The sequence below is a fragment of the Sinohyriopsis cumingii genome, chromosome 13 (assembly GCF_028554795.1).
Source record: "Sinohyriopsis cumingii isolate HCF-2022 chromosome 13, ASM2855479v2, whole genome shotgun sequence".
Classification (NCBI taxonomy): domain Eukaryota; kingdom Metazoa; phylum Mollusca; class Bivalvia; order Unionida; family Unionidae; genus Sinohyriopsis; species Sinohyriopsis cumingii.
This window is the reverse complement of record NC_142973.1, coordinates 46,280,400-46,402,295: the sequence shown is the minus strand read 5'-3', so window position 1 is coordinate 46,402,295 and position 121,896 is coordinate 46,280,400. Positions and strand designations below refer to the sequence as shown.

General features: G+C 36.0%; 5 protein-coding genes across 20 annotated transcripts; 4 read left to right on the top strand and 1 right to left on the bottom strand.

Annotated features, from left to right (window-relative positions):
• Nucleotides 1-11,980: 11,980 nt before the first annotated feature.
• LOC149785353 (uncharacterized) lies at nucleotides 11,981-16,533 on the top strand. Its single transcript, XM_089931199.1, has 3 exons — nucleotides 11,981-12,419; nucleotides 12,726-12,815; nucleotides 16,440-16,533. Exons 1-3 carry the CDS (start codon nucleotides 12,003-12,005, stop codon nucleotides 16,452-16,454), a joined length of 522 nt encoding a protein of 173 aa, XP_089787325.1. The 5' UTR covers nucleotides 11,981-12,002; the 3' UTR covers nucleotides 16,455-16,533.
• A 317-nt stretch (nucleotides 16,534-16,850) lies between these two features.
• Nucleotides 16,851-26,136, top strand: LOC149785352 (uncharacterized). Its single transcript, XM_089979241.1, has 7 exons — nucleotides 16,851-16,925; nucleotides 19,353-19,387; nucleotides 19,933-20,026; nucleotides 20,702-20,856; nucleotides 21,623-21,793; nucleotides 22,589-22,690; nucleotides 23,362-26,136. The coding sequence occupies exons 2-7, from the start codon at nucleotides 19,382-19,384 to the stop codon at nucleotides 25,762-25,764; spliced, it is 2,931 nt and encodes a 976-aa protein (XP_089835367.1). The 5' UTR covers nucleotides 16,851-16,925; nucleotides 19,353-19,381; the 3' UTR covers nucleotides 25,765-26,136.
• Nucleotides 26,137-26,177: 41 nt separating this feature from the next.
• Nucleotides 26,178-27,746, top strand: LOC149785351 (uncharacterized). Its single transcript, XM_089979242.1, has one exon. It carries the CDS (start codon nucleotides 26,197-26,199, stop codon nucleotides 27,427-27,429), a length of 1,233 nt encoding a protein of 410 aa, XP_089835368.1. The 5' UTR covers nucleotides 26,178-26,196; the 3' UTR covers nucleotides 27,430-27,746.
• An 8,330-nt stretch (nucleotides 27,747-36,076) lies between these two features.
• Nucleotides 36,077-59,601, bottom strand: LOC149785350 (uncharacterized). 14 transcript variants are annotated; one of them, XR_016425391.1, is made up of 5 exons: nucleotides 58,299-59,596; nucleotides 48,077-48,191; nucleotides 46,594-46,743; nucleotides 44,412-44,490; nucleotides 36,077-40,835 (listed from the first exon to the last, which is right to left on the bottom strand). XR_016425391.1 is itself a non-coding variant. In XM_089979253.1 (5 exons), exons 4-5 carry the CDS (start codon nucleotides 44,486-44,488, stop codon nucleotides 40,685-40,687), a joined length of 228 nt encoding a protein of 75 aa, XP_089835379.1. In that variant the 5' UTR covers nucleotides 44,489-44,490; nucleotides 45,956-46,252; nucleotides 46,594-46,743; nucleotides 57,781-57,915; the 3' UTR covers nucleotides 36,077-40,684. The 14 variants fall into 14 exon arrangements, 11 of the variants coding, with proteins under 11 accessions (XP_089835379.1, XP_089835377.1, XP_089835376.1 ...); XR_016425392.1 differs by lacking the exon at nucleotides 58,299-59,596 and adding an exon at nucleotides 50,455-54,367; XM_089979253.1 differs by lacking the exons at nucleotides 48,077-48,191; nucleotides 58,299-59,596 and adding exons at nucleotides 45,956-46,252; nucleotides 57,781-57,915.
• Nucleotides 57,989-95,069, top strand: LOC149785349 (sulfotransferase 1B1-like). Of its 3 annotated transcripts, none has more exons than XM_089979243.1 (6): nucleotides 57,989-58,156; nucleotides 88,962-89,233; nucleotides 89,585-89,911; nucleotides 90,769-90,878; nucleotides 93,627-93,810; nucleotides 94,654-95,069. In XM_089979243.1, exons 2-6 carry the CDS (start codon nucleotides 88,972-88,974, stop codon nucleotides 94,764-94,766), a joined length of 996 nt encoding a protein of 331 aa, XP_089835369.1. In that variant the 5' UTR covers nucleotides 57,989-58,156; nucleotides 88,962-88,971; the 3' UTR covers nucleotides 94,767-95,069. The 3 variants fall into 3 exon arrangements, with proteins under 3 accessions (XP_089835369.1, XP_089835370.1, XP_089835371.1); XM_089979244.1 differs by lacking the exon at nucleotides 57,989-58,156 and adding an exon at nucleotides 86,209-86,300; XM_089979245.1 differs by lacking the exon at nucleotides 57,989-58,156 and adding an exon at nucleotides 86,227-86,247.
• Nucleotides 95,070-121,896: the final 26,827 nt, after the last annotated feature.

Genomic DNA, 121,896 nt, shown 5'->3' with positions numbered 1-121,896 from the left:
AAATTTTAGTTTATTGACAGCACGTAAATATTACTTTGTAGGAAACAGTTCGTCCTGCTGACCAGAACCATAATTTATCAATTATAAACACACTAAAAGCTTCCTCGATTTCCACCATCAGCGATATTCTACAGAACTCAAACATACTGAATTTCAAAAAGATGTACTTCTTGGTGTACTGTATCTACCACTAACCAGGTCACTTTTGAAAACTTGCTTGAATCATTTTGTTAGACCACAAAATGATTAGTGTCTTGCAAGTCTTTTGTTACTCTAGTTGCGAAGAGTGAGCACGCTTCATCTTTTTATTTCATCCTACTCCTGCTATTTAACACATAGTTTCCTGCATGCATGGGGGAAAGTTCTCCATTATATAAGGGGAAATTCCATCTTCAGAATTTCTACATCTGTTGATCTTTCAAATTTTGCAAATCCATGAAGTTTTTTCGGGAGGGGAGAAGAGGTTAAAATGGTTGGAAAAGCATTCAGTAGGAATAAAATCAATGCTTAGGGATACTACATTTTAAATGTATGATTTACTATTAAGCAAGCAAATGGAATCTTTCATGCAGTATTCAGTTAAGAGAGACCTTTCAGATGTTCTGCTGAATCACAATGTTCATAGTTCACTACATCATTCATTGCCCTCTACAGAAACCAGAATAACTCACAGAAACCCAGATAACTCTGTAATTATATTCCATCGCTATTCAATTCCTACATTTGTATCATAGGAATTATAGCAAAATAAAGGGTTATGACTTATTGGAGTGAGATCTTCAGCTGATTTCTTTACCTTCTTGCATATCATTCTACCATTATTGTTTCTATTCCCCAACCCACATCATAGAAAGAGTCTTTCAACAAATAATTTCTTGCATTATGTTGGATTGGTAGTCGGCATGCAGGATAATAATAATTTTTTCCATGCTAAATTCACAGACAATAACTGCATGTTTTTTGTCTCTCCAATTCAGTACAAATACAAATGTAGAAATGGCTAAAAGAACAGCACACTGCTTTCCCAACCCCACCCCTGAGTTGAAACTTCAAAACCTTCACTGTCTACTACTCATGTGCAGGTCCTGCATTGAGGAAAATATGTTGTCTATAACAGCAGCTTCATACAATGTATATATGCTGACTTACTTTCATGGTGAAAACAGGAGAAGGACAGAAACATGAAGGCAGTCAACATGCTAACAGTAACAGAGTTAAGATTGAGAAAATATGATTTGTTGACTATGTGAATGAAAATGACATTAATATCAGTCTTATAGATCAATCGTTAATGTCAGTCTTATAGAACAAGCAACTGTGGTTATTTGTTAACTGAAAGAGGCTTGAGGATTTATTTAACAAACTAAATGTTTCATAGAACTAATGCCATGTTTTTGTGTAACACTCAAGTTTGGCTCCAGCATATATATATATATATATATATATATATATATATATATATATATATATATATATATAAAAATAAAATTGAAGTATGTCCTGAATTTTAAGTTCAACTCCATGTTTTTTAATTGATGTAATACATCTAATGGGAAAAAGTTGCCAAAAACATCCACATGATTCGGGGAAGACAGATTCTTGGGTAATTCTTACAGGATCTGCAAATAACATTAATATTTAACTAGGCCACATGCAGCCAGAGTTCAGTTTTAGGCTTTTTATACTGATGTCAAGTTATTTTGTTGCCAGGATATGGGGTACTGTGTGCCAAGTTGGGGGCAGGATGTTGCACCCCTATGTACCTGTCTAGCTGGGACAGTGTATAAGGTTGTTGTAGGTTTCATGGATTAGCTTGGGACTTGCCCTTTCCTGATGTAAACAGAAAAGTTATTGGTTTAGCACAACTTTCTGGAGTCGGTTTCATGCACATTTTAATGCAGCTCATATTTGCTGAGTATTAAATACATTGAAATTTTAATGTTTTATATATGCCTAAGTAAATATATCAGAGACAATTCGAGACAGTTACAGACTGATACAATACTGTTTTGTAAAATATTCAAAAAAATCCAATCTTTTGAAGTCTATGTACATACGGTATTGTTAAAAGGCTTTAGTGGAACGTCATTAATGTGATGAAAACATTTTGTAAGATTAAAACCAGAGTTACTTAAATGAGAGACTGCTCCAGTGGCCTAAGTGGTTAGAGCATCCACCTTGGATGTGGGAGGTCACAGGTTCGAAACCCGTGGCAGAGTCATACCAAAAACTTAAATGGTACCAGCAGCTGCCTTGCCTGACACTCAGCATTAAGAGGTTAGTGTTAGGACTGGTCAGCCTGGTGTCAGGATAATGTGACTGGGTGGGACATGATGATGCATGTCTGCAGCATGATGCCTCAGTTCTAGACATCCTTCAAAATACTTAATACACTTTGTGGTGAGCACAAATAATAACATCAGTGGTTAAGTGGAGGAGAGGTTTTGAAAGGTACATAAATCATCTTCTAATAATAAAAAGCTCTTTTAATCTCAATTGAAATTTAACATGAACAAGATGACAATCAGTTCCTTTAAGATGTTAAAAAACACAAAAAATTACATTTATACACAAAATAAGATTACAATGTTACATGTAAAGGACACACACAGTGCAAAGCAGAAATGTAATTAGTACGCACAAATACTACAACTACTACTGCTACTACTACTATTAATAGTAATCTAAGCATTATTATAGTCTGGATAAATGTATCAATGGAAAATACCACATACTGAGACAAAATGCTTTTTTAAAAAAATACAGGTGAAAAATGGCTCAAGTCGATTCACTGCAGAAAAGGTGAGTTTTCTGAGCTTTCTTGAAACGTGTTGCAGTTTCACTGTGTTTAAGTTCAAGAGGCAGACTATTCCGGAGAGCTGGGCCCTGATAATCCAAAGGATATTTACCAAAGTATTTTAATTAACATTAGGAATAATGATGGAAATACAGAATTACCAGAGATGAGTGCAAGTGTCTGGAAAGTGTGTATACACAATGAACTCAAATGTTCTTTGGGTTTGATGTATGAAAAAAGTATTAAGCAAAGAAGTCACTTTTTATTTAATACTTGATATAACCAGAAGCCTGTGAAGGATACCACGCATAGCAGATAAGTACTCACTGCTAGAAACTCGTTGACAAACTAAGGAGCATTTTGTACCTTTTGGATTTTTTTTTTTATACTATGTAATGAAGTAGAACAGAGAGACTGGAATCGAAATAATCAAGTATAAAAATTACAATGTAAAGATGCGTCTGGAGGAGACGAATCCAATGATACCTCATTGATGAAAATCAGTTGAGGCATTTGTGAGAAAATTGTGTTCTTGTGACTTGGGGTTAGGGTTACGGTTTTCTGGTAGTAACGTACGAACATATAGCGCCATTATGGATAGCGTTTTCACTGAAATACTTGTCTCATGGAGCCCGATAGATATTTCGTTGATGAAAATCGGTCAAGTAATAACGTAAAAATGGACCCAGCGATTTTTATGATCTTTTCACTGCAATACATGTCTCGTGGACCCCAGTATATATGTACTTGGTTCATGAAAATCGGTCGAGATGTTTTGCAGCAAACATGAATTTTTGTCAAGTTGTTAGGATTTATGGTTACCCATGAAGTAACTATTTACTCAAGATCTTGGGAATTTTTCATGCGGTTTTCTTTGATTGATCTGCCTTGGGGAAACCTATGTAAAGATGGTGCGTATGTCTTTCACTGACCTGCAGCACCCCTTATAATGTGAAATGAGTGTTTGGTATTGTAGTAAATCTATTAATACCTTGTTGAGATAGAGAGCTTTATTTTTTTTTTTGCTAAGTTAAAGCCTTTCCAATGACCGTTTGACTTCGTCGCTTTTTAGATGAATTTCGTCTTTTTCTGTAAATATCTTGGTAACCCCTTTGATTTACATGCTGGCATTGGCCCTCCCATATGAGCCTGGAAAAGATGCACACTGAGACACCTAGCCTATGACGGTAGCTTGAGGGCTCATGGAGTTACATGGATTCGAGTGACAAAACAGACCCTGTACGACATAAACTGGAATAAAGCCCGTCTTCCAAACTAGCACCGTAAGACAGTCTGCTTGGGGTAAAATGGCCAAGTTCCTAGATCACTATTTTCTCATTAACTCGGTACCACATTGAAATTTTGACATGCGGTTTGCTTTGCTAGATTGGCCTTGGCGAGACATAAGTAAGGATGGTTCATCCGTCTGCGACCTACAACAACCCCATAATGTGAAATGAGTGTTTGGTACTTAGCTAGCGGATGGATCATCAGAATTCTATGATACATATGTCCAAGGATGTGTCTTGATGACAGTAATCCAACAATACCTTGTTCGTGAGAACTGGTCAATGCATTCGTGAGAAAATCAGATTCTTGTGACTTAGGGTTAGGGTTACGTGCTTCTGGTAATAATGCAAGAATGGACAATGCAATTTGAATGTGCTTTTTGCAGCAATACGTGTCTCGTGGAGCCCAAACAATCGGTACATGGTTCATGAAAATTGTTTTAATGATTTGGTAGAAATTTGGATTCTTGTGATTTTCCATAGGTGTATCATAGGTTAGGGTTAGGGTTACAGTTTTATGTTAATAGACTATGAACGGATGGAGCAATCTGTGTGCAGTTTTCACTACAATACATGTCTCATGGAGCCCGATATACAGGTAGTTACTTCATGAAAAGCAGTCCAGAATTTGGGTTTGGAAAATGGATTTTGTCATTTAGAGTTAGGCTTAGGGTTATCTGTGAAGTAACGTTTTGGTATCTCGTGAGAATTTTGTTATGTTGATTGCTTTGCTAGACCAGCCTTGGCGAGGCCTAATTAAAAATGGTTCATCTGTATGTCTGTACAATGCCCCCTATAATTTGATATTTATGTTTGGTGCTGTATTAAGCGGACGGATCATCGGAGTTCTGCGATACATATGTCCCTTTTTTGTAAGAGGTTTCCTATGCTGGATAAAGGTATATCTGTTATCATAGTTATTCAAATGAAATTAACTTTTACCCCTGGTATCGATGACAAGTCCAGTACTAGTCGTGCTTCTTCTTGGTGTTCATGCCAGTTACATGAATGCATAGGTTTTTAGTTTTTGTTTTATAAAATTTCATTTAATCTGCAGTTGCTAATTCCTATTGAAATAAATGTAATTGTAAAGGGGTCTCTTCCTTGACTACCTTGGGTTGGGGTGGGGTGCTCCCAGTATTATCTTTAATTATTACAGAAGACCCACCCTGGCTCGTTTTTGTTAGAAACTGAAGTAGTGATAGAGATGCAAAGCTCCGAGCCCCCAGTCAGCGATGCCAACAGTTAAATTACTGACTACACAAAAGGTGAAATTCAAATAAACAACAAATTTAATGCGATTCAATTACAGATAATTCAATATTCAAAACCCTATCACTCGTCTTTCACTCGACCAAGTGACGGCCTATTTCATCATCTGACTTAGTGTGATAGATTTTCCTCCGGTCCTGTGTTTCTACTCATCTCATGATCTGTAGTATTTCTTGACTGGTACCCAGTACACCTTCAGTCCAACTACCACGTCCTTCACCCTTCACTTCCTCCACTTCCGTTCTCTCCGTTTCTTGTCTCCCAGAGACTCGGGACCAACTGTACCAAGGTATTTCCCTTCTCTGTCTCATACAGTTCCTCCGGTCCCTAAAAGCTTCCTTTCCGAAGCTCCTTTGTATTTCCCAGAATAACAGTGTTTCCCGCCAATTTCGAATGACGTTAGAGTAGCTTAGAACTTCCTTATGTAATTCCGGCAAGATGGTTTAGCAACTACTGACGTTTTGTTTCAAGACACTAGATTTAAACTTGCGATTCCAATGGTGGCCACGCCTTGCTCAATTCCGAGTGGATGTCGATTTACCCATGGTCTACATAATTAGCAGACGTTGTCCCCTCCCTGGCAGTTTGTCAAGGGTGGATTTACGACCCCCACTTGACTTCCTTAGAACCAACACCAGCAATTCCTGCCACTTACCTGTGAATCGCATTCAGCAGAATAAGGCGCCAGTAACAAGTTCCTATGGCCATGTTATATACAACTGGCTTCCTCTCCGTCTTTTTTATGTCGGCTTACCTCGCAACATTTATGAAACGAATAATTAGTCTCAGGGTCTAGCATATACATGTTGCAATCTGGCTATTGTTCTGTACTTATAACGTGACAGTAATGTACAGGTAATGACCATTAAATGTTATCTTCTGCTAACATCTTCAACACTCCCAGGCTTCAGGGATACGATGTGGTCAAGAAATTTCTTGCTTCGGTTACTTATATATATATATATATATATATATATATATATATATATATATATATATATATATATATATATATATATATATGTATACTGCTTTGACATATGTGTATATATTTATATATGTGTGTGTGAAGAATTTAAATTTTAAAATATATTATTGATCACACGTTTATTGTATCGATATCAGTTATAAAAAATATAATTATTTTATTGAATAAATGTAAATAATTACTTATTGCAGAATTTGTTAACGCGTCATGTACAGAGGCTTAGATCTTGAGATTACCCGTCTGTTGAATTAAAAGCTGTTCTTTGTCACCATACTGCTAGAATAGTGACCGGGGTTTATATGATCGGGAGGTGGGGTGTGTGTCACCGTCAGGTTGGATGATAGTTATTTTCTGAACATACGTGCTTGCGGTGTTTGTTTATGCACCCTATTGGCTTGAAGGCTTGAACTGGTATTTACCTAGGTACAATGCAATTAGTGTAGTGAGCAAGTGTAGAGTTGGTGTCAACTATTAGGTGTTTTTCTGGGTCATACGGATAAAGAAAAAACAAAAACGAATGTGCACGTACACTAGAACTAACAGAACACATACAGTACACAGACTCTCAAAGTGTAGTCAAAAGAAGCGCAGACAGACAGGGTAAGAGATAGAGCAAGCGAGATACTCTGTGTGTGTGTGTGTGTGCTATAAAATCTCAACCGGTATGAAAACCAAAGGTTTCTTTGCTGTGACTCTTGGAACTTTGTTTACACTATGGCTCTGATAAATTACTTGCCTTTGGGTTGGCTTCGCCACATAACGGTAGGCAAAGCAAACTATTACCGACCGACGCGGTTAATTTATTAGTCCAGGGAAATTGGCACTTTACGAGAAATAAAATGGTAATCTTAATGTAGCTTCCATGTGTGGCTTCCGTGTTTGGATTTTATTCCTGCTTGCTGAGAGGCTGCTTTATACAACAGCCACACCAGTTTTACATGTGCTGCATGAAGTTCTTTGATCGAGGTTCATGCGTGAACAGATCTTTGATAGATTTGGATTGACTCACCTTAAAACACATATAGAAGGTATCTGCGTTTTTTAATACTAGTAGATATAAGGAAATATGTCACTGATGACTTCACAAGTCACTTATATTTCGATTTGCATGAATTTGTTTCTCCGTCTGTGTTACTCCGAATAAAAGCTGAATTGCTAACTACATTGATAATGAGAAGTACCGAAATCTTAAAATCATTTTAGGCCTGCGATATTTCACAAACTTTACATTGAACATATACAGCTTCAGGGTATTATTTTGTCAAATTAAAGTTTCTATGTGAAAATTAAGAGAGTTTAAGAGATTTTATTTTCATGAACACATTATTGTGTGGAGTGATACAATTAATATACTACAGAAACGTGACAGAACACATCAACAAACTTCAGAGCGTCACATTGTCAAAAACAGATTTTAACGATTGTGAGTTTGCTTGTTTGGATCTTGGCTGCTATTTTTGTTTATTTTTACATTCAGAAATGAATTTTGTGTGTTGAAAAGCTTGCAGTCTATTTCCTTAACTGACGCTGGACCCTAATTTCGATTGCCACTTAATTTCGGATTTCTCCATCGTTTTCAGACATCGTGAAGTTTATGATGACAGTTATAATCACTCCCTATAAAATTATTTTTAATGTATCAAATCAAGAATTTTTATTTAAAATGTGTACCATTGAGAGTAAATGGCATACGCTTGTGCAGTGGCGTCACTCGGGTTGGTGTCACCCAGTGCGGTAGCTCATGGTGTCACCCCCATGGTCTTCCTTCCGTAACAGACCATACAGAATCCTTAGTAATGTCATTTTGGTGTCAACCCTCTGATGGTGTCACCCGGTGCAGTGCGCACACCCCGCATCCCCTAGCGACGCCACTGCTGTGCCTGCTAGTCATGTATTTAACTATGATCGGTTATCCGCTTATGAAATCCGACTAGACCGAGCAGTGTGTGCTCTGTAAAATTTGCAATTTTTCATTTTGGTGTCACCCCTCTGAGATGGTGTCACCCGGTGCAGTCCGCACCCCCGCACCCTCCTAGCGACGCCACTGCGCTTGTGTATATACGACACAGAATATCGAATACCAACAGGTCATGTAAGTTCAGTCACTGATAATTTGCATGATTCAAGTGGCAAACTAAGTATATAAAAGTTAGTACCCGAAGTCTACTTTGTGTTGTTTGGATTCATTTTTCATGCACTGTTGACAGCTCCTTTTCACTGATTACATAAATGTACACTAGAGGGTGAACAGTCGTTAAACATTTTAAGATCTATTCATATTGATGGAGGGAGGGGGGATGAAAGCGGAACAAGATAAAATAAGCCTAACTATGGAAATACAGATCTGAAGAAGATACCTAAAAGATGTAGTTTCTAAATGGAAAAAGTAAGTAGTTCCAATAGTGATATCGCCACTGTAAAGATAAAGTGGTATCAACACTGTGGCGATATAAATTCTCTCCTACTGATATATTTCAATATTTAATTATGAAATGTATGATAAATTAAAAAAATATCCCTTTTCTGAGTGTACTTTCTGTACAGTTATCATTAAAATACAGTAGGACATAACTAACAACAATACCAAACCCTCGAATTCCGATATCGTATCAATTATTTGCTCAATGTTAACGATTAATAACAAAAACAAAAAAATAGAGAAAGAAAAAAACTTGAACTATCAAAAAAATATATAAAAAATAATTTTAACAAACTCAACCACAACATATGGAACGAAAATATTTCGAACGAACGAACGAAAATAAATTATTTATGTTGACAGTTTTTGAAAAAAGAGAATTCTAAAGCACGACATTTAAAAAGTTTTTCTTCTATCTGATGCTCTCCAGCTGCACTTATATAAGCAAATTATTCCTGCGAATACACTGCTTAATTTTATTTTCTTTTCGTTTCATATTTAAGAGTGATTCCTTAATTTTATTCGTGTATTTAAAATCTGAGGGCGGACTTTCAAGGTTGACGATTTCATTGAATTTTTGCTTTTGTGATGAGCCAATAATGTTTCCATATATGTAACTCGTGACTTTAAGGGTTCTTAAGTGAATTAGCCAATGGAAATACAGATTGCATTAATCTGAAAGTGAATAAAATCTTTTGCCACATATTGTTGTTCTTCAACCATACTGCTCCGTCTCCCAAACGCGAAGATACAAGACTTCATCTGATTGACTGATAAAATAAACGATTATGGTAATAACATCGGTCACAGGAATATGACCCGTAGGCAGTCGCTGTCAGATCTTTACATAGGATAGTGGAGATTGGCTATGAAATATATAATAATATAATATAAGAAATCAAAGCATAAGAATATCATTCATTTACCCTGACAAGTCATTGGAAACTCACAGTGTTTATGCATCGCAGTTCCGAATTCATACACACATTTTTCATGTCCGACGGGCAGTAAAGCTCACAGATCACACGGAAGACCTTTCCCCATGTGATAATTTTGAAAATCATTGGGTAACAAACGAGGGGGGATAATGGAGAAATCCTACCTTCATTAAATATTCGTACATTCAGATATGCAAATGTATCCTCTAAAAACAATGGTTTTGATTGGTTGTACAATACATTCCTCAGAAACAATCCCATAAACCACCAATTCTACTTCCTGCTTCCGCTTGAACCAAAATTCGTGCGAACGCCTTTCAAATTTGAGCGATAACGATTAATAATTGCTGCATCTTAGTTACCATATTCTCGATTCATATATATTTAAAAATTGTTAGACATATATGTAATTATAATTAATCACGCTTTGATTTATTTTACAGTTTATCATAGTGCGCAAATTTAACAAACTAGTTTGTATAGACCATAGTCACGTTACCAACTGCCAGACCAATTTGAATTTTCGTTTCAGTCCTTTTAAGTTTTATCAGTTTGACTTTATTTTCTATTTGTTGTGAATATTGGCTGAATTTATTTGATATTGTACTTGCATTGCTAAGTTTTTTTGTTCATTTATATGTATTAGTGTTTAAATTTGATTACTACCTAAGTAAGAAGTTTGCATATTCACATACTAGTTAAGGTATTGGAACTGATAGCGTGAAGAATATACTAGAAAATATTTTATTAGTTATATTCATTTGATACGTTTTTACCCCAAGATAGTAGTTTGTTTTCTGAAGTGTTTATGATTAACTTCCATTTTATTACACTTGATCTGGTGTGAAAAGTATAATTTAGTGTTTATGTAATTTATATTTTCTTTTTAGAAAGACAGTTACTTCTTTTAAATAGTGGATATTCATTTCATATTCATTGTATATTTTGCATAGCTGCCGCATACTTGTCAGAATGTCGAGGAGCATTTTCGTTGCAGGTGATTCCAATTTGAAGCAACTCAGTTGTCTTCTGAATCTTCCCAACTTATTCCTGTTGACTATTCCTGGTGCGAAATTGGTTGGAGATGTCACCAATTTTAAATCCAAAGTGTTAGATGTTGTCCGAGCCCAAAAACCTGACCTGCTGATTCTTCACATAGGTTCGAATGATGCTGGAAAAGATGTTAGCATATTTACAAGGTATTTTTACTTGTAAATTTGACTTTGAAAACATTTATTATTTGTGCCCAATATTTGCAGCATAACTATTATAAATTTCTATTGTATATTTGATTTATTATATTGATCTTACAGAGTACAACTGGCTAGTGATGAATTCCAAATATTCTCTCTAATTATAATATGACCAGCATAATTTTCAATAACAAATTTACATGATTAGCATCCATATTGACTACTTGTCATACAGTCTAAGACATTGACCCTGATATTTATGTTTTGGGGTCAATGTTTTATTACCTAATTAATTGTGCTTGTGTAGCATGTTTTGATGTCACCTAGCATCATATTGAGAAGTCAGATTTCAGAAATATCTCAAACTTTATGCAGCCCATATTGATGCTTTTCTACAAATTAAAGTCACAATGATTTAGCGAGGTTGTTCTTACTCTGATGCATTTTTTCTAATAAATTAAAATTCTCACACAATCATGTGGACCTGATTTCAAGTTATGTTGGCCTACATTTCATTTGCCTGAAATGTGATTTATGCCGGGAATGCCATAATCAGATTAAGTTGAAGTATGTTTCTTTAACAAAATGAATAAAAACATAAAAGTATTGAAGAAAGTGTTTCAGTAGCTTCATTTAATTCAAGATTCTTGTCACAATTTTAACTGATTTTGGTATTCTCAGCTTCCAACAATCTACATTTATTAACTAATAATCCACCAAATGCCACAAATAAACAGGCTTAACATCAGGAGGAGGGTAACATTAATTAGGTAATACATATTGCACTTTATGACAATACAATTTTTACATTGCTACAACAAAAATGAAGTGTGTTGATTGTTCCGAAATCTTGCCATATGATGTCAAAATGGGATATTTATTTTTGCTTAGAGCTTGAGAGTTGAACAAAATAACCCTGGTAGCAGATGTTTTTAAATTTTTGTATCATTTTCTTTATATTTCCCAAATGGCAGCAGTTACTATGGTGGTGAATTTCTGAAATTTTCACAGTTTTATTAGTCATGTTTTGTTTGCATTTAGTTAATTCTTTTTGTGCACTTCTTGCTTTCATTTGTTACAGAGACTTTATTCGTCAGCTGCTGGAAATGAATCCCACGATGCTGGTCACTGTTTGTGGAATTCTGCCTCGAACCACCAGTAACCTTAAATCTTTTCATTGGAACTCTACTGTTTTACCAGACTTACAAAGAGGATGTGCTGCACTAAATGATGTCATTATGAGCTTAAGCCGAGAATGTGATAAGTGCCATTTTATTGACTATAACCCATTGTTTGATCGAAGTATGCATTTGGCACGTGATGGACTCCATGTAAATATAAATGGTGCATATGTATTGAAAACAGTATTGGAGTCATTTGTTGTTAGTTTGGACATAGAGCAGGTAAACAGCGCTGAAAAATTGTTATCCTTGGACCTTGTCGATACCCGTATGTCTTATGCGGATGTAGTGAAGCAGTTTCCACCCAGAGATAAACTTAAGTCGATGGATTACAAGGATAAGGTGACTAACATAAATTATAGTTTTTACATAAAATCTAAACTTGCTTTTAACATGAATAAGATCACATATTCACATCAGTCTATATTTGGTAAATGATTTTGGTATTACAGCAATATGTCCATGTTAAATCATAATGTTCTGCCCCTATTTGTTTTTAGAAAATGTCAACTTCATGTTTGTCCTTTTTAAAATGACAGGTAAAATTATTAATGTGCTTATTATATACTTAAGAGTAATTGGACTGACCAAAGTACAGAATTTTTTGTTTACATATATTGTTAATGTTTTATAATTATTTCATTTAAGGAGAGCTGCAATTTTAGCAAAAAGCCATTTATTCCCAAATTCAGGAGGTATAAACGATACAGAGTACCTGTTTCAACACGAGTTAAAAAGGTATGAGCATATTGTATTAGATAGAGATAAAGATAAATTGAAAAATGTATCATCTAAAGTAAGAAATTATACTAAAGTCTCCCCTGCCCCACCCCCCCACATTGTTATCCCTATTTTCATGAGTCAGTTCGTCACATTTTCACATTATGGCCATAAATCTGTAAAGCTTGATATTTTTTCAATAAAATCTGGGTCAATTAATCGTCTTGACCCAGCCACAACGTCTTTTGAATAACTCCTGTCTTGAATTATATGTTGTATAATTTATTTATATTGTCCTAGTGGTGTCAAATACCAGTTTCAACTACATGTTCCACTTCATGGTTTTGAGTCAAAGGTTAGGTTAGGCCTACGTCAGGCTTATCCAGACTGCAACTTTTTAACGATATCTGGGTTTTCACAAAGATTTCATAGAATTATTCATATGAAACGTGAATCATATGATCATGTGTCATACACCCACCCATAAATTGTGAAAGTCATTGACACATCTATTGTTCATAGATCAAAACTCTTATACTCTAGCTTTATCTGTGCAGTAACTTTCTTTGCCATAACTATCTAATGCCTAATAGTTTTGCACTAATATTTTAGCGGAATTGTTTCAGTCGACCTGCTTTGTGTTGGGGGTGAAAGGTTGAATCAGTTATACCACATGTACAGGCTGGAATTGTTATAAGAATTCTGATTTTTCACATATACAGTGATGTTGGTTATATAAACTCACACACAGAAAGCTTGGAATGTCCAGGTATGGTTCGAGGGTTGAAATAGACATAATGTAGCTTTTGTCTTGTCTCAGAGTTTGAAAGTCTTGTTAAATTTTAAAAATAGTTTGAGGAATTGTTCATATGAATCCGATGCTGTCAAGTCCACTCACACTCCAAAAAATGAATGTCAGTTTCTCATAGTTGGTTCCAGTTATGTGACTTTCAGCCTTAACCATCTCACAGTGTGTTAAAATGGCATTAAACATCAGTTCCATCACCATCACACCATTGCCTTTTTGAACATCAAAAAAGTGGGTGTAAGAAGAGACATTTTTATTTCTTATTAAATCTGAAAGATTTTATAAATAAATTTCATGATTATTGTTAGTCTATTTTCCAAAATGTACATAGCTCGCTTGTTTCATAAGTTAGGTTTCACAGCTCAGGCAGATATATCATTCACAAGAAAAAGATATCAATTTTCTCATCCTGACATGCATCACTTTTATCTCTGCTTTATATTCATTTTAATTTCAATAAAAATGAAACTCTTTTCAGTCTCATAGAACTAGAGTTTGTTCTCAGAAAAGGTTTGTTTTTCTCATGTTTTTATTATGTTGATTCCCTTTTTGATATTTCATTTCTGTTCATTTTTTACATTTACAACTAAAATGATTAAAGGTGGATAAATTGTAAGCCAATTGTCAGGTTATATTATATCATTAATCATGTTGGAAAAGCAGAAATATTTCACATTTAAATACAGATTTCTTATTTACATAACAAGTTTTATTCTTAAAATCCTATGATTCAATAAGTACCATCATTATTCTAGCTGAGTTATAAGACCAGAAATTTACCTCTGACGTTGCATCTCATTTGTATTGCAATCACATTTCAGTAAATGCATATTAGCCCACTGTCATGATAATGTGTGACACAATATGTCTTTGGCATGGTTTTGACATCACTATATACCATAGATGCACAAGCCCTTGCCAGTGGGCCTAATCTGGCGTGTGAACAGTAATAATATTAAAGAAATTTGTTTTCAGCCCTCGATTGGTCTTCGAAAATGCAATCTGGTCTTTGGCCAAAACCAGTTTTACACCCTGGCTATAGACTGTGACAAGGAAACCTTATAGTTATGTAACTGATAAATTGTTAAAGCTTCATTAAAAATCCAATAAAACTAATTAAAATCTTTCTCAGATGACTCCAGTTGCTCTTTATCAGTTACTATACAAATGATGACATAAATCATGCCACCTTATAAAGTTAATGCGATCTCTGAATGTGGATGTTAATTTACAGTACAATTATCTTTGTCACAATGTGCATGTTAATTTACCATTAAATTATCCTTTCATCAGCACATAATGAAATCATGCAGTGTGGCATATCTTTATTTACAGTACAAAAGCTCAGTATGTTCAGTACCTTCTATATTGTTATTTTTTATAAAATTACTAGTTATTATTCAGTCATAACAAAATGTGTTCATTATGGACCAGACTGGTTTCTTTTTTCTTTCAATTCATTTTAATAATGCACATACTTCAGAAATGAAATTTGTTATATTGTTACTACTAACAATATTTGTTTTAATTTTTAAAAAAATTCCCCTGGCCTGGAGAAGTATAAAACCACTAAAAAGAATATATACAACACTCATGCAATGAGAATTTTCAATTTCTTTAAAAGGTATTAAAATCGTATTGGGGTTCCTGTGGGTATTTATGACAGCCAGTGTGTTTCAAAATTTGTGATTAGTTAACTTTTCAATTATTGTTATAATTTATAACCTAAATGCATTTGTTTTTACTTCATTTGTACATTAAATATTCAAACAATGTTGTTTACTGCTTTAATAATTGTTTTATATTTTGCCATACATTTATATGAAACATAAAAATTACAATATTTGGCATTCTAAGAAATAGAGGATTGGTACTGTACATTTAATCAATTATGTAAGGCCATGCCTGCTATATTTTCCAATTATAGAGATTATGATCAATCCTGCAGCTTAGTTAAAAAATATGTTAACCTATTCTGCATGTCTATTTATAGATGATAATACTGAATCTGTTCACTTATACAAGAGCAAAATTTTCACACTGATTATATATTTGATTCAAGTTTATTCAGTGTGCATGTGTTCATTAATACATACATTATGGGTGTTTCGATTGGAACCTGTGTAAAAGCAGCTTCAGTTTACATACTTTGTTATAGTTGTTAGTATTTAATATTGTTATTTTTCTTGTCTTTCTTTTCCCTTTTTCCAAGTGATATGTTTTTACTTGAGCAGGAAAATAATCATCAGTTATGCTATTGTTTGATGATAGTAATTTACTGATATCTGTACAGCTGCGTTGCTACATTATGATTAATAAATCATCTGAGAATTGTTAACTGGTAGTGCTTGTGTACTGAACATATATACCATCATAGATTAAGAATGGCCTATTCATTTCTTTTTGTGGAAAACTGACATTGCCAGCAATATGAATCTATCTTAACTTTTTATATAAACTGCATATTTGCTAAATGGTAATATCAATTGAAATTACATTTTTATGCATCTTTATTTCACAATAATATTTTATATTAGAGTGAATATTCTTCATCAGATTCCACCCCTTACAGCCAATGTGTGTAGCCATCATTATAATATTGTTCGCATATTCTTATTTTTCTTTAAAAAAATTCTCTTGAAAGACACGTACATATTTTTACATTTATAATTCGAGTGACGCATTTGCCAGGTCTTTTATTTAACTGTATCAGGTGTCCTTTTTTTATGTGTCAAGAGTTATTGCTGATACTTTGATAAGTTTGTTTCAATTAATTTTTTTTCTCAGGAAAATAACCATTGAAATGTTTTTGATGATATATACTTTTTATGCAGATTAGAGCAGCATGAGATAATAGTGCATGTCAGTGAGGATGTTGCTGTAATATTGCCACCAACAGCTATTCATAACATATACAAGATAATTGTTTAGTATTAAGGTATAAATGTTAATTATCAAAGTATAAATGTTTCAGTCAGAAAGTTTAAAAAAAAGTTAATGAATAAAAGACCGGTGCTGTTTGCGGTATTATAGTTTGTTATAGAAACTACAGTGAAAGTAATGACTTTGGAAATTTCCTTTTTTTAAAAATATATGATAATATAATTAACAAGGTATTTATTTATAAATTTCAGAGCAAATGATGATATAGGCACCTTTGCATATGACTGTGTTAATGACAACATTTGTTGTTATCAAATTTGCTTGATTTTGTGCCATCATATAAAGTTTAACTTTTTAAGGATCGACATATTCATGCTGCCTGTACACACCAGAAACCAAAAGTGAAAAGATTCATCCAGAAAATCATCCCTGCAAAGGTAAGTAGAAAATACTATACAATTGTTTTTTCTTATTTTATCATTCTAAATACTGTTTTGTGGCTACTGTTTTCACATTTGACCAGTAAAGAAGAAATCTGATCTTGAGATTTTTTATATATATTTTTGAATCACTGTTCTTTAATAATAATGAATACTAAGCTATTAAAAAGTGCAGCATTGTTAACATTTAAGTGCTTTTCTATTTTCCTAAAACACTATTACTGTTGAAATATTGTTATTTTTTTAGGTATTCTGCTGTCCTGAGTGCCGTGTGAAATGCACTAAGGAAGACTTTCTTTTGAACCATTACTTGAGCAGACATGTTCCTCATAGAAAGAAAATGGAGATCATGTGTATGTTTCTTGAAGTAGTTATTGCCAAATTATTATTAAATTTTCAAAAAATTAACCCAGTTAATTTGCTTATTCTTGGTGAAATAGATGCATTACAATTATATTGTGTTATATATTTGGTGCTTTTGACCTGTAAATTCTGTGATATGAAGTTGATTGTTTTTCATTTTCCAGCATAGATACACAAATATTGTTTTATTCCTTGTGATGTTTTACCCCAACCCCTTGTATTATACATGTATTTATAAGTCTGTAAGTGGAGCCAGGTAAGCTTTGTTTTCCAAGTACCTAAGTTGGCTGATCCTCTTATGTAACCCAGTCTTTGTTTGAGCTCTTGAGTGGAAATCCGGCGGGAATCTTTGTACATGGGAACACATGACGTAGACAACTTCAAAGAGCCGGAAGCCGACAATGGTAGGCTGGACAGTACATGGGGACACACAGACTGACATTTTTATGATTGACAGTTCGATCAAATGACCAGAGTCCGTCGCCATCCAATCGGGATGCGTTGTAGGTGGGACTTGATTCGAGAAACTGGCATAAGACTTGTACAAGCCTGAAATTCGTCAGTTGGTGTTTAAGAGTCGCAGTGACACACACTCCGTTAGCCATTCGTAAAAATTGGCGGAATTTAGGAAATTCATGAAATAGCTTCGATCAGGTAAGTTTGATGTTACGTTGATTCTGCTTGATACGACTGCTGTTAATTGAAGAGAATTTGTCGTATGTATACATTTTACTTGTATTGAAGTATGAATAGTTAATTATGACCTTAATATTTTGCATTTTTTTCATGACTTATGCTAGTACTTTTGTTTACGATTGATTACGATGTTGATTCGTTGCATCATTATTCATAATGTTACTATGTACACCTTATTGGTGAGGCGAGAATGTTCTCTTCTTTCGCTAGTAATATGTGTGCATATTATTTCGTGGATTATTACGTTTACGCCCTTTTGAAAGGACGATTTGTATTTGTGAAGAATTGTATTGCTCGCTAGCCGCTATAAGAATTAATATTGTAATTCTTTGCGTAGTTATATTTTGGTAGACAAGAAATTTGTTTTTTTTGCCATTGAGTAACGGATTGCCGTTTATCACCCTTTGAATGTGAATATTGTGGATTTGGTACGCTTGTGTAGGAAATATATATAAATATATAGATAGTCATATTACTAATCGTAGTAATATTTTAGTACAATCATATTTGAAATATTTTGTATGTATATACTGATAGGGCTCAGTATGTAGATATTTGAATCCTTTGTGTGATTGTGTTATGGCGCCATTTTTGTAAGCGGCGGAAGTGTATGGGAATTTCGATGTGTGCGCATGCACGACCCAAATGTCCCGCCTTAAACTGATGGTTCAGTTCAGTGACGTAGTGTGAGGGAAGATTTTTATAACCCTATGCTAATGCATTATACCTTTCAACAGGAAGCTTTCGGGGGACGGGAGAAGTTCAGAGAATTTCGGGTGACGGTGAGAGATACCGAGTGAATTTCGGGTGACCTCAAGGGATACCGTCAAGGGTTCCGGATACTAGAAGAGGAACCGGAAGTCAAGATAACGGCAAGGAACAAGGATTATAGAAGAGGAAGCGGAAGTGGAGATCACGAAAGGAGAGAAAGACAAGGGAACGAAGAGATTTAGATGAGTAGCACTCAAGAAGGGAAAAATCTCCTCACACTGTGAACTTAAATGATGATCAAAGGGATCATTGGGTGAAAGAGAGACATTGATTACTTTAAATTCTTTTAAATTTCATTTATTAAATTGTTATTGTTTAAATTTCATCTTTGTATTTCTTTTAATTTAACTGTCGGCATTGCTGACTGGGGGCTTGTAGCCATAAATATATTTAGTCAATAAATAATATAGTGTCCAGAATTAACCTTCTGAATAAGGACCAGGGGAACTTCTCATAACTCGTTAAAGTCTATAAGAAGAACCCCACCCCTAGACAACCAGGACACCCCCACATTCCTTAATTATTAATTAGCTTTTTGTTTCCTCTTTGTAAGCCTTTTCTTTAATCGAATCTAAAACATTTATTCCTTTCCAGATAAGGATGCTTCATTCAAACCAAACCATATGAAGGTATGATATATATTAGTTTCTGCTTAAATACAATTCAGAACTTAATAATTTTAATTATGTTTACCAAAATTATATTTTGGCTTCTTGTGTTAAGGCAGCCATCACTTGTTTTGAATGAGGACAACTTATACTACTTCGTTTGTTTAGTTTGTTCCAGAAATACTTACATAACTAATTCATGGTGTACATTTTTTAATTAATGCATATGATTCATGATTGGGTATTTGCGCGCACACACACACACACATAGTTACTTCAACATGACACATAAAGTTGAGTTAAATAAAATTATTTCTGAAACCTTAATACAGTCCATGTTATATTTTAATGTTCCTATAATAATATCTTGAAAAGATATCAATTTTCTTTTTGATGATAACAATTCATGCATAAATTAAAATTTATCTTCCAACAGAATCAGGGTACAATTTTCATCTTTGTTGATATCTGTGTATGTATAGTTATTTAATACTTCTAGTGTCCTATTTATAAAATGCTCAACAACCCTCAATCATTGGCTTTATAATGAATTTACCCTTTTACAGGATGAGATATATACTTGTAAAGCATCCAGTCACATAAGTTCCATAACTGATAGTGATTTTATTGCATTGGATGTTCCTGAAATGCAGTTATTTGGTAAATATACATTTCAGTATTACAGTTATGTATCTGGTCTGTTTACTATTTTCATCTCTCTCACTTTCTGTGTGTGTCTATATATATATATATATATATATATATATATATATATATATATATATATATATATATATATATATATATATATATATATATATATATATATATATATAGTGCCATCCTAATGTGCCGTTTTATTAAGACTGAGGTATAGAATGTGTAAAGTGGAATTTTAATGTGACTTAATCGTTTTCCCTTTATTTAATTTGAACATTATTTTGTGTCTTTCACAATAAATGATTCAACATTTATTTGTCAATAAGGCATGAATAATTTCCTTTCAGACACGATACTCAGCTTTGTGGATTTAATGCCATATATCATCCATGATAGTCATTTTTTATCAGAAAGAAAACCAGGGTATTACGATATAATATTTACTCTGGCTCAAGACGCTGATGCCTTTAGTAATATCATTAAGCAAATTATCAGATCTTTCTTATGCTGTTTCTCGCCATTGTATAAGCACATACCTTGCATACTCATGCAAAATTCCTGTCAACAAAGTGATGCCATGCCACATTTAACATCACCTTGAATACAGTTGTTACATATTGTTGATGGATGTTTCGTTCATTTATTATTAAATTTATCATCTTTATCAATATATAGGCATGAAATGTGAACAAAGAGACAAAAGAGATCAAACAGTGCTGTCAAACTGTTTGTCATTTGTAAAGAAAATTGCTGCATTTTGTTGGAAGAACTTTGCAAAAATGAAACTGATCCTTTCTGGTGATGTTGAAGAAAATCCTGGACCTCCAGTGGTAATTATTTCTATATTGTCATCTATACCTTTGTGAGAAAGCTTGCCAGAGCTTCTTATGGGTTGGTTGTTTTTCCTGGGGTTTTCCCTGGTTCTTCCTCAACCAATTAATACGGGCTGCCATGTATAGCCTATCGTGTGCTAAAAAATGGTGTTAAACCCCATAACAACAACAACAACATACCTTTTGGGTACACACATTTTATTTTTTTCTCCCTTCTGTTCACAATATATATATTAAAAATTATCATACGAGGAATTGATATGTATATCACTAAAACAGAATATGTATCAATGAGAAGTAAGTTCTAGGAAATTCCTGATCAGCAAATATAACTAGCAGTAGTGTGTACAGTCAGAACTGTGAAAGTTTCTATGCAGTGTGAGTGATCATAATAAACCAAATTTAACTATTTTTGAATACATCGTAATACAGCTGTTTTAAACAAATTATCCATGAGAATAATGACTAGTTGTATTAGAAACATCAATTTCTGCTTCAGGGCTTTGAAGTAGGGTACAGCCTCATCACGCCTACAGACAGGATCAGGGCTGAATTGGTTAACTGCCAGTGTTTCCTTAATATACAAGATTAGCATTTTAAACTTATTTGTTTTCCTGGTCATCTTTTTCTCTTTTTTTATACTTTTAAAAGGTAGGAAAATACTTTCAAACAGGTTCAGTTTTGTTTAACACGTGAATTAGTTCTCATAGTTACAGTATTTTAGTTCCCCATATCATGCCCTATTCTACTAATCTCTCTCTAGATCGAATGTTCCTGGGAATCTTGCACAGAAACATTCCAAACAGAGCAGCTTTTAGGACAGCATGTAATAGGTCATATTCATCCTGGCATGTTATGTCAATGGAAAGACTGTGCTTTTACCAGTTACGATGGAAATGAGTTGGAAACACATGTATTAAAACACATTTATTTGGTATGTAATCTTACAGTTTTTGCATTTTTTGTCTACATTGTAGAGTGTGACTCAGTTATTGTCATATATTTCTTTTTTCATTCATTCATGAATAATGTAGTCCTTAAAACATAATAATAGTGCACTGAAACTTTTGAAAATGTCAATCACATGCTACAGTCATCACAAATTGGTTACATCACAGACAAAATTAAATAAGTTGGGCTATGAAAATTATTTGGCCTAGAAAAATCTGCTGTGGCCAGTAACACTAGTTTGGTCCTTATAAAGACCTTAATCATAATTATAGTAACTTTGTAATGACAATATTAACTGCTTCATTATTACAATTGTACTTATTTGGCTTAAATATTCCATATACTGTGTAACATATTAAAATAATCTTCTTCATAGTAACATTAATGAAGAAATGTATTTCAGCAGTGGCAGGTGAAACTGGAAGAGGAACTTTCTTTCAAAACCAGCTACAGCATTAGTCATATATAAAAGACAATTATTTCTGATGACCTAACCATGTTTTTGGTTACTTGCTATGAATTTCTTCATCTTTAAGTTGTGAAAATCTGACTGTTGGTGAATGAGAGCCCAGTTCTTTATTCACTGTCATGTTTTTAAGGCCATCTTGATTATCATATGAGTTAATTCTTGGACAACATTTGAATGTTCAGAATATATTTTGTTTTCAGCTTCTTTATGTACTGTTCTCTGGAATATACATGATATTTAAGGTTTTGTTGTAATGAAAAAAATTACTTATTTTAAACATTTAAAAAAAATATTTTATCACATTCGCAGGAACAGTTTTCTTTTCATTCCATTGAAGAATGGCAACAAGCTTTACCTCTTGGACAGTTATCAAAAATAACTAGTGATCTGCATTTATGTCCAGTGCCATTGGTGAGATATTACAATGATTGTCATTAGAAATGCGCCTTGAAATTAAAAAATGCATGTTTTTGGTTCACTGATAGTTCTATTTATCACATAGCTTTCATTATCATATCAGTTATCCATATTGTATGGTATAGTTAAACTTAGGATTTCTTAATTTTCTGTGATCTAGTTTTACGTTTATTATTTTGTAACATGAAATTTTGTGACAGTTTCTTAATATTCCAACTTTAATTATTTTTCAGTGGATATTTCATGATAAGTTTTATTTCATTTGTTGATTTGAAAGGAATTATTTACCTAAACTAATTTGTTCAGTTCCTATATTTTTTTTCCTCTTACATATATAAAATATTGCTATATGCAGAATGAGCAGTTATATTGGAACTGATTAAGACAATATTCCACTCAAGGAATAGTTTAATTATAATGTAATACATTACTACTAATGCGTACCTTGATTATTTTTTATTTTTTTAGGTAATCAGCTCACCCTCTTTTCTCATTTAACTTTCAGTCTGTGTGTAATGTCTCTCATACATAACAATCTGCATAGTTTCCTAATAATTAAGCTCATTTGATAACATTTTGATGATAACAAAGATCTTTATAAACTAGTATTTATAGTGATATTCAAGATGTTTTATTTACAGTTAACTTTATTTTTCTGTCAACAGCGAAGCAAACTGCATCTCCTTTTACTGGATGAAGATTTCAGAATGCCACCAAAATACCCATACACTATTGAAGATCACAGCCAGTACTTATCTATGCTAAACAGTTCCAATGCTCGTGAATTTGAAAAGCAAACTGCAGAATATATTTGCAAGAGGCAGCTTCTAGGAGAAAAGTGGACAACAGATGACAGTATAGAAGTTAAAACTCCTGTGTCAAATTCTTTACAGCAGGAAGCCGCATTACATCCTACAGATATTAACAATGAAACTTTATCCAGGAAAAGAAAGTCAGTTTTATCAGAAGTTAGCATTGCTAAAAATGTGTTTACAACCAATTTGGAAAAGTGCCATAAAGCCATTTACATAGAGCATGACATCATCAGTCAGTTGATAGAGTGCCATTTCATGGATTCGAAGAATAAGCAGCTTCAACAATTTGAGGATGCTGCTATAAATATAGCCACTTTTCCTAATTGTACTGAGGGAGTATTCGTATTTACTTTACTTAAAATTATAAATGACAGCAGTGAAGCACCATTTTATTATATGCGATATATTGAATCAGGATGTTATCAAAATTTTATGGTGGAGAATTTTTCACATCTAATATGTGAGAAATTGACTATCTCAAAAGAATCACTTTTCTTGTGCAACATTGCCACTGATGAAGATAAAAAAAAGATAACACAGAGGAAAATGAAAGGTTCACATAAAAGTCATAGCAGACCAGATAAAGTATATAAATATAATTTAAGTAATTTGAAGGAAAGAAAACTACAACTTGCAGAGCATGCTGAAAATTTCACCAACTTGGAATTATGTGCCTGTTTTGTTCTTACCACTCGCAAAGGATTCACTGTTAAAATCGGCAAAGATGTATCGGATGCCTATTACATGTCCTGTGACAATGAAATGCTGAAGACTCCTGCTATTCGTGATATCATATGTCATTATCCAGAGATCGGAATTTTGGATTGTTATGAGAAATCTTCAGTAGACTTTCTAAAAAGTTTTGCTTCTGTTGAGTCTCTATATGAACAAAGTATTATGCTAAATTTATTATCAAATGACCATGGAATTGACATAATAAAATTTCTGTATCGCTTTTCTATCTGTTATAGTGCCAAATCATTAAGGAACAAGGCGCTTTATCTTTACAAGAACAAACAATTTGGTGAATTATTCAAAGTCTACAGAGACCTTTGCCAGGAAAATGATCACAATAATAGTGCCAGTGAAAATATTGTGTATGATGCTGAACCTGCGCCAGTACGTAGGAAAATGTTCACACCACGTGGAAAGATTGTGACAGCAGAAATGGTATTGAAAGCTGTTGACCTAAAGAATGAAAATGTAATGAAAGATATAAGTATCTATGATAATTTCAAGAAACAGCTACTTGAATATGGAGATTTAGTTATACAGGTTTTTGATGAGCACAAATTAATTGCTGTCATGAATGACTATGATGATGAAACGGGAGAATTCAAGAAGTCTGAGTATGTCGTGACGACAAGGGAGCAGTTTGAAAATGGAATGTTCTACACTTGTACATGTAAAATTTATCGCACACTTTTAGAATGTTTCAGTGATATAGAAGAACAGTATGATGCCTTGGATATAAATGGTATAAAGTGCATGCATTGTCGAGTATTAAAAGAAGATATTTTTCCAAATATTGAAAGTGATGAAAATGCAGCAATTACAAACATACAAGCAGTGATACAGAGAAGTCTATCATTCAAAGATATGAAGGTAGTTGAGTTGTCATCTTGCCGACCAAATACAAAGAAATTTTCAGTCTTGCATGATGATGAAATTTCATTTGTACATTTAACGTTCAGTGACCGTGTTCAGCGTTTTATACTTTCATGTACAAATGGTTTCTGCAGAAGTAGAAAGGGATTCAGAAGAAATGTAGATTTGCTCACTAAAGGAGGAAACCTATGTTGCCATTTGCTGGAACTAAAAAATGTGCCTCATTACTGGATGGTGTTTTCCAATTGTTTATTTAATGATACTGCAGATGATTTGCAAACTGAAGCCTTTACTGAAAGTATGGATGTTGAAATGAATATTGAAGACCAGTTTTCAACAGGAAATGACTCAAACTTTAATGTCAATGATGGACTTTGGTCCTTTCCTTGTGTAAGTACACATTCAGCACGAAAACAGCAAGATTCAAAATTGGCCAAGAACATAAGGGAAAGATACATTTGGATCACTTCAGACTTTAGCAATATCGAAAATGGTTGTGTAAAAGGACCTGACCTTGTGAATGAGATACCAGAGTTTTCATGTCAGTGCGATGCTGGGTGGACTGATTTAGATCATTTAAATGGTAAAACTGTTTTTGATCGTACATTGACCATTTACACAAAAAATTGCACCAGTGCATTGTAGAGTTTTAACACGAATATGTGTTAAAACTGAAGCACCATGTAAAATAAAATGGGATGAAGGGCAATCTCTGTGCATTCATGTTGCTACAAGGGACACTGCTGCAGGTGATGAGGTTGGTTGGGCATTTGTAAACCAGGTTTTGTGTTCTAAATTGACGTTTTCATCATTTTGTGACCTTAGAACTAAAGATTACCGTGAATCAAATCCAGATTTCCGCACATTCATGGATCATGTAGTATTTAGGAAATGGTGGTTCAGCTGGGCTTCAAATATGAAGATAGATTTCAGAAAACCCTGTCCAGTTTGTGGGTTTGCCCCAAATCAGCTTGCATGTGATGGAACGAAAGTTGGAGTTGGGTTTCGCAATGCTAACTTTGAGGAAATAAGCAAGCCAGATGACCCTGATACCATCTTACCAACACTCACAGAAGAATGACAAGATGTTTCCTTCCTGACAGGACAGGCATTGATAAAGATAGCTTAAAACAAGCCAGAGAACATTTGCATTACATAAGCAGTGTAATTTTAAAAGAAATACCACAGCAGGAGATTCTGCCACATGAAGAACAATTTAACAGAAATAATTTACTTTTGTCTTTGTTATGTGATTCAGTTAAGCCGGTTTTCAGACGATTTCTTGCACACATGTCAGAGGATGAAAATATTTTACCAGATGAAAATATTGCATTTGCTAATGTTGTTAAAATGTTGTCTACAACAGCTCCTATCATTAGCTTGATCCCTCATGCGTATTTGGATTGCATTGTAGAACTTTTGGATCATATGACAGGAGAAAAGGTTAATAATGGTGGAGATCTTTTCTTCAATAGAAAAATGCAGGAAATGCGTGAATATTCACCTGAAATAAGAGATTTGATTGCAACATCAATGCTTGGCAACATTAATGAGAATGGTGAAGATTGTATACGCCAAGATGTAGTTGACTTCATTCGTTATTTAATAACACAAGTTAGTGAAATAAATGTAACTCCAGCTGAACCTACATTGCCACAGTTTGGTACTTATAATCCTCCAAAGTTCGGGAGAGCATACTATTTTTCTGAGTCGGGAAAGAAATTGCGTTCAGTCAGAAAATTTTCTATTGACTGTGAAAGAAAAACAACATTGGCTTATGATGATCCACCTTTAGATCATGATCGCTGTGAAAAATATTTCTCTAAAACTCATATTTCCGCACCTGGTACTTCATCTTTATTTCTTTGGTTCTGTCCTAATCATGGACATTGTTATGGATTTCATATGACAAATGCCGAAGGACGTAAAGACCCATCAGCATCAATTTATTCCCACTTGGAAACTCCACCAAAGAATATATTTTATGACTTTGCATGTAATCTCCATGAGTATTGTTTAAACCGAGAAAGTGGCTTTTTTAGAGATGTTAGATTCTTCCATGACATTTTCCATGGATTTGCTCACAAATGTTCCTGTGCATATCGATCATCAAGACTGATTGGATTTGACTCTATAAATTCTTCAATATGTGAACAATTTAACAGTTTCATTCAGTGTATTAAATCGTCAGCTCGTCAAATGACCCAAGAACATTTTTGCTTCTACTTACAATTTTTCATACATGAATGGAATGTAAGAAAAAGTGAAAGGTATCAAAAACAAATGACAGTTGCTTTAGCTGGAGTTTAGATGTATGTTATAGATCATTGGAACACTTTCATATTCTTAAATTTCTTTGCTGCATTTTACATTGTTTTGTTTGATACAATTTCTGGGTATATTATTGCAGTTGAGGGAGTAATTTTTACTCCAAAATTTAGATGTGAAACATATTTACAATATATAAAATGATCATAAACAGAGACAAATTTCATAAAGTAATGTAAAGATACTTTTTTCTATTAAAAAAATGACATTTGATATTATTGTTACACATGATAAGATGTCAGATTAAGTTGAAGGTTGAAAAAGCATCCGAAGATTCCAAATAGGTACTTTTGTTTATATTTCTAAAAGTTTTTAAAAGACTTATTTTCGTAACTACATTGAAATAAACTTATTACGGTTTCTACTGTACGTTATTAAGCAGTATTATAGTAAACACATTCCAGATTTTCCAAGCTCAGTTTTTTTCAGATTATTAAATATAAGGGTTTATTGTACATGAAAACAAGAATCACAACTTTTTGCTTTATTAAAAATCGTTGCCATCTTTTCCAGTAGCAGCATGCCTTTATTCTTTCAATAGTTCACTGACATACTAACCATCATTGGTACTCTGCCATAAGAAATGTTTAAGTTTCCATTGGCTCATATGTAGTTTGTCTTGTGCTTTCTTCTCTATATCCTGAGATATGTAAAGTTTCCCATTTTTCAATCAGTATCCAAAGATATGCTTCCCATGTGAGCCTGAAGTTAATTTGCATTAAACAAACTTCATTTACATGTTCTAGCCTCACAAAATATGGCTTCATTTTTTTCCTATGCCGCCATTCCAACTTTTCAACATCCTTTACCTGATCACAATTTCCAAAGCCTAGATCTTTTTAATATCTCCAGTCTTTGCCCACTGTTTCAGCTTCTTAGGGTTTTCACATTTGTTCTTTTGAAGATTTGTCCTTCATGCCTGCTTTTTTTCATCTATTTTTATTTTGTTTATAATCATTTTTTATTATACTCATCCATAATACTATAAATACAAGCTTTAGTACTATTCACTATTGCTGATATATCTTTAATCAAATGTACTTGACAAATGTATCCATATTTTAACACCCACTTAGACATTTTTATTTGCTCCATTAAACAAAAAATTCTACATTTATCAATCAACATCAGCGATTCACTTCATCATTACCCGACCACTATCACTAATTTCTTTTGGTCTGTTACACTTTAAACATTTGGATTGTAACTGACAAACTCTGATAAAATTATTTTACAATCCTTATGTTTCTCCAGTCATACTTTAAAGAATTATTGTTCATTTTACTACTGTATTAAAAATTATACACTTATATTTTGTGGTTAATTTCAAAAATGTTAACTGGCACAAATGTTGTGTGTATCAGTCAACAGAAAAATGAATAGAGAGCTGGAGATCGTTTTAGTTCTTTATTTCATAAATTTTGCTAGCTTTTCTTATTCAGATGCTACTAACATTTTAGTTTTTTTCACTGCTCAGCTCTTAAACTGCAGGTAAATGGCACAGTATTTGCCTTTTTTCCGTCCTTTCATAATGATGTAAATTCATTCATTTTTTCATTGCCCTCATACTTTTATATACATATATTACATTTGCAAGTTAACTCCTGCTGGATAGAATGACATGTTAATAACATGTTAGTGGTTTGCACTGCTCAGCTCCTTAAACTGAAGGTAGAAGACACGACACATTATTAGCTTTATTTCTAATGTTTTCATAATGTTATATAGTTAGCAATTCTTCCATTAACCCCATACCTTTTTTATAAATTACATTACATTTAATACAGGGGCCCCCGAGTGGTCTAATTACAAGCAGTTTATTGTCTCCAGGTATTGTCCTGAAGATCAACGGTCAAAAAGAAATGTATATTTATCAACATAACACTTACCAGAGAGCCATAACTATCGTCCGATCTTTGATGTACTTTTTTTTTGTTTTTGTTTTTTCTTTTGTGTACTCTAATGCTAATGCTAGAGTGCCTGCAAGTTAACTCCTGCCGGACAGAACAACATGTTAATAACATGTTAGTGGTTTTCGCTGCTCAGCTCCTTAAACTGCGGGTAGACGGCACAGTATTAGCTTTACTTCTCATGTTTTCATAATGGTATATAGTTAGCAATTCTTCCATTAACCCAATAATTTTTTTAATAAATTAAGTTACATTTAATACATAGGTCTTAATTTTGCTTCATTATGATATTATGTCAACTTGTGAAATTGACAAGAGCAGTTTAAATTTGACTGACATCATGATGAGTAAGTATATGATTTCCTCATTCTTTAAATATGAAACCAATAATGATAAAATGACCTTTTCTATGATTTTGATACAAACTTATATGTAAATAAGGTTTTAAATATTTTCCTCCTGCTGTTTTATTTTATTTTACTTTCTTTTTGTACACTAATATTAGGATTACTGTCAGATCTTTGTTTGGGGGCCCCAAGTGGTCTGAAGTGCCATCAGTGTTACGGATCACTGTCATCTCACCTCTGTCTGCGTGGGCTCGAGTTGCTGGTTTGGCCTATGTTGGCATGTGAGAAAGCTTGCTAGTAGCTTCTCGTGGGTCGGTGGTTCTTTCCGGGGTTTCCCCGGGTTCTTCCTCCACCATTAATACTGGCCGCCATGTATAGCCTATCTTGTGCTGAAAAATGGCGTTAAACCCTCCAACAACCCCAACAACACCAAGATCTTTGTTTTATTTACAATAAATCTTCACTTATTTTGAGAGTCATGGTCTAAACTGCGAATATTCTTCGTTCCTTCAATATTAAACAAGTTTTTATGTTAATATTCAAGAGTAGAATAATGGTCTAAGTTTTGACTTTTGAATATTATTATTAATATGGTTTGGATGTATGTAATAGTTACAACACATTATTTTTTCAAATACAGTTTTATGAACAAGATTAATAATATTTATTTTGAAGAAATATCTACTTAAAAATTACAAGCAGTTTATTGTCTCCAAGTATTGTCTTGAAGGTCAACGGTCACAAAGAAATGTATATTTATCCACATAACAGTCACCAGAGTCATAAATCTTGTCCGATCTTTAATGTACTACTTTTTTAAATTTTTTTTTTTTTTTTTTTTTTTTTTTTCACTCTAGTGCTAATGCTAGAGTTCCAGCAAGTTAACTTAAGTTAACAAGTTACATTTTTCTTCATTATGATGTGATATCTACTGCTGAAATTGACTGGCGCTATTACCCCTTAGGATAATGACCAACTGATGTTTATGTTTTATATCATCAGTTGTCATATATTTTATTGGGTTTTAGTGAAATGCATCAGACATCTTCATTTATTTTAACTTTTTAAATAATGTTATTTCAAGATTTTCATATAAAATCTTATATTGCTGTATCTGTTGTTATTAAATTGTGTTTTCTTCTTCAAAATACTTTTGTATTATTATTGTGGCTGTCAATAAATAAAAAAAAGTTTCCAAAATAACATTTCAGTTTTTTTATCTCTCTTACTCGCTCTCTCGATCGCTGTCATTTGCACTCTCTCTCTCTCTCTCTCTCTCTCTCTCTCTCTCTCTCTCTCTCCTTCCTAACTACCGGTATATTCTGAGAGACTGTGTGCTGTGTCCTGTTCATTCTAAGCCAACTTGGATATGCGAGAAAGCTTGCCGGTAGGTTCTCGTGGGTCGGTGGTTCTTTACGGTGATATCCCGGCTTTTTCCTCCACCATTAATACTGGCCGCCATGTATAGCCTATATTGTGTTGAAAAACGGCGTTAAATCCTATAACAATGAAAACAACAACAACTCTCTCTCTCTCTCTCTCTCTCTCTCTCTCTCTCTCTCTCCTTCCTAACTATATTCTGAGAGACTGTGTGCTGTGTCCTGTTCATTCTAAGCCAACGTTGATATGCGAGAAAGCTTGCCGGTAGGTTCTCGTGGGTCGGTGGTTAACCCCCAATTCCCTACATGCGTACGTGCTAAATGGACGGCCCCTAAGTAGTTATTGACATTGGTTCAATTAAATAAACGTTCTAAGATAATAAATATCGATTCAATGCATATCAGCAGTAACTGCAAGAGCAAACGAGGGGCCTGATTTGGATCATTTTGGCCAGGTCCCTTAGACTTATGTGCGGTGACCACCATCGTGAGCATGGCATTTGGAAATAAACTTTTAAAAAATTATTATATAAAACTTAAGTTATAATTTTCTTCCATCACTTACGGGCGACCCCCCCCCCTCTCTCTCTCTCTCTCTCTCTCTCTCTCTCTCTCTCTCTCTATATATATATATATATATATATATATATATATATATATATATATATATATATATATATATGTGTGTGTGTGTGTGTGTGCGTGTGTGTGTGTGTGTGTGTGTTAATTCACAGATAACAGTAACCCTAACCATAAAGTAAACAACTGCATTTTACTCCTAAACCGTTTGATTTATTGTCATTAACAAAGCTATAGGGCTCTAAGATACAAATACTGTTGTGAAAACAGCCACCAAATCGCATGTCCTTTCAGACCAACATTGCCGTTGGGTGGAAAACTATAGTGATAAATATGGGGATTTTTGTTGGCCGGGAAAATGCCAACAAAACCCTAATAGGACAGGTAGGGAAAGCGAATATGAACATAAGCTCTCCGAGATAGACATAACCAGAACATGCATTCCTAAACATGGGTTTGAAGTTCAAGCCAACAACTAAACTTCTACATAGAAAATTTCAGTAACAGGTAAAGAATTTACTAGAAAATTCACGGTAATGAAGTTTTTAAATGGTAAACAAAACATAACGAAAACATAATTTGTAATGATAAAGTTCTTGGTACCCGCAACATTCAGCCTCCTGCGATTCATTGTGATGGAAATAACAGAACGAACTTGTATGCAGGCATCACAGTATATACCCGAAAAATCGCAAAGAGATAAATGTGATTGTGCAAAGATTAATAAATTATAAATTTATTGCAAATAAAATTTCCGGCTACTTAAGCCCACCGATAATGTTAGACATAGGCACATTTACACCTTGTTAAAAATTCAGAAATTTCAATCTTGGTCAGTCACTTCTAAAATTCCCACATGAAGGCCCATCGTTCATTTATAGTGAGCGAATCGTATAACATTGCGCAATAAATATACTCCTTTTTGGCGTGTGTGAACTGGATTTCTAACGTAGCTTTAACAATGTTTAAGCATTGGGGCATCATACCGGAGACATGTAGCATGATGTCCCACCCAGTCACATTATCCTGACACCAGGCCGACCAGTCCTACCACTAACCTCTTAACGCTGAGCAACTAGCGAGGCAACTGTGTATACCATTTTTATTAATCTTTGGTATGGCTCGGCGTGGGTTCGAACCGGCGACCAACCTCATCCTAGAAGGAAGCTATAACAACCAGGCCACTGGGGCGGTCCCTTTGACGGCTAAACATATGGCGTATCAGAAACTAAGTGTTAGGGAACTATTTCAAGAATAACCACGACCAGAAAACCCCGTTTTAGAAGTTAAAAAATTGTTAAAGCTGGGTTTTAAAAAGTATAACTTTTAATTTAACTGTAATTGGTTCCTACAAATATCTGACACGTTAAAGCCAACCTACACGTGCTAACTCTTGCACATACCTTCCTTCCATTCTAAACACACTTTTATTTGCATTCTGAAATCTCATATTATTAGATTACACATAGATTATGTTGCAGAAATGGAAGATTTTCATAAAGCAAAAATACAAGGAAAATGACAAAATTACCAAACTCTTGAAAGATGTATCTCGTCAAGGCGCATCTTTTGACAGAACTGTTATAAAATTCGGATGATCTGTCCGATAGCTACAACCCTAACCATGAACCTAACCCCTACATATGTGGGGGCGCTATGTGCTGCAGACAGACGAACCACTATATACCACTATATACAAAATATCTCGCCAAGGTCGATCTAGGAAAGGAAACCGCATGACCAATTTCCAAGTAATTACAGAGATATTTCATTAAAAAGGTCATAAAAGCAACCCTAAATGACAAATATCCATTTTCAAATCGAAACATCTGTATTGATTTTGATGAAAAAGTAAATATCGATAGGGCTCCATGAGACACGGATTGCGGTGAAAACCGTCCGAATCATCATGTCCGTCCGTACGTTATTACCAGAAAACCACAACACTAAACCATAACCCTAATTAACAAGAATGAAATTTTATCCAAAATGACTCAACTGATTTTAATCAACGATGTATCGATGGATTACTCTTGACAACGCTCATCTTGGGACACAAGTATCGTAAAATTACTATAATCTGTCCGCTCGATACAGTGCAAAAAGCTCATTTCACATTACAGTGAGCGTTGTAGGTCATATATAAAAATTTTTTTTACAGGAACAAAAAAAAAACAAACAATCAGTATTATACATCATGTCTTCATAAATTGAAACCGCTCCGGTGGCCTAGTGGTTAGAGCGTTCGCCTCGGATGCGGGAGGTCGTGGGTTCGATCACCGGCCGAGTCATACCAAAGACTTACAAAAACGGTACTAACAGCTGCCTCAGCATTAAGAGGTTAGTGTTAGGACTGGTCGGCCCGGTGTCAGGATAATGTGACTGGGTGGGACATCATGCTACATGTCTGCGGCATGATGCCCCAGTGCTAGACATCACTATAAACTGCCACATTGCAGACATCGTAGCGATATGACTAAAAAATTGTTAAAGCTATGTTAAAATTCCAAATCACATCACATCCAAATCACATAAATGAAAACATTATATCAAAATTTAAAAGCAACCTAATAAAAACTATAAAAAAAAAATAAAATCAGCTTTTTGTTTAAAATAAACCAAAACCAAATGAAAACCAAACAAATGCGGGTTGCTTTTACTTCCGTAGTGGTAATGTCGTGACTGAACACGTAGGTCATCACCCGCGGATTATAACGCACCTGATTCTCCCCAGAACACCATTACCACCACATTTATGCATCGAGACCGTTTCGGTGGCGTAGTGGTTAGAGCGTCCGCCTCGGATGCGGGAGGTCGTGGGTTCGCTCCCAGGCATACCAAAGACAGGTTACATATTAAACAAATTATTATTGAGGTTTCACGACGCGCACACACACACACCGTTTCCTAGGCGTACGTACGTTATCTGTAGACTCCCTGGCCCCCCCGACACGCAAGCTTATGCATTTTGGTTAAACACCCTCCCCCTCCATGCGTACTTACTAAATAGATGGCCCCTATTACGGACTTTAGGGTGGTTACCTGCCACCCTATGGCCATATAAAGATGCGGTTACTCTTTTTAAACGATGCTCTCCTCTACCATAGCCAAACCATCGGTTGTTGTTACCTCGATTGCCGTTTCCTCGGTACCGTTGATAGTTGTACAGGCTGCTATTCATATTACTACTCAGTTTAACTCTGTCTGGTCTACAATGGGCTTGAGATATAATGTATATTTTTTTTTAAATCTGAATTGGCCCAGCGTCATTCTGCAAGTTCAGCTGCTTTTTGATCATCCTCATCTCTCGCAAAAAGTCATCATAGTTAGAGAAGGTGTCGAACTTAGGGCAAGTTTGGCTCTTCAGGAGGTCACTCCTCAGGTCGACCATTCCTAACCTCTTAATGTTGAGCAGCAACAGAGGCAGCTCCTAATAACATTTTTTGTTAGAAGTATTCGGTATGACTACTACAATTCCACAGTTAATTTTTGAATGTTAAACTAACGGGAAAAAGTGACAGTGCTGTTCTTTTAACCATTTATATAAATGTTAACTGTACTGAATTCGAAAAATGAAAATAAATGCAGCTATTGTATGTGAATTCATGATGTGCAAAAATTTCCATTGTCCTGACTGACGATCACCAAGCCAAAATAATGCAATGTTTTTTAATAATCTTTCCATGAGGCAGTGGGGGTGGGTGGAAGTAGAGAATAGAATAGTACAGTAGTAGAATGATATACATGGTGGTATACAAATCGGCTGAGGAGTCTCACACCAATAATTGAGGACCATCAATTTGCTATCATTTGTATGATGCAAATATAGGAATTGAATAGCATTTGAATATAATGACAGAGTTACTTGGGTTTCTGCCGAGGGTAATGAATTATGGAGTGAAGTATGAACTTTGTGATCCAGCAGAACATCTAGTGAATTGAATAATGCATGAAAACTTTTGTTTGCTTACTAATGATGATGTAATTTCTGACATGTCAAAGAGAACTTTAAACATGCATACAGTAAATTCTGTATTAAATAGCAGGAGGGAGGAAACAAAATGTTTGCTCATTTTTTGCAACTAGATTAACCAAGGACTTGCATTTTTATATAAATGTGTGCCTTAATATAATGATACATAGCATCCTCTGCTGATATATGACTTATTTAAGTCAACCTAAGCTTTATATTGTTAATACCATTTATCAAACACCCTCATGGGCTTTATGTAGTAGCATTATTAATGAGATTTATGAAACCCAGGGTGCATATGACAATGTCTTAAACCATTCAACCACCAGAGGCTGTTTTTATTTGTGTCTGGGAAATTGTGATGCAGACATGTAACATGATATCCCACCCAGTCGCATTATATTGACATTGGCCTCTGTATATTCAAGTACTAAAGAAATATTTGACGAAGATAAATGTTTTATTCAATATTTTTTTACACAGAAAAACAGTAACAATAACAATAACAATATCTAAATACAAACAGATTATGGAATTTAACAATGAAAAAGAGTTAAAATATAACTAAGATGGACATAAATATTACATATGTTTCATTTCTCTCCTTTTAATAATTATTACAAGACCTGTTAACATGTGAAAAAAAAGCCTTAATCATAATGCAAAGCGCTAGCAGCAAAAATGCAATCTCTTAGTACATAAATTGTGTTATGGTTTTATTGAAATTAATGGTGTTTATAAATCACAATATAAATGTAGTACTAATATTAGTAACCTTACTCTTACCAAGCGGACAGGGTACTAACATGAGCATATACATGTCAATGGAGCAAGCTGGGTGTGATTGACAACTGGTGCTCTTTTAGCCTAATGTCATATAAATCACTGTTGTCAACCTGAAGAATATACAGCCTGTCATAGGTGGCTTTGAAAAAAGTTGTAGAAGGGAATTTCATCGGTAAAAATTAAATTCCGGTTTCTGAATGATTGAGTCAAAATGTTTGGTCAAGTTTGATTCATCAAACATTCATTTGCAAGCACCCTATTAATATAACTTTCACTGCATTATTGTAAAGAGAGCAAAAGTCGATAAATTGATTTTATGATAAATACTGTTGACATGTGAAAAACATATATACTCACAAGGAACATAGCCCATTAGTTTTAATCTGCATGCACATAATTTTTATCAAGGAATATACTGAACTGTTATTTGCCAAGTTAAGTTGCAGAAAGTAACACTTATAATGTACTATTACATTAATGTGCCAACAGGTACCCTTTGTACAAGAACAATACAACTTTATTTAGACCATGATAATTCTCTCCTTATTTTCCTTTGAAGTAATATTTAATGTATAGGATGTCTGAATAAAATGAAAATAGATCATTTCACTTATAGCAATTATGATATATATCACTGCACACACAAAAAACATACCTCTACATCCTCTTTATCTTGCTCTCTCTCTCTCTCTCTCTCTCTTAACAATAAAGGGATTAATATCAAATTAAACCCAATTTAAATGAGAAGTATATTCGGCACAACAAAGATAATAATACTTTGTCTCTTTTAACTGAAAAATATAGGAGAGCACCAGTAACATAGAAAACTTTTTTTAATTATGTGACTTATAAAATTCCTGGTCTAGGACCACATCTTTGAAAAACTTATTAACGCAGCTAAGCAACCAAAGAGAAGAAGAAAATTTACAGTTGCATAAAATAGAGATATGATATTATCATAATAATATTTCAGATCTATATTTAATGCAAAAATATTTCAACGAGATCTTTTATATTTCTAAACTATACAACTAAAATCGTTTCTAATAAGTCCAACATTTTTACTCGGCTAATCAACCCAGTAACTATTTGAATAATTATTATTAATTATGAACTGCTGAATTGTCCATAATTTGTATGTTTTTAGGGATATTAATCTGTTGAAAATAATCACTTAGTTAATTATGTGAAAATGATTATTTTACTTTTATGCAGATAGGAGAAAATGCGATTTTTGTTTTGCAAATCACCGATTTTATTTTATTTTTTACTTATTATTAAATTAACTCCTTTTTAGTTGCCCAGATAACTTAGCTCCTTGTCTTTATAAAATTATCTATCACCGACAATAACATCTATAATAATAATAATAATAATAATGCTTTATTTTTAGAGGGTGACTCATTAGTCAAGGACTAATGTTGCTTGAGGCCCTCTTATGGAGAGCATCACAATGCACATTATATGAAGATAGCAATAATTGCTGTTTATTTTAACATGTTTAGTATTAAAATACTAAATTCAATTAGCTATTAGAAGCACATACATGCTCATGATATCTTTTCTTAAAGAGTCTAATATTTTCAGCAGATTTTACATGTAGTGGAAGCTTATTCCACATAACTGAACCAGAATATTGGTATTGTGTTGAAAATGGCCTGAATAAATCCTGAAGATACTCTGGTGCAGTTCCATGTAGACATTTATATAAAAGAACTGCCTTGTGAAAATCTATCCTGTCATATATTGTGAAACATTTTAGTTATGTAAATAATGCTTTTGAAGGATGATCAACAGATGCATCTAAAATTACATGTGCTGCTCGTTTCTGAAGTTTATAAATCATGTCAAGCTCAGATTTAGCACAATTTTCCCATACATTATAACAATAATCCATTTTTGGAAGAATATATGACTTGTAGTATAAATTGCGAGTTTCCGTAGGTAAATATTTCTTGATTCTGCTGAGAAGGGCAATTTTGGATGACAGTGTTTTACAAAACTTATCAATATGGTCATTCTATTATAAATTATTATCTATCGACACAGTACAAGCCTTTCATGTTTGACATTTTCTAATGGATGATTATTTATTGCAAGAGACAGTTTTGAGTTCCCTTACCTGTGTAGCTTAAGTGATGTCCCCAAAATCATACATTATGTTTTATCTTCATTAACTACCATCCTATTTTGTTGTGGCTAGTTATGGAGTCAAATAAGGCCCGAGTTTAATCTTGTTTGGTTAACTTCATTATCATAACTAGACATATACAAGGTTGCATCATCTGCAAACAAATATGTAATTATGGATTCATTATTTAATGGCAGATCATTGATATAGATAAGGAAGAGGAGAGTGCCCAAAACTGAGCCTTGAGGGCCCCCTGAATGCCTAGTGTGAGTTTGAGAGCTAATATTGCCAATGCTTACTTGTTGAGACCTTTGGTTTAGGTATGATCTAAGCCAGTTTAAAGAAGGATTGTTGAACCTGTAACAGTTCAATTTTTTTAATCAGAATTTCATGATCAATAAGATCAAAGGCTTTCTTGAAGTCAAGGAAAACAATCCCAGTCATATGTCCATTATCCATTTTGATCCATTTCCTTCAGCCAAAGATCAATTAATTTGGTAAGTTCTGTTTGGCACGATTGGTATTTTCTAAATCCTGATTGCATTTTATGAAATAGAGAGTATGTTTCAAAAAATGTATAGACCTGAATGGCTAAATGTTTTTCAAATAGTTTTTACAATACTGATAGAATTGATATTGGTCGGTAATTTCCTGGATCCTTCTTTTCTCCTTTCTTAAAGATATGTGTAACCATTGCACATTTCAGTGTTTATGGAAAATTACCAATCATTATAATTAAATTTATGATATGCATTAGTGGCTTTGTTATTACTTGTGCAGCCATTTTAAGAATTCGTGGACCAATACCATCCAATCCAGAGGATTTATTAATATTCAGCTTAATTACAATATCAAAAACATCAGCTTCACTAACATTGGCTACTGAAAATTAATTATCACCAGGAATTTTAGCTATTATAAATAACAGAAGAGCATCAAGTTCAATTTTTTTATGCTAGTCTGGTTCTGAATACTTTTATTGGAGATATTTATGAAGAAATTGTTTTGAACATTTCCACAATGTCTTGTACAGATGTTGCCATATCAAATAAACAGTGTGATCCCGCTATAGCTTGCTTTGATGTAACACGAATTTGGATATGACATGGCTATGGCATGGCTTCTGAAATTAAATATACATGTACTCTTCTCATAGGGGCCCTGAGTGGTCAAGTGGTCTAAAGTGCTCTCCGTTACGGATCACTGCCATCTCACCTCTGTTTGCGTTGGTTTGAGTCTAGGATTCGGCCAATGTGGGTATGTGAGAAAGCTTGCCAGTAACTTCTCGTGGGTCAGTGGTTCTTCATGGGGTTAGCCCTGGTTCTTCCTCCACCAATAATACTGGCCACTATGCATGTTATATCATAATCTGCTTATCCTGACATCTGGCCTGAGTACTGTATGTTCCGTGAGATCTCATTACTTTTTTTTCTTAAATCATTTTTGGTAGTGGATATCATCCTCACAAGGAACTAGCTCATAATGGATGTTTTGGAAGAAATAGTGTTGGTTTATTGGCCGCTCGCTAGTAATTAATATTTTTATTTTCACTGAACTCTGTAAGTGGATTGTAAAATTAAAGAACACTCGTATTTTCTGTAGTAATCACTACCAACAGAACGGAACACCTGTGTATTCATTTTATGATGGCCTTCTAAAAAAAAAAATGTATGATGGAAGGCAGCATTACTTCGCCAACAGAAATGTAACGGGAAACAACCCACCAAAACAGAGATCCAACTGTTGGTCTATTTATGATAACGAGATTTGCTACAGTCAACAAACTTTTGAACGCAAACTAAATGTCCAGACTTTGAAGCCATATAGTCTACATATAATCAAAAGTGCCCCTTTTTGCAAACGCTTTTATAACCCCTCCAGCCCACCATATTTTAGGTAACTTAATTGGTTGGTTAAAACAGGGTTTGATTTATAACACAACTGGGTTCTATGGAGCCAAACTACATTGTTACGGCAGGATCACACTGTATTGCTTTATTAATAGGAAAAGCATGGAAGCATCAGCAAGTGTGATCAGAAATGCAATATTTTGAATATTAACGTACAATGAATTAGCTAATACAGATATGTCTAGTACTAATAATTAGTGAGCCGTAAAAAGTTAATGCTGTTCAGGACTGAGGAATTATGCTTGTGCTCCAAGACTTAGTAGAGGTCACATTCTCTGTGTAAATCTGCTGTATGTAGTAGCTACTGTACATGGCTTTCCGTGGAGAATAACACAGTTCTTCTCCATCATAAGAATGACATTCTTCACTGGATCTGAAAGATAAAAACTTCCAGTAAGTAAGGAATTAAGGGGTTTCATATTTATGATACTTATATATTTTACTGTGTGCCTTATAGGTTCCTGTAACTAATGCAGAAAAATAAAAACTATACATATATAGAAAATATATATAGTATGTACGCTGTATCAATGATATACCTCAAGATGTATACATTTTTCATTAAAAGGAAACAAGACTTGCTGGTATATCAAATTGTTTTATAATGATACTTTTAAATCCATGTTTTAGGATGTATGAATACATACCAACCTCTGACGAGGAAAAAGTGTACTCCAAGTGGACAAAAAGAGAAATAGAAGCAGAAAAAGAGGAATCCACATATAACATGCTACAGTTTCAATAAACAATGATTTATCTGCCCCTCTATTCTTTTAACATCCTTTACTGCTTCAAGTTTTCATATGTAGCACTTTTAGTTTTAGAAAGCAACAGATTTTCATGTTGCATTTTAAAACACTGTACCAGCTGAGACCATGAATGTTTTGCACACCAGTAGAGCACAAAGTACTGGGTTACTGAGCCTGGATCTGTATTCACTTTTATGTTTGTTAACAATACTGTCAGCATTAGAATGGTAAAGAACCAATATTCCTTTCATAGCCTGACAAAGAAGAGGAAATTTATATCTTCAAGTGATTGTGTCTTTTAGCTGGGAAATAAGGTGCCACTGCACATCAACTCTATCTGCATTAAGTATATTGTCAGGTAGAATCTAAACTATATATTTCAGGAATTCTCCTTCCAGATGATCCAAGGCAGACGAGGGTATTAGAAAGTGATATCTCTTGAAAAAGAATCTAACACTTTGGAAGCTTTTTGACTGTCTCTCATTTACATCAGCAACTGAAGCTTTAAAAGCACTTCATCTCCATAGGTGAATTTCTGGAGCATGTAATCACAGGCTGTAGCATAATAATCTCAAAATATTATCATAAAACACGTTCACAGCTAGAGTAGAACTGTGTTCTATGAATTCTCTTGCTTCTGCACCAATAGCAAGATCTTCATTATCTTTCTATTAAGAACTTGATAAATAACACCTCTGTGTTTATAACATTCATGTCCGCACTTTAGTTCTGCTGCAGATAAGAAGTTCCCTTAGTATTGGAGTTCGTAAGACGAGCCATTCATATATTCATCTTTGAAGGATTCGGGCTTTTTTTTGTCTTTTTCTGATCCACCTGTGATTTTTTTTTTAAAAAATATATGTGCTCTAACACAAACATCGACTAGAATACATCTGAAGACTTTTAGAGCCAAATAGTAAAATTATTTCCACATGGCCTGCAATAGATGTCACGTGATACTGCCCTTGTGTCCTCATCTTTGTAGGATTCTGTTATTTTTTGTTTTGTTTACTTTTGGCCTTTTTCTAATCCATCTGTGAAATTATTTGAAAGGAGATATTTTTGCTCTCATACACGCATCGACTAAAATAAATTACACTTTAGCACCAAATACCTATAGACTGGTTTTGTACTAAATATAAATTAGAAAAAAGAATCTGTGAGTAAAGATTAAAAATTAGAAAACCAGTCTGTTGTCTCGTAAACTAAGCCATGAAGCTGCTATGTATAGAAACGAGGTCAAAAGTTTGAAAGTAGAGCATGTTTCTGGGTAATAGGATAGTTGCTATAAATAGAACATAATACTGTTAAGAAAAAACATGGACAAGTTTACTCTTATATTGTAGTTATGTAGAAGCCATCTTTTCTAAAATATGGTATGTGGGATTAATGGGATGTTAATAAAAGTGAGAAAACAAACAATTGATTGTTTTTGGAAGGTGGATATACCGAAAAAGCGTAATCCATATACGTTTAGGTGTAAGGCGTAATTTAGTGAAAAAAAGCGTAATGATTGGCATGTATGTGTATGTAGTATAAATAAATTTATAGTTTTAACATGACTCAAAATTATGTAGCCACAAAATGTTCATTATCAATATCCTACAAAAATGTCATCGATTATTGTAATAATAAAGCATAATGATACATTTCAAACACATCATTGAAATTTAAAGATTATCTGTCTCACTGTCACTTTACTTTAATGTTCTTTACACTGTAGGTACGTATTAAATCCGACCTTCATAGGTCACATTTTCTAAATTGTCATGAAATTTATTATTATGCACAATTTTGCATGACCCCTCACCCATAAAATCCCTGTATAACTTCTTTATGGATGATATCTTAGAAGTGTATCACTTATTAAAATAACCGATGAAAATTTATTTCACTTGTATGAGATAAGAAAAATGTGTTAGTAGATTGAACACTTTCATTTCCAGTATAACCAAGATCATCCCATACAAGTTTCTGAAAACATAAGACATCTTCATTATGGTAAAGTGCTGATCAACTTAAATTTTTTTAAATTCTGGAGCCAATAGCATAATGAAACCATGATAGCTGATACATGTAGTTGAAATCACCTTAGGAGAACCTTGGAAAGTGCTTCAACAGAGTGCCCCGGACAGAGGATGTTGGGGTTTTAATGGCTTATGCTCAAATAAGGGGTCTGCTAATGTTACCGACTACATTTCCAGTGACATGGCAAAATAACATACTCATAGACATTAATGTCCTCAAAGCATTTGCTATTACCAGTAAATGGGTTATCAATGGATGCAATATTATCGGAACATTTCTAACTCAATTGGCATGTGTCACTGAAATATGATATAAAAGCAGTATATGTCAAATGTAACAGGAGGATTCACTGTCACTCACTGCACTGACTGACTGAGGCAATGTGCCTTTATAATGAAACTAAAAAATATTGGCAAAATTCATGACTGCAATGTGAAAGTGAGTTTTGGTAGTTAAAAAAATTGGAGATTTGGAAAGGGGCTGTCCATTTAGTACATACGCATGGAGGGGAGCTGGGGTTAACCGTAATGCATACACTTGCGTATGAAGTGGTATAATGATAACGTACGTACGCATAACCTATTCGACTGGGTTCAGTTGGCATTTGAATTTTAGTGGACATGAGACAAACTTTTTAAAGTTACAGTTATTTCTTGGATGCAGCCAGACATTCAGTGTCGGTGGACGATCTGTTTTATAAAAAAAACATAAATACTATTAATCCTTGATTGTTCATACATGAATTAAATATAGGCCGTTATACAGAATTGGGGTGGTCAAGCATACGTACACAGGTTGGGGTGTGTGTAAAAAAGTATGCATGTGTAAAGGGAGGGGTGTAGGGGTGAAGCTTTGCCAGACTTTTGCATACATACTAAATGGATGGCACTAGTGGGACCCAAAGTGGATGCACATTATGACAATAGTAACTGCAACAACACAATGGGCTTAACAAAACCTAATGACACTAATTCACATAAAACTGGCCGATGTATGCAAAACAAAAGAACATTCTTCAGCAGATACACTGAAGAATTCAACATTAACAAAATATAAAAACACTTGCAAATAAGAAAACATGGTTTTTCTTATCTCATGCAAAATGTACAGTGGCAAGTATAAGGAAACACAAAAACTTAACGTAAGAATAAACCTTCTTCTGATTAACATACCCTAAAAAACAGACTTTAGTCTGGTAGATTTCTCTTGCCTTTGATGATGCAGTCGTTCTGGATTTGCCCAATGCCATTACTGTTTAAATGAACAAATGAAAGAAAAAGAATATATTGCATTAGATGTCTATAAATCTTGCATACTATTCGTCAAAACAAAAAGGAATAACAACATACACATAATACATAAAATTGTTTATGAAACATATTAGATCATATTATTTACATCGGAGTCCACTTTAAGTCAGTACTCAGAAATAAGTCCCTACATTTCTTTAAAAAAATAACCCCTCATGCTGGCACAACAACATAATCATATTTTTTGGACTGGTGACTGAAGGATTTTCAGCTGGTCTTTGCAACAGTGTCACTTTGTTATAATTGAAAATGTAACTTTCAATATGAAAAATCGGTGGTCACATTAAGCTTTATCACAGTATTGTGTGCTCTGATTTTATCTTTGCCTTATTCCAATTTCAAATATGGTCTATGTGTTAAGTATTTTGATTTGAAATACATGTAACATGAAAAGGAAAAGAAAAAGGTCAGCTTTTATATACTGACTATAAACTTAAAAACTGATGCAGACAACATTAAGTTTCATAATTTTCACCTGCTTGAACTCTTTAACTTTAAACGTGACTACATTTCACTGTTTTCATTGATTTTTGAATTAAGTTTGCTTATATTTTCACAGAGTGTTTATGTAAATATACCAAAATAACTGTGTCATTGACAGTGACACACACACACACACACAGTATATATCCAGTTCTTTTATTGTCTTCACAAAATTGTGAGCTTCATGTTTTAAGCTCATTTGATGTATCAGTATTATGGATAATGGGTATGAATGTGAAACCTTATGCAGCCCTTAAAATAAAAATTTCTGTTCATTTCATGATGTTATCAATTACATACTGAACCATAAAATTTGAATAGAAGCAGAGATATCGAGTAAAAAAAACAAAATGGTAGAAAAGTTTATTTGAATTCTATATTGAAACACTTCTGGAAAACAAGCATAAAGAAAAATACTGCAAATTACGCTGGTCATTTTGTTCCTTCTTTCAGAACGATCTCTTGACAATGGATGAATTGTGGAATAAGAAATCAAAACAGGCATTGCCAACTTTTCAAAACAGTTTTTATTTTATCTTTCTTTTTTCATTTTTCCTATATTTTTTCATCTGATATTTGAAAACCGGGCAAACAAAGCACCGTAGAGTTATAACCCTCTCAATAGTCTTTATCCTTACTAAAAAAAAAACAAGTGCCTGTGACTGTAAATACTATTTAAGATGAATTATAATGTAAAGAATAACAAAGCAAACTAATAATAATTATTCATGACTAATGAGTTTGTGTGTGGTTTAGATTTTTTAATGAATTTTTAAAAAAATTTCCCTCATATTGCTATGATGTCTGCAGTGTGATTGTTTATAGTGATGTCTAGCACTGGGGCATCATGCCACAGACATTTAGCATGATGTCCCACCCGGTCACATTAACCTGACACCAGGCCGACCAGTCCTAACACTAACCTCTTAATGATGAGCGCCAAGCGAAGCAGCTGTTAGTACCATTTTTGTAAGTCTTTGGTATGACTTGGCCACAGGATTGAACCCATGACCTCCAGCATCTGAGGTGGACTCTCTAACCAATAGGCCACCAGAGCGGTTCATGACTGATGAAGTCTAAAATAGCTTGCAAGATGTATCGTTTTGTATCGACTCCCCATGTGTTGTATCAATATGTGTACCATAGCAGCTAAAGTATGCTGCTAAATGAAAGAGCAGATCATGAACATTCAAATTCATTTGCATAACCAGCATGTAAATCTGAAAATTAAATGATATGAAATCATCAATGTGAACAAACAAACATTGAAAATTTGAATAATGCACTTAATAATAATAATGTGAAATAACTTACACGTGATGAATTGAAAGTGAAATATATAAGACTTAATGGAACTATTGCTTTTAATACAGATACATAGCACTTGTTGCCTTTAGTGCTTGTAGGAAAAATTAATAATTGTGGCTGATACAGGGTAAAATATTTACTTTATTGTAAAATGGAGCAATTGAACACTTGTGACAAAGATTTTAAGTTTATATTAATAAATAACAGACAATTAAAAAATTACCATACAAAGCTTAAGGTAAGGAAAACGTACCATTTTTTATGACAAATTGAAATGTTCTTGTTAGCTTGTCTTTAGCATAGGACTCATCTATAATATTTCAACAGAGCGAAGATGTCATGTGAACATCTTTTTGACTATAAGGTGACAAAGCCCTTCTGTAAAGATCCATATAATTATCAGCTGAAATAAAGAAGGAAATAATCATAAGGTATCACGGTACCAATTGTTTTTCCATAGACCTTAATGCTAATGTTTGGGGAAATAAATATATTTTCTATCCTACTTTAGCATGCATGTCACACACTTTTCTAGAGAGCAGTGTTAGATTGTCAATTTGACAATGACAGAACCAGGTACTCCATTGCATTTAAGAGAGATAACTCCACTGGAACTAGACAGGGGTGAGAGTTATCTAGTCACAACAGGCACATTTTCAGCCATGTGTACCATATTTTAAAAAAATCATAAAAAATACAAAATATAATCTAAATAGAAATTAACATACACTCACATGTTGCCAAGAGGCTACACTTTTTTTTAAGCCTAACAGAAAGTATAACTCTTACATAATGCACCAATCACAGCTAGTGTTGTTCTTTATTTCTGAATGCAATCTTCCCTACACCTTAGGCTCCGCCCACCTGGTCTTGCGCAATTGGTACCGTTATACCTAAAGCAAACCTTAATTTTTCCTATAATCTGCAAAATGGTTCGGGACTGTATAAGTAACAAATGTACTTAGTCTCACTTGTGAAAAACAGTTTTATGAGTTGCTAAGCTATGTCTTATATGAATGTGTATAGAAATGTCATTGAGCTGTTTTCAACTCTTGTTTTCATACTTTAGCTTCACTAGCAAAATCATATTTTGAAATAAAATGAATTCTTTTAACTATGAGTTGTGTCTTATTCATATCAACACTTATCTAACTTCACTTTGGCAATATGGGATAAATCACATTATGTCATATTATGTAATAGCAAGGTCAAAGGTCAATGCACTAGTTAGCATGTACCTGTTCTACTCTTAAAAGGACATTTTGATCTAAAATAAAGGACTTTATATTTGTTTCATAAACACAGAACTTAACATCAGGGACAGGTTGATATGACCCAATCTTAAAAAATTGTCTATCAACAACTTTCACTGCCTCTTAATAAATGGGGTCACTAACCCCAGTCCTTTCACACAGTTCAGCCTCCCCCATCCCTTCTGTAACATAAACAACAAACTTTCCTCCCCTAAATAGTAACTAATATTCATACAATAAGCCACACTGTAATCATACCTTATACAGTACAACTTTTAACCACTCTGGATTGGAATTTTTAATAATTTGGGGAATCAAGACCAGAAAAATGCCAAGAAAAAGTACTAAGCCTGGCAAATCCAAGGGAGTTAAAAACAGGAGGACAGTGTGTTTCCAAAAGGGACATGTACCTCACAATAAAGGGTTCACATACGACAACAATAATGATCAGAAAACAGAGAATAGAAAGTTTATAAGACTCACATCAGATCAGTATGTGGAGGCTGTGTCACATCATAGCAATGAGAATCCATTGGCACCGGTACTGCTACGCCCGCTACCTGCATCAAGACTTAGGTGGAACAGTGTGCATATCCATCTGTAATAAAAGGGTAAATAATGTAAAGCATACAGACACATGCAATTTGTATGGGTCATACACATTAAGTTCATATTAATTGGCTTCAATTAAACTGGTGTAAGAATAATTTAAAAAAAAACAAAACAAACAAATAAACAGTAAGCTTTGCTCTGACAAATTATGGAAGCAGTTTTACTATAATTTGCATAGTTATTTAGTGATACTGTAATATTGTATCATTAATCTTCTGATTATTGGCAGAAAAAGTACTGAAAATGTAACTTTTTATTTCTTGAAAAGATTTGTGCTATGAAGGGAGATAACTTAATGAGATGCCTACACATGTGTAGTAATTTTCTTTTCATGTCTTAATTATCCATGTCATACAAGTCATTTCACATAAAAGTGATTTAAATTACATGCACTAAATCAAAGAAAATTACAATGCCAGAATGTGAGTGTTTACATAATCAAAGATCTATATATATATATATATCTTTATGTAAGTACAGCAGAGAGTCTCAGGGTAGTTATTATTGTTCTTGTTTTTTGTCAGAGATGAGGAGTCATCCACTAATCGCATTATAAATGTTCATCAGAATGAAATAATGTGGAACAGCGTCTTCAGAGAACATGCACAAATATCCCCAAAGTGTTTGGGGTTTTTGAAATGGGACCAACAGTCTGAGGAACAATGGGGCCTTGGTTGGAGAGAACGGGCAATATGCAAAACATGCAGTTATAAATCAGCAATGTTTAATCTGTATGAAGAAATGTATAATAAAAATCCTGGACGCAAAGCAGCCAATATAAATAGAGGGCTACAAGTGGGGCTGACACAAGTGTCCATGGGAAATGCTGGCCTAAGGAAATTACTCTTGTCTGCCAGTATTCCTGCCCCTTCCACAAAGGGGATGCAAAAGGTTTCAAACAAAATTTGTAAAGAGATCATACAAGAAAATATTTTGGATATGAGAAGTCGGAGACAAAAGCTAAGAGAAATTAATATCGCAAGGGGAAATCCACCTGATATCATTGATGTACAAGGAGATGGTTTATACAATAATCCTTTGTATTCTGGTGTTGGAAAAACTCCATTTCAGCCAGCAACACAAGTTTGCTACTTACAGGCTGAAAATGTAACATCAAAGAATGACATTATTGCCCTAACAACTAAAAATAAATTGTGTTCTCATCACATACAACACCAATCAGATGAACTTAATATGACAAATAAGACCTGTGATTGCACTGCAAATATAAGTATGGAAACTAATATTGGTGATGAGGAAACTTGGGCCTCGGAATGTCTTCTCAACTTAAAAGAAGATAATTTTGAAGTGCGGAACATAACAACTGATCCAGATACAAGCAGCTATAGGGCTGCAGTCAACCTATACAATGAGGGGATCACTCAGACTATCCCTAAACAGTTTATTGACACAAGACATTTCTCTGAAAACCATAGGAAATATATAAAAAGGTGCCCAAATTTGGTTCACATGATGCCAGGGCTTACCAAAGCTGCTAGACAAAAAATGTGTCAAAGGTTTGCCATTGACTTGAGTCAGCGGTGTCAGGTGGAGTTTGAAAATGCTTTTAATAAACTTAACGGGGATACTGACAGAGTCAAGGGTTGCCTTTCATACAGTGTAGATGCTATTGTACAGTGTTACCAAGGAGATCATAGTCTGTGTACTGCTAATTCATATGCATGCAATGGTAACTGGTTGGAGAAAAGTCCATACTTGCCATCTAATTTTAAAATGCATGTAACAAAACTGTCTGAGGGCATATTGCGGGGTTGTATTCATTATCGTTTGGGACCATTAAATTTGGAAAAAACAAAATTAAACACAAATACTCAAAAGGTTGAGGCAGCAAATAGGGTTTTAAGGCGTTCATTACCAAGATGTATAACATGGACAAGAAATTTTCCTGGTAGAGCACACAGTGCAGTGCACTCTTTAAATAATGGGCCTGGGGAATCCATACTAAAACTATGCAATGCAATTGGCTGTAGCATTTCATCTGGAACTAGGGTTGCTCAAAGACTAGCTCAGGAGCAGAGAATTTTTACACGATATAAAGCATACAAAAAGTCAATGGCATTTAAAAGAAGAAGGTGTGAGAAAAGAACTTATCTTTATAAATTGTATGAAGAATTTCAAGAGAAAAAATATTACAAGAAAGGGCTATTAATGCCAAATGTCAAAAAGAAAAGGGGAAAAGAAGACCATGTAAATAATAAATTACCAAAAATCACTTAAGCCTGCATTACCTATATGACACAAAGTGGTCTATGGCAACCGGTACAGCTTCCTTGAGTCCTACAGTGTTCTCTATCCTGGTTTATGGCATGTTGTTCTAGAACTAGATGTTTACTATTTATACATGATTTATTATGACATATATGTGAAATATCTAAAAGGCGACCATAATCATCCATACGTGGTATATTGTGTTTAAATAAATTATTTTGTCGCATGTATGACAGTCTATGAGCAGACACAACTGATATTGAGCCATCTGGCCATACAACTTTCTGTCTGCCATAGCCGTCTTTATCAAATGCCCCTCTCCAAAGCCAGCATGTGTTTTTTTCTGAAGATTTTATACATTTTCTATGTAAAAGTCTGTCAATATTAGACCAAAACTTCTCAATATCCATTGTTTTACCAAATGACACTATGACAGTTTATAAATGGCGGTTATGTATACTCGTTACTATGGATACACTGTGAAGCTGATCTTACCTTTAGGTATCACGGTACCAATTGTTTTTCCATAGACCTTAATGCTAATGTTTGGGGAAATAAATATATTTTCTATCCTACTTTAGCATGCATGTCACACACTTTTCTAGAGAGCAGTGTTAGATTGTCAATTTGACAATGACAGAACCAGGTACTCCATTGCATTTAAGAGAGATAACTCCACTGGAACTAGACAGGGGTGAGAGTTATCTAGTCACAACAGGCACATTTTCAGCCATGTGTACCATATTTTAAAAAAATCATAAAAAATACAAAATATAATCTAAATAGAAATTAACATACACTCACATGTTGCCAAGAGGCTACACTTTTTTTTAAGCCTAACAGAAAGTATAACTCTTACATAATGCACCAATCACAGCTAGTGTTGTTCTTTATTTCTGAATGCAATCTTCCCTACACCTTAGGCTCCGCCCACCTGGTCTTGCGCAATTGGTACCGTTATACCATAAATTACAATGATATTTTATGCGCAAAGGAACAGTAAAGATACTATGGTCTAAAGAAAAAACATGTTAAAAATAATGCTTAATTGATCAAATAATTTAACCTAAGAACAGTAAGTTTGGTGATTATAATATGGTGATAATGATGTTAGGGGTTCTCCATAAAGTATGTATGAAACAACTGTGATTTTTTACCACCTTTCCCCTTACAGACTGCACAGAATATATTTTTGTACACCCCACTGTGTAAACATATTGGTGAGTCACCATCCCTTTTCCAAGAATAGCTGGGACAATTGAATTTTGAATGATGAAGTTATTAGGATATTCATTAAATATAAGCAGAGGTTTAAATTAATACTAAGTAATGAAACTTTACAAATGAAAATAAGAAAGTGTTAAACAGCAACTAATATTTAGTAGATTTTATCAGGTTAAAAAGTGTAATAGTCAAAAATCAGAAAGTGACTAAATTTATGATTTCAACCAATCGAACTGGATTACTGGAATATTTTCAGGCTTGTCATCACTTGGAATGACAAAAAGAACGATTTCAATTTTTATCACCAGCTTTGACATCATCGAAATCATGAACATCAACAGTTCTTTTCATGAGTGAGAACTATTGTAAGCTGTGTATAATCATGTGACATTTCATGCTGAACTGTAAATGGTGATAAATTCCAAACACAACACATACATGCTTTTGAATCTCACTATTATAAAAGTAATTGGACAATATGTGTCAAAAAGGTAATCAATGTGCCTCTTGGTTCATCCAAATGCAATATATTGTCAAAAAATGGCAAGGTACCGCTTCACAAATTCTCATGAGGCATCAGGGTTTGGATTGCATAATATGTCAGATCATGAGATATCCCAACCGGTCCTGTCAGAAAATGAAGAATAAATATGTCTTCCACAATGTGCACCATGGGCAAGAACACTACAAGGTAATCACACTTCATAACTTTAAGTAGTAACTGGCTCTGCTTGACTTGGCATAGGAGCCACTTTGCATCTAACTGATCTGCTGGTTATGATTCTGACTTGACTGGCTCAACATCTCTAAATAAACATCAGTTATCAAGGGATTTTGACAACTGCAGCTGCAGAAAATGCTTATTAACAGTCACCCTGCTGCTAATGCTTTTTCAAAACACTTCACCCTCACTCCATGTATACATACTTTATGGATGACCCATTAGTTTAAGGGAAAAAACATATATGACAGAATGAATTAGACAGGTCAGTATCACAAGCTTTATATAAATCATTATATAATAATGTTAAATGTAAATTTATATGGACATGTTATTTCAGAGGTCTCGGAAATGCTTAATCACGCGTATTTGGACGCCAATGTTTTATCCTGGATGTAATAGGTGGGCGGCAACAATCAAAGACTTGCCGGTCATGCTTCAGCCACCTGCTTAGTGGGTAAATGTGTTGATTCATTAGCTGTGTTGATATTTACATTGACATAATTTAGTGGCTGAAAGACCCATTGATATACAGGTTGCCATTATAAGAGTACATTAAAAAAGAACACGATGCAATAGCTGGGTGGCAGGTTCAAAGACTCTAACTGGTGGCTGGGTGGGACAATGTATTGATATTTACTGTGAATGAATTCAGAGGCAGAAAGAACCGGAGATGTAAATGTGGTCATTTATAAGAGTACATCAAATAAATAAATTTATATTTTATTATTGTCTTAATTTCTGAGCAAAGTAGAATAAGCAGTGCATGTGACCTCGGAATCAATACATGCTGAGACTTAAACAAAATACCATTCGCAAATTTGGATAAGTATTTTGGGGTTAAACAGCAAACTGACAAAGACTGTAAAGAGATTCAGAAGAGTACTCAAGTTCCTAGTCTAGAACTGATAGTTCGGATGACACAGTATCTAAATGTATGAAAGTGCTTGGAATAAGACATTCTTTGGACTGATAAAATGTGAATGTGTGTGTTTAACATAGCTTTAATAATTGTTCAGTCCTATCACTATGATGTCTAAAGTGCGACAGTTTATAGTGATGTCTTGAACTGGCGCATCATGCCGCAGACATGTAACATGATGTCCCACGCAGTCACATTATCCTGACATGACACCAGGCTGACCATTCCTAACACTAACCTCTTAATGCTGACCGCCAAGCGAGGCAGCTGTTGTTACCATTTTTGTAAGTCTTTGGTATGACTCGACCGGGGATCGAACCCACGACCTACCGCATCCGAGATGGACTCTCTAAACACTAGGCCACCGGAGCGGTGGGGGGAAGATGATGTTACATGTCTGCAGCATGATGCCCCAGTGCTAGACATCACTATAAACTGCCACACTGCAGACATCATAGTGATAGGACTGAACAATTATTACAGCTACGTTAAACACACACACACGCACATACTCGTTTTCCAGAAATCAACTGGCAAAGAAGAACTAGTATCTTACGGTCCTGTAGTGCATATAAAATATGTACAAGATAGGTGGTGCACTGCAAAAAAAACTTAAATTTTCGAGATATTAAACCCGCGATATCGTAGGAAGAAATGTAACTGCAAGAACCAAACTAAAAGTAAATGAATTCTTACTAACAGTTTCATTATATATAATAGTACTAAATAGTAATAAAACAATGCGATCGTATTACCAATTCACGAAAACTGATAACGGTAACAGTCTGGCGTATATAATGTATGGTTTAAATTCCATTTTAATTTCAAAACTTATCTATTAAAATATAAACTTTTAACGTTTAATGAATTCAAAGTTACGTTTTAAACAATAATAATATAATAATAATAATAATAATATTTGAGAAATTGAGACAATCCACGAAAATTGATAACGCGAACAATGGTGTTGTCAATTGAATTAGTAGTTAAATATTGTAATAGTAAACAATATAAAATGTAATTATCAGCGCTTAAATAAAACGTGAAATGAATTATTAGTAATGGTTAAAGTATATATACCACCAGCCAGATAACACAATACTATATTTCGAGCAGAACAAGTCTCAATGGCGAAAGGAACTAGATTGTTTTCTTTAAAACCACAATGTCGAATGAAAACCGTCGTTTGTACCAAACTCATTTGCATATTTGCATATATGAATATTTAATGACTGGCAGGATTTCTCCGTTATCCCAAGTGATATCATCAAAATCATGAACCATAACAGTTCTTTTCTCAGGTGACAATTTTTGTAAGGTGTGTGCGATCATGTGACATTTCAAGATGGCTTAGGATGAGTAATTAATTTAAGACATGCTTCTGAATCTCACACTTATAAAAGTAAATGACAATACGTGTCTAAAAGGCAATCCATGTGTCTATCCAAATAAAATACTGTCCCAGTCTGGCAAGGTATGGCTTCACAAATTCGCATGAGGCACCATGGTCTGGAATGCATAATCTGTCGGAATCATGAGATAAAATAACTGGTTGTGTCAGAAAATGAAGAGGAAAAAATGTCTTCTGCAAAGTGCACCATGTGCAATAAAACTACAACATATCACACTTCATAATTCTAAGCAGATATTGACTCTGCCTGACATGGCATACCAGCCACTTTGCATCTAACTCATCTGCTAGTTATGTTTCTGACTTGACTAGTCTTCATAAACATCACTGTTATCAAGGAATATTGACCCCTATCGCTGCAGAACATACTTAGCAGTTACCCTGCCACATATACAGGCTACTGCTTTTTGAATTTTTTTCAACACATCCCACCTCCACTCAATGAATACATACTTTATGCTCGACCTATTAGTGTCACAGAAAAAATAAAGTGACAGAATTAACTAATCATATCATTATCACAATATTTACCAGTACATGCGTTATATAATATACAGGTGACCGCTCTGGTGGCCTAGTGGTTAGAGCATCCGCCTCGGATGTGGAAGGTCGTGGATTCAAACCACAACTGAGTCATATCAAAGACTTCAAAAAATGGTAATAACAGCTGCCTTGCTTGGTGCTCAGTATCAAGAGGTTAGTGTTAGGACTGGTCGGCCTGGTGTCAGGATAATGTGCCTGGGTGGAAGATGATGCTGCATGTCTGGGGAATGATAAACCAGTGCTAGACATCACTATAAGCTGCCACTGCAGACATTATAGTGATATGACTTAAATTGTTTTAAAGCTATGTTAAAAATCTAAAACACATACTGTAATATACAGGCAAATGTACGTTTATATGGACATGTTATTCGTAAAACTCGAACAGTACTGATTGTTATTGTCACCAGATATGGATATGCACTGACAAAGTTATCATTCAACTTAATGCATCCGCTGAACAGACTTCTGATGTTAATGATCAGCTGACTGTAAAATATCAATATGATTACCATAAAGGTTGTAAAACGTCTGTTTTAGGAGATTTTTGGATGGATTTTGGTACGTATAGGATATGGGAAGATATGGACCAGTATATAGACCCAGCAAAGTCTTTACAACTACTACGGTAACATACATTTGAGTGATGAAGCTGTATAATGTATATTTATCATTTAAGTAGACCAAAAAGGGTCTTAAAACTTGTGTAGTTATGTCACAAAATTTATGAGACTCAGTCAATTCAGTTTTTGATTTAAAATGATTAAAATTCGAAATTTTTTGTTTCCTTTTGTTTTGATTTTCTGTTGTCTACTATACATGAGTGCTTTGATATTTCAGGTCATAAAGTCTGCAATCAGCAAGTAAGTTAATAAAAACAATGACCCTCAAGATATAATTTAAGTCTGTTGTTGTCATTTGTATTAAAATGAATTTATTTTCCACTATAAATCAGATGGCTGTGGGAAACAAACAATAAACAGACGTTATGTAAAGTCCTAGTTGTGAAAGGGGAGTTACTCTGATATTGCAGTAAGACCAGCAACAAAAAATATAATCTGATAATGGCATATACTTGTATTAATGTTGGAAATTTAATGTATCATTGTGTTGCACAAAGTGTAATCAACTTGAAAAATGGATGCTACTTCTATGGTACTCATTATGCTACCTGTGCCCTACAGCAAGAGAAACTTATAAGAAAGAATTAAAGAAATGCATTTGTAAATAACCACCTACAATGACTAGAGTTGCTCTGTGATTGTTGCTGAGAATGAACAATCAATATGAGGATGAAAGTAAATATCATCCTAAGACTGTTTGAACAACAACCGGTGTTCCAATGAAAAGTAATAAATTGTGTATAATGCAGCTTTCAAGTCAACACCTGTTAAATGCAAAAGCCACAAAAAAAACGACATTAACATTCTTCACATTTTGATTCTTATTTGCTAACAAAGATTCGATTTCCTAGTCATTGACCATCACAGTAATCATATGATCTAACTCTTGTATAACATTATCAGACAACAAACTGGCTAAACATTTTGTTAAAGTGACAGAAATTTTAAGAAGATATTGATTCTATCTGAGAACATAGGTTAAGGATATTATTTTGAAACAGTAGTATTCATGGGTTTATTTATCAAATAGTGTACGTGTCAGCAATCCTGACATTTTCCCAAAATAAACTGGTGATTTAGAACTAGTAACCTATGGTCATGTGGTACATATAAGTACACAATATGTGGTGCAATAGATAAAATAAATACCGAAAAGGTAAAAAATATCGAGATACCACAGAACCAGTATCGTCGGAAGCTAGGCCACACCATATTGGTTTTTCCACAGGGGCTCGTATCGTTACTTACAACTGACCTGTCATACATGTACTTATACGATATTTATGTTGTCGAAATATCTAAAATGGGGAGGCAAGGGTCAGAGGAAACTCGGACTAATGTACTATATAATAACTACAATATAGCACATGCATGACAGGTCCATTGTAAACAACGATACGAGCCCCTGTGGGTTTTTTAAAGATTTTTTTTTTACCAGTCCTCGAAAATTAATAAGGGTAATAAACTTAGAAGTGTTTTAATCGGAAAGAAATGTAATTGCCAGTACCCAAATAAAATGTAAATTATTTCTTAGTAACGCTGTCAGTATACATACTAATACGAGTACTGCCGTGCAGACAAAATAATGCGATCTTATTACTAAAACACGAAAACTGATAACGGTCATAAATGGGTATGAGGCGTACTGTTTCGTTTAATTTCAGTTCTAATTTAAAAACGTGTCTATTAAAAAATATAAACGTACAAAGAATTCATAGATACGGTTATAATAACAATAATAATAATAATAATAATAAATAATAATAAAAATAAAATAAAACTACTAGCGAAATAACCTTGCAATTCAACCAATCCACGAAAGTTGATAACGCCACCAATGGCGGTCTAATTTCAAATAGAATTTAAAAAATTGTAATAATAAACAAAATAAAATGTAATTACCAGCGCTGAAATGAAACGTACAATGCATTATTAGTAACGGTTCAAGTATATACACAACCGGTCTGATAACATAATACTAAATTTCCAGCAGCACAAGTCTCAACGTCAATGTTATTTTCTATAAACCACAATGTCCAATGAAAACCATCGTTTCAACAAAGTCATTTGCATATTTGCATAAATGAATATTTAATGACTGGTAGGATTTCACCATTATCCCAAGTGAACAGAATGATGCAATTTAAAATAGTTGCTATCCAGGCCATTTCGGAGATATTCTACTCGTACTCATAGTGTCCACTGCTGTAAATGGCTAGCTCTGCTTCGTAGATATTCGTGTGTCTGCGTGTGCGTGATCTGGATTTTTAACGTAGCGGTATGTATACACTTTCCTTATAAATAACTACGTGTAGATTGTGAAGACTGTAATATCTAGTTACATCCGAGGTGTACTTCTTGCATGCGATAAAAATGGTAGAGGGTATTCCAAATGAACGAAGCGCGTTTATTTCGCATACTTAGCCACGTTCCTTTTGCTTCAATTTTCGTTGGAGGGAAGTAAATGCAGCGAAGGAGAAGATTTACTAGTCTGGTCCCCTGCTTAGTATGATCCATGCGTTGCACTCCACTATACTAGGTCAGGCGAACGCCGACGCCATATTGTCACGTGATCAAAACACATGACCTCACGTGGAGAGATCTAATTAATCTAACCGTGGCACATTTATTCCTTTAATATTCTTAATGACACAATATTAACTTTACCAATACTTTTGATTTCAAGTATAGCAGTCGTTATCTTGTGTTCAAGCTTAACCACCAATTCGTCCATATAATTATTTATACGAATATTTTACTAATAGCCGAAGATGAAGGAAAAGGGTACACACATCGATATTTTGGAAAATATTGCACATTTTATTAAAAGACGAACCAACAGCATATAACATTAAAAAATAAACATTGTTTTGAAACCAATAAACGTAAATGACTGTCATTTAGGCGCTTGTACTTAAATATACCTTGTGCTAAAAAAATAGGCCATAACATCACTGTGCCCGGCTCCAGCCATATTGTTTTCGGACAAAGCACCGAGAGACGCTTAGTAACATGTAGTAATTCACGGCATATGGTATCACGGTACCAATTGTTTTTCCATATACCTCAATGCTAATGTTTGGTGAAATAAATATACTTTCTGTCCTACTTGGGCATGCATGTCACACACTGTCATATAGAACAATGCTAGATTGTCAATTTGACAATGACATAACCAGGTACTCCATTGCATTTAAGAGAGATAACTCTACTGGAACTAGACAGGGGTAAGAGTTATCTAGTCACAACAAGCACATTTTCAGCCATGTGTACCATATTTTAAAAAAATCATAAAAAATACAAAATATGATCTAGATAGAAATTAACACAAACTCACATGTTGCCAAGAGGCTCAACATTTTTTTAAGCCAAACAGAAAGTACAACTCTTACATAATGCACCAATCACAGCTAGTGTTGTTCTTTAATTCTGAATACAATGTTCCATAGACCTTAAGCTCCGCCCACCTGGACTTGCACAATTGGTACCGTTATACCTATAGCAAACCTTAATTTTTCCAATAATCTGTGAAATAGTTCGGGACTGTATAAGTAACAAATATACTTAGTCTCACTTGTGAAAAACAATTTGATGAGGTACTAACCTATGTCTTATATGAATGTGTATAGAAATGTCATTGAGCTGTTTGAACTATTGTTTTCATACTTTTGCTTCACCATCAAAATCATCTTTTGAAATAAAATGAATTCTTTCAACTATGACTTATATCTTATTCCTATCAGCACTTATTGAACTTCACATAGGTGATATGGGATAAATCACATTATGTCATATTATGTAATAACTAGGTCAAAGGTCAATGTACCAAATAGTATGTACCTGTCCTATTTCAAAATGTACAATTCACCTAAAAGAAAGGAATTTATATTTGTTTGGTAGGTGCAGAACTTAACATCAGAGACAGGTGGACATGACCCAATCTATTATAAAGTATAAGCTTTGACCACATTACACTATCTGCAGATACAAGAAGTCACTAACCACCAGTCCTCACACAAAGGTCCACCTACCCATCCTCTTTGTAACACAAATAGTAAGCTTTCCTCCTTTGTAATGTGAACAAAATTGTTTCAATAAGCCAATCAGTCACCAAATATAGTAAATCACAGCCTCTAAGTGGTTGTGTTGGATTGGGGGGTGAACTTAGGGGAATAAAATACAGAAAAATGCCAAATATAAACACTAAGTATAGCACATCAAATGGAGTTAAAAACAGGAGGAAAGTGTTTATCTAAAAGGGAGAGGTAGCTTATGATAAAGGAATTAAAGGAGGCAAAATCAGCAATGCTGAAAATGAGAAGTGAAAGTTTGATGACCTTACCTTGGACAAATATATGGGGCAGGGCCCAACAGGTCCAAGGACAGCCCAATGGCAACTGTGCTATAACATCCCTTACAGGTACCCAAATTTCAAGTGAAGTTGTGTTCATTTCCATCTAATATGAAAGGGTGAATAATTTAGATAATATAGATACATATAAAGTATATTTCTTCTACATAAGAATTTAATAATAATTGGCATAAGATAGAGAGAAACTTATCTCAGATCCAAACAGAAGATACCTTATCAGTTTTCAAACTTGTAAACTTTACTGTGAGAAGTTATTAAATTGCTTCTACTTACATTTGCATCAAGATAGATGGCTAATATAATACTTCACAAATCTTCTCTTTATTTTCATAACCAGTTACTGAAAATGTGAGATTTTATTTCCTTAAAATGTTATGACTGGTGTAAGGGAGATAACTGAATGATATACATAAGGTGTGGTAACCTCTAATACAGTATCCATGTAATATAGATGAGTTCATCAACAACCTGTATTAACTTCATTGCAATTAAATTATCTCAAAACACATTACTGATAAAGTGAGAACCTAACATTTAGACTCCTATATTTAGTGGAGACCTCAAGAGTCATGTAATTTTAATTTCTAAGATGACGCAGCTCTTTCATATCACATAGTTCATATTTTCTACAATGCCAGCATGTAGAGTGCAGCCTTCCATAACCATGCAGATATCATCTTATGCCAATTTGGATTCTTGCGATGAGATGCAAAGTTTCAAGAACAGTGTGGATTTGAATGGAATGAATACGCACTGTGTGACTAAAATGGTTATCATTCTGTAATGTTGGACCAAACATGGAAATTCCACAAGAGCAGCTTGACACAAAGAAATAGGATTAATTGAAAGTCAATAGTAGATTATAATTGGGCTTATACAAGTGCCAATGGCAAATGCTGACTTAAGGAAACTGTTCTTGTTTGTTGGTATTCACTGCTACTTCAACAAAAGGGAATGCAAGAGAACTGAACTAACTACATGAACAATTTCAAAGCAGGAAAGTGTAAAAAAAAAAGGACAATTAGAGCAGGACAATTCAAATCAAAGTGGGAAGAAATACCATATCCTTAATAAATTACCTAAAAATTACTCATGCCAGAACATCCCACATGGTACAAGTGATCTATCTACAAGTGTACTGAGAGTGTTCTCTATCCTGGTTTATGGCATGCCTTACAAGAACAAGATAGCTGTTTTTGTACACATGATTTTTCATCTTTTGCAGGTAAAATAGCCAATATTTGGCCAAAATCAATTATATTATGTTTACATAACTTATTTTGTTGCATGCATTCCAATCTAGGAGGTAACAGCACATACATAAAGGCATCAGGTAACACAAGCCTATATCTATCATAGCTATAGTTATCAAAAGTCCCCATCCAAAGCCAACTTGTGCTATTTTCTGAAGATTTCATACATTTTATTCTTAAAGAACTTTAAATATTTGGCCAAAACTGTTCAGTACACATTTGTTTTCCTACATCAAACTAGTATAGTTCATAAATGCCGCCCACATGTATGCGTTTCTATGGATACACTGTGAGGCTATTCTTTCCTTTAGGTATCACGGTACCAATTGTTTTTCCATATACCTCAATGCTAATGTTTTGTGAAATAAATATACTTTCTGTCCTACTTGGGCATGCATGTCACACACTGTTATATAGAACAATGCTAGATTGTCAATTTGACAATGACATAACCAGGTACTCCATTGCATTTAAGAGAGATAACTGTACTGGAACTAGACAGGGGTAAGAGTTATCTAGTCACAACAAGCACATTTTCAGCCATGTGTACCATATTTTAAAAAAATCATAAAAAATACAAAATATGATCAAGATAGAAATTAACACAAACTCACATGTTGCCAAGAGGCTCAACATTTTTTTAAGCCGAACAGAAAGTACAACTCTTACATAATGCACCAATCACAGCTAGTGTTGTTCTTTAATTCTGAATACAATGTTCCATACACCTTAAGCTCCGCCCACCTGGACTTGCGCAATTGGTACCGTTATACCATATAGACAAAAATAAAGCTGTTTTTATTTGCACTTCCCTCACTATGTAATGTTTTAATATATTCTACTATAATACATGAGTGTGTACAGTAATAATTTGTGCATTTTATTTCTTGTCATCCTTTCGTATTGCTTTCAATCTACGCTTAGTAAAACTCTTGTATTTTGCACATTAAAAGAAGATATATAGATGTGTGTGTGTGTGTGTGTGTGTGTGTCCCAAATGAATGTATTGAAATCAATAATATTAATAATATTCATTTATATCTACTTAGTATTCCTTTTCAGTTTTTGTGTGTAAAATGTGTATCGTTTTAAGGGTGGTTGTCGTGATGAGGGACAGCAGTTTTTGAATTGCTGTTTCCATTAACACATGCATAAAAGTATACCTCCCGACAAACTGTAATTGTATATATCTTTTAATTAAGAAAATGTATTATTCACGTTGTATAAATATAATCAACCGAATGCTGCTCTTTTCAACACCGTAACTCTAATGAACATAATGCATTCTTTTACACTATAAACAGTCATTCGAAATTACGAGTTGTTTGTAAAACAGACATTGAGATAAACATAAATTTTCTCCTCTTTTCTTAACTTTGTTACCGATTAACACATCAGAATCAGAAAAGGTAAACAAAATCACTAATGCATAATAGCAAAAACAAACAAAGCAGCCAAAAAACAAACAGTGATACATTTCTGGATAATACATACATAATATCACATCAGTTAAGCAAAGTGTAATTTTATGCGCTAAACAAAATATAAGAAATAGTCACTTTCCTACATACACCCCTCTCTATTTAAAACATGAATTACATATAAGAATACTTCAACGACATTATTTAATGGGAGGGGAGGGGCTGTCAGTTCCATTGCAATTTTCACCTCAAAATATTCATCTTATATCTATCGGTGATGAAATCGAAGCAATTTGTGTATTATACTGCTCCAGAAAGATTCATCAAAATTGATTAGATGCAGGGCCGGCGCTACCATATAGGCAAACCAGGCAGCCGCCTAAGGCGCTGATTTCAGGGGGCTTATTTTTAAAAAGAAATTATTGTTTATAAATTCTGAAATTGATATTTTCGGGGGGGGGGGGGCGACGCCAGAATCTAACCTTGCCTAGGGCGTCAGATAGTCTGGCCGGGTCTGGCGCCGGTCCTGATTATATGCTTTATACAGTCTGCAGGCTTAAGCACCACTCTATCTAAATATTGGAATGCACATCCATATTCAGATTAACAAAATGTAATGCCTGGTACGTGGTTTTCAGTAAGAACAATAATAAGAACAATAGCACGGATAAAAACAATGAACGCTATTACGCCAGTTCGCCTTGCCCGAATGGCTATTTTTAGAAATTGATATCATTGTGTGTGACGTGTCACAGGTAAAAAGTACAAGCGCCATTGACGGCTCTTGTCCCACTTCTTGGCCCTTCGACACGTGATAAGGTAAATCTTGTATACCACTGGTGGTAAAACGACAATCTTGTCGGACGGAAAAGGTACGATAACGTCTTATTTTCTTTAAATTCTTAGTAAATAACACTTGTTAAATAACATTTATTCTGTTATTGGTTTCAGCTAATCGACTCATACTGTAACTACCTATATTCTCTGTTGGTATTCTGATTAGCAGCAGAGGGGGCGAATCTCACAAGGTTTTTCCGCCTGAAATCATCTCTATCAATCCATTTACAAAAAAATAAGTCTTATTTTGGAAAACAAATCCTTATTTTAGTAACAATGACAATAAAGGTGTCTATTTACTAAAATAACAGGTTTAATCCTATAATCTAATCTTGGAAACGTTATTGCTGTACCGATTACATAATAAAACCATCTGATTTAGCGCCCCCTCTGCTGCTCTTAAAGGAGACTAGAAATCAAAATTTTCCTTCTACGTATGTAATTCTCTACAGATTTTAATTCGACTGGCATGTTTATAAATTAAATATCGTAAGCGGGTAGTGATTTTATTGCATGGAAGATACCACGATTCCGTAAATTGCCGAGTTTTTCCGAGTTTTAATGAGACGACAGATCACGTGGTACCGTGACGCAATACTAGCCAGTCCTCGAATACAAACATAAACATTGGCGAGCGAGGCAGACGGAAGGAGACCACATTTGGGTTGCACATTCAAAACTTGAATCTGCAGTCTGATATAATAGTTTATGTACTGTACTGGTCAGTGTTAAAAGAATTTGTTTAGGCACAGACCCCGGGCAGGTGACTTAAATAAACTCAAGCCCTGACTGAAATTCCACAAGCCCGGACAGTTCATACCTGTCAACTCTCAAGCCGGGAGAAAAACCTCCTGATTTTGGGGGTATTTCCTCATCTACATCTCGATCTCGTAATATCTCTAAATTTTTCGCAGCGAAGTCCCGATAATTACATTATGTCTGTCAATTTTCATTTGTCAGAAGAAGAAAAAACCAACCCCAAACCGTTTATAAATAGATATAACGTATGCAATCCACAGTCTAAGCTGCCACACTGCAGACATCGTTGTGATATGACTGAAAAATTGTTAAAGCTACGTTAAAAATTCAAATCACACGCACACACGTCTAAATCCGGCACTGGACGAAATAATTAATATCACACAACATTTTTTTTCTTTTTTTTTTTCTTCTTCAGTAAATAGAACGTGAAAATTAAACATTATTCAAGTAAATTTCAGATGTTTTTAAACAGCTACAACAGTACTATAGTATAACAAAATTAAAAGAATACAATTGTCACCAATTAGCTTAAATGAATGATCACTGTGAAATTTTCTCTGCAAACAAAAATCGCATCTCCATTTCCGCCAAAGAAACTCGGCCAGTTAACACATGACATTCCTCGACCGTATATGTAAAGTTTAATTACCATAATTAAATTAAAATGAATAAAACAAAATATACCATGCAGTATATGTGGCCCTAAAGAACTAATTCTGAATAAATATTTTGTTCAGCAAACAGTGTTACATGCATTAAGACTTAAACCTGAAGTCCATGGCATCGTAAGTAACAACAAAATAGGCATCGTTTATTTTGGCAATCAATTGCTGGTGCTTACACACACACACACACTGTCGAACAGGGTTTCTTTGAAGTATGTCCGAAGGGCAGTCCTTTTCACAAGATCAATGCAAGGATGGAATATGTTCATCAGTCACATCGGCTTTATTGTGATGTGATGTGATTTTGATTTTTAACGTAGCTTTAACAATTTTTCAGTCATATCGCTATGATGTCTGCAATGTGGCAGTTTATAGTGATGTCTAGCACTGGGGCATCATGCCGCAGACATGTAGCATGATGTCCCACCCAGTCACATTATCCTGACACCAGGCCGACCAGTCCTAACACTAACCTCTTAATGCTGAACGCCAAGCGAGGCAGCTGTTAGTACCATTTTAAAAGTCTTTCGTATGACTCGGCCGGGGATCGAACCCACGACCTCCCGCATCCGAGGCGGACGCTCTAACCACTAGGCCACCGGAACAGTCACATCGGCTTTATTGTTTGCGTACTTAAATCAAAACTTTAGCTATTTTGCAATTTAGCCAGAGCTGACCAGAATATGCAAAATGGACTTGTCCTGGGGGAATAATAAGGCGTATCACATGGAGAAAAGGTACGTCCCATGGGCGCTCGCACATTGGGGCAAGGGGTTGGGTCAATAGCCCGCCCCCCCAGTTTCTATTGTCAGCCATTTAATGTGAAACTTTGACCTCTTTTCTTTTAATCGCTGTTATTTAAACTGCCCAAGGAATAATTTTATATCAGTTCCAATCATTACAGATTACCGTTTATGCATACTACATGTATACAATGATTTTTTTTAAAATTTGTAATTTTTATAAGATTACTGAAAATTGTGTTTTCTCGAAACACGACAGGTTTAGAATATTATTTTTGGCAAAGCCTCCATTTGATTAAAATCAAATCTAAATTTCACCTTGGACAGTATTGATTTGATTTAGATTGTGCCATGTTAAGGCATGCATGTCAACATCTTGAAAATACATTTACTAATTTCACCAGCGCGATCAAAGTTTCCTCAGGCAAACAATTTTTGTTTCGACAAGCCTGACGGGCACCTCATTTTGAATACAGGATGGGCCGGAACTAAAACCAGAGGGACCCAGGGTGTCGGGCTATCCGATTTATTTTTAGCACTGCTGGTGTAGATAAAAGATCTGTGAATTGATTGTTGCATTTTGTGGTCACTTACTCGGCCTTCTGCCTATTTTCGTAACTCGCACTTTCAACACTTTTCCCAGGATTTAAAATATTCAACGTTATGTCTGGAACAGAGCCAACTTTTTGTCTAAGCCTAGCATTTGCGTATCCTTGAGCTGCCATTTTTTCAGAATCCCTCTCGTAACAGTTCTTTGAGAAATGTAACGAGCACATAGGGCTGTATGGTGTTGCTATGAAATCGACTCGTCTGTAATAATGTATCCATTCTTTCAGTATGCCTTTATCTTTCGGAAAAGAAAAAAAATGTTGTCCACTGGCTTTTCTTAATGTTTTATTACACCCGTAAGCAACGCAAAACGGTATTGTCTTTTACTCTGGCAACTCCCACTTGGGCTGCTGGAGTCGCTACTATGACGTCACATCCCGAAAGTAACCGAATAGGCGCGGAAATTTTGCATACGAGGTCACGGAAATTCAGCTCCTAGAAGATAGGCCAATATTTTAATATTGGCATTTCGGTCGCAGATGATACTTCAGAATAAGGTTTACTGCTATAGTACCTTTATTATTATCCAATATTTCCATTGGTTTCTGGTCTCCTTTAACTAAATAACGTAACCGTGGAATTAAAAATTCGGGTTAACAATAATGGCCAACATCGGAGAAGCACATTCTGTTAGACTAGCTCGAGAGCGACTAGAAGCAATACAAAAATTTCTTCCTGTGCGAGATAGTGTAAGACAAAAATTACAAGCACGGCAGCAAGCACAAACAGAATTCACGGAAGGTACAACAGAATTATTTAAACCTGTCACTGCAGCTACTGAAACAATAAAAACCGCTATCATAGGAAAACCCGATCCTAATAAACCGCAACAAAGTCTTCTTCAGGCAATAGAAGAACTTAAGAAGGCTCAACCTAAACCGGTCAAGGGATTTAATTATAAAGAGGATTTCGTTGAAGGTTTCGTGGATGAAATTAAACAAATTCCAGTCAGAAACAAAAATGAAATAGTTACTTTTGGTGCTGAAGCTGCTAGGGCTTATCATTTTCGAGAAAAGCTTATAAAAGATCCTAATCAAAAGGTAACTAAACAACAATTTCTCGATGGAATTTATAAAATAAAACGGGGTGTTGAACGGTTAGATACCAGTGATTCATTTTATCGAGAGTACATGTCAGGATCAGATCGATTTGATGTCCAAATGCGACAAGAAAAGCGACATAAAAAACCAACTCCGAAAAAAATAGCTAAACCACAAGCCGGCACAACGACAACAACAAAGGAATCAGAGAAAGAATCATATTCTCTTCCTCCTCCGTTGCAGCAGCAGGAAGGTCCTGGGAATTTGTTTACGAAAGTCGGTATCGCTGAAGTAAGAAAAAGTGCGGAAGATTATTTTCCCTCTTTTGTTTTAGATGAATTTGATAACAGAGAACAATATTTAAGAAAACGTAAACACAACATTGACACCCTCGATGAATGGGCAGAAGCGGTATATTTTGCTAGACATGATTTACCCGTTGATGTAAGCGATCTTGATTATATAAAATTTAGAGAAGAATTAGAAAAGGTGCAACAAATGCGACGACGATCACCCACCAGCGAGGAAACAGTTTATGAGGGATTCGGTGATGAGTCTGGGGAAAAATCCGGGTCTGGTCTTGGTGGTCACATTACTTGTCCTGAGGGCGTCATCAACGACGTATCACGGCTAGAAGTTCTCATCGGAGGAAAACGTGCCGGAAATAACTCTCCGGAAATAATTAATGAAGCGGCTGATATCTGTCAGTGACTATTTCGCGGCGGCATCATGGATACTCACATCTATCGAGAACTTATTGATGAACTCGTGGACAGCGATTGAAAGTCGCCGCGATTGAAAGTCGATTAGAGAAATAACTAATTAAATAAAATGATCATACATGACTCTAATCATATGACCCGACGAGAGAGAGTGGTAAATTCGCGATATCCTGTTTACAGTGCATATTATGGAGATGTTGTTCAAGGATTGTTTACAAGAATAGCTCTAAAGGCGGGACCAATTGCAAAACAATTATCGTCAAAAGCTATTGATGTTATCAAAGACAAAGCTTCTGGTGTAATCGGTGAAGCCGCCGGTAAAGTGTTCGCGGCGATCAAGGACAGACTATCACGATTAATACGCAGAAAGCCTCCGCCGGTAAAATTACCAAGCACCGCGGATATGCCTGCAAATGTTAGCAAAATAATAAATGAAACTGCGAATCAAAAACTAGCGTCACTAATACCTTCCAAAGAAATAGAAAAAAATATAGTTTCAAGTTTAGTAGCGGGAAGTGGTCTTCGTTTTAGATAATAATGTATTAAAATAAGATGTTTCAGCGCATATCCAACGTAGCATTTGATATGGTTAAACCAGTCAGAAAGGATGAATCCTTGCGCGATTATCAATTTTATTCCTATGATGCAAAAACACCTAACGCGCGGGGGAGAATTGAATTTCAAATTCACGACACAAGTAGATATTTTCTGCCTTGTGAGGCCTTTATTGAGGTCACAGGTAGAATCTTAAAAGCGGATGATACCGGATACGGAATAGGCGATCGTGTTGGTTTTGTTAATAATGGTGTGATGGCGTTATTTAGCAAAGCCACATACTCGATTGATGGAAAAGATATTGAGTCGTGTTTGGATAATGTTGATGTTGCCACGACAATACTTGGTCTTGCAAGATATTCTGCTGATTACACAAGATCAGCTGGTCCAACAATGATGTTTGTAAATGACACATCTGATCATCCCGAAAATAGAAATGTAACGATGAATGCGGCCGGGGATGCAGTTGCAGCCATGAACGAAAATTTCAACTTGGATTTTGCCGCGCGTCGGGCAATGCTGGGCGACGACGAAGAGTTTTCTTGTGCAATTCCGTTATCTCATATTTTTGGATTTTGCAGAAATGTCCGAAAGGTTATATTTGGTGCCAAACACACAGTAACGCTTGTCAGAAAAAACTCTGATAATGATGCAATATGGAGAGCTGCTGGAGTTGATCCTGGTAAAGTAGAGTTAAGAAAACTATCTCTGTGGATGCCAACAATGTCTCCATCAATCGCTGAAGAACAAAAATTACTTTCTTTTATGGATCAAGGTGGAAAATCGTTGTTATCATGGTTAGCAATGACAACAGATAGTACTTCTATCAACGCTCCTGGACTGTTCACGTGGCTATTGGGATCACAACAGGGAGTATCAGCAGCGCGGCATATATTTATCGCGTTTCAGTCAAATTCTAGAATAAATAACCAGGAAGCAACTCCAATGATATTTGACACATTTGGAGTTTCTGAAGTTTCATTGAGAATAAACGGACATCAAGAACCCGCTGAGGATATCAATCTAAATTTTGAACGAAATGATGTTGCACGGGCATATTATCGATTGATGTCTTATGATGGGCGTGATCAAAACGTCGACACTGGGCTGCAGATATCCCAGCGTGATTTTACAACGTTGTATCCGATCTATTACTTTTCGTTGGAACATTTGGATTTATTCAGAAAATCTGTTGTTGATATAGTTATTCGGGCTCGCCTGGCTCGAGTACCAGCTGCGGCACCACCACTTCCTGGAGGTGTTAGAGCAATCGCGGTCATACTTTCCGATAAAGCAATGTTGCTTGAAGGTGCTGGCGGCCGAATGAGAGTCATTGGTGCACCAGTAGAAAACCTGTAGGTGCTCCAAAAACTTGTAAACAATTAGATCAATATCGTATTAAATAAAATGTCATACAGTTACGTTAATGTGTCACTGACTCCTGGTCAGGTGAAGAAATTACAATCGAAAAACGCGAGCACATGTGGGACATCAATAACGTTAAAACATGATCAGCTAGCGGGCGGTCCAAACAAACTGTCATTGACCAAAACTCAGCTAAAACATTTCAGTAGCGCGAAGCAGGGCACGACTGGAGTTCGACTTGATCTCTCTCCGGCCGCGGTCAAAGATATGGTTAAAACAGGAGGTATATTTCCTCTTCTCGCCGCGATACCAGCACTGATAGCTGCTGCTGCTCCCGCAGTCGCAAAACCTGCAGCGTTAGGAGCTGTTGGAACCGCAGCTGGAATGGCACTAAAGAAAGCCACCGGGAAAGGATACAAAAGAAAGGGATCCGGTCTAAGACTACCGGGAACTCCGGCGTCATGGTACCCAAAAAGGTTTTGAAAACACTTCCAACGACGCAGTCTCCGTTGAGCAATTTTGATTTACTTGATGCTGCCTCACGGTTACGTATAAAGAACTTCAGAGGTGTATTTATGCGAGATGAATTACCAGCAACACCGAATAATCCAGAAACAGGAATTATTAATCTCGACAACCGCGAAGGTCCTGGAACTCACTGGGTTGCTTACGCGATCGATCCACGTGGAATTATCTATTTTGACTCGTACGGGCTAGCACCGCCAGTTGAGTTTCTCAGGTACGTCCAAAGATTCTCCAAGAAATCCGAAGGATTTCCAATTCCAGTTTGTCAGTCAACGTTGCCAACACAAACACTGACTGATCCTCCGATATGCGGTCGTGAAGTATTAAATGTTCTTGATGCGATCTCGAAATCAGCGAGTCCTCCTCATAAAGTCGTGCATGAATACACGTTGAAATCACATCTGTGATTTCCGCTGTGATTTCCAAATTTAAACAACCCCATAACAGATAATGGTTGATATTTACGGAAGATCAAGCAGAACCAAGGAAGAAAAAAAAAGATATCGATTTATCGAAGTATGCGACCAAGGATGAAATTGATGATCTTTTAAATCTAACCGGGATAGACCCAGATGAGGTTGTTATTTTTCAGGACAGGCACGGCAAGCTAAGAACCAGTAACATTAAGTGGAATGACATAATTCGCAGGGTTATTGGAGCTGTCACGGACAACATCGTTGTATTCACTGACAGCGGCAGAATCAGAGATTCGTCGATATCAATTGCGATGCTGCGAGACGATGCACGAAAAGTCGCAGGGGGACGTGTAGCGAAGACCGATGATACAATGACAGGTGAACTCAGCATGAACGGCAACAAAATAACCGTTCTAAAAAATCCGGAAGGTCCCGAAGATGCCGCAAACAAACAATACGTAGACACCATTGACGGTAAACTAGCCACGTTGCGGGCAGAGTATGATGTTCACGTGGGCGCGTTTACAAGATTTCGCAGAAATTATCAAAAAACTGATGAGACCGTGGATAAGTTCTTTGGGGCTCCTCCAGTCGTCGATGTGAAACTCGTTGATATCAAGACCAACATTGACACGATCAAACAAACACAGCAAGATATCGTATCGGGTATTCCTGATGTCGTTAACAAAACCAGTCTGATTAAAGTCCCCACTGGAGTTACCCCCGGAAATATCACCAACATCGTATTCACGGTATCATCGGGATTCGCAACATGGTCCCGACAAAATAATTCACTCAAATATACAGCAACAGTCACTGGCGTGTATAGACTGTCTTTGTTTTCAGCCGCTAAATTTGAAATCTTCACAAAATATCCCTGGAGACATTCCACCGATAAGTATTCCGGGTTTGTAACTGTAATACTAAACAGCGGAACCGAAGAAACATTTATGCTTGAAGCCGCAGACGAGAAATTAACCGCAACATCTTACTGGTGGTGTTTGGAATTCGTCGCAAAAACACCTCAATTGGTTACCGCGTAATTGAATAATGTCAACGACAACATTAGATGCCCAGCAATACCGGTATGATCAGGTACGCGAATGGTAATCAACGTTGAAAAACACCATTGGCAGATGCGCAACAAAAATAAAAAAATATAAACGCCGCGTAACTGTGCTGGACATAACAGTGTATTCGGTATCCGCGGTAGTTGCATCCACGGGTGTGCTATTGTCTGCACTGACACCAGTGACAACTGCAATCGCTATCACAATCACAATTTCTGCCTCAACGACGATTGCGGGAGTCGCCAACATCATCGCGAAAAAAATATCCTCGTGCGCGATAACAAAATTACACGAGTATACGCGGGTAGCCAACGCGGCCAACAGCGCCTACTCGAAATTGTCCTCGTTGATATCATCCAGCGTAGACGACAACAACATATCAGATTCCGAATTCACGCTGATGTCCGTTATATACAACGATTACGAGCGCGCAGCGAATCTTGATTTGAAAACGATGAAGATAAATAATGACGGAGATACTTCAAGAGATAGCCGCAAATACAACTCCGGTAAGGACCACAATGATATCAATATCGTCGACGCAACCAGAGTTCAGCATTAATTTTCCAACTGCAATTCCAGTAAGTGAAATCGCGTTGGCACAATTACGAGTATATCACAGTTGGCCCAATATCAGGTCGACATCATTTCACGGACAATCGCCGAATAACTCATTTGTTTTTTCGTATCAGAATAACGCTGATGGAACCCCAGATTGGAACGTCATTGCGTTACCCACTGGGAGTTATCAGATCGAAGAAATCAACAAAGAAATACAGCGTCAAATAAAACGTGTCACCGGAAAAGAATCAAAGATCAGCATAACAGCACACGAGCCAACGTTGTCAACGGTCATCGAAATCTCAACACCCGGTTACCACGTAGACATTTATAACAGTTCAATCAGGACAGTATTAGGATGGCCTCGAAATCCACCACCGGCACCACCGATACCACCCCCTGCACCCGAAAAATCCGATTATATCACTGACGCGAAGTCATATCACGGAATTACACCCGGTTATAGGCCGCGTCTGGATGGTATAAAAGGTGCAACGGTGGATAGATGGATCCCGCCTCTTAATGACGGCGGCGATATTGTGTTGACTTTTACTCGTGCAACATATTCAACGGGGGTGGGAGGATTAGGATTTCGTGTTTATCTGAGCGAAATTACTGAATTTTTTAAAACTATTAATGTGGCGCACCGCACGCAACTAGCGCATCTACGGCAACGCTTCCAAGAACATATTTCTGATGTAACAGGTTCACGTGGAGAAATTATTAAGCAAATCGAAATATTAAATCAGATTGCCGCAGATATGGAATATATTAACCAGAGAATGATTCAGGTAGTAACTAACAGTAGCTCCATCATTAAACAACAATTTTTGGCTAAGTACTCGCTGACCGAAGCTGAACTACCGAATTTTAAATTACCAGGATATGTTTCCCCGGTCATCTTGCGAAAATTCGTCACTGATATCGTCGATGAATACTTCGATGACATACTTGCACAATACAAGCGAATACTACCAGAACCCGTTATCTTAGCACACAATAATTCCACCAGCGGTGATGGCCGGCATATTTCTCCGGGCATAGTAGCAATCACTGATGTCGTCGCGGTCAATCTTGTATGTGACGTAATCGATGGCAGTTACAGCATAACCACGACGGAATCAAATCAAGCCCAGCAAGGGTTTATATTGTATTCGTTTACTCCTACACAACCGCCTGGATTTTTGATTGTGCAAGAGCCAATCAATCCAGTATTTCTGCGGTGTCATAATCCGACGCTGACAAGGATAAATTTTAAAGTCACTGACCAACAACAGCGACTGTTGGACCTGCGTGAGGAAACAATCAGTGTAAATTTACTGGTGAAATCTTTCAATTAGCGATATCCATAACATAATAATGTCCATGAAACGACTTCGCAGTGAATCACAAAGTGATTGTGAATCACAAAGTGTTTCCGAATCACAAAGTGATTACGATGATGAATCGCTGTCAACACAATGTGATTGTGAAACATACACAGGTGTTTTCACTGATAGTGATTGTGAAACACAAAGTGTTTCCACACAAAGTGATTCCGAATCACGACGTGATTACGATGATAGCCCCGTTGGGAACAATCCGTATTTCACAATCAGCGACAGCACCGTTATAATAAATTATATTAAATGAAAAAAATATATATAATGACTCAATACAAGCATGTTCGCGTGCACATATTTGACCGAAAAGAGCTTGCCGATGCGATCAGAGCCGCATTTACACGAAATGAAACCTTTCGATACCCGCTGAAAGATACCCGGATACGTGTGGGAAATGCAGAAGGCGGCACCGATAAGATATTGCTGAGCAGCGATGATATCGAACGGCTGCGTGACCGTGATTACATTTACGTGTTCTTCAGCGATGACGAAATTTTGAACTATGCACACTCGTGTTTGACCAGGGCGCAGTTAGATGACATTCTCGCGGATGGAAATATTCCTTAATATTGCATTTAAACAGATATATTCGCCAAGCAAATATATAGTGATGAGATTTTCACGTTTCATGGACGATCGCTGTCCGACCCGACTTCGCAGCTGCAAAACGATAACTAATCTTACTTCATTCGAATACTTGTCGGTGTTTGAAAACATTAAATATATCCCTGTTCCTGACACCATTTGGGGGAAAGTCCCCCAATGTCGTATATCTCCGCTGTCGTTGCCGCTGAAGTTTTCCCGCGATGGTCTTCTAGAAGAGTATAAAGATCGTAAAAATTTTTTCTTCTTCAAAATCATGTACGGGTAGAATAGCCGCCATAGATCCCATGAAGACTACCATGAATACAACACCCGCGGACAACCGATACACGGCATTGAAGCGCTTAAATTTATTGAACGAATTAAAATAATCTTGTTATCATGTTAATCACTGAAAATCACCGGTGATTTTCAAGTTGACGCAGTTGTTGCTCCCAGTCTGAAACACAAGTTGTTTCCGGGCAATCTTTTTTTTTACCGTGGGGTTTTCACGCTACGACGACGGTAAAAAAAATACTAAAAAAAATTTTCACCGTGAAAATTGTCAGTAATAATAATAATTATTAGTTGATGAGCTGATCAAAAATAATTATTCGTCGATGAGTAATTTATCGAGCTGATCTGAAAGAACTTTTGAAAGTTTTTCCTTTTCGAATATTTTTCCGATGTCGTCAAGAATTTTTTTATGACGCGAGCTACCGGCACGAAAGTCTTAATTTGGTCTCGGTGTTGACAAAAAATTTTATATCGAAGTTCATCATTAAGTAGCTTTGCCATTCTGTATTCGCGCTTATGAGTTTTATAACCTTGTGCGCGAGCTTCTGCGATGCTATCGTATTGATCCTGCAACCACGCGGAATTAAAAATTTCACTTGATGTTGCGAAGTTTTTTACAGCGTTAATTTCTTCGGTGAGTGTTGCAACTGTTTCTTCGTTCATTATACCTATAGCATTTTTGTCTCTCTAATATGCTGTCAAGGTTAGGCAGGTTCATAAAAAGATATAAATTTTTTACATTTTTCCGAGTATGCAAATTTTGTTACGTTTCTGAGATTTCGATAAATAGATGCCGAGTTTATCTCGAAATATTTAGCGGAAATTCGATTTCTTCGTCATCTGTAACAGCAATAACAGGCTGCGGAGGAAGTTTTTGAGCAATTCTTGTTGTGTTACGAGAGTTTTCGCGACAAGTAACAACTCTTAGATTTTCGATGCGATTATCTAATTTATCACGATTGATATGATCAACAACAAGTCCTCGCTGAATTGGTCCGTGAAAGCATTCGTAAACAAATCTGTGTGAATAATAATTTTTTCCTTCGCTGGATTTATAGACCATAACTTGTTTATAACCACAGTTACCAATAATTCCAAGTGGTTTTTTTAGTCTGCAGTTTCTGATTGTTCCGTCTGCTGAAGATTCGTAGTTGGTGTAGATTGGATGTCTTCTGAATTCCATTTGTCTATACTAGAGGGATTTTGTTTGTTTAAATAATAGATCGGGTTTTTGTGGATATATTCTTGTTCTGTGAGGATATGATTATGCTTACGCTGGTAATACCTGGCGAGCTCGCGAAATCTCTTACCGCCGGAACTTGAACATAACTTTGTTTTTTCACGGACTGCAATATCGCATACGACACAAGTAACTCCACCGTTGGATCCTCGCTTGAAATTTTGATTATGAGATGCACAATATTCGCCCACACATCTTCGTTGGCATCGCTTTTTGGTGCCCGCGATTTTCCATCCACAATAGTTTTCAGGCATATATATTTGCTATTTTTTTAATTAGACACTATTTGTTCTACTGTTATATATGGAAGAATTTGACAGATTGTCATCGATAAGACCAGCCCGGGGGAGATTTGATCTTGATAGGTTAACCGGCGATGCGCAACGAAAAAATTTAACAACGCTGAATAGAATCATCGGACGCGCGAAACAGGAATTTCGTGATGATGGTGCAAGTCACGTATTTTCGACGTAAAAAATTATCCGTGAGAGTTTTGAAGATATCTTTGAAGAACTGTTTGGGGAAAATGTCATCGACGGCACAATGACCGATACGCGCGCGGGCAATATTATTGAATATCTTGATGATAGCAAATATGGTATGCTAATAAAATTTATAACCGGTGTCGCCGATGATGAAACCGGCGAGGATAAATGGATTATCCGTGATAAACGTGATCCTGTACTTGCCAACGGAAAAACAGTTTTGTTAAGTCGTCATAGCAGACCAGGAATGCTCGTTGGAGTTGATAGTCCATATTATGTCAGAGCGTATCCTGCATCTGCAGTTGTTTACGGATTATATCCTATAAAAAAAACCAAAAATTGATAAACTTGCCCCGATGAAAACGTCGACGGTGTTGAATTGTGTAGCCGAGCGAGTAATGGAACATTTCAGTAACGCAATGCGAGGCAACGGTTTAACACCGTCGAGAAAATCCAAGATAATAAAATGGGCTAATCGAGTCAAAGATAGCGGAGCATCAATAGCGGATGTTGCTGCGTTAGAACGTTCACTAGGATTTCCTATAAGGGTAGCATCGTTGACCGGAGAAGAATTATACAAACCAAAATACAACCGTCGTGGATCACCGATAACAATTATTGATCATAACAGTCACGCGTGGACGGAATCAGTTAGGATATTTCCGCGAGACCGTGTTGTGAGATTTTATCACGGAAACATATTCGACAACATTTATGAAGCGAGCAAAACAGATCCTGTGTCGGTATGGTTGTTTAAAAGCGATGAAGATTCCGAGTATGATCAGTTTGTGAGACCCAACGGAGAAGTATACCGAACACAAGAACTACAACAACGAATGAAAGCACTCGCGGAAAAATACTCATTCGTAGCCGATGATGAGTTATTGTCACGCTGTTTTACTGTTTCTAGTGTTGCCGCGCACATCGCCAGAGAACGAAATTCATGGAAACCAACCAGCGATAGATTCCTTGAGGATATCAAGCTGAGCTGTGTTGAATATGGTCACGGTGGATTGTGGAATATTCCGTATGATTACCGCGACATGATATCCGTAGATATGGCCGCGTGTTACCCGGGAAGCTTTCTTGGGTACGGCGCATGTAATAAATATTTTAATAGATTTGGACATCCGACCAACTTGATGACAAGAGTATCCGTTAATGGTCAGCTGCCTGATTTTGACTTGACTGGATTTGCCCAGATAACATCATTTCAATTCGCTGAGAAGTTACATCCGATTAACTATGTGTGGTTCGGCAGACATTTCGCAGAGAAAGGCTGGGCTCCGATTGTGCTGCTGCGATACATGCTTGACAGTGGCGTGCTAACATCGTTGACTGTCGGCGAAGCAATTATATGTTATCACAAACAAACCTCAGTTTGGTTGCCAACGCCAGCTACCGAAAAATTGTTTCAAGATAACCAAAAATTGCTCAAGATTAAACTCAAAAGCAATGAAATGGATGCGAAAGATCTCGGACGAAAAATAATAGGTAAATTTACTCAAGGTGCAGCATTTGATCACAAGATACATCACAGCAGATTAATCTTTGATGACGCAGAATTAAATTTTATAATAGCCGACACCGCCGCCAGAGATGTGTTTTGTCACCGTGAAGATGCATTGTTGTCGAACGGAAAAAAATAGGAACAATTGTTAGTTACCTTGATGGAGAATTATGTCAGCACACACATTTGAGATCTTCAATGCTTGGACTTGTTTCCGTAAACCTGTTAGATATGATAAATAGATTTCCTGATCCACATAACACCGGTATCGCAGTCAGAGTTTCCACGGATTCATTTTACGTCGACAAGAAACATTCAGAGTTAATAACCGATATAATTCGCGGCGGAAATGGATGGGTTTCGTGGAGAGTAAAAAATGAAAGATTACACGAGTATTGTGAATCAGCTGATGTCGAAATTAAAGATAATTGTCGTAAATTTGAGATGACTGAATCCAACAAGTTGTTACCGTCTGTGCATGATCCTATTGCGAGACACAGAACTGTTTATCTGAACGGACCAGGTGGTTGTGGTAAGACAACTCGAGTAATTGAGTTATTTGGAAATTCCGACATGATAGTGTTAACGCCCACACATAGACTCGCACGAGAAATTAGACAACGCGGAGTTAACGCTTGCACGTACCACAGTTTTTTCAAATATAGCGGCGGCGAATGGACTCCTGAACGAATGGGCACAAAGTATATTCCTGAGAAAATTATGTGGGATGAAACAGACACTGTACCGCTGGATACACTAAAAAGGTTCCTTGAATGGTAGATGACGAAAAATGCTGCGGTTATTATGTGCGGCGATCATGGTCAACCACAGCAATTTACAGGTGAATCTCCACATGATTGGCTGATAAAGTTTGTTGATTATTACGAAGAAATCGATGACGACATCAGAGCACTTGATGAGCGACTAAAGACGTTTAAAAAGCTGATTAGACTACAGAATAATAAAATTCAATGCATAGTTATGCGCAAGGTAATTCCAAGGACGTCAATGAAAGACTTCTGTGAAAAATGGAACCCAAGTGATCTCATAGTGGCAAGTAGAAAAGTAGTCAGAGACACACTTCAGCGGCGATTACTTCAACTGCATAAAGAAAAATTCCCAACGTTGCAGGTACCGTTATGTTATAGACCAACGGATACACGATTACAAAATATCGATGTTGATATTCCAGGACAATCAACGAAGCAGCAGTTAGTGTTAAATGATATTGCGTTAGTTGATGTTGATGTTGTCGATGCTGCACTTGCTATGAATAAATCTCCGTGGATGTTAGGATACGCCATGACAATTCACTCCGCGCAGGGATTAACCATCGAAGACACAAAAGTCTGGATCGTTGATGATCGCATCGAGTGGTCAAATTTAGTTTACTTAGCCGTGTCAAGAGTGCGAAGAATGTCTCAATTGGGAAGAATTGTGTTAGATACGTCAACGACATCAGTCGTCGATGAGTCAGCGACGAATCCCACGATAAGAAAAAAATTAACCGATTGCAAACATAGCGACAAAAAAATAATCGGGAGTTTGATCTTGATGTTGAATTCGTAATTACGCTACGACAACAACAACGTAATCGCTGCGTGAATTGCAATTGTGTAATGTTATGGAGATATCCGAAAAATGACCCAAGACAGTTTACGTTAGACAGAAAAAATAGCAACCTTGGCCACACACGTGAAAATATCATGTTGACCTGTCTTGAGTGTAATAGACGCAGGGGCGCCGCTGCAGCTATTTAAGTGTGGATCACTTTAGTGATCGAAATCACTTCAGTGATTTGGGTGGTAATTGTGTATCATCGGGAATCACCTGAAGTTGCTCACGGGTGAATCCGCGTTGAGGAGCAGTTGAATCTAATCTGTAGATTGCTGGTCTGCCAGTGGATCTTGTCACGGTGGATATCTTATGTGTGGTAACACTCCAAATGGGATCAGTCGCTCTTCGTTTACCAACTTCAAGTTCGCCTGGTTCGTATAAATATCTAACTGTAACATTACCCAACACTGGCTGTGTTGAAATATTATTTCGTTGTATTTGTATATATTTTTTTGTGATCGCGATGGAAGGTTTCATGTTGGTGGCTCGGGTGATCTCGTTATTTAGCGCAGTTATCACACTTGGTAATCTTGCAACCCATTCGCGCGATCTCGCATCTTGAATGAATTCTTTCGCGTATTGATATCCAAATAATCTTTCGGCGAGTGTTCGATTAAATCTCTCAACGATTGCCTGATCACGATGAATTTCAGTGTGTCCTCGTAGTATGGTAACGTTATGTTGCTTCATCAGCGATGATACTGCACCTTGAAATTCTTTGCCAGGATCAACTTGTAGCAGATGTGGCCATCGTAGACCACCTTGTGGTCCAGGGCCTCGCTGATAAATTCGTTTAAACGCATCGGCTACTTCAGACGCCGTTTTAGTTGTTAACGGTTCCGCATCTTTGTATCTACTTGCAACATCAACCACTGTTAACGCGTATTTATATGTTTTCCGACGAACAACATCATGTGGCAGAAATAGTATGTCAGCCTGATGAACTTCGTTGGGTACACTAACATCGAAATGCGCGAAGTGAATTTGTTTGGGCGGTGGTAAATAAATTTGCCATATTGCCTGTTTCGATAGCCAATTTTTGGCAACCTCTCTTGTTACCGACGCTGACTTGGCGTGTTTATTAATTGCTGCGTTACCTCTCCAGTATCCGATCGGGGAATAATAAATCGACTTCATTGGAAATGCTTGCATCGTTATTAATTACTAGCGCCTAATACTAGTTTAGATTTCATTGCGGATATTATTAACCAGTTAGCGAGTGACTCTTTAAGAGATTTATTTTTTATCGCGGATAACGCGTGAATTAATTTCACATCTGCGATATGTCTATGTTGCAAATCAGGATTTTTATAAGCTACATCATGAACATGACAAGCTGCATCAATAGCGTTTATCGGATACTCGCCGGGTTTGGGCTGGTTGTCGCTGTCAAGTCTGATGTCAAGTCTGGTTCCAGGACCGCAGTAGTTGTATCCGGGAAGATGTTTTTCCCCGGGATACTTTGCCCAGGGAGCTCCAGGGAGTTTTCCAAGTTGGGCTGCGATGTCACCTCCGCTAAACTTTTTTTTTGAAATCTAAATTTTTTGGTGCCACATCGAGCACATCTACCAGAAAGTGCTTCCCTATTATTTTTTGTCGTAGTTGTTGTTAAGTCGTTTGTTGGGGTCCGTGTCTTGCACTTCACACAATATAAATCCATAATATTATTTATTTGTATACAAATGGAAGTTACTGATTTTTCTGCGACGAAGAAAAAAGAACCAGTAAAACATAATAGTGTGTTACCAAATTCTATCCGTATGATTATCATAGGACCATCTGGGTCGGGTAAAACACAGCTGTTGTTGAATTTGATAATGAAGTGGATGAAATGGGATAAACTATATTTAATTGCCCCGTCTGCAGTTGACCAGCGATGCTACGATGTGATAAAAGATTTCAACGAGAGTGCAAAAGCAATCAGTGAGAATGATGAAAACGTAGTTGAATTCATAACTGATATCAATGACGCGCCTGGCATTGATGACATCGATGGATCAATTAACAATCTAGTTGTGTACGACGATGTGATGTTGGATAAACAAACAAACCCTGCAAGAATATTTTCCCGTGGTCGTCATAAAAACACAGATGTCATTTATGTAACTCAACGTTATGCACAAATTCCAAAAGTAATTAGAGACAGTTGTAATATCCTTGCGGTGTTCAACGGAGTTGACGTACACACGTTACGAAATATTCATCAGACTTGGTGAAGCGGAGACATGGACATAAATAAATTCAAAAATTTCTTCAGTCGTGCACAGCGAAAACCACACGGGTTTGTGACGATAGCGTTACATGATCCTCGGACACGGTATCGAGTTGGACTTGACACATTATTTTGTTAAGGGCAGCAGAGGGGGCGCTAAATCAGATGGTTTTATTATGTAATCGGTACAGCAATAACGTTTCCAAGATTAGATTATAGGATTAAACCTGTTATTTTAGTAAATAGACACCTTTATTGTCATTGTTACTAAAATAAGGGTTTGTTTTCCAAAATAAGACTTATTTTTTGTAAATGGATTGATAGAGATGATTTCAGGCGGAAAAACCTTGTGAGATTCGCCCCCTCTGCTGCTTGATTCATTATATCTATGGGTGGGGGGTGTAGGAGGGTGGTTATCGCTTTTATTGATTAAATCTTTCAAGCATAACTAAAAACGATCACGTAACTCATTCGAATAGGAGACAGGGTAGCAGTATTACATTGAATGGCTGTGGACAATTGAAATTATTACATATGTTTCTCAAAATCATTGAAAATTTCCGGCTCTTGAATGAACTAAATTAATGTTTAAGCAAGATTATAAGAAACTTTGCGCCGTTTTTTTTAAGTACTGGGCTTAATTCCACCGTAACGATAAAGTGGTATCGACACTGTGGCGATGTAAATTCTCTCCCACTGATATATTTCAATATTTAATTATGAAATGTATGATAAATTAAAAAAATATCCCTTTTCTGAGTGTACTTTCTGTACAGTTATCATTAAAATACAGTAGGACATAACTAACAACAATACCAAACCCTCGAATTCCGATATCGTATCAATTATTTGCTCAGTGTTAACGATTAATAACAAAAACAAAAAATAGAGAAAGAAAATAACTTAAACTAACAAAAAATATATATAAAAAATAATTTTAACAAACTCGACCACAACATATGGAACGAAAATATTTCGAACGAACGAACGAAAATAAATTATTTATGTTGACAGTTTTTGAAAAAAGAGAATTCTAAAGCACGACATTTAAAAAGTTTTTCTTCTATCTGATGCTCTCCAGCTGCACTTATATAAGCAAATTATTCCTGCGAATACACTGCTTAATTTTCCTTTCTTTTCGTTTCATATTTAAGATATAAAGAGTGATTACTTAATTTAATTTGTGTATTTAAAATCTGAGGGCGCACTTTCAATGTTGACGATTTCATTTAATTTTTGCTTCCATATATGTAACTCATGATTTTAAGTGTTCTTAAGTGAATTAGCCAATGGAAATACAGACTGCAGAAATCTGAAAGTGAATAAAATTGTTTGGCACATATTGATGTTCCTCAACCATACTGCTCAGTCTCCCAAACGCGAAGATACAAGACTTCATCTGATTGGCTGATAAAATGAACGATTATGGTAATAAAAACGGTCACAAGAATATGACCCTTAGGCAGTCGCTGTCAGATCTTCACATAGGATAGTGGAGATTGGCTATGAAATATATAATAATATAATATAATAAATCAGAGCATAAGAATATTATTCATTTACCCTGACAAGTCAATGGAAGCTCACAGTGAATGATGTTGATGCATCGCAGTCCCGAATTCATACACACATTTTTCATGTCCGACGGGCAGTAAAGCTCACAGATCACACGGAAGACCTTTCCCCATGTGATAATTTTGAAAATCATTGGGTAACAAACAGAATAATGCAATTTAAAATAGTTGCTATCCAGGCCATTTCGGAGATATTCTACTCGTACTCATAGTGCCCACTGCTGTAAATGGCTAGCTCTGCTTCGTAGATATTCGTGTGTGTGTGTGTGTGATTTGGATTTTTAACGTAGCGCGTATGTATACACTTTCCTCATAAATAACTACGTGTAGATTGTGAAGACTGTTTGTAATATCTAGTTACATCCGAGGTGTACTTCTTGCATGCGCTAAAAATGGTAGAGGGTATTCCAAATGAATGAAGCGTGTTTATTTCGCATAGTTAGCCAAGTTCCTTTTGCTTCGATCTTCGTTGGAGGGAAGTAAATGCAGCGAAGGAGAAGATTTACTAGTCTGGTCCCCTGCTTAGTATGCGCCCTGCGTTGCACTCCGCTATACTAAGTCAGGCGAACGCCGACGCCATATTGTCACGTGATCAAAACAAGTGGCCTCACATGGAGAGATCTAATTAATCTAACCGTGGCACATTTATTCCTTTAATATTCTTAATGACACAATATTAACTTTACTAATACTTTTGATTTCAAGTATAGCAGTCGTTATCTTGTGTTCAAGCTTAACCACCAATTCGTCATATAATTATTTATACGAATATTTTTACTAATAGCCGAAGATAAAGGAAAAGGGTACACACAACGATATTTTGGATAATATTGCACATTTTATTAAAAGACGAGCCAACAGCATATATCGTACAAATATAAACATTGTTTTGAAACCAATGAACGTAAATGTCTCTTTTTATGGCCCTTGTGCTAAAAATAGACCATAACATCACTGTGCCCGGCTCCCGCCATATTGTTTTCGGACAAAGCACCGAGAGACGCTTAGCAACATGTAGTAATTCACGACATATAGACAAAAATAACGCTGTTTTTATTTGCACTTCCCTCAGTATGTAATGTTTTGATATATTCTACTATAATATACATGAGTGTGTACAATAATAATTTTGTGCATTTTATTTCTTTGTCATCTTTGGTATTGTTTTCAATCTACGCTTAGTAAAACTCTTGTATGTGCACATTAAAGGAATATATATATATATATATATATATATATATATATATATATATATATATATTCAAGTACAGCAGTTTTTGAATTGCTGTTTCCATTAACACATGCATAAAATTATATCTCCCGACAAAATGTAATTGTATATATCTTTTAATTAAGAAAATGTATTATTCACGTTGTATAAATATAATAAACCAGTGCTGCTCTTTTCAACACCGTAACTCTAATGAACATAATGCATTCTTTTATATTATAAACTGTCATTCAAAATTACGATTTGTTTTCAAAACAGACATTGAGATAACCATAAATTTTCTCTCCTCTTTTCTTAACTTTCAGAATCAGAAAAGGTAAACAAAATCACTAATGCATAATAGCAAAAACAAACAAACAAACAAAACAACCAAAAGCAAACAGTGATATATTGTTTTTAAATATATGGAAAATATCTGCAACATTTCTGGATAATACATACATAATATCACATCAACTAAGCAGAGTGTAATTTTATGCGCTAAACAAAATATAAGAAATATTCACTTTCCTACATACACCCTTCACTATTTAAAACATGAATCACATATAAGAATACTTCAACGACATTATTTAATGGGAGGGGAAGGGGATGGCAGTTCCATTGCAATTTTCACCTCAAAATATTCAGCTTATATCTATCGGTGATGAAATACAAGCACTTTGTTTATTATACTGTTTTGAAAGATTCGTCAAAATTGATTATGTTTTATACAGTCTGCAGGCTTAAGCGCCACTGTAGCTAAATATTTGAATGAACATCCATATTCAGATTAACAAAATTTAATGCCTGTTACCTGGTTTTCAGTAAGAACAATAATAAGAACAATAACAGTAACACTGATAAGAACAATGAACGCCATTACGCGACTGCTCCGGTGGCCTAGTGGTTAGAGCGTCCGCCTCGGATGCGGGAGGTCGTGGGTTCGATCCCCGGCCGAGTCATACCAAAGACTTACAAAAACGGTACTAACAGCTGCCTCGCTTGGCGCTCAGCATTAAGAGGTTAGTGTTAGGACTGGTCGGCCCGGTGTCAATATAATGTGACTGGGTGGGACATCATGCTACATGTCTGCGGCATGATGCTCCAGTGCTAGACATCACTATAGACTGCCACGTTGCAGACATCGTAGCGATATGACTGAAAAATTGTTAAAGCTACGTTAAAAATCCAAATCACAACGCCATTACGCCGGTTCGCCTTGTCCGAATGGCTATTTTTAGAAACTGATATCACTGCGTGTGACGTTTCACAGAGGTAAAAAGTACAAGCGCCAAAAAGACGGCTCTTGTCCCACTTCTTGGCCCTTCGACACGTGATAAGGTAAGTCTTGTATACCACTGGTGGTAAAACGACAATCTTGTCGGACGGAAAAGGTACGATAACGTCTTATTTTCTTTAAATTCTTGGTAAATGACACTTGTTAACTAACATTTATTCTGTTCTTGTTTTCAGCTAATCGACTCATACTAATAACTACCTATATTCTCTGTTATTATTGGGATTCATTATATATATATATGGGTGGGGAGTAGGAGGGTGGTTATCGCTCTTATTGATTAAATCTTTCAAGTTATAAATAAACGATCACGTGACTCATTCGAATAGGATACAGGGTAGCAGTATTACATTGAATGACTGTGGACAATTGAAATTATTGCATATGTTTCTCAAAATCATTGAAAATTTCCGACTCTTGAATGAACTAAATTAATGTTTAAGCAAGATTATAAGAAACTTTGCGCCGTTTTTTTTAAGTACTGGGCTTAATTCTACTCTTGACAGTTTCCTGTTCTTTAGCCGTCCAATGCGAAGCGTTGTGACTTTGCCTCTAGCTGTGGTTCTTGACCCCATCGGTCACAAACCAAAACTGGGTAGCCATGCTGTTCTATGTGGGTCGCCGATATAAACTGTAATAATTTTAAAGTTCCTATCTTGTAGTTCTTTTGTAGCATTTGATGGGTCGCAAGTCTAACACCACAAACCTAATCTGCGTCAACACCCTAAAAGGTTAACAATTGCTGGTCCAAATGAATCACACAAGCCTCACATCCCCAAAAGATTCAAGAACAACATATGCTTCGTTGATTATTTCTTTAGCTGTCATATCAAATATGACGTTCTTTCTTTTTCTTTTTGTTTGTTTTTCTTTTTTTTTGTCTGTCACAATGCACAAGTTATTAGAATTATTAGAATTAAGACATGTTCTTGTTTCTGTCTCTCCACCCCTGTCATTCTCTTTCACTATGTCAGTCTTTCTGCTTGACTTTTGACTTTATTCCCTCTTGTTGCTAGTCATAGGAAAGGAAAAGATTGGGTTAACTTCCTAGGAAAATGCATAAGGATGTGTGCCGCCTGCTTGCAGTAATGTGGTATTTATCACGCCAAGTGATACATGAAAATATAACTTTTTTCCTCCAATATACTGCGCTTTCACAGAGCATGAATACGTCCATAATAGATCGCATCAGTTTTGTCAGACTGAATTAATAATTTACGTAATTAAATTAAAGGGACAAGATTAGAAAATTATACATTTAAATCTGCATGGATATATTTACCTTATCTACAAGGTAATGCATTGTAATGAAGGTATCTGACTAGAAAATCAATAAATATATGAATCTAACGCTATGGTATATTAATAGGAATCTAAGGGAGGTGGGTCTGTGTGACACATCTGTATCTAACCTGGATGTATGAATCTAAAACTATGGTATATAGATAGGAATCTTTTGAGGGGCTGGTTGACACATCTGTATCAAAAATAGATACGTGAATATAAAGCAGAGGCGTAGCTGGGGTAGGGGGCAGGGGGGTACATATGTCCCCGGGCGCCAAGGTACAGGGGCGCCAAAATGAGGCTTACAGCGTTACATTATAATAAGTAAACAAGGGTAATATTCAAAAATGTGATTAAACGGGGAGGGGGCTGGGGCGCAAATTTTATAGTTCGTCCCCGGGCGCAAAACATAGCTACGCCTCTGAATTATAAAGGTATGGTATATTAATAGGATTCTTTTGAGGGCGATTGGGGCTGGGTGACACATTGTATCCAGAATTGATATACGAATCTAAGTCCATGATAGATATTAATGGTGATGCTCCACAGTTTCATATTTTGCATAGGGTTAGAGTTTTAAAGAAAAAGAATTTTACATGTTTTCCTCACTGGTTGTACTGACTATTTTTTTAAAAAAAGACGTTTATACCTTATATTTTGTTAACGAATTTTTTATTCCTTCTATTTTGGTTTATGATTGATGGGTGTAATTTGGGTTATAGAGTATACATATTGGCATTACTTCAGATATTCACCTATTTTAAATATTAAAAAAAAACCTGCTAACTCTTCTTTGTCATGTTCACTTCCTGGATATCGAAAGTAAGTTGTAAAAAAACAGCCCATAACTTATTTTTTTACTTTATAAAAATTTGCTAATTCCTTCGTTTCCACTTTAAGAAGCTGGTCTTGTCTGGTGATGCTAAATTCGTTTTCCCCTACTGTAAACTAATTCAGGCTGATTTTTTTAGCACATATGAACAGTCATTTTGGTTAACTGTGTGATTAGATCAAGTATAATTTCCACAAGTAACGTATCCAATGAAATTTCACACAGTTCATAAAAGTAGCATAGAGGTATGCAACATCGTCTCAACTGTGCATGATGCAAATGCAAACAACTTCACCTTACACCTGTCACTCTCTCCGAGATATCGTAATACCTGCAGAGCGCACCCAATGGAATCTATCGAGGGGGAGGAGCTGCGTGACATATCTATAGCCAAAATACCATAATATTACCTATCCACAACCCAACACCCTGGCGTTATTCATCGATGCGTAATTTGTGGCAATCAGTTATCACATTTCTGCCATTTGTTAAATTTTAGTCGAAGATGAGTTATTACAGTTGAACAGTTGTGCATAGCACGCTGTGTGGTCAAATTTTCAAGAAAAATGTGAAATGGTTCCAATCGGCAACAGTATAACTGCACATTCAAGACATCTCATGCACCTGATATTTTCCTTTTAGATTATAAGCCATGACAACAAAAGAAAATGAATCCTCCTCTAAAAGTGAAGAACAACCCTCATTTCCCAAAGAATTCAATGGTTTACCGGTAGAAATTGATTATGACGGAGCGGGGCGACCTTTCCCCTCAGTAATTGTGGACGAGCAGAAGTTTTCTTTGGGTATTATCAAAAGCATGATCCCTGGTGGAAATATTGTAGAACATGTCCAGACCATTCGTAACATCATTGCTCGAGACGATGATGTGCTTATTTGTACCTATCCAAAGTCCGGTAATCGTAGTTTTATATATATCTGATATGTTTCACGAAATTCTCTCTCTCTCTCTCTCTCTACAATTTTGTGATTTGTTGCAGTTAAAATTAACATATTTGCGGAGAGCTAGCATACAGTTATTAAAAGCTTTACTGTAACACACATTATTTTATGGTTTGCATTAATACTGATCGAAAGACTTACTACAGATGGTAGGGTGAAGCTATATCGATAATAATGTTGCAGGAATGAATTCAAAGTCACCATACTTGTTTCATGCAACAGTACATTTTATAGTACAGAATAATCTAAGAAAGGTATATGTAATGTTAATTATTTATCATATTATGTACTTATTTTGTTTCAAGGAACGCACTGGATATGGGAAATTGTTTCCATGTTGCGGAAAGGCAAAGCTGAGTACGACACTAAAATCAAAGAAACTGCCATGTTGGAATTTCTTTCCAAAGACCAAATCGAGGCGCTAGAGTCACCTAGGATTCTCAACACCCACTTCCCACTGCGCATGCTCCCAAATGACCTGCTTGAGAAAAAGCGAAAGATAATCCACGTTCTGAGGAATCCTAAGGATGCAGCGGTGTCCATGTACCATCACTTTAAGTCCATGAGGACTGGAGTAGGCAGTCCTTATTCAGGGACTTTCTCAGAATATTTGTCGCTCTTTTTTTCTCTTGGTAGGTGAAGCATATACTGACGCTAGTGTAAATCACGACAATTTCACTAGGATACAATATATAGAGGAAACAAAATTTGCATTAGTGTTATATACAGTAAAGACGAAAAAACAAAATTATATATATATATATATATATATATATATATATATATATATATATATATATATATATATATATATATATATATATGTATATATATATATATATATATTTCGTATTTTGTAGCAATAAGTGAGTGATCTTACATTTTTTTATATCTAATAATTCCTTTATGGCCCGCCGAACATCATTGTATACAAATTTTATTTAATTGTTTCAACAATTGTTAAATTTATAGAATTGGTGTTAACAATACAATAAGTCTACTTCGAAGTTTGAAGTCCTCCACTTGGGACTCTTAATTCTCAAAGTCCACGTTTACAACACATTCTCTATATTTTGTTCTCGTTTGAGGGAGATTGGCTGATTGTGATTCCACAAGCATACCTGTGTTGTGTAATATTTTGCAATAACAAACGACAGTCAGCAGCTCGATGTCCTGGCAATGGATGCAGGTTAAGAGATAAACAGATGCTACCTAATTGTTGATTGGCTTGGAATAGTTGTTATATATATATATATATATATATATATATATATATATATATATATATATTCTGTTTTTAAGTTATTAGGGTCTGGATAGATTTGTAGCATTCACTGGGCTATTAGACGTCAATCGATGGCCTGGCTGATAAATTTACATCCTAAAGAAAGACACGTGATGCTCACTTCCGAGATAAATGCTTACCTTTCAGATCATAAAGGCTACAAAGTTAGCTAGTTTTACAAATACGTCGTGTTTTTCTTTACAGAGGGGATAGCAAAGGGTGGCTGGAATAAATATGTTAGAGAGTTTGAAAAGTTTGCGAAGGACAACCCTGATTACCCCATTTTGACCCTCTGCTTTGAAGATATCAAACAGGTATTTCACTTCTATAAGCGCTGACGTATGTATGTATGTATGTATGTATGTATGTATGTATGTATGCGTGTGTGTGTGTGTGTGTGTGTGTGTAATATTATGCAATTTTTTAGAAGATGATCGTTTGTGCAATACAGAATGCTTGATTTTCTTTCCCTTTAGCAGAATTTCGAACAGTTTCCGATATCAGTCGTTTGATTGACCGGAATGTCATTAAGAAATAAAAGCACAAATATACAAGCCAAGGTGTGTAAAATGACCAAGCAAAGCGGTTTCATTTAAAAATATTAAAAAGATATGAATACATGATTTCCAAACAGCGAGTCGAAATAAAATGACGTAAACTCCCACCTCAAACGTAGACTGGTCTTACATATCATGCTTTACTAAAGCAGGTGCTACACCTTTAATTCGGAGACCAGATTTCCTCATCTAGTGGCGACATGAACAAATATTTCTGAACATTACTGTTTGGCAAGAAGACCGAAATTATTTTAGTTTATCATGGAAATATTTTTAGTGAGGTGAAGCGAAATCGCTTCATGAAAGAAAAAGAAAACGTGTTCAACTGATGTAACAGAATGTTCCTTTGAGTACGCTCATGCAACAAATCTCCTTGAGTTCGTGCGCTCTAAGTTATTACATTGTAAAACTCTTCGATCTTCCTCGGCCTTTTCCGTCGCACAAAAATACTAAGTTATAAATAATGTTGAATTGTACTGCCCACGGGCTGGTACTATCATTATTGGTGTTATATAGATTACTGTTGTAAAGTTAGTGAATTAAAATTACAATTACTACACAAAAGTAGTATATTAAAATTACAATTCATCAGTCACAAAGAAGTAATCAATTACAATTATGTAATTATGTTATTATCCAGGTAATTAGAGTACAGTTACATTACTTCCGTTGATTCTGTCACAACTCGTAGTTCTTTTTGGTTAATTCACGTTTTGCACAGAACAATGTTCTTCACACTAAGAGTTCAACATATCGCATTGAATTTAATAGTGTTGAACGAATTTCACAAAATCTTTAAACAAATCCTTTTGTCCTATTTTTTAAATCTCCGTTACTTTTATCCTGCTATTTTGTCGTAAGTTGCTAATTGTAACTATGACACATAGTACTTGTAATTTAAAAATAATTATAACTTTGCATTACTTGTCAAGAATTTGTAATTAATTGCATTTGCTGATTATTATTTTTGCAGGAATTTATTACAATTAAAATTTTATATTTGAAGTAATCAGTTACTTAACTGATTACTTTCCAACTCATTAATGTAAAACGATGGTTACTAGGTCATAATAACTTCTTGACCTCAAAGATATTCTGTGATGTGCTATCACTAATACCAAAGTAAGTATTCGTTTTGACGCTATGGAGACTTCATGATTTCTTCAATTTGTTGTTTCGAAGTTCCTTGAATTACATTTTATTTAGTGCAGGTATTTAATTTTAGGTGAAACGTCATGAAATGTTACTTTTCAAGACCTATCTTTCGTCTTACCAATTTTGGGAAACATCATTTATAATACCTCCCGGTCACTTTCGGAGAGTCGAAGTTTTTCAGAACTCTCGAAGAGACGAATGAAATTCCGAATGTGCATTGTAAGCACACGGTACCACACCGTGAAAGCCAACTGTATGTTTTTCTCTGCTATTGGTTAACTTCTATATATTGAGTTAAATTTGAGTCAGACATGCAAATGCAGAAGTGTAATGTCATATTTGAAAACAAAACAACACATTATACCCGCCAAAACTCAACTAATTCTCAACTGCTTGTTCACAATATGAGCTTAAGTAATGTTGAGAGGAATGTGAAAGAGCAGAAACATTTTTTGTGTACAATCCGTCAACACACACACACACACACACAAATATATGGGGGGGGGGCAAGTTACCCCTTCTTGCTTTCTCTTTCCCTTTCTGATAAGCTGTATACATACAGAGAATTGACTGCTTCAAAAGTTTATTCTCAAAGCATATTTAAGCTGGGTTTTTTTTTCATTCATTAGTCTATGTTATGGAGACAAATTTTCCTCTTACACTTAAACTGACCCATTTGCTTGTGTTGTGAACTTTTGGTATGGACTCCTTTGAAGCAGGTATCGAACCCATGAACAGCGGCACCAATCGATTAGCTCTTGTGTACTAGACCCTAATCCTGATTGTAACGCGTTTCCCCTACTCCAGCCCATTAAAAGGACAGAACAAGGTGGAAACTAATAATTAGAAGTACACGAGAACTCATTCACTTTACATGCGGAAATTCTTTCCATTTTATTTAGGACTTGAACTGTGACTTTCTCCCTTTTTCATACCCTCCTTTGTTAATTGGTGCCGCAGCACAACACAAGTATACATATTTTGGTGATTATAAGAAAATGCCATGAAACGTGTGAGGCAGAAGTTAGAGTAAGAAGTGACACGAGTCTTTAATACTTTTATCACTTTCAAGTTTGAGCTTGAGTCTCTGCTTCTTAATAATAATAATAATAATAATAATAATAATAATAATAATAACAATAATAATAATAATAGTAATGCGAAAAATAATGTCCTTTGTGGTTCGTGATCATCAGTCTTACAATCCAACTCAAACAGCAGAATTACATTATCAGGGACATTTCCTTGTAAGTGATGATAGTTGAAATCTACAAAATTAGAAGAAAATAAGTTTGTACGCATCTGTGACTCATGCATGCGATAAGAACCTTTTATAAAAATACGTTTCAGGACCCAAAAAGGGAGATTACAAAAGTGGCCAAGTTTCTCGAAGTTCCCTATACAGAGGAGCTGATAACAGCTGTAGCGGAAAGATGCGACTTTGAAAATCTCAAAAAGGCAAACCAAGAAATTAAGGATGACTATATCACTAGAAAGATTGCACACGATGGAAAACAATTTATGTACAGAAAAGGTAATTCACTGTAAATACAACTGTGCACAGTAAAGATAATTAACGTGGAACATTTCAAGTAAAGAATAAGGAGCCAAAGATAAATAATTTACGTAACAAATGGAAACAATACATGTGCTGAAAAGGGTCAGTACTTACTAGCATCTAAGTGGAGTCCAACTGCAAACAACATAGATCCTGATCTGCCGATTCTTTATGCGCCAGTAGGTCAGGGTCTGTATTGTATCTTCGACTAGGTCCTCATAACGAATAGCATAGACCCAGATCTGCGGGTGCATTATGCGATGGCTGATCTGGGTATGTGCATTTTGCAGTTTTGCTTGACAAATAAGCGAGTAAATAAGGTAAATAAGAGCGACAACTTCGCACCAGAAAAGGCAAACAAAAATTAAGCTGGAGGCAGCGATAACAATTTATAATGAAAACCCTTAAGTCAGTAAACTAAGGTAGTAGTAGTAGTAATAGTGGTAGTAGTAGTAGTAGCAGCATTAGTAGTAGTTGTAATAGTAGCAATCGAAGAAGAAAACAAATTAAAGCTTAATTTAATTTCTGAGCTATTCAAGCGTATAGATAGATTGAGCGATAGGTTGATAGAAAGATGGATGGATGGCTGGAAGAATGGAGAGTTAGACAGAGAGAAAGGTTGATATATGGATGGACGGACGGGCAAATGAGAGAGAGATAGAGATATAGGTTGGTAGAGTATTTTGCGACTGTATATTATCACAACTTTCTCCCAGTTGCATAGATTCAGAGATGAATGGATGAATGGACGAACGGAGAGACAGAGATAGGTTGGTAATATGCAGTCGCACAATACTGTTCGTGTGTTTTTTGTTTCAGGGACAGTGGGTGACTGGAAAAACTGGTTTACTGTCGCTCAGAATGAATTGTTTGACGAGACCTTTGAACGCTGGATGTCTGGCAGTGAACTTAAATTCAAGTTTTCCTTGTAAACGTCTAACACATACCCAGTCAGTATCAAACACAGGAAATAATTCTAGCACATACCAGGGACGTCATTTCAACTTTTTTCGGGGGGGGGGGGCAAATGCCGTCCCTGGCACATATCCAATCAGTATCAAACAAAGGAAATAAACCAAGTCTTTCCTTAGAAAATCAGAGCTGCAGGATCCGCTCGATAGCTAAAAATAAAATCTGTTCTGTCAAAGTGCTGCTACAATATGGAGTTCTCTTTAAAACAAAAAAGCAAAAAAAAAGAACAAAAAGAGACAAATAAAGGAGTGGTTGCAAGATAACCTTTATTCTGTTTTCTTTTACGAATTTGAGATCATACATGTTTCACTTGTGATAATAATTCTGCCGTTTGTGTGACTTCGGCTATAATATAAAGGTGGGTCTTGTCTTTTGTTTTAGATCAAATTATAACCAAGCCCTTGTTTTCTAGGGTCCGGCATAAGGCATGGAACACATATTTTCATTTTTAAATAAATGAGTTTTTTTTCGGAAATATTATCAGTTAATGTCAAAGTCAAAAAAGAGAATTCATAAAAGAAATAATATTTGTCAATAATTACCGAATATAGACGTCATGTTGGTCGTTAATCAGTGATGTTTGGGTCTTCTTATATGTAATGAAACACAACAGCCTTTGAACGTAAATTTACCCAAACTCCACTGAGCAACTGACGTGCACGTGGGTGGAACATTAGTAGTGTATATGAACGTATGTAATATGGCAATTCATACCGCTAAACAATGTACCACTGTTTGTAGTTTATGCGTGTGTTTCACATATCAAGTCGATGGGACTTAAGAGTTAGTGAAGGATTATCATTTTCCAGACGAGTAGATTGATCGATTGGTATAAAATGCAGAATAATACGCGAAAGAGTATTTATAATAGTGGCAACGGGAGTAAAGTGCATTTTCCAGAGACTGGGTAGGAAAATGAATTTCGCCAGACTAGACAGTACCAGTTTCTGAAAGTGCAACGAATGAATTACCAAAGATATCAAATGTAAAACAAAAGTTATCGGCTTTTATTGTACAATTACCTATGAAGTCGAGGAAGTGAAAATGACCAAGCGGAGCTCGCAGTCTTTTTTTCAAAGATGTACATTTGAAGTAAGGCCAAGCTGTATAATCTATAACCACAAATACAGCCATCAATCTTACACCAAACTAAACGGAACTGAAAGTTCTTTTGACAATACTTATCATTTTTAAATAGCCAGTATAACCAGTAAAACATGGAAAATTCGTTTTCTTTAAAAATTCATGCAAAATACGAAACTGTAGAGAGCTACCATAATGCTTTTTGAACCATTTTCTGTCTCTTGATTTTCGTCCTAGACTATGCTCGGATCAAGGATCGCTTGCGATTAGTTTTGCCGTGTATAACACACGCCATACGTTGACAAATCTGGGTCTACGTTATTCAATCGAATAAGGTAGTCTTTTTGATCTGCAGGAGCATAATGAATCTACTCCGTTCGCAAGTGTGTGCCTGTTATGAACAAATAATAAGGTAGCGACGGGAATATGATTCCTTCACTAGGACAGAAAGATAGTCCAGAGTTATTCCCCTTTACACACTTATTGAAACAAACAAGCATAAAATTAACATGTTTTAGATTATGCAACATCTTTCGTAGTAGCAATAAGACATCCCTGTGTGTCTGCTTTTGATACAAATGCATTGAAAGATAAAATTCTTTACAAGTTGAATAAATGATGGATCTGGCTGTAACGTTTTATCAAAACACAGTACAGAACATCTAGCAACTAATACAAGTTTATATATTTCCCAGAATCCCCCAACTAAGTGTGTAATAAATATGAGCATCATTGGAAACATACGTAAATGTACTCACATATCTATGCAGTTACAGTGTGTGTGTGTGTGTGTGTGTGTGTGTGTGTGCTGATGTACTATAAAATTTCAACCGGTATGAAAACCAAATGTTTCTTTGTTGTGACTCTTGGAACTTTGTTTACACTATGGCTCTGATAAATTATTTGCCTTTGGATTGGCTTCACCACATAACTGTAGGCAAAGCAAACTATTACTGACCGACGCTGTTAATTTAGTAGTACAGGGAAGTTTACACTTTACAAGAAAGAAAATGGTACTCTTAATGTGGCTTCGATGTGTGGCTTCCGTGTTTGCATTTTATTCCTGCTTGCTGACAGGGCTACTTTATACAACAGCCACATCAGTTTTTACCTGTGCTACATGAAGTTCTTTGATCGAGGTTCATGCGTGAACAGTTCTTTGATAGATCTGGATTGACTCACCTTAAAAAAAAAACATATAGAAGAAATCTACGTTTTTTAATACTAGTAGATATAAGGAAATATGTCACTGATGAAGTGGAAACACTTATATCACAAGTCACTTTTGTTATATATTTCGATTTGCACGAATTTGTTTCTCCCTCTGTGTTACTCCGAATAACGACTGCATTACTAACTACATCGATGATAAGAAGTACTGAAATTTTAACTTATTTTAGGCCTGCGGTATTTTATTAATTTACATTGAACATATATAGCTTCAAGTTTTTATTGTGTCAAATTAAAGTTTTTATGTGAAAATGGAGAGATTTTATTTTCGTTAACACATTCTTGCGCGGTTACGCAAACTATTCCTGCGAAAACACTGCTTAATTTTCCTTTCTTTTCGTTTCATATTTAAGATATAAAGAGTGATTACCTTATTTGATTTGTGTATTTAAAGTCTGAGGGTGCACTTTCCAGGTTGACTATTTCATTTACTTTTTGCTTTTTACTGTTTCCATACATGTAACTCGTGACTTGAAGTGTTCTTAAGTGAATTAGCCAATGGAAATACAGATTGCAGATATCTGAAAGTGAATAAAATTGTTTGGAACATATTGATGTTTTTCAACCATACTGCTCAGTCTCCCAAACGCGAAGATATATGACTTCATCTGATTGGCTGATAAAATGATCGCTTATGGTAATAACATCGGTCACAAGAATATGACCCTTAGGCGGTCGCTGTCAGATCTTCACATAGGATAGTGGATATTGGCTAGGAAATATATAACAATATAATATAATAATCAAAGCATAACAATATCATTCATTTATCCTGACAAATCAATGGAAACTCACAGTGAACGATGTTTAAGCTCACAGTGCACATGGAAGACCTTTCCCTATGTGATAATTTTGAAAATCACTGTGTAACACACATAATGATGTAATTCAAAATAGTTGCTATCCAGGCCATTTCGGAGATAGTCTACTCGCCTTGTACTCATAGTGTCCACTGCTGTAAATGGCTATCTCTGCTTCGTAGCTATGACTCGACCGGGGAACCCACGACCTCCCGCATCCGAGGCGGACGCTCTAACCACTAGGCCACTGGAGCGGTTTTACCTATTTGTATTGGGGCCCCGAGTGGCCGAGTGGTCTAAAGCGCTCTCCGTTACGGATCACTGCCATCTCACCTCTGTCTGCGTAGGTTCGAGTCTCGGATTCGGCCAATGTGGATATGTGAGAAAACTTGCCAGTAGCTTCTCGAGGGTCGGTGGTTCTTTCCGGGGTTTTCCCGGGTTCTTCCTCCACCATTAATACTGGCCGCCATGTATAGCCTATCGTGTGCTGAAAAATGGAGTTAAACCCTACAACAACAACAACAACAACAACAACCTATTCGTATTACACTGTCTAGATACTAAGTAACTATGAGAAGTGTACATGCTTCATGTCCATTTCAAGAATACAATCGCGAAACACCACACACACACACACACACACACACACACACACACACACATATATATATATATATATATATATATATATATATATATATATATATATATATATATATATATATATATATATATATATATATATATATATATATATATATCTGTACTTATGAAAACAATAGCTCAGAAAGTCACACGATAGCCCTTAGTTCAGAAATTGAACTGAGGCCAAATGCTCAGATACTTAATACATTCTCTATTTAGTGTTACTTAAATACAACTATGACCATAAAGTTTTTATCTCTACGATTCGCTGTAACAGTAATGTTTGTATAAATAGCATGAAGATAAGTAACTTGTGCAGTAATTGATATATTTTATGCAAATATTACTGTACCTCAATACTGACATGTCGGAATTATAACACTTTATATGGAGTTGTAAAGAAGATAATCATGTGGAAAGAAACTTCAAGTTCCTTTCCAGAACGCGGCTGACAAATTGTCGGCGTTAAAAATAAATTATTATAAGTGGAGACATGCCTGCGAAAGAATGGAAAAAAAGTTGAAATATCATTGAATGGGTAATTGTAAACTTGTAAAACTTAACACAGGTGAACGTCTTGCGCCCTCTTCCGAACCCAAATATGGGTGCACGTTTTATAGCAGCTGGGGTTCACTTAAGTGCGTATGAGTGTGTGTGTGTGTGAGTGTGTGCTTGATTAGAAATGAACACAATCAAAATTCAGCCTGTACAGCCCAGTGAATATCTCAAATTTCGTTTCGCACCTACTATCAAGAACCCTAATATCTACTACCCACATAAACGTGCGCGAACGCATACAAACATACACTATACTATCCACACCGAAGGGAAGGGTAAAAAACACAATATCTACTATCAAATATACCCCAATATTTACTATCCAAACCCCAATATCTACTATGCACACAAACGTACGAACACGCATACAAACACACATTACTATCCACACAATCGTATGCGAGCGCATACAGACACGCACACGTACACGCAACACACAGAGGGAAGAAGAAAAAACAAATCTAAAATATACTATCCACACAGAGGGAAGAGGAAAACAATACACATTCTAAAATCCACACAAAACCAAATATACTATCCACACAACGTACGCAATATCTACTATTCACACAAATGTACGCGAAAGCATACAAACACACACTCTATCCACACAAACACACACTCTACTGTCCACACTAACACGCACTCTACTATCCACACAAGCTCAAATATAATATTCACACAACGTACTCGCACGCATACAAACACACACTCTACTATAAACAAAAACGTACGCGAACGCAAACACAATATCTACTATCCGCACAACATAGGCGATCGCATACAAACATGCACTCTATTATCCACACAAACACACACTCTACTACCCACACAAACGTACGTGAATGCATACAAATAAAATATCTACTATCCACAAAGACGTACACGAACGCATACAAACACACTATTATCCACACAAACACACACTCTACTATCTACACGAACACACTCTACTATCCACACAAGCTCAAATATACTATTCACACAACGTACGCGCACGCTTGAAAACACACACTCTATTATCCACACAAACGTACTCGAACGCATACAAACACACACTCTACTATCCACACAAACGTATCCGAACGCATACAAACAAAATCTCTACTATCCACACAAACGTACACGAATGCATACAAACACACACTCTAATATCCACACAAACCCAAATATAATATTCACACAACGTACGCGCTCGCATACAAACACACACTCTACTATCCACAAAAACACATACTCTGCTATCCACACAAACGCACGCGAACGCATACAAATACAATATCTAACATCCACACAAACATACGCGAACACACACTCTACTATCCACACAAGCACACTCTCCACTATCCACACAAAGACACACTCTACTATCCACACAAACCCAAATGTACTATTCACACAACGTACGTGCACGCATGCAAACAGACACTCTACTATCCACATAAACACACACTCTACTATCCACACAAACGTATGTGCGCACACACACACACACACACACACACACACACACACACAATATACAGAGGGAAGAAAAAAACCAAATATACTATCCACACAGAAGGAAGAAGAAAAATTATATTAGGCAAGAAAGCAAATCTTTTCGAGGCATATGAGTGACCCTAAACAAGCGTTAGAAAATTCAGTCACAGTAAGGAGTCTGTCTTCCAATCCGAAGAGAGCTGCCTGTGAAGTCACATTCCCTATTTATATTTGCTAGCGTCTGTGCGCAGTTAATCAATGCGACAAAGTTTTCCAACAACACGGAAACTAAGAAGACGATGAATTAGGGTGCACCGGCTCTGGACACGAGAAGCGATGGTATATCAGCTGCTACCGAAGTCAACACAGTCCTACGTCCAGAAGAGACAGATTTGTATTGGGATTTAGTGGATTTTCTCTCTTCGTCGCAAGAATTTGTTCCGCTACAGCACCTTCGCCACCTTCTCCTTACCACACATCGAGGATTTTAAACAGTTACAGAAAGAAGAACTGGAGAAATTTTTACAACAGCAGAAAGAAGCAGAACAAGCTGTTCTACTTCAACAGCAACAGCAACGAGAAGAAGAGGCAAAAAGAAGATAACGACAGGAAGACGAAGCAGCACCAGCAGAAAAGAAACAAGGTCTAGGAGAGAAGGAGGACAGTGAAAGTCAATCGGTGACGGTAATCTTAGACCTTTTGGCAGATTTAATGAGCCTGAAACAAATGTATCAGACTTTTTTAATACGACCGAGGAGAAATATCCCTTCCCGAGCCAAACAACCAAACCATGTTACTACACCTGAGATACAAGCCCTAGTGATTTCTACCAAATCATTGACAGGAGCAAGGCTAAAAATAGACCTTGGCCGTGGCAAAGGCTTTCGACAGTTAAAGCTGATTACTTTCAGTTCCTGATTTTGTTTTTTAGAAAATAAAAAACAAGCACCCAAATGAGCCTTTTCAGGGCCACCCACTTCTCTCGAAAAGGGATAGTATATATTTTGACAACATCAATCAAAATTAAAAATCTCTTTTTTTACCCCATGATGTACGTGTGTGTGAGAACAAGTGTTTGAGTTTAGGTTCTTATTATGATTATAAAAATCAAAACCAAGAGACACTGATCGTCTGACTGGTCTATTCTGTTACAAATTTTTAAAAAGTTCATAAACTTCTTTGTCTTTTGTTCACTCTATCTGTGTCTTGAATTTCTTCACTTTCACGTTTTTCCTCATCTTCTTCCTCACTTTCTACTCGTCTTTTCTTCTCATTCTTCTCTTTCTGAAAGTGACTCGGTTAATGTTTTGGAAGAGTGCCTCTTCTTTTTTTCCTGTTCGGAACCCCTCTATTCCTTTTGCTTCTGTTGTTTCTTAGGGTAGACTGAAGACCAATGTTCTTTCTCTTGACAATGATAACAAGTATCTTGACTTTTGTCTCTTCCGCACCTGTCTTGCTTTTTTGACGGTCTGGACATTACGTAGCACAATGCCTTTTTTCTTACTAATATAGCAAGTATCTTGACTTTTATCTCGAAAGGAGGGTGAGTATTCCGTCGGCTTCTCTGAAGAAAACTTTCGTATGACACCTCGCAAAGCTTTGATCAGAAGTTCGATCTGTGTGGGCTCTTCCATCGTTCTGGTCGGTATGAGAGTGAAATGAATGCAGGGAGGGAAGACACAAGTCTGGCATGGATATAAGGACCCATATCGTTTCAAATGTAGTCATTTGCCGTTTTGCAGTCTAGATGAAACGATCACATAATTCCGTAGAGAAAGACGAAGAAAGTAACAGGCAGACACGGGATTTATCGCCTCGTACAGTAGCTGAAGTCTTGGCTCAAATTCATGCCAGTGATTTTGAAGATGATATGAGTGATTCCGAATCCAGACCCGGAGAGTCTACGACCATCCAAAATTCACCAGTATCATCCGAAAAGTACTAACACATTCGAGAGATGAAAAAGCGTTCCTCTAGAAAATCTAGAACTATGGCTTACACATACACGCTGAAGTTTAAAGATTTCAAGTCTGAAGTACCGTTGGAGAAAGCAGAGGGGTTCATCACTGAGGTGTGGGATTCTTTGTTAACCATACTGAAACGGCAATGTGAGCCAAAGAAGACGATCGCTTTTGACTTTCCATTCATCACAACAGTTTGAAGTCGCCCGTTTGGATCGAGTTTATACGCCCGGCAGAATTGACACCTTCCAAAGTCATCGACAAGATTCAACACGTGCAACAATCCAACGACAAATTTCACATCACCGATGGAAAAGCGACACTGTTCATGACCCACGTGTCTCTTCCCAAAGGGATCGGACAACGCAGAAAAGTGTTATAGGTGGACGACCTTCGAAGCACCAAGCGTAGCCTCGTCTAAATTAACAACCCTCAAGACCAAATGTGCTTAGCCAAGGCCATCTTGGTGGGACGAACTTATACCGACAAGAACGACACGGCAGAATGGAAAAGAGCATGGAAAAATGTTCAACAATCGGACCGAGCCAAACAACGAATAGAAGCAGAACGCCTGTTACAGCAAGCGTAGATATCCAAAGACACGCTCATCGAGCATGCGAGAAGTGCATCCAAGAGCCTATCATTAGTCATTTCCATCACTGCAACAAGATTCCTGGAGGACTTGAAAAATCTTTCAGGGACCTAACATACTATCCGATTTTCCCCGATGGATCTTAGACCCTATCGACGAGACGTGGAGGCAAGAAGACATCGAACGTTAAGGAGATTGTCATCGCCATGCCACGGTAATGCCTCGCAATTTCTCGGGATATGAGGGACAGCTTCTTCTTAGATACTATATGGAGCAAAGTACGGAACGTCCTAAAATGACTTTGAACGGAGCCAAAATCATTTACATGCAAGTGGGACAAGTGCAGTTTAAAGATTTCATAAGTTACTTGACCATGCCTTTGGGCCGGATGCCTAATATGTTTGGAATGACAGAAATAAATGGCTAAAGGTTATTGTTCTGCACTATTTCAATACCTAGGCCAATGAACTCGCCGTTCTACCCAATTTGCCAGAGGCTCGCTACTACAACCCCGACAACGTGCGTACTGAACAACGAGAAGCCTTCTACGCTTGGTACCACACTCGCGCCTCGGACCCCTTCGACTTTCAGGAAGAAATGTCAAAGTATTAACGTTCTACACCATCGTCTAAACGTGTTCCTTAGTATACCGCCAACGATTCATTCCCAGAAAATCCTGGCTGACATCAGCCCTGAAACGACCAACATTTTCAAACGTCTATACTCTTTCAAAGCTCTATGCTGGCTACATTACTTGTGCGACAAGGAAAACAAATGGATTGAACATGCCCGAAACGGAGGAGGCGAAAAGACCATCCAACCGTATTTGGTGAATGGTTGGGACTTAGAAAACCCCAAGATCGTGTACTAGTTGAACCGGTACGAGTTTAACCCGCGCTTATTTCACGGATGTCAAATCTGTTACCCTGAACGTGACACTAAAATTCAGTTTTTGCAACGGACCATGGAATACTTGTACGAAGCCACTTGTCAGCGGTGCTTGAAGTTAGAACAGCAAGGATACCAAGTGGTGGAAATTTGGGAACGCGAGTACGATGACCGTTTGAAAACAGATCCCGATTTTAAACGTATCGTGGAAAGTTACAAGCTGGTGGATCATCTGAACCCGCGGTGATCTTAGCCAAGAGTTGCATAGGAGAACGGTAGATCAAGTGAACAAATATATTCGATTCATATTTGTTAGAACTTCCTTTTGGAGCCTGTATTTGTCAAGAACAGATTTGACAGTTCAACAATTGCACGATATTCTCTTCAGGTATTTAATTGAATTTCCTGGAGAAGTTTGTAAATATAGTATGTTCTTTGAAGACTTACTTCAAAGTATGAAGTAGAAGCAGAATGAGACTAAATATTTGTTTTGTGAAGAAGATGAGAAAGTGGACGTTCGAATTTGAGGTTAATTCAGTAATTGTATCAGAGTTTAACAGTACCGTTGTGATGTAAAGTTGAGTGAATCTAAAGGGTTTTATATTGAAAGGTGGAAGAGAAAAGACAGCGAAAGTTTATGGCTTTAGATGTGACTAAAAGTAGTACATGGAAAGGAAATATGTACAGACTTTACACGGATAAACGTGAGGAATATAGGAATGATACATGTGATTTGTATGGGGATTCTGAAGTATCATGCTGTAAATGTGATTTGGGAGTTTATAAAATTAAACGTGTTGAGTTATGGGAGATGTGTAAGGAACTTTGTATTGGGATATACAGATGAATATGTACATAACTTGTAAATATGTTTGTTACATGTCCAATTGTAATGTATTAAAGGGATAATGCTAAGATCAACTCACAGGTCGTAGAGCTCGTGTATGTAATTGAATATACGTTTTGTACCCATACAATATAATTTTTGGAGTCACTACTCTTTCTGTGAATCTTTCTTTGAAATATTTCTGTCTTTTTCTATGTCTTTCTACCTTCTGTAACCTGGAAGTTGACATCCCTTCGATTCTAACCTACAACGAAAGAAAAAAGGTTTCAGGAAGAAGAAAATAAAAAAACAGTTGATGTCATCAAGATTGCTTGAGACGGTACTGTGCCGTTAGGACACGTACGTACTAGCGAAAACGACGCTACTCGAATACGATGTTTCATTCTCTCTGTCAGATTTACTTTGTCGTTGACCACGATGTCTACCAACCCTGATTTCTATCGCGTCCACGCTTGAACCAGAAAAGCGAGGCACTCTCGAGGCACTCTCTAGTTTGACCATCCATTGTTGACTCATCCTCCTATGAAGATGTGTTCAAGACTAGCCAAGCTGAACGAAGCTTAAGTGAATTCACATCGTGTCAGGCAAAGCCTGATACCGAGGCCTGAAGAGATAGAGAATGTCAGAATGTTGAAAGTGACCGAAGACCTGATAAAAGAACTCTTCAGAAAGGAAATAAAATAACAGCAAGAAGAGTGGACGGAGAAGTACAGACTTCAGAAGGGAGAGAACAGAAAGAACAGCAGCAGCAGCAACAACAGGAGCCAGACAGAGGATTTACTGACTGCCGTGTAGACACGAAATAGTTCTTCTCTTTTCGAAGAAGCAGACCATATCCTGTGGGAAAGCCTGCCGCCAGACGGGGACGCAATCTTAGACGATAAAAGATTTCCATAACTCCCCGTTCACAAAAACAGTCCTTTTCAGGGCTACCTCAATACTCTAGAAAATATATACTAGTTCAATTGCCAATCATATTATAGCGTGTGTCTAGAAGCACTTCGTTTCTTTGTTTTATGTCAAAAAATAGAAGTGCGTCTATCAACACTTCCTTTCCCTGTCTTGTCAAATAATCAGTGTTTTTTTTTCTTGTAGTTTGTGATTGTAGGTAAAAAGTGAGTGAGTGTTTCTTTTAGGTCCTCGCGTTCCATGTTTTTGTTTTGGTAACATAGGATGTTTTCCTTCACGTCCGAACTTCACAAATATAAATCGAAAGCGTTCATGAGCCTTACTACCCGTCGTTGATTCGTGAACTACGAAGGATGAGTAACTTAATTGAAAAATTGCTTGAACTCCAAATGTACCTGGAGTATGCCAGGCGCCTCCTAGATGAGTTGACTATGGAGGCAATCCATGAAAGTGCCAGGCTTGAAGAAGAGGAGGAGGAGAGTATAAAGAAGAAAGAGAAGGAAAGAAGAATTCTATCTCATCTCATGATAAGGCTCTGTGTGAGGTCAAGTGAGGACGCCTCCACGACCAGTACGACGGCAGCAGCAGCAACAGCCACAACAGCCACTACAACCAGTATCAGCACCGCAGCCACTACCAGCATCACAACCTGACCATCCACGGGTGTGGCATAGAAGAAGGAGGGAAGTCTTCATTATTCCACAAAGTAAAAACTCGAATGATGAGGCCACTCATCCGCTTTCTGCGCTTCCAACCACTCAAATCAATTGGAACAACGATTAGAGCCGTCGATGTGTCTGTGGTGCCCGGCCTGTAAGGTGTCACCATTAACCAGGTGTATATAGAGTTCAAAACAACAGCCCTTCTCAGGGCTAGCCCAAAAAGGGACTATCCAAGTTGCCAATTTGTGTGAATGTGGAGTAGTGTGTGTGTGTGTGTGTGTGTGTGTGTGTGTGTGTGTGTGTGTGTGTGATTATGTGTGTGCGATCGCGTACGTTGTCTGGATAGTATATTTTTTTATTTTCTTCTTTCCGTGTGTGTGGATATTTGGGAGTTGTATGGGTTCGCGTACATTGTGTGGATAGTAGACCGTGAGATTGTGTGGATAATATATTTGTTTTTTTTCTTTCCTCTTCCCTCTGTAAGGATAGTATATTTTGGATTTTTTTTTCTTCTTCTTCCCTCTGTGTCGTGTGGTGTATGTGTATCTGTGTGTGTGTGTGTGTGTGTGTGTGTTTGTTTGTTTGCGTTCGCGTACGTTGTATGGATAGTATATTTGTTTCTTTTCTTCTCCCGTGTGTGGATAGCATATTTGTGGTTTGTATGCGTTCGCGTACGTTGTGTGGATAGTATATTTGGGGTTTGAATGCGTTCGCGTACGTTTATGTGGATAGCGGATATTGTGTTTGTTTTTTCCCCTTCCCGTGTGTGGTTAGTATATTTGGGTGGTGTTTTTTGCTCCTTCCCGTGTGTGGATGGTAGATATTGTGTTCGGTTTTTTTCTTCCTTCCAGTGTGTGAATAGTATATTTGTGGTTTGTACGTTGTGTAGATAGCAGAGTGTTTTTTTCCACCTCCCTTCTGAGTGGATAGTAGATTGTGTTTGTATGCATTTGCGTACGTTTGTGTGGAGAGTAGATATTTGGATTTTTTATAGTAAATATTGGGGTATTTTTGATAGTAGATATTGGTTTTTCTCCCTTCCCTTCTGTGTGGATAGTAGAGTATGTGTTTGTATGCGTGCGTTTACGTTTGTGTGGATAGTAGATATTGGGGTTTTTGATAGTAAATATTGGGGTCTTTGCTATAGTAGATATTGGATTTTTTTATCCTTCCCTCTATGGTGTGTGTGTGTGTGTGTGTGTATTTGTGTGTATCTATGCGTTCGCGTACGTTTGTGTGGATAGTTGCTATTGGGTTTTTTCCAATACCCTTCTGAGTGGATAGTATATTTGGGGTTTGTTTTTTCCTCTTCCCGTGTGTGTGTTTTTTGTGAGTATGTGTGCGCGCGTATGTTTGTGTGTGTGTATGCATTGGTCTTTGTTAGTCTCAGTAAAACTCCTTTATCCCTGTCAAATACATTTCACCTACCTACCTACCTACCTACAATAGCGCGTATTCAGGTCTGCTACTTGCAACACTGCTGCCATTATTCCCCTAGTGTTCAATATATTGATGCCATTGAAGCTGGAAATTTTGAGACTATAAATAAAGACTTGGGTTATTCTACAGGTTGTAGCTATAAATAGATACTAGGTTTTTAAACAGGAGCGTCACACAAGTTGAGGCTATACATAGATAGTGGGTTTTTCCAACGTGATTTCCCACAAGTTGTAGCTATAAATAGATAGTGGGATTTCATAGGTTATAGCTATAAATAGATACATTGGGGTTATCCACGATCGTCACACAAGCTGAGACTATAAATAGTTACTAGGTTTACCCATTTGAGTCTAAACCTATGTAATCTATGTTCGGGGATAAGTTTAGTCTCCTTTAAATTCTGAGACAATTTCATTTTCTCGTTACTTTTAGTCACATTCATTTTGGCTTTTGTCTTTTCCTTGATTATAGCTATTTATAACATCATTACAATTATGCAAATTTATGAAAACCGCCAACATAATTTCAGGTCGAGATAATGCTTTAAGTATATGTCTGTCTCTGTCTCTGTTTGTTTTGGCCCTCTACCATCCTTGTCCCTAGAAAGGCCCTATTACAATTTCCCCATTGTCCCTAGACAGTCCCAACCTATGCTAAACTTTCCCTTGTCCCGCTAGAGTCCCACCCATGTTAAATTGCCCCATGTTATATTCCCTTTGTCCCAATATGTTCCCAGGGTGTTTTTCCTTATGGGGGCGCTCACCAGTTATTATGTACTTTTGAGAGAGTGACGTATGTAAGGTGAAGTTGTTTGCGTTTGAAACATGTACAATGGAGAGAATGTTGGCATACCTCTATGATACATTAATGTAATGTGGATGATATTTCTTTGGAGGGGCCCCGAGTGGCCGAGTGGTATAAAGCGCTCTTCGTTACGGATCACTGCCATCTCACCTCTGTCTGCGGCGGTTCGAGTCTAAGATTCAGCCAATGTGGGTATGTGAGAAAGCTTGCCAGTAGCTTCTCGTGGGTCGGTGGTTCTTTCCGGGTTTTTTTCTGGTTCTTCTTCCACCATTAATACTGGCCGCCATGTATAGCCTATCATGTGCTGCAAAATGGCGTTAAACCCCACAACAACAACAACAACAACAACAACAATTTCTTTGGATATTGTACTTTTGGAAATTGTACATGATCTAAGCAAATGGCCAACTAAAATGACTGTTCCCTTGTGCTAAAAAATCAGCCTGAATTAGTCTAAAGTACACTATCCATAGCAGCTATTAAAATTGGGAAAATGAATTTTGACAGACTAGAGAATACCTGCAATGAATGAATTACCAAATATATAAAATGTAAACAAATTACCGGCTCTTTTTATACAATTTACCTCTGAAGTCCAGGAAGTGAAAATGACCAAGTGTAGCTAGCACTTTTTTGAAAGGTGCACATCTGGAATAAGGCCAAGCTGTATACTCTATAACCCATATTACACCCGTCAATCATACACCAAAATAAAGGGAATTAAAGGTTCTTTGAATTATACTTAAGATATACGAGGTCTTTTTTCAAATATCCAGTATAACCAGTGAGGAAAGCCGGGGAAATTCTTTTTCTTTAAACCCTATGCAAAATACGAAACTGTAGAGCGCCACCTATATGTTCTCATATGCCATGCGCTATCAATCTATGTTGATGTGTTGCATGTGTGCTATATATGTCTATGTCTATGTGTATATCTCTCTTGTATTTGTCTCTCCCTAGAGTGGCGCGTATTCAGGTCAGCCCCTTGCAACATTGTTGCCAGTGTTCTTCCCAATTGAGGTCAGCCCCTTGCTACATTGTTACCAATGTCAAGTACAGTAACGTCACCTCACCTGTTTCACTCCTATTATCGCTATACAACAACCCCACTTTCCCTTGACGCTATACTGGCCCAATATTCCCAATGTTCAATTCCCTTTGACGCTAAACGTGACCAGGGTGATCTGAAAAGTCTTGACGCTATACAGGCCCAAGGGGGTCTGTAATATATTCTCCATTGACGTTATATGGCCCCCATTAACTACTGGTGGGGAAGTCGGGGGTGGTTATCGTTCTTACTGATTTGCTCTTTCAAGCTATACGTAAAATGATCACGTGACTCATTCGAATAGGATACAGAGTAGCAGTATTACATAGAATTACTGCGGAAATTGCAATTATGACTTTTATTTCTAAAAACCAATGAAATTTTCCGACTCTCGAATGAACTAAATTAATGTTTAAACAAGATATAAGAAAATATGCGTCGTTTTAAAAGTAATATGCTTAATTCAGCTCTGAACAGTTTCGTGATCTTTTGCAGTCCAGTGCAAAGCGCTGTGACTTTTGTCTCTAGCTGTTGTCACGACACAAAACTGGGTCGCCATGCTGTTCTTTGTGGGTCGACGAAATCAACCTTAATAATTTTAAAGTTCCTATCAAGTTGTTTATTTTTGTGTGTAGCATTTGATAGGTCGCGAGTGTAACACCACAAATCTACTCTGCGTCACCGCCCAAAAAGGTTAACAATCGCTGGTCTAAATGAATCACACAAGCCCCCCTATACCACCCACCCCCCGACCCACACCCCAAAATTCAAAGAGGTTGTTTCAAGTGGAACAATATTTACTTCGTTGATTTTTTTCTTTAGCTGTCGCATCGAATATGACCGTTTGTTTTTGTTTTTTCTTTTTGTTTTTTTTTTCTTTATTGTCTTAACGGGAAAGTTATTAGAATTAAGACATGTTCTTCTTTCTGTTTCTCCATCCCTGTCTTTCTCTTTCACTCCGTCAATCTTTCTGCCTGACTGTCGACGTTATTCCATCTTGTCGCTAGTCCCAGGATAGAAAGGATTGGGATAACTTCCTATGAAAATATGTATTTTTCAAGCCAAGTGAAGCATGAAAAGGTGCACAGTTCACAGAGTATGAATACTTCCATAACAGGTCACATCCGGTTTTGTCAGATTGAAGTAATAATTTATCAATTAAATTCCAGGGACAAGATTAGAAAATTGTACATTTAAATCTACATGGATATATTTACCTGAGCTACAAGATATTCCATTGTAAAGAAGGTATCTCACTAGTATATCAATAAATATAGGAATCTAAAACTATGTTATATAATAGGAATCTAATGGGTGGGGTGTGGGTGGGGACTCTGTGACAGATCTGTATCAAAAATCTCTATATGAATCTTAAGCTATGGGTATATAGATATGAATCTTTTAAGGGACTGGGTGACACATCAAAAATAGATACAAGCATATAAAGGTATGGTATATTAATAGGGTTCTTTTGAGGAAGATTGGGGCTGGGTGACACGTTGTATCCAAATTGTTTATATGAATTTAACACCGTGGTATATTAATTTCATATTTTTGCATAGGGTTAGTGTTTTAAAGAAAAAACATTTCCTAGGTTTTCCTCACTGGTGTTACTGACTATTTAAAGCAGGGCATTGTATAACTTATTTATTGTCAACGAATTTTTAAGTCCCTCTATTTTGGTGTATGATTGATGGGTGTAATTTGGGTTATAGAGTACACAGCTTGTCCTTACTTCAGATGGTCACCTATTTAAATAAATCCTTGCTAGCTCTGCTTGGTCCTGGACATCAGTAGCAAATTGTAAAAATAAAAAGGAGTCATTGAAAAATGAAGGAAAAAAAATGAATAGCTGATTTCCAAACAGTGAGTAGAAATAAAATGATGTTAAATCCCTCCTAACACGCAGACTGGTCCTCTATGTCTCTCCTTTGATTAAAGCTAGAGCTACAGCTGTATTTCGGAGACCAGACTTCCTCAAAATGTAGCGACATTAACACAATAGAAGAGCGATATTTTAATTTATCATGTAAATACGATTAGTGAGGAGAAGCGAAATCGCTTAATGAAAGAAAAAATAAAACGTGTTTATATCAACTAACAAAACGTTCCTTTGAATGTGCAACAAATATACTTGACTTTGCTCGTTCTCCGCCAATGCATTGTAAAACTCCGATCTTCCTCGCCCTTTTCCGTCGGTTGCAATTTTTAATGCAGCTTTAACAATTTGTTCAGTTATATCGCTACGATGTCTGCAGTGTGACAGCTTATAGTGATGTCTAGCACAGGGGCATAATGCCGCAGACATGTAGCATGATGCCCCATCCACTCACATTATCCTGACACCAGGCCGACTTTCCTAACACTAACCTCTTTATGCTGAGCTCCAAGCGAGGTATCTGTTAGTACCATTTTTGTAAGTCTTTGGTATGACTCGGCCGGGAATCGAACCCACGACCTCCCGTATCCAAGGCGGACGCTCTAACCACTAGGCCACCGGAGCAGTGTGATCCGACTGTGCATTGTATGCACACGATATCACACAGTGAAGGTCAACTTTACCTTCATAACTACTATTGGTTAACTTCTAACAAATTTGACTAAGACATGTAAATGCCAGTGTAATGTCATCTTTGAAAAAAAAAACCAACAACATATGATACTTGCCATAACTGAGCTTATTCTCAACTGCTTTTTCACAAAATGAGTTTAAGTTTTGTTGAAAGGAATGTGAAAGAGCAGAAACTTTGTTCTTGTCTACAACACAGAAACACACACACACACACACACACACACATATATATATATATATATATATATATATATATATATATATATATATATATATATATATATATATATATATATATATATATATATATATATATATATATATATATATATATGTATATATGTGTGTATGTATATATGAACTGTACATATATATATAGACAAGTGCCTGCTTCAAAAGCTACTTCACAAAGCATATTTAAACTCTCTTTCTCATTCATTAATCTATGTTATCGAGTTGCAATTTTTCCTCCTACACTTGAACTGACCCATTTGCTCGTGCTGTGAACTGTTGTTATGGACTCCTTTGAAGCAGGTATCGAACCCGTGTATAGTGGCACCTATGGATTAGCTGTCGTGTACCAACACCGTAATCCTGGCCATTTCCCCTTCCCCAACCCCTTAAAAGAACGGAACAAGGTTGAAAGAAATAATTAGAAGTGCAGGAGAACTCATTCACTAGTCTGGCGGAATTTCGTTCCATTTTATTTAGGACTTTAACTGTGACTTTCTCCCTTTTTCATATCCTCCTTTGTTAATTGGTGCCGTAACACAACACAAGTATAAATATGTTGGTGATTAAAAGAAAAAGCCATACAACGAGTGAGGCAGAAGTTGGAGCAATTGACACGAGTCTTTATTACTTTTATCGCTTTCAAGTTTGAGCTTGAGTTGCGCTTCTTAATAATAATAATAATAATACGAAAAATAATGTCCTTTGTGGTTCGTGATCATCAGTCTTACAATCCAACTCAAACACAGGAATTTCCCTTTCAGGGTCATTTCCTTGTAAGTGCCGGTAGTTGAAATCTACAGAATTAGAAGAAAACTGTTACTCGTGCATGCGATAAGAACCGTTTTTAAAAATACGTTTCTGGACCCGAAAAGGGAGATTACAAAAGTGGCCAAGTTTCTCGATGTTCCCCATAAGGAGGAGCTTATAACAGCTGTAGCGGAAAGATGCGACTTTCAAATTCTCAAAAAGCCAAACCAAGAGATTAAAGATGACTATATCACTAGAAACAATGCACACGATGGAAAACAATTTACGTACAGAAAAGGTAATTCACTGTAAAAACAACTGTGCACGGTAAAGATAAATAATGTGGAACATTTCAAGTAAAGAATAAGGAGCCAAAGAGAAATAATTTACGTAACAAACGGAAAATAAAAGTCGAGTCCATCTGTCAACGACATAGATCCTGATGTGCCGTACCACCATGGCACGGCATATCAAGGTCTATGTTGTATCTTGTACCAATCCATCCTAACGAATAGCACAGATCTGGATCTTCCAGTGCAATATGCGACGGCTGCTCTGGGTACGTGCACTTTACAGTTTTGCCTGACTTATAAGCGAGTTTGCAGCAGGAAAGTCAAACATAAAGTAAGATGGAGGCAGCGATAATAAATTTATCATGAAAAATCTTAATTCAAGAAGCAAGAGTAGTATTAGTAGTTGTGGTAGTAGTAGTAGTAGAAGTTGTTGAAGTAGGAACAGTCGTAGAAGAAGACAAATTAAAATTGAATTTAATTTCTGAGCCTGTCGCAATTTTGCTTCCAAACGTACAGATAGATTGAGAGATATGTTGATAGATGGATGGATTGATGGATGGATGGAGAGACAGACAAAGAGAAAGGCTGATGGATGGATGGACGACTTTGAGACAGATAGAGATATAGGTTAATATAATATTTTGCCATTGTACATTATCACAACTTTCTCCCAAATACATAAATAGATTAAGAGATGTATGTTTGGATGAACGGAGAGATAGAGAGATATGTTGATGGATGGATAATATCCAGTCGCAAAATACTGGTGGTGTGTTTTTCGATTCAGGGACCGTGGGTGACTGGAAAAACTGGTTTATTGTCCCGCATAATGAATTGTTTGACAAGACCTTTGAACGTTGGATGTCTGGTAGTGAACTTAAATTCAAGTTTTCCTTGTAAACGTCTAACACATACCCAGTCAGTATCAAACACAGGAAATAATTAAAGTTTTTCCTATGAAAATCAGAGTTGCAGGAACCGCTCGATAGCTAGAACAAACTCTGTTCTGTCAACGTGCTGCAACAACATGCAGATCTCTTTTTTAAAAAATCAACCAGGAAACAAAAAAAAACCAAAATAAAGTAGTGGCAAGATAATATTTGTTGTGTTTCCTTGTACACACTGAGCTCACACGTTTCACTTGCAATAATAATTCTGCCATTTGTGCGACTTCGGCTATAATATAAAGGCGGGGTCTTGTCTTTCATGTCTGACCAAATTATAACCAAACCCTTGTTTGTTTTTTATAGGATCCGGCACAAAGCATGTAACACAGATTATCGTTTTTAAATAAATGAGTTTTATTCAGAAATATTATCAGTTAATATCAAAGTTAAAAAAGAATCATAAAAGAAATAAGAATTTTAATAATTAATGAATATAAACTTCATGTTTGTCGTTAACCAAAGCACTTTTGGACTTCTTTTACGTAATAAAATTTCGATCAGAACAGACTTTTAGCCTCTGTTTCAACGTTCATTTTGGAGTTGCTGAGAGGGTCATTAAACGTTAACATAAATTTACCCAAATTCATTTGACCGTCTGAGGGGCACGTGTGTGCAACATTAGTAGTGTATATGAACGTAAATAATATAGCAATTCATACCGCCAAACAATGCACTCTAGTGGTATTTAATGTGGGTGTTTCACTTATCAGGTATTTCTATATCTTTGATTTATTGACGGATTATCATTTTTCCAGACGAGAAGATTAATATATTGGTATAAATGGCACATTAACAAGTTAAAGGATATTTATAATGCTGGCAGTGGGAGTAAAGTGCATTTTCCAGGGAAACACCATGGTAACATTTCCAGGCTGGTCTGGGTGGGATTCCAACCCGCAAGTCACTGATTGAGACTCCAGCATGGTCAACATTAAGCCACTATCCAGTAAAGCAGACTAAGATGTTTTTCCGTAAATAAATAAAGATGACTGACTTTATTATTTTTTTTTTGTGTGTTTTGCGCGGGTAAAATATTGTTAAGCCTATACAGCGGGGCGAATTAATTTTAAAATATGCACTGGGAAATTTTGAATACGAAAGTGTTGTGCGAGGCAATTAATTCGCAAAGCAGTGCTTAATTTTTTAAATGTAGCCTCCAAGATGTTTCAAAAGCGTCGCAAAAAACCCACCTCACTTCCAGCAACCACAGATTTGAAAAATATTTGTCGTGCTTACGAAAGCAAACGAGATATAAGGAACTATGTGTCGGCCTCGGTGGCATCATATCTGAATAGGGTGCGCTCTACAGCTATTATGAACTTATGAGAGAGTGACAGGTGAAATGTGAAGTTGTTTGAATTTGCAACATGCAAAGATGAGAGAATGTTGGCATACCTCTAGTTGTGTACTGTGGCTGAAATTTCATTGGCTATTGTACTTATGGAACTTGTACATCATCTAAACACAGAGCTGTCCAAAATGACTGCTCTTATGTTCTAAAAAATCAACCTAAATTAGTTTAAAGTACGACACTAAAAATGATTTTTGACAAACTATACAGTACCAGTTTCTGAAAATGCAATGAATGAATTACCAAATATAAATTTAAAAAAAAAAGTTATCAGCTCTTTTTTTACAATTACCTATGAAGTCCAAGAAGTGAAAATGACCAAGCGAAGCTAGCAGTTTTTTTAAAAATTGATGCACATCTGAAGCAGGGCCAAGCTCAATCTTCTATAACTCAAAATACACACATCAATCATACATGAAGGGAACTAAAAGGTCTTTTGACAATACCTAAGACATGGATGTGTTGTGACGTGATTTGGAGTTTTAACGTAGCTTTAACAATTTTTCAGTCATATCGCTACGATGTCTGCAGTGTGGCAGTTTATAGTGATGTCTAGCACTGGGGCATCATGCCGCAGATATGTAACATGATGTTCCCACCCAGTCACATTATCCTGACACCAAGCCAACCAGTCCTAACATTAACCTCTTAATGCTGAGCGCCAAGCGAGACAGCTGTTAGTACCATTTTTGTAAGTCTTCGGATTGACTCGGCCGGGGATCGAACCCAAACAACCCGCATCGAGGCGGACACTCTAACCACTAGGCCACCGGAGCGGTCTCCAAGACATAGAAGGTAATATTTAAATAGCATGTATAACTAGTGAAGAAAACGGGGGATATGTGTTTTTCTTTCAAACTTTAGCCCACGCAAAATACGAAAATATAAAGCACGATAATGATTTTTGAAACATTTTCCCAGTCTATTGTTTCTTGCCCTTGACTATGCTCGTATCAAGGCTCGTTTGTTGTTAGTATGTCGTGTATAACGCACATCATGAACGTAATACGTTGACAGAGCAGGGTCTACGTTGTTCAATTGATTTAAGATTTAAATCGAATAGCGTGGACTTTTCTGAGATGCCGGCATTAATGAATCTACTCAGCCCGCAGTTCTGTGCCTGTTAGGCACAAGTTATATTAGTAACGGGAAGTTCACTCATGTCACTAAAACAGCGCTAGTCCAGAGTTATTCCCCTTATCACAGTTGTTAAGATATGGAAGCAAAAACTTCACGTTTTAGAATATGCATCATATTTTGTAATAACAATACCATATCCCTATTAATTTGCTTTTAATACAATTTTATTAAAGGACAAAATTCTTCACAAGTTGAATAGATACAGGTCCTGGCTTTAACATTTTAGAAATATAATTTGAAATGCTTATATTTTTGATGCAAAATCAATTTTCAAAATGTATTTGTCATATATGTTTCATAAGTAGTATGTCAGACTATGATAACACGTCACAACTCTGAGTACATGCTGAGTTAAAATTTTCATTACGAACAATTTAAAAATTAAAGTAGAAGCATATAATTAACAATGTTTAAGAATATGTAGCATATTTTATAACAGCAATAACTTATCCCTGTTAACCTGTTTTTATACATTTTTATTGAAGGTTAAAATTCTTTATAATTTGAATAAATGCAGGACCTGGCTCCAACGTTTTATCAAAACACAGCACAGAACATCTAGCAACTAATACAAGTTTATATATTTCCCACAATTCCCCAGCTAAGTGAGTAATAAATATGTACATCATTGGAAACATACATAAATGTACGCACTTATCTATGAACTATGAACAAGGTTGTGATAAATACATGCACCTGTGCTGTATACAGCCCAGTGATAGAGATCCATGCGAGGACAGTTCTGTGATGCATTTGGATCGGACCACCTTTACAAAATATATAGCAAATATCTAAGTTTGTTAATGCTAGTAGATATAAGGAAATATGTCACTGATGAAGCGGAAGCACTGTTAAGTCGCGAGCCACTTTAGCTATATATTTCGATTTGCATGAATTTGTTTCTCCATCCTGTTTTAATCCGATTAACGGCTGCATTACTACATCAATAAAAAGACTTTCCGAAAGTTTTAAATAATTTTAGAACAATGTTATTTTACAAATTCATAATGAACATATAATACTTTAAAGTATTGTTGTGTCAGATTAATACTTTCATAAGAAAATGAAGAGATCTTTATTTTCAATAGCACATTCTTGCGCGGAGTGATACAATTAACATACTATAGAAACATGAGAGAACAGACTTCAAAACGTTACATCAATAAAAACAGAGTTTAAAGATTGTGAGTTTGTAAGGATTTTATTCATGTTTGCATTCAGACGTAAATGTTGTGTGTTGACAGGCTTGCAGTCTATTTCGTTAACAGCTGCTGCACCCTAATTTCGATTGTCACTTAATTTCGGATTTCTCCATCTTTTTTTATATGATTATGATTGCGATGCATTTATAATCGCTATTTATGAAATATATCTATAATCAAGAATGTTTCGTAAAAATGTGTACAACTGAGTGTAATAGGCATACGCTTGACGACACAGGATATCGAATACTAACAGGTCATGTAAATTCAGTCACTGATAATTTGCATGATTCACGTGACAAATTATGTATATAAAACTTAGTACTCGAAGACTACTTTGTGTTCTTTCGGATTCATTTGTATGCATTCCTGACGGCTCCTTTCCATTGATTACATAAATGCATACTAGAGGGTCAACGGTCGTTACTCATTTTAAGATATATTATTATTGAAGGAGAGAGAGAGAGAGAGAGAGAGAGAGAGAGAGAGAGAGAGAGAGAGAGGATCAAATAGACCCGAGTATGGAAATACAGATATGAACAACACGCCTTAAAGCAGATGTAATTTCTAAATGGAAAAAAAGTTCCCTTTAGTGATATCGCCACTGTGGCGATAAAGTAGAATCGCTAAATGAAACGATATAATTTTTCTCACACTGATATATTTCATGCTCTCATTATGAAATATATGATAACTTAAACTCCAATATATATGGTAACTCCGATACCAAACCCTCGAAGTCCGGTATCGTATCATTTGCTCAAAGTTAACAACAACAACAAAAATAAACAAACAAACAAACAATCAAACAAACTTCAAATAACAAATAAACCAAAAGATAATAAATAAACAAATAAATAAATATCATCGTCAACAAAATTTGGGCCGACATCATTTCGAATGTTTGAAGTTCTGTTGTCCATCTCGGACATAGCCAATTCAACATTTTTTTGTCATACTTTCGTAAATCGTTGTTTTTTTGTTCAGAGGAAAGGAAGGATTTATATCATGAACGTATTAAACTGTTCGTTAAACTTCTCTCAAGGGTTTTAATACTGTTGCCACATTAATAAGATCATATTTCTTCAAAAGTGCGAGTGGGCACTATATTTTGGCAGTTTCCTATGCGTGAAGTTGTCATACTTTTAATTGCAACTTTCATGCCAATAAAATGCCCACTCAAAACAGAAATGAAATTTATTTCTTCGAAAGTGCGAGTGGGCACTATATCTTGGCAGTTTCATATGCGTGAAGTTGTCATACTTTTAATCGCAACTTTCGTGCCAATAAAATGGTGGCAATATTACTCTTTGAAGGGTTAAACGCTGCCTAATATACGCATGTGTGAGGAAACTTTATAGCCTATAAACGTTTTCTCCGCAGATTCCACAGAGTATAATTATTGTGGTATTTTTTACTTTGTTGTAAGCGATAGAAATTCATACGCTCGAAAATAAATTATTTATGGTTGACATTTTTGAAAGAAGAGAACTATAAAGCACTGTATTTAACACCTTATTTCTTCAGTGTGCTGCTCTCCAGCTGTGTTTATATATACAACCTATTCCTACGAAAACAGTGTTTCATTTTGCTTTCTTTTCGTTTCATATTTAAGGTATAGAGAGTGATTACAAAACTCATTTAACTGCATATAAGTTTGTTATTTCAGTTCCCTTCTTGTGTTTTAATGATTGCAGCTACTTGTTTACACGATTAAATCTTTGTTAATTTTTGGGGGGTGATGAGCCAATAATGTATCCATATATGTAACTCGCGACTTGTGTCCTTAATTAGCTATGGAAGCATGATACATGTTTTGTCCAAAAACTTGATGCCGTAATAACCTGCCTAATATTAAGTACACTTTGTCAAAAAAGCGCCTAATTTTTGGATAAATCTGAAATCAGTCTGATTAAAATCAGATCTCAACCATCGTTCGTGACCTGACAGTGACCGTTTAGGGGGCATGTTCTGCTGACCTTTACATTAGCCAATGAAAATACAGATTGCAGAAGTCTGAAAGTGAATACAATCGTTCAGCTCACATTATTGTTCTTCAGCCATACTGCTCAGTCTCCAAAAGGCGTAGATATAAGACTTCATCTGATTGGCTGATAAAATAAGCAATTATGTTAATAACATCGGTCACAAAAACATGACCCTTAGGCGATCGCCGTCAGATCTTCACATAGGAAAGCGAAGATTTGATTTTAATCAGATCGGCTATTCATTATATAATAATATATTAAATCAAACCGTATTTTCTAGATAATGTTTTCAATTTCAGACAAATATTAGTTTTTAAAAAAAGTGCCTGTATCTGGAAACACTCTCGTGAAAGCCTGTGCTTTACTCCACCCTAACCCCATCCCTAACCTAACTGCTTATTATGATGGTCGCTTCAGATAAGTTTGGCTTGGCTTGTTGGATTTATCGATTAACGCCATTTTTCAGCACATAATCGGTTATACATGGCTGCCAATATATTTGGAGGAGAAAGAATTCGGGAAACCCTGGGAAGAAACACCGACCCACTGGAAGCTATTAGCGAGCATTTTCACATAACCACGTGGACCACTGAGCCGAGATTCGAACCCACTCGGACAGAGGTTATTTCTCAATCATCGGCAATGACGTATGCCTTGACTACTCCACCACCTGGTACCTCGCTTTCAGATAGGCACGTGTCATATGTTGCATGATTTAAACGCATATTAGATAACACGGTTCTGACTTGAAATGTCTAAAATATCATTATTGGGTCTGAACTTTCTCTACATCATATTTAAAGCGTACAAAAGTCAAGATCGTCTGGGAAAAGGGGGCATAATGGCCGAACCTAATACGGGCCGCAATGTACAGATATATCGCGGTACCAAGTCATACGTTGCATTGAATAAACCCACTCATACTAATCATTTAGCACATATTTTAATACTTTATTATCTACACAATAACTTTTCCATTCAGAGTCTGTCAAATCATGTCCAACCCAAGCATTGAAATTACTCATATGAGGAATGGACATCGCGGTATGTTCTTCAGTACAAACTAAGCCAAGTTCGCAGAAGGATCATGTAGTCAAATGGGTGAATACTATGTCTTGTATGAATGGGTGAATATTATGTCTTGTATGAATGGGTGAATACTATGTCTTGTATGAATGGGTGAATACTAAGTCTTGTATGAATGGGTGAATACTGTGTCTCGTATTAATAGGTGAATATTATGTCTTGTATGAATGAGTGAATGATATGTCTTCATCAGAACTAGCGAAATGCCTTTTATTAGAGGAAAAAATTGTTCTTTTTTTTTGTTTCCTTTTTGTGTTTATTTGTTTATTTGGGATTTGTTTTTTTTTGTTTGTTAAATAATGAATTTATCAAAGAGTTACTCCGCTTATGTACTGCTTTGATAAAACTTAAACAACGTTCTTACGTAAAAACAGAATGAATCGCTTATTTTATATTGTTGTTAAAACATTTTTCTTTTATTTCTCATTTTATTGACATTTGAATATAGCGATTTAATTTATTTTCTATAAAATTTATTTAATGTTGACCAGTTTTGTTATGTTAATGTCTGTATGTCTGTTGATAGGTCTTTCCTGTTTAACATTATTTGTAGATGTATGGCTAAATATCATGACATCTTT

Coding starts and splice junctions, on each gene's coding strand:
- LOC149785353 (XM_089931199.1), top strand. CDS start 12,003: ATGAATCCCACGATGCTGGTCACTGTTTGTGGAATTCTGCCTCGAACC. Junction 12,420..12,725: donor CGATGGATTACAAGGATAAG/GTGACTAACATA, acceptor ATTTCATTTAAG/GAGAGCTGCAATTTTAGCAA.
- LOC149785352 (XM_089979241.1), top strand. Junction 20,857..21,622: donor AAAATCCTGGACCTCCAGTG/GTAATTATTTCT, acceptor ATCTCTCTCTAG/ATCGAATGTTCCTGGGAATC. Junction 22,691..23,361: donor ATTTATGTCCAGTGCCATTG/GTGAGATATTAC, acceptor TTCTGTCAACAG/CGAAGCAAACTGCATCTCCT.
- LOC149785351 (XM_089979242.1), top strand. CDS start 26,197: ATGACAAGATGTTTCCTTCCTGACAGGACAGGCATTGATAAAGATAGC.
- LOC149785350 (XM_089979247.1), bottom strand. CDS start 58,395: ATGGATCATACTAAGCAGGGGACCAGACTAGTAAATCTTCTCCTTCGC. Junction 44,491..58,298: donor AGCAAAAGGAACGTGGCTAA/GTATGCGAAATA, acceptor TCATTTAAACAG/TAATGGCATTGGGCAAATCC. Junction 40,836..44,411: donor ACTAAAGTCTGTTTTTTAGG/GTATGTTAATCA, acceptor TTTATCTTTCAG/ATCCAGTGAAGAATGTCATT.
- LOC149785349 (XM_089979243.1), top strand. CDS start 88,972: ATGACAACAAAAGAAAATGAATCCTCCTCTAAAAGTGAAGAACAACCC. Junction 90,879..93,626: donor GCTTTGAAGATATCAAACAG/GTATTTCACTTC, acceptor AATACGTTTCAG/GACCCAAAAAGGGAGATTAC. Junction 93,811..94,653: donor ACAATTTATGTACAGAAAAG/GTAATTCACTGT, acceptor TTTTTGTTTCAG/GGACAGTGGGTGACTGGAAA.